Source organism: Saccopteryx bilineata, chromosome 11 (assembly GCF_036850765.1).
Source record: "Saccopteryx bilineata isolate mSacBil1 chromosome 11, mSacBil1_pri_phased_curated, whole genome shotgun sequence".
NCBI lineage: Eukaryota > Metazoa > Chordata > Mammalia > Chiroptera > Emballonuridae > Saccopteryx > Saccopteryx bilineata.
Window position 1 is genome coordinate 61,790,073 of NC_089500.1, and position 102,844 is coordinate 61,892,916.

The following is a 102,844-nucleotide window of genomic DNA, read 5'->3' on the forward strand; positions in this document are numbered from 1 at the left end:
TATAGTAGACTTTCGATAAATACCCAAAGTATTTAAAAAGCACATAGAAGTTTCTATGCTGATCTTTTACTTTAAAATACAAAACAAGTTGCACCAGGCGCAGAAGATATAATAGAAGACGAGCAGATGTAAATTATAAGAGCAAGTTCATGCTATATCGCTTCTCGGCTTTTTGGCTAAGATCAAGTCCAAGTCCATGCATTAATTCATTCAATAAGAGTTTACTGAGCACACCGCACGGCAGTGCATAAAAGCAATAAAATAAAAAGTATTAGGTGGTGATTCGAGTTAGGCGGAAAAATCAGGCAAAGGAAGGGGGTTGAAAGTGAGGAGTGGCTAGAGAGACCTCCCACACACGGAGACAATTATAAAAACAGGTAACATTAATTGAGGGTTCCAGTGCGCCAGGCGCTTCACTTCCAGAAGCCTGTTTAAACTCCCGCCACAACGCAATGAGTAAGGCACTATTAGACTCCTATTGTACAGAGAGCGTGGGTGTAAGGTGCAGAGCCGGGATGCCCGTCAGTTCCGAGTCCAAGGCCTCCGCGGTCCCCTAAAAATTCCCTAAGACGGTTCCCAGGCCTCAAGACCCTCCTGGACAGGACCGGGTTTAAAAAAAAAGCCCAACAAGGCGGTGCGGCCGGAATATACGCAGGCGCAAAGCGCAGAGTGAGCCTGCGCAGAGCGCAGGGTTACGTGGCTGCCGGAAGTGGCTTAGCGGACCGCCATCGGAGCACCGCTGGTAGCCCCGGCGGTCTATCACCAGGCGCTGCATTGCGTCCTCGCCGGCACCACCATGTTGAAGAAATTCGACAAGAAAGACGAGGAATCGGGTGAGGGGGCCCAGGCCTGAAGCTGGGCCTGGGAAGGGCTGGTCCATCTCGCAGGCTTTCACCATCTTTCTTGGGAGCCCTCCTTCGGGCCTTCTGTGCAGCAACCGAGGCCGAGGCCCAGTGAGGGGCAGAGGCTTCTGCGAAGGTCCACAGCTGGTCAGTGGCAAGCCTCGCAGAGCCTGAGCATGTTCCACTGCCTTCCATTCATAAGCTCGGGCCGCTTTTCACGGGGTGACCTTGGGCGGGTCACTCGCCTGTCTGGGCCTCAGTTTCTGCATCTGTCAGGAGAGTAGTAGATGCTCCTTTGTTCCTTTCTCTGTCGGATCTCTTGGGATTCGCCGGGGCTGCGTTGGTTCTGGCCAAACTGGGGCGTTATCCGTGGAGCCAGTGTCCTGTGGCTCAGAACTTAGACTCGAGTTCATTTATTCAGCAAACATAATGAGCGCTTACTGCACGCCAGGCACTTTACTGTGTCCTGATACTGCAGTAAAACAAGTGAGACACACTCTGCCTGAGCTGGGGATATTAGAATGGTCACAGGCATAGTGGAGGAGAGAGACATAAACCAAATAATAATAAAGCATGTAGTTATTTGCAAGTATCACATCTGCTGTGATAAAGTCCTAGTCACTGGAAGATGGTGGTCTCCACATGTAGTAGGGTCTCAGTTATGTAGCTTTTGCATAAATGAATGCAAGACAGGACACTATGAAAGGCACAGAAAGATTAACAAGGCTGCTAGGTGACTGTCAGTGGTTTGGGGCAGAGGATGACCCTTGTATGAGAGAGGTATGATTTATATGCAGGTTATAGAGCTTTGATTGCCATCCGAGTAGTTAAAACTTGACTAGGTAGACAATAGGGACATCTGTCCCCTCTCTATGGAAGAGTTTTGAAAGTCAGGGTCAAAACTTGTACTCAGTCTTCTCTGTTTTCTGACTGTAGGTGGAGGCTCCAACCCGTTCCAGCACCTTGAGAAGAGTGCAGTACTCCAGGAGGCAAGTGTCCTGCGCTCCCTCCACCTTTCATCATAATGTTCAGATTGGATGCAGTTGAGATACTAACACATTCAAAGTGCTGGTTTAGAGAACAATAGGGGAGAAACCTGTTCCTGGAAAGACAGGAAAATTATTCCTAGAGAGTTTATTATGCTTACATTTTTGTTCTTTATTTCTCTTTCTATTGTAGTTAACAAGCGTTTACTAAGTATGTGTTAGTCTGTAAACCAGTCCATTCCTAACATTTAAATTAAAGAAGATTTCAGGAGTTTTTAGATGAATAAAGAAAGAAAAACCCCTAACTCTTTCCTTATGAAAATAAGCTTATCTAAGCAAGTGCATTTATTTACTCTGGGATGTCTCAGCCCTTGAATGTGCTTGAGGATAGTCAATGGAAGGGAAACAATACACTTTTGTGTATTGGGATGATGCTCTCACCAACTGAGCTATGTGGGCAGGGCAACAGTGAGACTTGATTGACATATTGGCAGGCACCCCTTCATCTGCTAACTCCCTCATCCTTCATTTACTGCTCTCCACATTATGGCAGCCTCCACAGTTTCTGTTTCCCTTTTAATTCTCTGGCCTAATTCTAATATTTTTGGTCACTTTTTCTTAGGCTCGTGTATTTAACGAAACTCCCATCAACCCTCGGAAATGTGCCCATATTCTCACCAAAATCCTTTACCTCATAAACCAGGTAATAGGGTAAGGCTTAGAAGTGCAGAAAAATAGTGTTGTGGGATGTTGGGGTATACAAGTCAAACAGGCGTTAGGCTATTTAAAAAGCTTTTGTGTGGTTGTAGCCAGTTGCCCAGCTTTGGGTCCTCAGCAGCCAACTGTGATGTGTTGCCTTTGATGGAGCCTCTGAAGGGTCTGAGGATCTGGCCTGGACTGATCGGCAGGAAGAGGCTTCTGGCTTCTCCATCCCAAGCTGAGACTTCTTTCTTGATTAAAATAGGGGGAGCACCTGGGGACCACTGAAGCAACCGAGGCCTTTTTTGCCATGACTAAGCTCTTTCAGTCCAACGATGTAAGTGCCCCAACCCCAGCTTTCCTTGAGATGGGACAACTGTGACTGGGGGGTGGGAAGACCAAGGGAAAGTGACCCCACCAGTCAATGTGAACTGGAGTTTTCTTTTTCTGGCCCTCATGCTTGGCTCAGGGTCATAGGGCTTTTTCCATTTCTTTCCCAGCCCACCCTCCGTCGGATGTGCTACTTAACCATCAAAGAGATGTCTTCTATTGCAGAGGATGTCATCATCGTCACCAGTAGGCAAGTCTTGGGTCTGTGGATGGTTCCTCTGATGGGTTCTATTGATGCAGAGGCCATTTTTCCTTATATATACCAGACAACGGGACTTTTTTTTTTTAAGTTTATTTATTTATTTTATACAGAGAGGAAGGGAGAGAGAAACATTGATCTGTGTCTATATGTGTCCTTACTGGGGATTGACCGGCAACCTTTGTGTATTGGGATGATGTCTCACCAACTGAGCTATCTGGGCAGGGCAACAGTGAGACTTGATTGACATATTGGCAGGCACCCCTTCATCTGCTAACTCCCTCATCCTTCATTTACTGCTCTCCACATTATGGCAGCCTCCACAGTTTCTGTTTCCCTTTTAATTCTCTGGCCTTAGTTTGAGCACAAACCCTTCCTTCCCTTGATTTCTCTCAGTCAACTGAGCCAGCTAGATTCTCACAAAAACTAGTGAGTACCTAGCTCGAACCCAAGAAAGAGGGACAGAAAATATGGGAGGTATACAAATAGGCTTCTTTACTAAGTACTGGTTTCTACATTAGGTGAAGTGACTCAAGGTACAGATGTGACTAAGATATAATCCCTACCTGTAAGAACTGGGGCTGAGCTCTCTTATTTCTCTTTGTCAAGTTTTTCTGTGGTGGCTATAGAGGAGGAGGTCATATATTCATTTCTAGGTTCATTTAGAAAGTATGTATTAACTGTCTATCCCTGTGTTTAGCTCTGGGAATAGAGCAGCAAACAAGACAGACACGGCCTCTGCAGCCCCTGCATTCCCAGAGAAATAGCCATGCAGTCAGGGCATTCAGATAGAACATAATGCAGTTTACTATGGGATGTATGTAGAAGAACTGTCTGAATGGAGTCCTGAAGGAAGAGTGAGAAATAGCAGAGGTAGAGGTGAGGGAACAAGGAGTTCTCCAGGCTAAAGAACTAGCATACCCAAACCCCTGGAGAGGAGTGACTGCATGGCTATTTGGGCACCTCCTTGTTAAAGAGTTTATGCTTGGTGGTAATGGCAGTAGGAAGGCTCGGAAATGTTTTAGTAAAAGCAAGGGAGTGACCTAGTCAGTTTTGAGTTTTATAAAAAAAAAATTCTCCATCTGGTTGCTTTATGGAGTTTGGTTTGGATGGGGCAAAAATAGAGAAAACTAGTCAGGAGACGTGTAGTAATAATCCAGGCAGGTGTGACGCTGGGAGCTCCAGAGGACTGGGTAAGGACTTGGGCTTGGGGAGGGCAGCCCAGATGTGTAGACAGTGCCTTCTCCCTCTGCAGTCTGACAAAGGACATGACTGGGAAAGAAGACAACTACCGGGGTCCAGCTGTACGAGCACTCTGCCAGATCACTGATGTGAGTGAGTTTGCTGCCCCTACCCAGCCATCTGTCTTTTTCCTCTTTTCATCAACGTTCAGTCTCGTGCTTTGCATGCTTTAAGTTGTTCTCGTTCCTGGGCATAGCCCTGAGCCAGTTGATGATGGGTGGGGTGCGTAGGAAACATGTTTGCTTCTTCCTCCCCTCACTTCTCCACATCCCATCACCTGCATTCCTGAAGGTTACTGAGAATTGACTGGGTCCCCACTCCTTGTCCCCACAGAGCACCATGCTGCAGGCTATTGAGCGCTACATGAAACAGGCTATCGTAGACAAGGTGCCCAGTGTCTCCAGCTCTGCCCTGGTGTCTTCTCTGGTGTGTACCTGCAGTTGGGGCCCTGCAGGGCCAGGAGTTGGGGGAGGGGGCAGGATCGGGAAACTGAAAAAAATATCAGAGTTGTTTTTCAATAGGTAATAGTCACATAGATCTTAGAGTCCCACTTACCTTCTTAGTGAAGAGCTCCAGGGAACTCTGGATTGATTGGGGAGGGGCTGGTTGAATGGCCTTGATCGATCCTTTAGGGTGACAGATTGTTGGGAGTTTGGGCCTGGGAGAGGGAGGGTGAGAGCCATCCTGTGCTGTATACCATCTCAAGAGGACCAGGACAGTGGAGAGGACCTAGGCTTTTAGGGAAAAACCATGGCTGGTTGAACTGCTGTCCAGCTCAGGAATTGTGATGGGAGAGCCTCCTGCCTGCCTGCTCTTTAATGTGCCCTGTTGCCCACAGCACCTGTTGAAGTACAGCTTTGACGTAGTCAAGCGCTGGGTGAATGAGGCCCAGGAGGCAGCATCCAGTGATAACATCATGGTCCAGGTGAGTTGTGAGCGGAGCAGTGGTATTTAAAATACTTAGGCAGATGGTATGGCACTGGCCAGTCAAAATAGACTCTCACTGTAGAGATCCTGGTGGCCCCTCGCCAGAGCAGGCTTTATTCCTTTTGTCATTGGATTTGGGGGAGATTTTGCAAAGCAGGGGGAGCTGGAGGCTTGGGTTAGAGACTGCTTACCTCCTGATGCCAAAATATTAAAAGTTATTTTGATAAACAGCTGAGTATTGTTTTGGATTATGCGATGTAACAAACCCGGCCCAGTCAGGCGGAGGGCCTTTGCCAAGCTGACTTTGTTAGTGATGCATGGAAATGACAAAACTCTTCTTTTTTTTTTTTTTTTTTTTTATTTTTCTGAAGCTGGAAATGGGGAGGCAGTCAGACAGACTCCCGCATGCGCCCAACCGGGATCCACCCGGCACGCCCACCAGGGGGCGATGCTCTGCCCCTCTGGGGCGTCGCTCTGTTGCGACCAGAGCCACTCTAGCGCCTGGGGCAGAGGCCAAGGAGCCATCCCCAGCGCCCGGGCCACCTTTGCTCCAATGGAGCCTCGGCTGCGGGAGGGGAAGAGAGAGACAGAGAGGAAGGAGGGGGGAGGGGTGGAGAAGCAGATGGGCGCTTCTCCTGTGTGCCCTGGCCGGGAATCGAACCTGGGACTTCTACACGCCAGGCCGACGCTCTACCACTGAGCCAACCAGCCAGGGCCCAAAACTCTTCTTTAGTGATCTAGGCCAGGAATTCTTTCGTCTGTGTGGGTCTCAGTTTGCTTGTCTGTAAAGTGGGAGTAAAAGTTTCTGCCTCATAAAGCTGTGAGGATAAAATGAGACATCTGGAACATCTGATGCATATGGTACATACCTGTGGGCTGTCCCTATGTGTTTATCTCTTCACCTTCTCCTCACCTTTGCACTGATTCTCATCTCCAGGGTCACTGTGGCCCCTCAAAATAATTCCCAGGGTCAGAGATGCTTCTCACATAGAAGGCACCCACAGGCTTCTTAGTGCTTGAATACCATTCTGGTAAGGAAAAGAGAAGAGCAAAAGAGACAGGAAATAACTCTGTACACCTCACATCTCTAGAATGGAGTTTCTGAATTTCATTCAGGTCCTCTAGATCTTGCTTTGTCAGTACCAGCCCTGAGTCCTTGGTGAATCAGTGGGCTAATATCTGTCTACGTAAGGTTTACCATTATAAGGCCTCAAATGTGAGGTATCTCGCATGACACTTGACAACACATATTCATGCTTAGGGCCCAGCCCCCTCTTTCTCTTGTCTGAAGACACTGGGTTTCATCCCATTCTTTCATCTCTGCGGTGTATGTTGTCCCCTTTCACATCTGTGCTCATGATACCTGTCAGGGCCTTTGCCAGAATTGGGGGCAGGCGTGAGAATTACAGATATATTCATGTGGTTTGTTGACCACCTTGTCAGGAGCTGTTTATACAGACCTTCTGGGGCACTGTCGCAGCTGCTCTTTGAGGCAGCTACTATGGTACTCATTTTGGAAATGAGAAGGCTGAAGCCCAGAGAGATGCAGTCGCTTGCCCAGGGCCACACAGCTAGTAGACCTAGGCTTCTCATGTTTGTACTCTGCTATTATCTTATGTCCTCTAGTATCATGCACTGGGGCTCCTATACCATGTGCGTAGGAATGACCGCCTGGCTGTCAATAAGATGATTAGCAAGTTCACCCGGCATGGCCTGAAGTCCCCCTTTGCCTACTGCATGATGATCCGGGTGGCCAGCAAGCAGCTGGAGGAAGAGGACAGCAGGTAAAGACCTCGCTAGATGATGCCTCATTCACCCTACCATGTTGGGCCACTCCCAACTTCTTCCTGCCTGTGTTCTTTTGTAGCCGTGACAGCCCACTGTTTGATTTCATCGAGAGCTGCTTGCGCAACAAGCATGAGATGGTGGTCTATGAGGCTGCCTCAGCCATCGTCAATCTGCCAGGCTGCAGTGCTAAAGAGTTGGCCCCGGCTGTGTCAGGTTACCAGACATTCCTTCATCCCAGTATTAAACATTTGTGCCTGCTGGAAACTAGGCCCTGAACCAGGGTGTAGAAGAAGAAAGAAAATTCCCTCATACAGGCCACAATCCAATGTTAAGAAAAGGAAGTCTGACCAGGCAGTGGTGCAGTGGATAGAGCATTGGACTGGGATGCGGAGGACCCAGGTTCAAAACCCTGAGGTCACCAGCTTGAGCACAGGCTCATCCAGCTTGAGCGCGGGGTCACTGGCTTGAGTGTGAGATCATATACATGACCCCATGGTTGCTGGCTTGAGCTCAGGGTCACTGGCTTGAGCAAGGGGTCACTTGCTCTGCTGTAGTCCCCCAGTCAAGGCACATATGAGAAAGCAATTATTGAACAACTAAGGTGCTGCAACAAAGAGCTGATACTTCGCATCTCTCTCCCTTCCTGTCTGTCTGTCCCTAGCTGTCCCTCTCTCTGACTCTCTCTGTCAAAAAAATTTAAAAAGAAAGAAAAAAAAGGAATTAGTTCCTATAGGCACTTGCTCTGTGCCAGGCACTCTGCTGCGGCCTCTCACATGTGTTACATTTAGATGGTGGGGTAGTTTGAGTTCCATCTTACCACTAGGAGGCTGGGCTCTGGTAAGTGGTGTAGGTGAGCTTCAAATCTATCTACCCTATTGGGCTTGCTAGTCATGGCCAGAGGACCTGGTGGAACCCAGGATTAATGAAATCGGGGCGTGCTCCATAGGGGCCGAACTGTCTCAGGTAAAGGAGAAAGCGAATAAGAGAGATATTTCAGAGCCTGGACACTGGATCCTGATAGCCAGGGTGAGAGCCCTGGCTCTGCCACTTAGCAGCTCCGTGCTTCCCCTTCTCCAGCAGGTGGATAGTAATCATGCCTGCTACATAAGGTTACATTAGGCAGTAGGCTTGCATGATCTATGCCAGTGGTTTACAATAGTGCTTAGTACCATGGTGAAAGTTTTCTTTGCTGTTACTAAAGAGAATCCACCTGCCTTGAAGTTGTTTTATATCAAGTCTGAGCATTTATTCGTTGCCTGTTTGTGCAGGTCCTTGTGTTAGGTGTTGCAATCTCATTGTATATCAAAATAGCAAGCATGTAAGTATGCTAAGTGGTTGGAACTGAAAAGTGGGTACATTGGAGAGGTTAGAAAAGGAGAGGTTCTTAGGGATGCTAAACACAGATGCAGAGAGGGGGAGAGTTAGGTTCTCTAAGGACAAAGCTAATACAAGCCAAGATGTTATGGGAGGGGAGTTTGAGTTGTAGATTTTTTGGAATGAATGAATCTGTTTTTCTGATCTTTATAATAATGGTATAACCTGGCCAGGCAGAGAGTTGGGGTTCATGTTTGGAAAGAGTTTCCCCTTTCTTCTTGGAAACAAAAATACAAGAACTAAATGAATTCATTCACTGATTTGAGTATTCATTCATTGTAATTGTATTTCCCGTATTTCTAGAAAAACAAAAGACAAATAAGACAGAGCCTTCAAAATAAGAGTTATTTTAAGAAAAACAAAGATAAGTACTGAAAAAGTGTAAAAGAATAAAAGCCACATTATAGAAAGGAACATGGATACCTCAGAAAACAGTAGTCATGTTTACTACCACCAAGAATGCAGAACTGAGTCCTGAGCTTCCTGACAGCTAAGGCACAGGAAAGGATAGGCTGCCTGCCGTGTCCCTGCGTAGTAGAGGAACCGAGGCCATTGTGTAAGCCACAGCTGAGGAAGTTCTGTTGGTTTCTGTGTGTACCTCAGGAGAGAGGAGTGGAGTTCTTCAAAGGGGTCCGTGACTCGGGCTTCAGGTGCAGACAGTCCTAGATTTCAGTCCTGGCTCTGCCATTTACTGACTGCTAACCTAGGCTTACTTTAGTTGCTTTACTTTGTGCCTCAGTCTCCTTATCTGTTATATGGGGATAACAGTAGCTGCTTCATTAGGTTGTGAGGAATCAAAGAGACAAGGCATACCAGCTCCTCTGCACAGTGCCTGACACACAACAAGTGCTCCGTAAACAGCACCTCTTGTCCTTCACAAGACCCATTTGGCTGTCACATGTATATTAAGGCTCTGTGCCCATGGCTCAGGTAACCAGGGAGAGAACTTGCCCTCTTGGTTGAGGTGGGGGTGCCAGCAGGGAAATGAGCTGAGTGAGGAGTCTAGGTCTGAACAGTCTCAGAGCCCCTGCATGCTCCTGATTCCCTGTTCCTGCCCATCCCCTGGAGGCCTGCCTGGGTTTTGCCAGCTGCTGAGCAGCGAGGGCAGACTGGCACATGGCATCCGTCTTCCCACAGTGCTCCAGCTTTTCTGCAGCTCCCCCAAGGCCGCTCTTCGTTATGCCGCTGTCCGTACCCTCAATAAGGTAAGGATCAGGGGTGGGCAGAAGTGGGGGCTGGCCTTCTGAGAGGGTCAGGGGAGGTGGCCTGTTGCAACTGGAGGTATTTTCTAGTCCCTGAACTTGAATAAGGGTAGCCCTGGTCCCAGTTACTTTCTACTAGATGGTGAGATGAGTTCATCTAAAGAACCTCTGACCAAGCCAGACCCATCCAGTGGAATGACAGAGTCCTGTATTTTATCTCTTTCCTCCTAAAATAGGTTGCCATGAAGCATCCATCAGCAGTGACAGCCTGTAATCTGGACCTGGAGAACCTGGTCACAGACTCGAATCGCAGCATTGCCACGCTGGCCATCACCACCCTCCTCAAGACTGGTAGTGAGAGCAGCATCGACCGCCTCATGAAGCAGATCTCCTCTTTCATGTCGGAGATCTCGGATGAATTCAAGGTACCCAGGGCCCTTTGGGAACACCCACACTCTCCAGAGTCAGGATGATGCTCCGTGCCCTTTCTCCGTGTTCCCTAGCCACTAGGCCAGCATTGACCTGGGGGGCTGGCTGTTCAGGCTGGAGGACTTAGTGGAGAAGGCTGGTACATAACCATTCCCGGGGTTTGGCCTTGGGAGCTGTCCACAGTTCTGCCTCTAGTGTTTGTCTACATCGTTCCTTTGTGCAGCCAGTTGGCAGGGACTAAGGAGTAATCGTTGTCAGAGATGATGCTGTTTTCCAGTTTGGGTTGATGGTGGTGCTGTTAATTGTTTGGGGAAAGAGGGAGAAGGTTATGTCTTGCATGAAGGAAGAGAAAACATAATTTAATGATAGTGACGGTAGACATGTTGTGTTTGTGGGCACCAGGTGGTTATCTGGTAGAAATTTGGAAACACTGAGCTCAAACAAGAGACTAAGATCTGGGAGTCAGTGCATAGAAGAGGTGTTTAAAACCATGGGAGGTGCCTGACCTGTGGTGGCGCAGTGGGATAAAGTATCGACCTAGAACACTGAGGTCGCCGGTTCAAAACCTTGGGCTTGCCCGGTCAAGGCACATATGGGAGTCGAAGCTTCCTGCCCCTCCCCCTTCTCTCTCTCTCTGTCTCTCTCTCTCCTCTCTCTCTAAAAAATCAATAAATAAAATATAAAAAAAAAAATCATGGGAGGTGATAAGATGAAGAGACTGTGAGAGGAGAGGAGAGGAGAGGAGATAGGAGAAGAGGGGTTGGTGGGGAGGGGAGGGGAGGTGTGGGATAGGAGACAGAATACCCAAAGGAATCAGAAAAGCTGAAGGGAATATCAGAGGAGTGGAGGGTGGTAGGAAGAGAAGCATAGAAGCAGAACAAGTGAGATGGAGAGGCGGTCATAGACTTACCTGGATGTCTGAATAGCCAAGCGGAGTTTTGGGTCCCAGAGTATGGATCCAGGACTTTTGGAACTGCTCTGCCTGCCACCCTGCCCTGGATGGGCTCCGGGATCACGTGCTTCCCTGAGGGTGGAGTTGGAGTTCCTCTTGTTTTCCTTCCCTGTATCACATATGGGGTCTGACGTTGCCTAAGGAAGGACATCATTGGCACTTAGTGGAACTAAGTAACTCCACCTTGGTGGCAGGAGGCTGCTGCTTATGCATGTCTGTTTGACTCAGGTGGTGGTTGTCCAGGCCATTAGTGCTCTGTGTCAGAAGTATCCTCGCAAACACGCTGTCCTCATGAACTTCCTGTTTACCATGCTGCGAGAAGAGGTAAGAGTAGGGGGGCATGCAGAGCATGCTGGGAACGACTTGGCTGCTGGCTTCACTCCATGTCAGTTTGGGTTTACCCAGATCAACTTGTTAACTGGGTAGATTTCCTTGTTGCTGTGGCCCTTTAAAAGAACTCCTCATGAACCAGTGGATAAACATGTAGCAGTTACTTACTACTAATAATAACAGTAATAATTAAGACTTAGTACCTTGGCTTTAAAGATACAGTAGATACCCTGAGGTGATGCTTGTGTAGATGATGGGGAATCGTTTTTTATACTAGTAGCTAGTGTAAAAATATTCTAGACCATTTCTGGAGCTCCACGGGGGTGTTTTCCTGTGAAACCTATGCTAATATTGTGACATTTGTTCTATTTTTTCCTGACATGAATTAGTGATTCACTTATACCACCTTTCTTCGATGACTCAACAAAATCAGTTAATTCAGAGGGGCAGAAGGAGCATGCTTTTGGAGTAGATTTGATGTCCAGATATATGGTACCCCTTTGCCCCCAGAGTGGCCCTTGGACCAAAGCAGTAGAGGAGCCATTGTCTTGGGTGTTTGGGAACCCCAAGGGAAGGGAGGAGACCATTAATGCTTAGGGAGCCTTCAGCTAATGGGCCTGGCACTTTGAAAACACTACACAGCATACACAATCTTGTGGTCCTCATAACAGGCCTTGTCTGTAGACATTATTTTCTCCCTTTAAAAACCAGAGATTTGAGACTCTGAGAGATGAAGTAACTGCCGGTCGTTACCTGACCAATACATGTCTGAGCCAAGATCTGAACCCAGATCTTACTCCAGAGCCCACAATTTTCTCTTGAAATTTATGGTTTCATATAACAGTTGAATGTAATACCTTCACTTATTAGAGTGCAGCACTTAGACACTGAGACCTTGTCTTTTAGAAATGTGTCTGCTCCAACTTTATGCAGAGGCTTATCATTTTCTAGTTAGAGCAGCTGCCAGCAAAGCCTTGATGCTCTTACTCTGAAATTGGGACCTATCAGGCTGGCTGAGTGGCTATAGAACTGATAACAAAAACAGTGCTTGAAGGTTTACAGTGTACCTATTCATATAACAGCCTTATTGAAAGGTACAAATGCATCTTATTTATTCTTCAAAATAACCTGTGAGGTAAACACACTGATGATCCTCATTATGAAGGAGTATGAGGCTCAGGTAAGAAAAATGGCTCACAGCCATAAAACAAACTAGTCTGAGAACAGGGGCCAGATTTGATCCACAGATAAGTTTTACTCGACTTGTACAAAGTTTTAAACATTTCAAATTAGCCATTATTAAAAATTCAGGAAAACAATTACCACCACCACCATAACAGATTTCCACTTCCTCCTGAAAAACTTGTCAGATCTGGCAGCATTAGGCTGAGTGGTGGTTTCCCTCTTCAGATGGGACAGGACCTGTCCATTGCCAAGCTTCCCATTCAGACTGCTTCGTGTTGCCAGGTTAAATGCCTGGTACCTATCGGCATCTCACTTGCCACCTTTGCCATCAAAGGTAGCAGATCATAGATTTGATCTAGGACCTTCTGACTCTCCGCTGCCCTGTTCTGCCTTTTTTTAAATTGTAGTAAAACATGCATGACAAAATTTACCATCTTAATCATTTTTAAGTATGTAGATCAGTATTAAATATATATAATGACATTGTTGTGCCAACATTTCTTTTTCATCTTACAAAACTGAAATTCTATACCTATTAAACACCAACTTCCCACTTTCTGCCCCCCAGCCCTTGGCTACCACCATTCTACTTTCTATCGCTATGAATTTGACCTCATATAAGTAGAATCAAGCAATTCCACAATATATTTGTCATTTTGTGACTGGCTTATTTCATTGAGCATAATGTTGTCAAGGTTTTACCACATTGTAGCATGTGTCAGAATTTTCTTTTTAAGGATGGAAAGAAAAAGGCTGAATAATAATATTCCACTGTATATGTAGATTACATGTTGTTTATCCATTCATCTGTCAATGGACACCTGGCCTGCTTCCACCTCTTGGTAATTGTGAATAAATACTGCTATGAATGTGGGTGTACAAATATCTCTTCAAGAGCCTGCTTTCAATTCTTTTGGGTATATACCCAGAATTGGAACTGGGATCATATGGCAGTTCTCTTTTCTTAAAGTTTTTTTTTTTTTTTTCCGTGAAGTGAGAAGCAGGGAGGCAGAGACAGACTCCCACATGAACCCGACAAGGATCCACCTGGAATGCACACTAGGGGGTGATGCTTTGCCCATCTGGGGTGTTGCTCTATTCCAACTGGAGCCATTCTAGCACCTGAGGCGGAGGCCATGCAGCCATCCTCAGCGCCCGGGCCAACTTTGCCCCAGTGGGAGTAGAGAGATAGAGAGAAAGGAGAGGAGGAAGAGTGGAAAAGCAGATAGTTGCTTCTCCTGTGTGCCTTGGCTGGGAATTGAACCCAGGGCTTCCACACGCCGGGCCGACGCTCTACCACTGAGCCAACCAGCCAGGGCCTTTTCTTAAAGTTTTTGAAGAAACAACATACTATTTGCCGTAGCATCTGCGGCACCCACTTTTGTCTTTTATCTCAAAGTTAGGAAGATTAACTCAAAATGTTTCTATTAAACCAATTTTTGACCTGGAAAGACCCCAGCAAACATTCAATTCAGGTCTTTTGTTTTCCACAAAAAGGAGATTGAGTGCAGAGAGTCGGGTTTCTTGTCTCCAAGTTCTGTGTTTGGACCATTGTCTTTGGTCCTGGTTAGGCTCTGAGCCTCACACCGCAGTCTGGAGTGAGCAGCCTTCTTGTTTAGCTCAACCCTTCCCACTGCAGGGTGGCTTTGAGTATAAGCGGGCCATCGTGGACTGCATCATCAGCATCATTGAAGAGAACTCAGAGAGCAAGGAGACAGGACTGTCGCACCTGTGTGAATTCATTGAAGACTGTGAGTTCACTGTGTTAGCCACCCGCATCCTGCATCTCCTGGGCCAGGAGGGGCCCAAGACCAACAACCCCTCCAAGTACATACGCTTCATCTACAACCGAGTGGTCTTGGAGCATGAGGAAGTCCGGGCAGGTAGGTCTGAGAGAGAGCTGAACTTGGGCTTTTAGCTTGTTCTTGAGTAGATGTCCCTGGGAAACGGCCTGAGCCCCATTGGGAACAGGACACTTGATGTCCTTAACTCACAAGCTCAGTTTTTGATAATATTGTAGAAGGACCACGGATGCTTGGGAGTCATCTAGTTGAATGGTTAACCTATTTGTTTTATTGTTTTTTTTAAAGTTTCAATTTATATTAGTATTTAACTTTTTTTTAACAATAGCTTTGAGATATAATTCACATGTCATGAAATTTACTCTTTTAAATGAATGCAATTCATTGTGCAACCATCATATTATTAATTTTATTTTTAATTTGCTATTCTTTTTTTCTCATGCCCACTAGACAGGTTTTTATTTTCAGCAAGTGGTAGTCATGAAGTAATTAATTGTTCATCTTCTCCTTGATGTTAATTTAACACTTAACTATGTATTAAGGCCATTTGGATACAGAAGCTGAGAAGCCTGGCATTGTGGCCAGCTCCTGGGACATCATCATAATTAATGCTGCAAAGGGCTCCTAGGACCCTGATTGGGGATGCCAGGAAGTTGAGACCAGGTAGTGGCAGTATCTGCCAGAGCCATTTGTTGTTTTGGCTCTGGTGTATCAGGTATATTTTATGTGCTTCCTAAACACAGGGGCTGTGAGTGCTCTTGCCAAGTTTGGAGCCCAGAATGAAGAGATGTTACCCAGTATCTTGGTGTTGCTCAAGAGGTGAGTCTAGGCCTGAGGGCTCTAATGGATGATAGAGTTCTCTCAGGCTCAGGCAGTTTTCCTTGGTCTCTTATTAAGTAAAAGGGAGGAAGGATGAAGTATACAACTGTGGATTGTAGGGGGGAAATACAAGGCATAGAAGAGCATGAAAAAAAATATCATACAAATATGCCTTCACCCAGATGTGACTGTTGTTCATTTGAGTTTAAAAAAAGAAAAACTGGCCCTGGCCAGTTGGTTCAGTGGATAGAGCATCAGCCCAGCATGCGGACATCCCAGGTTTAATCCGGACATCCCGGGTTTAATCTCTGGTCAGGACACACTTGAGAAGTGACCATCTGCTTCTCTTCCACTCCTTCTTTCTCTCCTTTTTCCCTTCTCTCTTCTCCTTTTCTCTCTCTTCCCCTCCTTCAGTCAGTGGCTTGACTGGTTCGAGCGTCAGCCCAGGCACTGAAGATAGCTTGGTTATCCCAAGCATTTGCCTTAGGTGCTGGAGATAGCTCGGTTGATTTGAGCATCGGCCCCAGATGGTGGTTGCCAGGTGGGTCCTAATTGGGATGCATATGGGAGTCTATCTATCTCCCTTCCTCTCACTTAGGAGAAAAAAAAATTTTTACTGAGATATAATTAGTGAACCTTACAATTCACCCATTTAAAATGTATATGATGGCTTTTAGTGTATTTACAGAGTTGTACAGCCATTACCACAATTTAAGTTTAAAAGATTTTTCTCAACCCCCAAAATAAATGCTCTATCAATTAGTAATAATTTTACCCTCCCCTTAAAATACCACCACCACCATCTCTAGACAACCATTAATCTACTTCTGTCTCTGTGGATTTGCCTATACTGGATATTTCATATAAATTCCATCATATAATTTGTGGGGTCTTTTATTTTTGAGAGAGCAACAGGAAAGGAAAGAGCATGTGAGAAGCATCAACTTGTAGTTGCTTTCACTTTAGCTACGCATTGACTGCTTCCAGGGGAGGGAGGAGAGAGAACTTGTGGCCTTTTGTGTCTCTGGATACTTCAAAATATTGTCAAGGTCCATCCATGTTGCAACATGTACCAGTACTTCATTTCTTTTTATTTATTTATTTTTGATTCATTCATTCATTCATTTTTAGAGAGTGAGAAGCGGGGAGGAGCAGGAAGCATCAACTCCCATATGTGCCCTTGACCGGGCAAGCCCAGGGTTTCGAACCAGTGACCTCAGCGTTACAGGTCGATGCTTTATCCACTGTGCCACCACTGGTCAGGCCTTCATTCCTTTTTTTTTTTTTTTTACAGAGACGGAGAGTCATAGAGACGGGTACATAGGGACAGACAGACAGGAACAGAGAGAGATGAGAGCATCAATCATCAGTTTTTCTTTTCTTTTTTTTTTTTTTTTTTTGTATTTTTCTGAAGCTGGAAACAGGGAGGCAGTCAGACAGACTCCTGCATGCGCCCGACCGGGATCCACCCGTCATGCCCACCAGGGGGCGATGCTCTGCCCATCTGGGGCATTGCTCTGTTGCAACCAGACCCATTCTAGCGCCTGAGGCAGAGGCCACAGAGCCATCCTCAGCGCCCGGGCAAACTTTGCTCCAATGGAGCCTTGGCTGCGGGAGGGGAAGAGAGAGATAGAGAGGAAGGAGAGGGGGAGGGGTGGAGAAGAAGATGGGCGCTTCTGTGTGCCCTAGCCAGGAATTGAACCTGGTACTCTTTTTTTTTTTTTTTAATTTTTTTTTCTGATGCAAAGTGATTGCAACATTTTTTTTTTTTCTTTTTTCTGAAGCTGGAAACAGGGAGAGACAGTCAGACAGACTCCCGCATGCGCCCGACCGGGATCCACCCGGCACGCCCACCAGGGGGCGACGCTCTGCCCACCAGGGGGCGATGCTCTGCCCATCCTGGGCGTCGCCATGTTGCGACCCTCCTGGGTGTCGCCATGTTGCTACCAGAGCCACTCTAGCGCCTGGGGCAGAGGCCACAGAGCCATCCCCAGCGCCCGGGCCATCTTTTGCTCCAATGGAGCCTTGGCTGTGGGAGGGGAAGAGAGAGACAGAGAGGAAGGCGCGGCGGAGGGGTGGAGAAGCAAATGGGCGCTTCTCCTATGTGCCCTGGCCGGGAATCGAACCCGGGTCCTCCGCACGCTAGGCCGATGCTCTACCGCTGAGCCAACCGGCCAGGGCTGAACCTGGTACTCTTGCACACCAGGCTGACGCTCTGCCACTGAGCTAACCGGCCAGGGCCCAACCATCAGTTTTTCGTTGCAACACCTTAGTTGTTCATTGATTGCTGTCTCATTTGTGCCTTGACTGTGGGCCTTCAGCAGACCGAGTAACCCCTTGCTCAAGCCAGCGACCTTGTGTCCAAGCTGGTGAGCTTTGTTCAAACCAGATGAGCTCTTACTCAAGCTGGCAACCTCGGGGTCTTGAACCTGGGTCCTCCGCATCCCAGTCCAATGCTCTATCCACTGCGCCACTGCCTGGTCCGGCTCATTCCTTTTTATTAGCTAATAATATTTCATTATATGGCTATACTACAGTTTATTTAGCCATTCATCAGTTCATGGACATTTGGGTTGCTTCTACTTTTTGGCTCTTGTTAATAATGCTACTATGAACATTCCTATACAAATTTTTATGTGGACGTGAGTTTTTGGTTTCCTGGAGGATATAACTAGGAATGAAATTACGGGGTCATATTAAATTCTTTTTTTTTTTTTTAAACAGTGCTTTTGGATACAGGAGATTGATTGCCTCCCTCACTGGGTGGATCCAGGGAATATGAATATGGTCATCTCCTGTAAACTCTTTGTGGGTTTTTTTTTAATTTTTTTTGGCAGAGACAGAGTCAGAGAGAGGGACAGATAGGGACAGACAGAAAGGCAGAGAGATGAGAAACATCAATTCTTCGTTGCAACACCTTAGTTGTTCATTGATTGCTTTCTCATATGGGCCTTGACCATGGGCTACAGCAGACTGAGAAACCCCTTGCTCGATCCAGCAACCTTGGGCTCAAGCTGGTGAGCCCCTGCTCAAGTTTGCGACTTCAGGGTCTCGAACACGGGTCCTCCACATCCCAGTTCGATGCTCTATCCACTGCGCTACCGCCTGGTCAGGCCCTTTGTGGGTTTCATGGTTGGATACCACATCTAGGAACTGAGCTCCCAGAACTTTATTTATTTTTTTGTTTATTTTTAGTGAGAGGAGGGGAGGCAGAGAGAGAGAGAGACTCCCGCATGTGCCTCGGCCCGGATCCACCTGGCAAGCCCACTAGGGGGCAATGTTATGCCCATCTGGAGCTGTTGCTCCTTTGCTCAGCAACTGGGCCGTTGGGTTTTTTTTTAGCGCCTGAGGTGGAGGACATGGAGCCATCCTCAGTACCCGAGGCCTATTCCTTGTACCAATCGAGACATGGCTGCAGGAGGGGAAGAGAGAGAAGAGAAGGGGGAGGGATGGAGAAGTAGATGGTCGCTTCTCCTGTGTTCCCTGACCAGGAAACAAACTTAGGACATCCAAACGCCAGGCCGATGCTCTAGCACTGTGCCAACCTTCCAGGGCCCCCGGAGCTTTAAGAGGGCAGCTTTCTCTCACCACTGATGAATCCCTGCAGGGTCCCAGTCAAAAGTACCTTGTGTTCTGGCTGCAGGTGTGTGATGGACGATGACAATGAAGTGAGAGACCGCGCCACCTTCTACCTCAGTGTCCTGGAACAGAAGCAGAAGGTCCTAAATGCAGGCTATATCCTAAACGGTGAGCCTTTCCCTGTCTCTCTGTGACTCCTTACCAGAGCAGTGACCCTTCTCATCACTGCAGAGCTGGGTAGGGGTAATCTGAGGTAAGACACTCTTTCCTCGACTTTCATGGCAACTTCATGGCATCCCTGTGAGCCCAGGAGACCTTGGGTCATGTGGTTCAGACCAGTATGGGTGAAAACAGCCCAGTGAATTGAAAAGCTCGTCATTAATAAAAAAATTCTCTATTTGCACAGCCCCTTACCCTTTATCAGTCACTCCTGCATGTATGTTTATTCCCTACACCATTCCTTTCAAGGAGGTTGTGGATGAGGAAGTAGAAGCTCAGAGAAAGGTGACTTTCTCAGGGTCATGCAAGCTAGACCACAGGACCTCACTTTTCCATGGGGGATTCCCAGTGCTCATTCTGCCATGTGTTCCAAGCAGAGTGACCATTCTGCTCCTGGCCTCTAGGTTTGACTGTGTCCATCCCTGGTTTGGAGAGGGCTCTACAGCAGTACACTCTAGAACCATCGGAAAAACCTTTTGACCTCAAGTCTGTGCCCTTGGCCACCGCACCCATGGCAGAGCAGAGAACAGGTAAGTAACACCTCTACTTTTTTCAGAGGCCCTTAGGTTCAGGCCTCCATTGGAGGATCTGCATTGGCCATGAAGCTGCTCATCCTAACCCGGATGGGTGGGGTTGTGCTGAAGGAGGGAATAATCCTTTTTGTCTTTGGTTCCAGGAAATAGAGACACAGACAAATACTTACTCTCTTTTTTCTTTTCTTTTTTTTTTTTTTTTGAGAGAGAAGTCTCAACTCGTTCCACTTAGTTGTGCCATTGATTGCTTCTCATAAGTGCCCTGACTGGGGCTCAAACTGACAACCTCGGGGCTTAAGCTGCTGACCGGGGGTTGAGCCAGCACCCTCGGGATTGATGATCCTGGGGTCAGGCCAGCGACCCCAGGATCAAGCTAGCAATCTCAGTGCTCCAGGACATTGCTCTGTGCACTGCGCCACCAGCAGGGCTCTTTGCTCTCTTTCTCACATGTTGTATATTACACACTCAGGAAGTGATAACCCCCAAATAACAGCACCATGCTCAGCACCACACTGCCCCATTACTGCAGTTTCATAATGATGTGTATTTGCTCCTGCAGAAGGCACCCCCATCACAGCAGCCAAGCAGCCTGAGAAAGTGGCAGCTACCCGACAGGAGATCTTCCAGGGTGAGTAGTAGTACTGGGAACTCTCAGGAGCAGGGCTTAGTATCAGGGAAATTCAGAGTAAGAACTGTTGCTTAAAAAAAAAAGAACTGTTGTTTATTGGGTTTGTCCTGAATGCTGGGCCCCGAAAGTACTTCCGACAGTATGTTTGATCCTCATGTGGAAGATATTGGTTCCATTTGAAATTTGAGGAATTGGATGTTCAGAGAGAGTAATTTGCCCAGCATTGCACAGCAAGAAAGTGAAGGGGGGCCCTGGCCGGTTGGCTCAGCGGTAGAGCGTCGGCCTGGCGTGCGGGGGACCCGGGTTCGATTCCCGGCCAGGGCACATAGGAGAAGCACCCATTTGCTTCTCCACCCCCCCTCCTTCCTCTCTGTCTCTCTCTTCCTCTCCCACAGCCAAGGCTCCATTGGAGCAAAGATGGCCCGGGCGCTGGGGATGGCTCCTTGGCCTCTGCCCCAGGCACTAGAGTGGCTCTGGTCGTGGCGGAGCGACGCCCTGGAGGGGCAGAGCATCGCCCCTGGTGGGCGTGCCAGGTGGATCCCGGTCGGTCGGGCACATGCGGGAGTCTGACTGTCTCTCCCCGTTTCCAGTTTCAGAAAAATACAAAAAAAAAAAAAAAAAAAAAAGAAAGAAAGTGAAAGGGCTAGAATTAAGATCCAAATAAAACTGGCTCAGAGCTGCCTCTCAGCCTTGGTTCTGAAGGCACAAACCTCTGGAACCCAGGCCAGTTCAGGATGTCTGATTCGGCATAATTGGGGTCAGAGGACAGTGGTACTTTTTCTTGGGTTCCAGATGTGTTCAGTCGATATTGTATTGTAACATTTTAAGTATTTATTTATTCCTCTGCTCTTGCATTTTTTTTTAAATTTTTTTTTTGCATTTTTCTGAAGCTGGAAACAGGGAGAGACAGTCAGACTCCCGCATGCGCCCGACCGGGATCCACCCGGCACGCCCACCATGGGGCTACGCTCTGCCCACCAGGGGGCGATGCTCTGCCCATCCCGGGCATCACCATGTTGCGACCAGAGCCACTCTAGCGCCTGAGGCAGAGGCCACAGAGCCATCCCCAGCGTCCGGGCCATCTTTGCTCCAATGGAGTCTTGGCTGCGGGAGGGGAAGAGAGAGACAGAGAGGAAGGCGCAGCGGAGGGGTGGAGAAGCAAATGGGCGCTTCTCCTATGTGCCCTGGCCGGGAATCGAACCCGGGTCCTCCGCACGCTAGGCCGACGCTCTACCGCTGAGCCAACCGGCCAGGGCTGCTCTTGCATTTTTAAGGGGGAGGAAGTGTATCTAATTGTCAGACCATTTTATTTATTTATTTTTTCTTTTTTTTTTTTTTTCTTTTTCTGAGGCTGGAAACGGGGAGAGACAGTCAGACAGACTCCCGCATGCGCCGACCGGGATCCACCCGGCACGCCCACCAGGGGCGATGCTCTGCCCACCAGGGGCGATGCTCTGCCCCTCTGGGGCATCGCTCTGCTGCGACCAGAGCCACTCCAGCGCCTGGGGCAGAGGCCAAGGAGCCATCCCCAGCGCCCGAGCCATCTTTGCTCCAATGGAGCCTTGGCTGCGGGAGGGGAAGAGAGAGACAGAGAGGAAGCAGGGGGTGGAGGTGGAGAAGCAAATGGGTGCCTCTCCCATGTGCCCTGGCCGGCAATCGAACCCGGGTCCCCCGCACGCCAGGCCGACACTCTACCGCTGAGCCAACCGGCCAGGGCCTGTCAGACCATTTTAATCATTGAATTTTTACCTTCAAGGACTAGTATATACCCCTTTTCCTTTGTGAAGCCCTCCTTGATCTGCTAAGCTCTCTGTCACTTCTACTTCATATCTTCTGTCTTTTTATTTTTTTAAGTGAGAAGAGGGAAGATAGACAGACTCCCATATGCGCCCCAACCGGGATCCACCCAGCAACCCCCTATCTGGAGCCAATGCTTGAATCAGCTGAGCTATCCTCAGCACTGGGGCCAATGCTCCAACCATTTGAGCCACTGGCTGCAAGAGGGAAAGAGAGAGAAGGGGGTGAGGGAGGGGAAGAGAAGTAGATTGGGGAGAGAGAGAGAGGTTGAGAGAGAGAGGAGAGAGAAAGAAAGACAGGAACATCGATCCATTCTTGTATGTGCCCTGACTGGGCATCGAACCAGCAACCTCTGAGCTTCTGGCCAGTGTGCTAACCAACTGAGCTATCCAGCCAGGGCGAGGAGTTCAATTTAATTGGGAAGACAAGTTGAAAGTCTTAGAGCAGAGGTCTTCAAATATCTGTAGATATCATAGTCATCTGAGGAAATTGTTAGAAATTCATATTCCTGGGTCCAAAACCCAGAGAGTCTGATAAAGCAGATTTAGGATGGGTTCAGGAATTGCTGTTTTTAACAAGCTCCCACCCCTAGGTAATTCTGACAAAGGTGATACATGACCATAGTTTCAGGAATCCTGTCCCTTCCAAAGAATAGGGGAGGGAACAGCATCTTTTTCTTTTTTTGGGGGGGGGGGCTTAATTTATTGGGGTGACATTGGGTAATTAAAATTATACAGGTTTCCGATACACAAATCTACATCATTCATATATTGCATTGTGTGTCCACCACCCCAAGTCAAGTCTTCCTCTAGAGAGCAGCGGCTTTAGCTGTCAGAGGCAGACACCATGTGCAGACAACTGCCAGATGCTGCATTCCCCTGGACAGGCCAGGGTGGGGTCCTTAGGGCTAGGCTTGACCTAGCCCACAGATACCCACATACCACTCAAGTCGGCTTTTTTGCAACACTCTGAACCTGAAACATCTCTTTTTTAAATATATTTTTTGTTTTTTAAATTTTTTGTATTTTTAAATTATAGCTGACATCTCACTAATACAATACTTTATTAGTTTCAGGTGTAAAATGAAACATTTTTTATTGGCCATTTGTCTTAACTAACAAATGAAAATTGTTCTTTTACCTAATTCTGTAGCTATAAAAGCATTCATCTCATCCTCTTAGTATTTTCCTACTTTCCATCTTCTTTTAAGAATCTTTGTTGAGCTCCTAAAATTGAGAGGGTTTTCCAAATGGATTATGCCTAGAACATTAGGATCTCCCAGTTAGTTTGTTGTTTCTGAGGTCTTTTGTGAAACAGAGGGGAGGACAGTATGAGAAAATGTATCAGTATATTTAGGAAATAGTAAACAGTTGTATATACATATCCACCCATCTCTACAGTATGATAGACCTTAAGAACTGGGCATGAACATTTATTAGAAACCACCACAAGTTGATCTGGGAATTGAGAAGCTGAGTAAATGTGTGGCCTGTGATTTCAGAACAGTTGGCAGCGGTGCCAGAGTTCCAGGGTCTGGGCCCCCTCTTCAAGTCTTCGCCTGAACCTGTGGCCCTCACTGAGTCAGAGACAGAGTATGTCATCCGCTGCACCAAACACACCTTCACTGATCACATGGTGTTTCAGGTGAGCAGGGAGGGCTGAAGCCCTGCTGAACCCTGAGACCAGGGAATGGTCCCTGGTCTGATGGGTCCTGTAGGATAATGGCTTTCCCCATACTGAGCTGGTTGGGAGCACAACTTGATGACTGAATCTGTCACCAGCAGTTATGTCTCTGTTATGTCCCTTGACCCAGGACCTTTCTGGTTCTTGAGTGTCCTCATGGAGACAACAATCCTGAGCAGGGTAACTGGGTTGGGAGTCAGCTTGGCCCATGGAGGGGTAGAAGCTCCTGGCTCTTCCACTGCGACAGGACCCAGACCTAGAGCAGTGTCTGAGTAACCCCCTCCTCTCGGTCTAGTTTGACTGCACGAACACACTCAACGATCAAACCTTGGAGAACGTCACAGTGCAGATGGAGCCCACAGAGGCCTATGAGGTGCTCTGTTATGTGCCTGCCAGGAGCCTGCCCTACAACCAGCCTGGGACCTGCTACACACTGGTGGCACTGCCCAAGGAAGACCTCACAGCTGGTGAGCGCCTCTCGAGATACCAACCTGGCTTCGTGGTAGCCCTCAGGATGGAATGGGGGGGGCAGCTTGTGCACCAGCCACTTAGCTCTTATTGGTGCTTCAACTCCTTGATTTCAGTTCTGAGGAGAAGAAGGGCTGAGTGCCAGGTACTTTTCATTGCTTCCTCATAAGAGACCTCTGGGGATAAGGACTGCCATCCCTATTCAGAGAGGAGGAACCCGAGACTCAGGCTAAATAGCTTATCTAACTTCACGTGGCTGTAAGAGGCAGAAGCCAGGTCTCTCTGGTCTTCAAACCAATACGCTTTTAATATACCATTAAAGAGTACAAAGGCACAAACACTAAAACATCCTGAATCTACTCCTCCCAAGGAAACCATCTGCTTGTTTTTCCAGGCCTTGGCCATTGGGCCTATTGCTGTTATGTGGACCTAGCTATCCTGTGTCATTTCTGCTTTTCTTCCTTCCTTCCCCACAAGGGGATTTCTCACGCCCATGATTTGACTCTCCTGCCCTTAATAAGGTGGTGCCTTCTGTCCAGATTTGTGGGGTTGGATGGCATGTTGCCACTACTTATAATGTAGCAAAGGCCTAGAAGGCCAGCTGTGGCCACCTGCCCTGTGGAGCAGTTCATCCCCGTAGGGGCTAGGGACATCCTGATAACCTAGCCTTTCTTTCCCACAGTGGCCTGCACATTCAGCTGCATGATGAAGTTCACTGTCAAGGACTGTGACCCCACCACTGGGGAGACTGATGATGAAGGCTATGAGGATGAGTATGTGGTAAGAAGCTAGTGTCAGGGAGTTCAGTTTTGTTCTTGAGGCTGAGGACAATTCCCTCCAGGAGCTGACAGCCAAATCTTGAAGCATTTTCTTGCTGTTTTGGACTTTAATAGCTCTCTTTGAAGGAAACTTTTTAACTTGAAAAAGTGCATGCTCACTTATAAAAAGAAAAGTTGGGAAATACAAAAACAAAGTATAAACAAACATTATCCATAGTCCTTGAGAGTTATTTGGTGGTTAGGGGAGAGTTATATAATTGAGGTCATTCTGTACATTATAGATCTTGCTGTTTTCACTTAAACATGGTGTATTTCCCCATGTCATTACAAATACTTTGTAAACACAATTTTTTTTTTAACAGAGGCAGAGATAGACAGGGACAGACAGACAGGAACAGAGAGAGATGAGAAGCATCAGTCATCAGTTTCTCGTTGCGCGTTGCGACTTCTTAGTTGTTCATTGATTGCTTGTGCCTTGACCGCGGGCCTTCAGCAGACCGAGTAACCCCCTGCTGGAGCCAGCGACCTTGGGTCCAAGCTGGCGAGCTCTTTGCTCAAGCCAGATGAGCCTGCGTGTGACCTCGGGGTCTCGAACCTGGGTCCTTCTGCAACCTAGTCCAACACTCTATCCACTGCGCCACCGCCTGGTCGGGCTGTAAACACAATTTTTTTTTTTTTTTTTTTTTTTTTTTTTTTTTTTTTTTTTTTTTTTTTTTTTTTTTTTATTGATTTTTAGAGAGAGGGGAGAGAGAGAGAAGGGGGAGGAGCAGGAAGCATCAACTCCCATATGTGCCTTGACCAGGCAAGCCCAGGGTTTCGAACCGGCAACCTCAGTGTTCCAGGTCGACGCTTTATCCCACTGCGCCACCACAGGTCAGGCTGTAAACACAATTTTTAATGGCTTTAAAATACTCACACAGCTATATCATAACTCACTTGATTCCTTTAACATTGGGCATCTGGGATTCCACATTCTTCCTATTTATAAATGCTGCATTGAACATCCCTTTGGGTACAATTTTTTTTTTTAATTTATTTTTTTGGGGGGGTACAAATTTTTATCTGCATTTCAGATTATTTCCTTAGGATAGATTCCTAGAAGTAAAATAATTAGGTCAAAGGGTAAGCATAATTTTAAGACTTTGAATTCATATTGGCAAAATACTTTCTAGAGAAATGTGATGACTTTGCATCTGCTAGCCAGTCGTTTTTTTATATATATAAACTGAAACAACCCTTTTAGTTTCACTTTTCTGAGCTTGGAAGGAATCGTTTTGGGCTTTAACCATGGGGGAGTGGCTCAGTACCACCTGAGTGTAGATCACGATGCTCAATGTAAGGATGGAGATTGTTAAGAGTTCCTTATAACGAGAGGGCCATTCACTGTGGAATACAACTGACATTACTGTTGTGTTGTATTACCCTAGAAGTGTTGTTGAGGAAGGGCCTTCCCTGAGCCAGCAATGACCCAATGGGCAGGAACTGCTCTAGGACTAAGCTCCTTGGAAGAAGTGGGTCTGAAGCACTGCTTCTCCTATAGGAGCTGAGTCCTACTTAACACACACCTTAACCATCTGCAAGAATAGGGGCTCAGTGAAGATCTGTTGAGTGAATAAATGGGAAACCTTTACATGCACTTAGTCCAAGCTGAAGAGGGTAATTCTGTGTCATGTTCAGGGAGAACACAGCTAAGAGGGTAGTGTGGGTCAAATATCTGTCAGACTCAGAGGATACAGCTGAGGTAAAGGAGAGGATCTGATGAGTCATAAGAGTGACAGAGCCATAAGAATGAGACCTCTGTGACTGTTCCTGTAGTCCCTGGATCCTTGAGGCACTGAGTCTAGGCAGGCTTCAGAGGAGATGTGATCTTGTAGCTAACACCATCAGGTGAGTACTTGGGTCAGGATGTTTTCCAAGAGACTGCTTGGCTAACTTGAGTACCTTGAGAACAGGTACCCGCTTAAGTTACTGTGTATTCCCAGAGCCTAGTGCAGAGTTCAGCACCTAGGAAGTAACTGCTTAATATGTTGCAGGAAAGAGTGAGCAGTGAGTTCAGAGCAGAGGTCCAGAGGTGTGCAGAGCAAGGTCTTTCTCCATTGGAGGTATGTGCCTAACTTTTAACCTTCATCTACTCAGTTGGAAGATCTGGAAGTCACCATAACTGATCACATCCAAAAGGTCATGAAACTGACCTTCGAAGCAGCCTGGGATGAGGTAGGGGATGAGTTTGAGAAGGAGGAAACATTCACCTTGTCTACCACCAAGACGCTTGAAGGTAAAATCCTTGGCTAGTGTTGATATGGTCATCATAATCCCTCCCCGCTCCTCCCCCTGCCCCACTAGGATCCAGGGCCGTGTCTAGAACACATACTTCATATGCCATTTCATTAAAAGCCCTTCAGAACAGCATTGGGAAGGGTGGCACGAAGGGGAGACAAGTTATGTGCCTTAACTAATACAAAATAATATTGAATGTAAACTAATTGAAAAAAAATTAAAAATAATATGTGTCTTAATGATACTACGATTTCTTTCTACAGAGGCTGTGGGAAATATTGTGAAATTCCTAGGAATGCACCCTTGTGAAAGGTCAGACAAAGTGCCAGATAACAAGAATACCCATACATTACTCCTGGCTGGTAAGCAGCATTTCCATTTGGGAAAAGTGTGGGTAGCTTGTAGCCCAAATGTCACTGCATCCTGGGCTGTGGGCTTCCAGTGGTAACACCAGGACTCAAAATTCAGTGTTGAAAATTCACAAAATAATAAAAGATCAACAGTGAAATGTCTTCCTCCTGACCCTCGCTGCCACTCATCCAATTCCCTTCCAACAGGAAACCATTGTTACTATTACAGACATCAGTATTGTCCTTCTAGTGATTCTATGGTTATAAAAGCTAATGTGTACATATTTCCCCTTTTTTTTTGGACAGAGACAGAGAGAGAATCAGAGGGTCAGAGAGAGGGACAGATAGGGACAGACAGGAAAGGAGAGAGATGAGAAGCATCAGTTCTTCATTGTGGCACCTTAGTTGTTCATTGATTGCTTTCTCATTTGTGCCTTGACCTGGGGGCTACAGCAGAGTGAGTGACCCCTTGCTCAAGCCAGCAACCTTGGGCTTCAAGCCAGTAACCTTTGGGCTCAAGCCAGTGACCATGGGGTCATTTCTATGATCTCGTGCTCAAGCCAGCGACCCCGCGCTCAAGCCTGAGTCCTCCGCATCCCAGTCCAATGCTCTATCCATTGTTCCACCGCCAGGTCAGGCATATTTCCCTTTTTTTATTCAAATGTTTATATACAAATGGTTTTGCTTTTTACTTGACAATGCATGTTGGAAATCTTCCCTATCAACACATAAGAGTTTCCTCGTTTTTTAAAAAAAACTGAAAAAGTATATACATAACAAAATTTATCATTTTACCCATTTTTAGGTGTACAGTTCAATGGCATTAAGTACATTTGTATTATTGTGCAATATGCCATCATTCATCTTCAGAAGTTCTTTATTCCACTGTGTGGACATACCATATTTTACAGAACCAGCCTGACTGATGAACATTTAGATTGTTCCGATCTTTTAGTGTTAGAAAAAACGCTAACATGAATAATCACATATACACATGTGTACCTACACACAAACTTTATTTTGCTTGTGTGCACTGAGGTCAAAGTGCATTTCTCATTTTGATAAATATTTCCAATTGCCTTCTATTGGAATTGTATGCTGGACAAGGCAATGTGTTATAAAATTTTAATGACCTTTGCCAGTCTGAGTGGAAAATAGCATCTTGGTATAGTTTTGTTTTACATTTCCTATATATTGAATGACATTAAGCATCTTCTCAAATGTGAATTACCATTTGTATTTACTTCCTGTTTTGTGAATTGTTTTCATATTCCTTGTCTAATTTTCTAATAGGAATGGGATTTAATTTAAGCATTTGTCATGGAAATTTTTAAACACACAAAAGAACTGAATAGTTTAGTGAGCCCCCATCTGCTCATCCTCCAGCTTCATACTACAGCATTTATATGCCTGTTTGTTTTCTTCCCTTCCCCTCAAATTATTTTAAAGCAAATTACAAATATAGCATTATATATGTAAATCTTTCTGTATCTGTATGTTCCATTAAGAGATAAAACCTTTTGTTTAAAAAGGAGGGGGACAATATAATTATCACACCTAAAACAATGAACAAAAGGAAATGGGTGAACTTTTTTGCTGAGTGTTTATAAACACGGTTGGTAGGTACTCTGCTTCAGTGCCCTGCTCACAGCGGACAGCCCCTCAGCCCGTGTTTCCGGCCACAGTGAAGCAACTCTGTCCCCTGGGTCTTGCAGAGATCAGCTCTGTGGTTTTGTCATTGTGGGGCTGTCCCTACTCTTAGATTCAGTCAACATATGTGAGAGCATCTGTGATACCAGGTACACCCTTACATATCCATAAATTCATTTGATCTTGGCAGAAGCTTAGAATATGGTTAGTACGCTTAGTACCTCCTCCACTTTCTGGTTGAAGGTTTTGTAGCTTAGAGAGGTTAAGTGACTTGTGCAATGCCTCACTCAGGGATTTCAGCTCGGTTTTCCTGATCCCAGGCCCACTCCCACTTTACCACCCCCACAGCTGCCTTGATCAGTTGCTTTTAATGGCACCTCAGCATAGCCTCTGCAGTCCTCTCCTGCCTTACACACTTGTACTTCTCTCTTCCTTTTAGGTGTGTTTCGGGGTGGTCATGACATCCTGGTACGCGCCCGGCTGCTGCTTTTGGACACAGTTACCATGCAGGTGACAGCCAGAAGTTCAGAGGAGTTACCAGTAGACATCATCTTGGCATCTGTGGGCTGAGGCCAGCCTGCATAGGCCCGACTCCTACCCTTTCCCCCCAACACTCTGCAGAAGCTGCACCTTCCTCATGGACCCCCTGGAAAGTCCCTCCTAAGCCTCTGTATTCAAAAACAATTAGGAATCATTGAGAATTTTTTAAAATGTAACTTTTGCCCCAAGACTTTCAGGGGGTGACTTTTTATTATTTTTTTTTAAGGATGATTTTACATTTATCCTAGAACTTGCTGCCCTGCCTGCCAGGGAAGGATTAATAAAATACTTGCATCTCCACTTTAATTTATCCCCAAAGACACTAGCTTATCCCATAAATAAATCGCGTGTATTTATTGAATGACTGCTACTTCTGCAGACTCATGCTTAGGGGCTCCACCTTCCCCTTCTAGGCCTCCCCACCACCAAGAAAAACACCTACTCTATCCCCTTTGCAGCCGTAGCCCTTTGGCTGCTGTACTTACCTTGAGGTAAAACCCTCTCGTGGTCATCAGTGTCCAAGTCGTACAGCCAGGAATAGGAGCTGAGTGGGTTTGCTGAAGAAACAGAATTGAGTTCATGTACTTTTTTTTTTTTAAGTGAGAGGAGGGGAGATAGACTTCCATATGCGCCTTGACCAGGATCCACCCAGCAACCCCAGTCTGGGGCCAATGCTAGAATCAAGTGAGCTCTTTTTAACACCTGAGGCTGACTTGCTGGGACCAACTGCGCTGTATCCTCAGAGCCCAGGCAAACACTGGAGCCAGTCGACCCACTGGCTTCGAGAGGTGAAGAGAGAGAAGGGGGAGAGAAGGAGATGGTCTTGCCTCATGTGGGCTCTGACTGGGAATGAAACCTGAGATGCCCCCACTCCCAGCCAAGGCCCTCCACCAGGCCACAGTCCAGGGCCTCATGCACTTTTTCTTACATTTTCACAACCACTCCTCATTTCCTAGGTGATGGGTGGAGGCCCCAGAGGGTCTGGGATCCGGACCTGGGGTCTTTCTAACATCAAGTCTGAAGTGGAGTGTGCAGTGGGTTTGCATGCTCCCTCTTCAGTCCAGTTCAGGGAATGCACAGAGGGGAGAAACGCCTTTAGAGAGCACTGTCTGTTGGCTCCAGATGTAGAAACTGTGGATTATGTCCCAAGAGAGCAGGCTCTCAGGCCACCTCAGCTGCATTTGTAAACTAAAGCCAGGTGGTTTACGAACTTTGTGGGTAAAATACACCTGCAAAGCCCGTTTCAAAAAACCTAGGCCTTAGAGATTCACGTTGCTGGGAGGGCAGTGAAGGTGGTGAGGGCTTTGGGAAGGGCTCATTCTGGTGCCCACTGAAGTCCTGATGGTCCAATTTTTGCCCAAAATTATAAGGCAGTTAATAGGGCTGTAAAGAAAATATTTTCTTATTTCACCCCTACAAAGACCTGGTACCCTAGAACTATGGTTCCCTCTACACAAAGAAGGGCACTTCCGACTCCCTGGCATCTAAGATGCCTGCCAGCGCCGCTGGGAGGAGCCCAGTCGGCACAGATCCTTCCCTACCCCCATTCCTGCGGTTGCCCTGGAAGGGAGTTAACCTCGCAGGGGAACAGAGGACGATGGAGGAAAGTGGAGTTGCAAGAACCCTAGGGTTGAGGAGTCCCCAAAGGTAACGTCTCCCGGAGCACTTTCAGAAGATTCAGATTCTGGTGGCCACCTTCCCTCCACAAGATAGAAGCCAGGGCACTAGGGACGTCACGTGCGCCTCCTCTACGTGGGGGTGGGACTAGGCTCCCCCCACCCCACGCTTGGGAGGCGGGGCCGGGGGCGTGGCTCCCTGAGTGTTGGAGCTGGGGAAGTGGACGCCTGTGGCGGCGGGCAGGGCGAGGCGGGCGGCACGCGGTGAGGCGGCGGGAGGGTGAGGCGAACGAGGCGGGGCCGGGAGCGCGGTTCCCTGAGTGTTGGAGCTGGGGAAGTGGACGCCTGTGGCGGCGGGCAGGGCGAGGCGGGCGGCACGCGGTGAGGCGGCGGGAGGGTGAGGCGAACGAGGCGGGGCCGGGAGCGCGGTTCCCTGAGTGTTGGAGCTGGGGAAGTGGACGCCTGTGGCGGCGGGCAGGGCGAGGCGGGCGGCACGCGGTGAGGCGGCGGGAGGGTGAGGCGGACGAGGCGGGGCCGGGAGCGCGGTTCCCTGAGTGTTGGAGCTGGGGAAGTGGACGCCTGTGGCGGCGGGCAGGGCGAGGCGGGCGGCACGCGGTGAAGCGGCGGGAGGGTGAGGCGAATGAGGCGGGGCCGGGAGCGCGGTTCCCGGAGTGTTGGAGCTGGGGAAGTGGACGCCTGTGGCGGCGGGCAGGGCGAGGCGGGCGGCACGCGGTGAGGCGGCGGGAGGGCGCGGCGGGAGAGCGAGGCGGGCGGCCGGCGGGGCTGAGGCGGCGGGAGGGCGAGGCTGAAGCGGGCGGGCTGGCTGCCGGCGGGGCTGAGGCGGCGGGAGGGTGAGGCGGGCGGCCGGCGGGGCTGAGGCAGGGGCGGAGTGGCCGAGGGGGTGGCTGGTAGAGGGACCTTCACTTTGGCGCGGAGGGGCCAGGTGGCGCCAGCAGGAGGCCTCCTAGGGCCACCTTATGCCGAACCTTGGGCCGGGGGCGGGCGGGGACCTTGGGGTCCCTGGTATTGGGGAGCAGGGGCGCCACGACGGACAGGAAGAGGCTGAGTTTTGCCGTCATCGAGGTTAGCAGGTGCTCGCTGGTGTGAGGCCCTAGCTAATGCCAGGAGGGAAAGGAGCGGGCCCCGGGCTCCAAGCTGCTGCCCTGTGATCTAGGTGGAGAGGCGCGGAGGATGTGCGGGCGGACCTCCTGCCACTTGCCGCCGGACGTCCTCACGAGAGCGTGTGCCTATCGGGGCCCGCGGGGCGAGCGGCGCCTCCCGCAGTGGAGGGAGCCCGACAGGTACCGGCCGTCCTACAACAAGGGCCCGCGGTCCGACAGCCCGGTGCTCCTGTCCCGGCTGCACTTTGAGAAGGTAACCCACACCTGGGCGGAAGGCCGAAATCGACGTTAACTAACTGCTCCCTCTCCAGACCCTGGACTAATAGCCTGCGGCGCACGGAAGCCGCAGGGATAACAGTAACCGTAGATTAACTTGCAGTTTGTACGTTCTGTGTATTATAAACTGCATTCTTACAATGCAGTAAGCTAAAGTAAAGAAAACGTTATCAAGAAAATCATGAAGATAGTGTATTAACAGTATTTACTGAGAAGAAAAATCCGCGTGTAAGTGGACCCATGCAGTTCAAACCCGTGTTGTTCAGGGTCAACTGTGTTTGGTTTGGTGTATGGTCAGCTTCTGAAATAATATAAAAACCAGCCTTTATTTGACCTTCCCCCCTTTTGAGAACCACTCTGGGCATCATTGAAAGGCGTTTTATTGGTATCTTACAATCTTGCACTATAATTTATTACGTATTCCTCAGGCTCAATTCAATGCCTGCTTTATACAAGGCATACTGCCTACCCTTAATTAAGCATGTCAAATTTTATGAACCTTGAATTTGAATACATATTTTAAGACAGCATCTTTCCAGCCTCACTGATCAACGGTCATTTGAGTATATTTTTAAAAAGGGAGGTGGGGCTGGCTGCATAACTTGGTTGGTTAGAGTGCCAGCTGGAATTGCAGAGGTTTGTTAGTTCGATGCCGGGTCAGGGCACATGCAGGAACAGGTCAGTGTTCCTATCTCTTTCTCCCTCTTCCTCTCTTACTGAAATCAGTAAAAGGCAAAACCAAAAAAAAAAATTTTCATGCCTCTTTCCAGTGGTGCTGAATCAGAAAGGGTTAAGACTCAATAATCTAAAACGCCTCTGCTGTTTCTCAAACATTGAAGTTTCTATTCTTTCTCTTTATATTTTCAATATTTTTGTATTTTCTACTGAAGCTAGAAATAGATGTATTTGGTTTGGTTATCGGAAGATTAATTGCATTCATATTTATAGTATTTACCCATTATAGTGTTGGAATGACCAATAATTTATATTCAGGTTTTGGTTCTTTGCTTTATTTATTTATTTATTAAAGATTTTATTTATTCATTAGAAGGAGAGAGAGAGAGAGAAGGGGGGAAGGAGCAGGAAGCATCAACTCCCATATGTGCCCTGACCAGGCAAGCCCAGGGTTTCGAACTGGTGACCTCAGCATTCTAGGTCAACACTTTATCCACTGTGCCACCACAGGTCAGGCCTCTTTGCTTTATTTTTATTATTAGCATGTCTGTGATAAAAATGCTTCATCACAGAAGTTAATGGTTTCTCCGTGTCTTGTTTTAATTTAAATGTTAACCATCCTTCATATGTTTTTAAAAACATAATTGTTTTTATTATGTTTGATCCATAGTGTTTAAATCACTTTATAAAGCTGATTATATCACTGCTACATACTCTTCAGAACTCTTGTGATTATATGGTAGTCAAAAAAAAGATTCATTTCACCTGATCAGGAGGTGGCGCAGTGGATAGAGCGTTGGACTGGGATGCAGAGGACCCAGGTTCAAGACTCCGAGCTCACCAGCTTGAGCACGGGCTCATCTGATGATTTGAGCAAAGCTCACCAGCTTGTACCCAAGGTCCCTGGTTCTAGCAAGGGGTTACTCAGTCTGCTGTAGCCCCACGGTCAAGGCACATATGAGAAAGCAATCAATGAACAACTAAGGTATCGCAAGGAAAAACTGATGATTGTTGCTTCTCATCTCTCTCTTTCCTGTCTGTCCCTATCTATCCTCTCTCTGACTCTCTCTGTAAAAATAAAAAAAACTCATTTTTACAAAGGGCCACATTACTTGAAATAAACCAAAAAACATTATTCCTTTTGGTTAAATAAGCTATTTACATAAAATAGTTTATTCTTGAGCCGTTTAAGAAAGCTTTCTATAGTGAGAGGATAATCAAAATAAAATGAATATCAAGGGAAACCTTGATTGGAAAGGAAACAATAAAATGTTTCAAATGAAAGTGTAATTTGAAGTGAAAGAGAGAAGGGTTAAGTGTGTGAGACTTACTCATTTTTAGCTTTGGTTCTTTTTATTTCTGCTTTTCTTTAGAATTATAAAATGAATGTTAGCTTGGAGAAACATTTGTTTAACAGTTGTAAAGGCAGAAATATAGAAACATTGTCACTTGTCTTAGGTTACCCAATCAATAACAGACAGAGCTGGGACTGAGGTCCAGACCACTGTCCCCACTCAAGTGACTGCTTCCCAGAACTGGGAATGGGAAAGGTAGAGCCCCTAGTAAATAAAGATAGCCCTCCTTTCTTGTCAGTGGTATGAGTTAGCTGATTGATTAGTGTTTTGACACTATTTCTCTAATAAATTTTATTAAGATTGCTAGGGTTTTTCTAACATTTTTTTTGTGTGTGTGACAGAGACAGAGGAACAGATAGGGACAGACAGGCAGAAGGAAGAAAGATGAGAAGCATCAATTCTTCGTTGTGGTTCCATAGTCTCCTTAGTTGTTATTTTTCAGAAGTTTTTTTTTTTTTTTTAAAGGCCTTTTATTTTTTTTTATTTTATTTATTTATTCATTTTTAGAGAGGAGAGAGAGAGAGACAGAGAGGGAGAGAGAGAGAGAGAGAAGGGGGGAGGAGCTGGAGGCATCAACTCCCATATGTGCCTTGACCAGGCAAGCCCAGGGTTTTGAACTGGCGACCTCAGCATTTCCAGGTCGACGCTTTATCCACTGCGCCACCACAGGTCAGGCTCCTTAGTTGTTATTGATTGCTTTCACATATGTACCTTGACGGGGAAGGGGGTGACGAAGTGGGGGGGGTGCTACAGCGGACCGAGTGACCCCTTACTTAAGCCAGCAACCTTGGGTTCAAGCTGGTGAACTGTGCTCAGACCAGATGAGCCCGTGCTCAAGCCGGTGATCTTAAGGTTTCGAACCTGGGTTCTCTTGTGTCCCAGTTCAATGCTCTATCTACTGTGCCACCGCCTGGTCAGGCACCTTTTTTATTTATTATTTTACTTCTGGGCAATGAAAATCAGCACTAAGGGTGCTGATTTTTTATTCAGATCTATTATTGACTATTTCTTAACAAATTCTTCTTGCTAATTATTACCAAACAGTGTAAACTACAGAGGTTATAATGTTAAAAGTTTTAATTAGCCACCAAAGAACTAAAAAGTCCCAGAATTGTTCAGCCTTTGAAAGATGAGTACCTGTTTGCTTTACTAAATATCCAAACTATCAGTAATATCTAGACATGTATTTATTTTTTAATTTATTGTCTTGACAGGGTTTCAAGTGTTCTACTCAACATAATACCATCTCTATGGCATCCTGCCCTCCCATGCCCCATGCAAAGTCTCTTTCCACCCACATTTCCCCCGCTTTATTGTGTTCATTAGATTCCAAACATTGGGTTTCCTAATTTTGATAAATAGTTGGTTTCATTTTTCTCAAACCTGTAAATTGTAAAGCAGAATTGGAACCATTTCAGCAGTCAATTTAATCCACATCATCAACTACCAGCACATATGTATAGATTGCAGTATTTACATTTGAAACCACTGGTTTGCAGATTACTTCCTCTTTTATTCATCTACCCCAGGGCTACCAGCTGTTCTGGTCACAAATCTAAAATGGTAGAGGAAAAGATGACTAATACTGAGCAATATTTTCAGTATTTTGGCTTTGCAGCCACTTTTTCAATTGTTTCCAATATAAGGCAGCCTCACGTTTGGGTTTGATTTATAATTGTCCAGTGAACACACTGAAGTTAAAGGTGAACACTGGAATTTGTAAGAATAACATTTCTCAACCTTGGCACTATTGACGTTTTGTGTGGGATAGGTCTTTGTTGTGGGAAACTGATCTGTGCATGGTAACATGTTTAGCAGTATCACTGGCCTCTACCCACTAGATGCCAGTTGCATCACCCAGGTCATAACAACCAAAACATCTTTTGATATTGACAGTTATACCCACCAGATGTTGCACATCCCCCCTTCCCATCTGCATCTGGTTTTGGGGGAGGTGGTGATGGATTGCGTGAGTGTCAAAATTGTCCCATGTTGAGAACCTTAGATTTAAGAGTTTTGTCTTGCAAATTTCTGATGAGAAATTATTAGTTGGCTATTATGTAATGTTATCTCTTATTCTCATTTCTGCTTTGTGGAGGGGATCTTTTTGATTCTGAAAGAGAGGGTTAGGGTTAGGTTTATAAAGGCTCTGGTCTTCACACATTCTTTCTTCCTTCTAGCTCAGATAAGATGAATAGATTTACATCCCCCCTATCCTTTCTTCTAGTGTTTTCCTTTTTTTTTTCTTTTTTTTTTTTTTTTCATTTTTCTGAAGCTGGAAACAGGGAGAGACAGTCAGACGACAGATTCCCGCATGCGCCCCGACCGGGATCCACCCGGCACGCCCACCAGGGGCAATGCTCTGCCCACCAGGGGGCGATGCTCTGCCCATCCTGGGCGTCGCCATGTTGCGACCAGAGCCACTCTAGCGCCTGAGGCAGAGGCCACAGAGCCATCCCCAGCGCCCGGGCCATCTTTGCTCCAATGGAGCCTTGGCTGCGGGAGGGGAAGAGAGAGACAGAGAGGAAAGTGCGGCGGAGGGGTGGAGAAGCAAATGGGCGCTTCTCCTGTGTGCCCTGGCCGGGAATCGAACCCGGGTCCTCCGCACGCTAGGCCGACGCTCTACCGCTGAGCCAACCGGCCAGGGCGTGTTTTCCTTTTTTTAGTAATACTGTACACTGACTTTTTTCTTTTTTCTTTTTTCTTTTGGCATACAATTGTCAAACAAAGGCCGACACCAGCAGGAAACCCCAGTTTGGGGTGTGGTGAAGAAGGAAACTATTCAGTGCAAACATCTCAACTATGACACTGCAGTGTGGCCGTGAAAACACAGAGCTGTTCCGTGGCCCTGTAGCTGTGCCCCTCTCCAGCTAGACATCTCTGCTCTGCACTTCTCTGGTCTGCTTTGGCAAGACCCTTCAGTTTTTCATCTTTGGTGTTTTAGCTCCAGGCAGGGAAACACAGTCTCTAGTCTTTGGTGGAAAGGGAAAGTGCACTCTCAGAGCCAGAAGAGAGCTGACTAATACAAACAGAAGTCTGCATCCCTGGTCTTTGATTGATCTGTCCTCATGCAAATGAGGATGTGATGTCAAATCCCCTGTCTTACTGATTCAAAAGACACTGTCCTAACTGGTCAGAATGGAGATGCTGATTGGCCAGTGAAGAAGCTGATAAGGGAGGGTGGATATAGCTGTACAGCTCTGATTGGGCAGGGAGACGTCCTATTGGTTGAAATAGGATTCCAGGAACTCCTTTGTAAAAGCTAGCTCAGATGTCAGGAACACAGTGCAGGCTGGCAGTTCAATGCAGGAGGCAGGCAGCTTAATTTCTCTCTGAAATTAAGTTTGCCTGAGAGGCCTGTGTATAGAAATGGCTGCTAGGCTCTGTTTTGTTTTGTTTAAAGTTTTTAATTTTACAGAAGGGTGGGTAGAGCAAGAAGTAACAACTCATAGTTGTTTCACTTTACTTGTTCATTGATTGCTTTTTGAATATGCAAGCCCAGGGTTTTGAACCAATTACCTCATCATTCCAGGTGGTGCTTTATCTACTGCACCACCACAGGCCAGGCTAGGCTCTGTTTTTTAAAGTTGAGCCCAGTAAGCCACCAAGTGCCCTTCTTAGTATCTTATTTCTTAGGATCCACATAATATACCTAGCTGCTTCTATAGTTGTGGGGGGAACTACATACACACAGTTGATCCTCATTTATAGATTTTGTATTTGCAGATTTGCTTACTTGCTAAAATGTATTTGTAACCCTGTGGGGAAAACAGCTGTGGTAGGCTTGCTGGCTGGTTTCCTGGCTGCAAGCACGTTGCATAATTAGTGCATGAGCATGCTGCGGGAAGCCACATGTGTGTCTACGAAATGCTATGAGTGCTTTCCCTCGGGCCACTATTCTCCCAGACTGCTTTCCCACCACCCTGAAGGGTGGTTTTCCTTTGTTTATTCGTTCACCTGTCTCTGTGAGCTTCCAATAAATGGGTATGGCCCAACACTTGCCAGCTCCTCAGGTCCTCTACCATTTGCCCAAATTCAGTGCAAACCTGGCTGGCCTCAACCACCAGCATTACAAACCCCCAAAATAATACCCATGTTGCTTTTGTAGCCATTCATAGACAATACAGTGATGAAAATTTGAGTCACCTGATATACATTCCCAGCTGAGATTGAATAAGACAAAGCTATTAAACTAAACAGAAAAAGTGAAGCTCTACCTTCTTGTTTCAGCTCTAATGCTATATAAGTAAGTGTCCTTTTTCCCATTGATTTGAGAGAGGAAGGAAGAGAGAGGGAGGACAGGAAAGGGGAGAGAGGGAAAGAGGCATCAACTCGTGGTTCTACTTAGGCCCATTTTAGTTGTGCACCCATTGATTGCTTCTTGTATGTGTCCTGACCCAAATGGGATCGAACCCGCGACCTTGGCATACTGGGATGACACTTTATCCACTGAGCCACCCAACCAGGGCCTATCCTACTATTTTTATGTCTTTGTGGACTCATGTTATAGTGTAAGCCCTTTGAGGCTAAGCATTCTTCCACATGCCCCTGTAGCACCCTCTGTATCCTTTAATCACAGTGTGTACCTCATTGTATTATGCTTGTCTATAACTTGTGCTTTTTTTTTTTTAAGTGAGAGGAGGGGAGATAGACAGAATGAGCCCCAACCGGGAGCCACCAGGCAACCCTGGTGCCAGTGCTAGAATCAGCTGAGCTAATTTTAGAACATGTGGCTGATTCTCAAACCAACCAAGCTATCTGCAGCACCTGGGGCCAATACTCAAACCAGTCAAGCCACTGGCAGCAGGAGGGGAAGAGAGAAATGAGGAGATAAAGTGGAGCGAAGTAGATGGTTGTTTCTCACCTGTGCCCTGATCCGGGATCGAACCTCAGACGTCCACATGCTGGGCCGATGCTTTATTCACTGAGCAAACCAGCCAGGGCCTAACTTATACTTCTTGAGAACTGGGACCACATGACATTCAGGGCCTAGTACTATGTCTCTCCCTAGTAGGCACTAACTGTTTGCATAAATGAAACCTCTTTGTGTCCTTTACCCAAGCAGAATGTCTTACATTCTAATAAATATGATTGTTAGAGAACACAAATTACATCATGATAAATCACTAAAATTGTTCTTGAGTGGAATCTTTCTTTCCTTTTTTTTTTTTTTAATGTGAGAGAGAGAGACCAGACAGGAAAGGATAGTTATGAGAAGCATCAACTCATAGTTGTAGCACCTTAGTTGTTCATTCATTGCTTTCTCATATGTGCCTTGACCAGGGGGCTCCAGCCAAGCCAGTGACTACTTGTTCAAGCCAGCAACCCCGTGCTCAAGCTGGTGAGCCTGCGCTCAAGCTGAATGAGCCCGTGCGCAAGCCAGTGACCTCTGGGTTTTGAACCTGGGTCCTCAGCATCACAGACTGATGCTCTATCCACTGCACCAACGCTTGGTCAGGCAAATCTTTCCCTTTTAATAATCTTTTCTCTATTCTTTGTATCTTGATACTAGTAATAATGTAATGCATGTACTAAATTTGGTTTATGATTTCCTCACTGGATCTTAACCTTTCTCCATGGCAGGGTGCAGACTCATCTGAGCGTGTTATTGTTCCCATGCGATGGGGCTTGGTCCCATCTTGGTTCAAAGAAGGTGATCCTTCCAAACTGCAATTTAATACTAGCAACTGTCGTAGTGAGACCATAATGGAGAAAAGGTCCTTCAAGGTAGGTACCTTACATAGGAAAAAAGCTCATATTCGGTTCTTTTTTCAAACAGAGCTATTAGTGCCTTATATACCTGAAAAATTAAAAATAAGGTTCTCTTGGGAACCTCTGTTAAAGTTCCAAAGTGTGTTCCCAGTTAATGTTGAATGCTGTTTTACTTATTACTGTGTAAGAAACCATGCCTAACAAACAAACAAATACCTAATTATAATATTCCTTATATTCTGTGGATTGACTGGCCTCAAGTGGACAGTTCTCACTTGGGGATTCTTGTGTGATTATAATCACATGACAGCTGGGGCTAGATGTCTAAGATGGTTTCTTCACCCACATGTCTGACACCCCAGCTGGCATGGGTATAATAATTGGAAGCCTTTCATGTGCCTAGGGTTTCCACTAAGTCAGGGTAGTCAGCCTTCTTCCAGAGCATCTGGCTTACTAAAAGCTTACGATCCAAGACAGCAGAGCAGAAGCTGAAAGACTTTGTGACCTAGACGTGGAAGCCGTATGGGATCACTTCTGTGGCATTCTATTGGCCCAGCCCAAAGTCAGTGTGGGAGGGAACGACATGGGATGGCTCACTGGGGAGCCAACTTGGGAGACTAGTGACCATAAGTGCCTATTTGTTAGAGACCTATTGCTGTTGTGTACATTATTTAATCTTTTCAGCATCTGTGTCAATGGTCACTTTATACATATGAAAAATGAGGTACTGAGAAGCTAAATAACTGCTCTAAGGTGACATATTGGTAGACCTAAAATTTTAACTCATGTCTGTGAAACATGATTGTATCGCTAACACCATATCTTGCTCATATTTTCCCTCAGGTGCCTCTGGGAAAGGGAAGACGCTGTGTTGTTTTAGCAGATGGATTCTATGAGTGGCAACAATATCCGGGAACAAGCCAGAGGCAGCCATACTTCATCTACTTCCCCCAAGTCAAAACAGAAAAGGTATTATCAGCACTCACAATAAATATTTAGAAAAATACAGAGAAACTAATCCAAACAAGGACCTTTTTTTTTATTCCCTCATAGAGTTTTTTAAAAAAATAACAGCTTTATTGAGACATAATTTACCTTTTAAAGTATGCAAGTCAGCCCTGGCTAGATAGCTCAGTTGGTTAGAACATCATCCTGAAGCACAAAGGTTGCCAGTTCAGTCCCCAGTCTGGGCACATATAGGAATGGATTGATGTTCCTGTCTCTCTCTAGTCCTCTCCCTTCCTCTCTCTAAAATCAATAAAAAATGCCCTGGCCAGGTAGCTCAGTTGAGTAGAGCAGCATCCTGAACTGCAGAGTTTGCTGGTTCAATCCCCAGTCAGGGCACATATAGGAACAGATCAATGTTCTTGTCTCTTTTTCACTCTGTCCCTTCCTCTCTCTAAAAACAATAAAATAAACATTAAAAAATAAATAAATAAAAATAAACATTAAAGTAAAAAAGTATGCAAGTCAGTTATTTTTTTAAGTATAATTAAAGTTGTGCAACCATCATCACTATTTTTTTGAAGAGCTAAACAAATATTTTATCTATAAAGTATGCAAATTTGAACAGCTAGATTGTACAAGAAATTGCTTGAAAACTCCTTTTTTGGTTTTTTTTCTGTATTTTTCTGAAGCCGGAAACGGGGAGAGACAAGCAGACAGACTCCTGCATGCGCCTGACCGGGATCCACCTGGCACACCCCCTGGTGGGCAGAGCGTCACCCCTGGTGGGCGTGCGGGTGGATCCCGGTCGGGCGCATGCGGGAGTCTGTCTGACTGTCTCTCCCCATTTCCAGCTTCAGAAAAATACAAAAAAAAAAAAAAAAAGAAAGTTATGATTTCATAAATTATCTAGCTTTTTTCTTATTGTGTAAGGTGGAGGTGACACTCTTTCTAGCTTTCTGTATTCTAGGCCTTGAACTGAATCTTAAATGTCAAGTAGGAGTTGGCATGATAAGAAGGGTGGGAAGTCCTGTCCTGTGGTGGCACAGTGGATGGACTGTTAACCTGGAATGCTGTGGTTCCCAGCTTGAAACCCAGAGCTTGCCCAGTCGAGGTGCATACGAGAAGCAACTACTACGAATTGATGCTTTTTGCTTTTCTTCCCTCCCCCCTTTTTCTCCTCTCTTTAAAATCAGTAAGCCTTTTTTTAATCTTTATTAAAAAAAAGCGTGAAAAGGACATTTTAGGCAGGGGTGGGATGGGTTGTTTCACTAAGTCATTGGGAACAAAATTGCATGATGGCTTCATTACAGACAGCTTGGTTTGGTTCAGATTAACACTGTAAGTAAAAGCTGGAATGATGGGCCAGATCACAGAAGGCCTCAATGCCTAGTGAAGGTATTAAATTGTATTCTGAAAGCATTGCAAGAGGCATAAATCTGTAACGTCAGTGGTTATTTGCCACCAATCCTTTTTCCTTTGAAAGAGTTATAAGACATGGACTAAATTACTTCTAAAATGATTGCAATGCTCTTAATTCTGTGGTAGTGCCTAATATGCATGTAGAAAAAAGCTACTGAGTATCTATCTGCCCATGTATTTTGCTTTAGTCAGTCAGCACTGATGCTGCAAACAGTCCTAAGGACTGGGAGAAAGACTGGAACAATTGGAGGCTGTTAACAATGGCTGGGATCTTTGACTGCTGGGAGCCACCAGAGGGAGGAGACTGCCTGTATTCCTACACCATCATCACAGTGGACTCCTGCAAAAGCTTGAATAACATACACCACAGGCAAGTCACACTTCTTATTCCTGGGTCTAAAAGGATTCAGAGAGGATTTGTTCTCTTTGATTTTAGATAGGTAGCTTTTGGAATTTAAAGTTTCTATATGCACAAATTTAGACAGGAAACTAAGACACTTGCTTCACAAAATATAGTCAATTTGTGACATGCATCCCTAAAAATCACTACATTATGCAAAATTGTACAATAAAAACCACAGAATTTATTGGAAAAGTGGGGTTAAGAGGATGACAGCTTTGGCTGGATAGCTTGGTTGGTTAGAGAATCATTCCAATATGCAAAGGTTGCCGGTTCGATCCCTGGTCAGGGCACATACAGAAACAGATCAATATTTCTCTCTCAAATCAATAAATAAATTGTAAAAATAAATAAATAAAGATAACTAAAGTTAAAAACTGTGTCAGTGACAAACAAAATAGAAACAGAGGCATGGATACATGGAACAAATAGACAGTTGTCTGAGGGGAAGGGGTTTAGGGGCTGGATGAAAGAAGGTGAAAGGACTAGCCAAAAAAGTATATACATAACACATAGACACAGTCAGCAGTGTGGTGACAGCCAGAGGAAAAGGGGGCTGGAGGTTGGAAAGGGGTCGGGAGGATGGGGACCAAAAGAGATGTTGCCAGGAGCAGAGGGTGCATGATGGAGTGGGCACATGGTGGTTTGTCCAGTTGCCCATTTCGCAACCTAAACCTGTATGGTTTTGCGAACCAACGTCATCCAATAAATTTAACAAAAGAATAATTTGAAAAACATTTTGTGACATATTAAAAAATAATAGAAATCTATTAAAAACTACCACAGTTTTATGCATTTAGTGGTTAAGAAATAGCCTGACCAGGCCATGGTGCATTGGATAAGAGCGTCAGCCTGGGACACTGAGGACCTAGGTTCAAAACCCCCAAGATCGCCAGACCAGGCAGTGGCGCAGTGGATAGAGCATCAGACTGGGATGCGAAGGACCCAGGTTCGAGACCCCAAGGTTGCCAGCTTGAGTGCGGGCTCATCTGGTGTGAGCAAAGCTCACCAGCTTGGACTCAAGGTCGCTGGCTTGAGCAAGGGGTTACTTGGTCTGCTGTAGCCCCATGGTCAAGGCACATATGAGGAAGCAATCAATGAACAACTAAGGCGTCACAACGAAAAACTGGTGATTGATGCTTCTCATCTCTCTTTGTTCCTGCCTGTCTGTCCCTATCTGACTCTCTCTCTCTGTCTCTGTAAAAAAACAAAACAAAAAACTTATTTTTCGCTCCATAAGATGCATGTGCATTTTCCCCTCCACTTTTGAGGGGGGAGTGTGTCTTATGGAGCAAAAAATACCATATCTAATATATACACTGGAGTGCTCAGTTTTATGTGCTAGGCCAATGCAAAACATAGTACACACTTCACTGATGAGTAATACAGTTGATTTTAGGAGAAAAATGCATAAACATCGATTTTAATAATTATTCTCATTTCAACAAATCAAACATACTTTTTAGCCTGACCAGGTGGTGGCACAGTGGATAGAGCAACAGACTGGGACGTGAAGGACCCACGTTTGAAACCCTGAGGTTGCTGGTTTCAGCATAGGCTCATCTGGCTTGAGCACAGGCTCACCAGCTTGAGCGCGGGCTCACTAGCTTGACCATGGGATCATAGACATGACCCCATGGTCACTGGCGTGAGCCCAAAGTCTCTGGCTTGAGCAAGGGGTTATTTGCTCTGCTGTAGCTCTCCCCTCACCCCCAGTCAAGGCACATATAAGAAAGCAATCAATGAACAACTAAGACGGCACAATGAAGAATTAATGCTTCTCATCTCCCTTCCTGTCTGTCTGTTCCTATTTGTCCCTCTCTCTGTCTCTGTCAAAAAAACCCAACCAAACACATACTTTAAAAAATATTTTACAGGGAGTAGGTGAACATTGTGCTCACCTCATCTCGCGACGATATCAAAATTACAACTAAATTTAGATCCAGTTATAATTACTGTTCACTGTCTTTGCCATAAAACTTTATAAGTTGGGTCCTGGCCGGTTGGCTCAGTGGTAGGGCGTCGGCCTGGCGTGCGAGAGTCCCGGGTTCAATTTCCGGCCAGGACACAGAGGAGAAGCACCAATCTGCCTCTCCACCCCTCCCCCTCTCCCTCCTCTCTGTCTCTCCCTTCCCCTTCCGCAGCCAAGGCTCCATTGGAGCAAAGTGGGCCCGGGCGCTGGGGATGGCTCTGTGGCCTCTGCCTCAGGCGCTAGAATGGCTCTGGTTGCAACAGAGCAGCACCCCAGATGGGCAGAGCATCGCCCCCTGGTGGGCATGCCGGGTGGATCCTGGTCAGGCGCATGTGGAAGTCTGTCTGACTGCCTCCCCGTTTCCAACTTCAGAAAAATACAAAATAAACACACACACACAAAAAAAAACTTTATAAGCTGGCTCTCCCTAATGTTGAGTTTCGTGTCCTGTCAAGTAGTGGTCAGGGAGTACATGGCAGCAATCAGCAAGTTAAGCACAGAGGAAGGGCAAGCTTCCTTTGTGATGATTTGTGCTATCAACTGACTCACATCTATCTCCTTATTCTGTCTCTTCTAACCAATGTCTTGACCTCACTGGCTAGGATGCCTGCCATATTAGATGGAGAGGAGGCCGTCTCTAAATGGCTTGACTTTGGTGAGGTCTCAACTCAGGACGCTCTGAAGTTAATCCACCCCATAGAGAACATCATCTTCCATCCAGTCTCTCCCATTGTGAACAACGTCCGAAACAACACTCCTGAGTGTCTGGCTCCTGTTGACTTATTTGCCAAAAAGGTAAGGGCCTGTGACTGACCGTTCTTTGTGAGTTTTCTCTCTCCTGTCAGTTTAGCATTTTCTTTTAGGATATGGCCTTTTACAATCATAGCTTTAATTTTTAAAGAAGTATTTGATTTGATTGATTGATTTTGTAGAGAGATAAAAGGAGGGAGGAAGAGAGAGAAACATTCATTTGTTGTTCTGCCGTTGGGCAGATAAAATATATTATGCTCACTTTGTTAAAGATGGTGCTGCCCACATGGAAGCCCATCATCGCCCAGGTGATTAGTTGCCCTTCTTGCTTGGAATGGGCATGATTATATTAATGTGTGTTGGGGTGGGCTGTGTTCAGGCAGGATCCTTGTAGCCTGGGGCTTGGTTTTAGGACTAAACCTTTCCCACCCTTTTTGATGTAGGGTAGTACACTCTCATGAGGAATACCATTATGCCTCAGATAAGTGACTTTGTATTAGAGACTTTCTTATTTGTATATTGGATTAAAGGTTTTGATTTCTACTCTATAAAATAGGGGCAGACCGGGAGCTTGCTCTCTCCGTTCCTGAGATTAGCATTAGAGAGGAGAGCAGAGAAAGGCCACGTGGAGGAGGCCAGGAGAAGCAGCCAAGATGATGGGGTGCTAAGGGAGAACCCAGTTTGTGCAGAGTTTGTGCAGGGAGAAGGAAGGAGATGGGGAACAGAGGTGAATAAGTCTGGTGAGCTAGAAACCTTTGATTCTAGGAAACTCGGATAAGTCAGTAGCTTTGTGAGCAGTGAATAAATAGGTTTTGGAGCCCAGTGTGTGTTTTTACTTGCCCGCCGGGTACAAGCTAGGATTAAAGATGATGGCCCACCAGTTCTTGGCCCCAGTGTTTCATTACCGTCTGTCCAAATCTAATGCGAACCTGCATGGGCCAGGCGGCTGTGATGGTGGCCGTGGCTACTGGCCTTACATCTGCTTATTATGCATTCATTGTTTGATTCCTTTTTTATTTATTTTTTTGTTAAGTAAGAAATGGGAAGACATTAGACTCCCACATGTACCCCGACCGGGACCCACCCAGCAAGCCCACTAGGGAGCGATGCTCTGCTTCTCTGGGGCAGTTGCTTCATTGCTCAGCAGCCAAGCTATTTTAGCGCCTGAGGCAAGGCCATGGAGCCATCCTCAGTGCCCAGTGCTAACTTGCTGTAACCTAGATGCAAGAGGGGAAGAGAGAGAGAAAGAGAGAGGGAAGGGGGAAGGGTAAAGAAGCAGATGGTCGCTTCTCCTGTGTGCCCTGACTGAGAATCAAACCTGGGACATCCAGACACTGGGCCAGTGCTCTACCATTGAGCCAACCAGTCAGGACCCATTGGTTGATTCTTGTATGTGCCTTGACCAGGGATTGAAACCACAACCTTGGTGTATCAAGAGGATGCTCTGACCAACTGAGCTACCTGACCAGGGCCCAAAGCTTTAATTTAAACCACCCCAAAATTGATATTCCTTATTCATGGCAAGAGTGAACTGAGCAGTGAGCAGTGATTCAAAGCAGGCTTCAACTCAGAGTCCTCAGGAGAGCTCTTTCAAAATGTAAATGCCTCCTGACCTGTGGTGACGCAGTAGGTCGAACATCATTCTGGAATGCTGAGGTTGCCAGTTTGTAGCCCCAGGCTTGCCCAGTGTAAAGCCAGTAGCAACTGCCACCATCACAGCCACCTGGCCCATGCAGGTTTGCATTGGATTTGGACAGACAGTAATGAAACAACAGAGCCAAGAACTGGTGGGCCATTAGCTTTAATCCTAGCTTGAACTCCGCGGGCAAGAAATACACACAGTGGGAAAATATTTCCCTTTCCATTCAGAGCTCCCAAAGCCACTGATTTATCCGAGTTTTCTAGAATCAAAGGTTTCTACCCCACCAGCCTTATTCACCTCTGTTTCCCATCTCCTTCTCTCTGCACAAACTGGCTTTTTCTTCAGCACTCCACCATCTTGGCTGCTTCTCCTCTCCTCCACGTGGCCTTTCTCTGCTCTCCTCCAGCATGGGCTCCTCTGCTCCATTTTATAGTGTAGAAATCAAAACCTTTAATCCAATATACAAACAAGGAAGTCTCTGATACAAATTCACTTATCTGAGGCATAAATGTGATTCCTCATAAGAGTGCAGCACCTCACATTATGCAACAGTCAAGGGTGTGGGGAAAAGCTTAGTTTTTTTTTTTTTGTTTTTTTTTTTTACAGAGGCAGAGATAGACAGGGACAGACAGACAGGAACGGAGAGAGATGAGAAGCATCAATCATCAGTTTCTCGTTGCGCGTTGCGACTTCTTAGTTGTTCATTGATTGCTTTCTCACATGTGCCTTGACCGCGGGCCTTCAGCAGACCGAGTAACCCCCTGCTGGAGCCAGCAACCTTGTGTCTAAGCTGGTGAGCTCTTTGCTCAAGCCAGATGAGCCCGCGCTCAAGCTGGCGACCTCGGGGTCTTGAACCTGGGTCCTTCCGCATCCCAGTCCGACGCTCTATCCACTGCGCCACCACCTGGTCAGGCGGGAAAAGCTTAGTTTTTAAAAGATCTTAGTATTAGAAGGGTGGGAAAGGCTAAGTCTTAAAACTAAGCCTTAGGCTATAACGACCCTGCCTGCTTACAGCCTGTCCCCCACACCCAATGCAAACTATAAGCGAGCAAACATATACATTATATTTGCAAAGTTATTTGACCCACATTCCACCCCTTTTGCTTTCTTACAATCTAAAGCACAGGTATTCCTGCACAAGGAAATTAGGCACATTACACAAATTACAACAACATGACAAATCATACAATTTCAACAATTACAAAGGTACATTTCACCAGTCTCTGAGCACTTTGTCAAAAGTGCAAGTGTCCTCGGACTTCTCTCCAGCCATGGGAAAAGCTTCCCGGGGCAGGGGTGTGCTTCCAGCAAAGCCGACCCTTACCCCCATCAGGGTATTTCACATTGTCCAAAATTTGTAAGTCCATCCAACAAAGGAGCCAGTGCCCACTCCGGGTTGTAGTCCAGAAATCAGTCCACACACATGGGGCCTAAGCCACCCCCTTCATCCCTGCCGTCCTGGCAGGTCTTACACTGTCCCAAGGAGGAGCATGTGGCAATGGCAGTCAGCATTTCCATCTCTGCTCCGGAGAGCATGATGGTATTCGCCCCTATATCCCAAAATCGCAGACCTACCAGGGGTGTAGTAGGTACTCCTTGCTGCTGGGCTCTCACCTTCTGGAGACTGCAGATCGCAACTCCAGCCTGATTCTCCTCATCCTCCAAAGAGGAACTGGAAACACCAGCTCCTGCTGTCAGGCTTGAGCCCCCGGCGGCTGCCGCCTTCTGCTCCATGGGCTTTGCAGCCCCAGCCCCGGCCTCCCACCGCTGCTGGCTCTCCACAATATCCAGGGCAATCTGCAACTCATGAACTTGTGATCCTTCTTCAGCGGCTGCTCAGTTTCCAGGTGAATCTCGTGAACCTGGTCGGCCACCTCTGGTGCTTGCTCCAGCTCCTTCCACTGCTTGGTTTGCAGGTCCTGGGCAGCCTCTTCCACAGAGCTCTTGGTTTCCTTACGCATGGCTGTAAAAGTCAGCCAGCCTATGGCCCCCAAAAGTACAGCCATGGGGAACCATATCAGCAGCCATTCCTCTACTCCACTGCTCAAAGGTGGTGGTGGCTCCATACCAATCTGTATTCAATCCTGGTGACTACACCAAATGTAAAGCCAGTAGCCACAGTCACCATCACAACCGCCGGGCCCATGCAGGTTCTCATTTGATTCGGACAGATGGTAATGAAACAATGGAGCCAAGAACTGGTGGATCATTAACTTTAATCCTATCTTGCATCTGGTGGTCAAGAAATACACCCAGTGGGAAAACATTTCCCTTTCCATTCAGGGCTCCCAAAGCCACTGACTTATCCGAGTTTTCTAGAATCAAAGGTTTCTACCTCACCAGCCTTATTCACCTCTGCTCCCCATCTCCTTCTTTCTGCACAAACTGGCTTTTTCTCCTCTCCTCCACGTGGCCTTTCTCTGCTCTCCTCCAGCATGGGTTCCTCTGCTCCATTTTATAGTGTAGAAATTAAAACCTTTAATCCAATATATAAACAAGGAAGTCTGATACAAATTCACTTACCTGAGGCATAAATGGGATTCCTCATGAGAGTACACCATCCCCACATCATGCAACAGTCAAGGATGTGGGGAAAAGCTTAGTTTTGAAATGATCTTAGTATTAGAAGGGTGGGAAAGGCTTAGTCTTAAAACTAAGCCTTAGGCTATAATGACCCTTCCTGCTTAGAGCCTGTCCCCCACACCCAATGCAAACTATAAGCGAGCGAACGTATACATTATATTTGCAAATTTATTTGACCCACACCCAGTCAAAGGACATAGAGAGGTAACTACAAGTTAATGCTTCTTGCTGCCCTTCTCTCTCTTTCTTCCTTTCTTTCTAAAGTCAATAATTTTTTTAAATAAAAAACATAAATGCCAGACCCTACTGAGTCAATCAGTATTCAGGACTGAGTCTGGACTTCTGTATCTTTTTTTTTTTTTTTTTTTCTTTTCATTTTCTGAAGCTGGAAACAGGGAGAGACAGTCAGACAGACTCCCGCATGCGCCCGACCGGGATCCACCCGGCACGCCCACCAGGGGGCGATGCTCTGCCCATCCTGGGCGTCGCTATGTTGCAACCAGAGCCACTCCAGCGCCTGAGGCAGAGGCCACAGAGCCATCCCCAGCGCCCAGGCCATCTTTGCTCCAATGGAGTCTTGGCTGCGGGAGGGGAAGAGAGAGACAGAGAGGAAAGCGCGGAGCGCGGTGGAGGGGTGGAGAAGCAAATGGGCGCCTCTCCTGTGTGCCCTGGCCGGGAATCGAACCCGGGTCCTCCGCACGCTAGGCCGACGCTCTACCGCTGAGCCAACTGGCCAGGGGCTTTAAGAAGCTCTTCAGTGAGGTTGGTAGTAAGCCAAGCTTGAGGACTCCTAATCTACAGGGTGATTGTGAGAGAGACAAAAGAGCCCTTGCCCATAATTGTATTTCTACCTGTAACCAACTGTGACTTTTTTGGTAAAGACTTTATTTATTACCCTGCCTGGATAGCTCAGTTGGTTAGAGCATTGTCCCAAAGCATAGAGGTTGCCAGTTTAATTTCCGATCAGGGCCCACACGGCAACAGCTAGATGTTTCTCTCTCTCTCTCACTGAAATTAATAAATAAAAAATAAAAATACCTTAACATTCATTAAAAAAAATATTATTGACTTGAGAGAGAGAGAGAAAGAAAAAGGCAGTAGGGGTGTGGTGGGGAGGAGCCAGAAGTATCATCTCATAGTTGTTTTTTGTATGTGCCTTGAATGGGCAAACCCTGGAGTTTTGAACTGGCTGAGAATGACCTCAGCATTCCAGGTTTACGCTTTATCCACTGGGTCTCCAGAAGTCAGGCCCAAATGTGTGATTTTTTATGTCTCTTCTTTGTACCTCTGCTTTCTCAACCACAAATTGGAGAAGTTCTAATCCTTGTTCTCCTTCATGATGATTTGATAAAATTCCTGCCATAAACTTTAACATTTTAGAATTGGTAAGGATCCTGAAGAAGTTGAACAAGCAAATGGCCTGCAGTCGGGAGAGAAGCTCCAGAGCAAAAAACTGGCCCTACTGACATTTGGGGATAATGGTTTAGGAATCACAACTGTTTTTGCTTCTTCTTCAATTTTTTGAAAGACTTTCAGTAGAATAGGAACCAAGTCTTCTTTAAATGTTTGATAAAATTCACTGGTATAGCCGTCAGGGCCTGGACTTTTATTTTTGGGGAGGTTTTTAATGTTTTTTTCTATTTCTTCTCTACTAATAGGTCTGTTTAGGCTTTCTGCTTCTTCTTGACTCAGTCTAGGAAGGTTGTATTGTTCTAGGAATTTATCCATTTCTTCTAGGTTGTTGAATTTAGTGGCATAAAGTTTTTCATAGTATTCTACAATAATTCTTTGTATATCTACAGTGTCCGTGGTGATTTCTCCTCTTTCATTTTGGATTTTGTTTATATGAGTTCTTTGTCTTTTTTCCTTGGTAAGTCTTGCCAAGGGTTTGTCAATTTTGTTGATCTTTTCAAAGAACCAGCTCCTTGTTCTATTAATTTTTTCTATAGTTTTTCTGTTCTCTATTTCATGTCACAGTGTTTTTTAGGTGGCCTACCGAGTTCTGAAGTAGGACAGGGCTCTGAGTGTTCCAAGAATGTGTCTTGGAATGCCTGAGAAGTGTTAAGGCAATGATTGCAAGCACAGCTGTCCTCTTCTTTAAATCTTTAAAAGTTTTTCATACCTACAGTCAAGTTCATCTATTTTCTTTTGTCTCATTTCTTTGCAAACTCCTGCAATCCTGATACTTTTTTAATTAGATGCCTCTAAAAATGATTTTGCACTAGACAATGCTCTTTTTGTGTGTGACAGAGACAGAGAAACAGATAGGGACAAATAGGGACAGACAGGAAGGAAAAGAGATAAGCATCAATTCTTCATTGTGGCACCAATTCTTTGTTGTGGCACCTTAGTTGTTCATTGATTGCTTTCTCATATGTGCCTTGATGGGGGGGAGGGGGTGGCTACCACAGATTGAGTGACCCCTTGCTCAAGCCAGCGACCTTGGGCTCAAGCTGGTGAGCCGTGCTCAAACCAGATGAGCCCGCGCTTAAGCCAGCGACCTTGGGGTTTCAAACGTGGATCCTCCACGTTCCAGTCTGATGCTCTATCCGCTGCACTACCACCTAGTCAGGGCACAGTGCTTCATTTTTGCCATGGTCTTTACACCAAAAGAATTCACTTTCTGGCCTGACCAGGCGGTGGCGCAGTGGATAGAGCGTCAGACTGGGATGCAGAGGACCCAGGTTCGAGACCCCGAGGTCGCCAGCTTGAGCATGGGCTCATCTGGTTTGAGCAAAAGCTCACCAGCTTAGACCCAAGGTCGCTGGCTCGAGCAAGGGGTTACTGGGTCTGCTGAAGGCCCGCGGTCAAGGCACATATGAGAAAGCAATCAGTGAATAACTAAGGTGTTGCAACGCACAATGAAAAACTAATAATTGATGCTTCTCATCTCTCTGTACCTGTCTGTCTGTCCCTGTCTATCCTCTCTCTGACTCTCTCCCTGTCTCTGAAAAAAAAAAAAAAAAAAAAGGCACTTTCTGGAGAGGTGGCATTATGTGAATTCAGAATCTTCAGTTCGGGGATGGGGTGCAGGTCACGGAAGCAGAAGAGCAGTGCTGACAAGGAAAGGCTGTGCAGAGGCTGCACAGTAGGGAAACACCTGTTCAGCCTGAGGTTGAATCCCCACTTGTGGAGGCTATTTGAAACTGCCTCCCCACCTTCATTTCCCATCTCTCTGCCTAGTCCCACTGAGTTACATTATTTTCCCTGAGAATGTTGCATTCTCTGCATATTTGAATGCCTGTCAGTGCTCTTCTCTGAATGGCCCACATACCAACGTGAGGCCTTTTCTAAGAGTTATTCCCTACCCCTTTCACCCCTTGGAGCATACTCAGTTGTTTCTTTCTTCCCACTACTGACCCTTAGTAACATTTTCTAAATCTGGGTCAGTATCTTGTTTCTCCCCCTTCGTTTTTCCTTGGAGTTGTCCTTTTCCCAAAAGCTTGAGCTGACTGGTTTGAGCTTTTTTTGTCTTTTTTTCTAGGAGCCCAAGGCAAGTGGCAGCAGCCAGATGATGTTACAGTGGCTGGCCACAAAGTCACCCAAAAAGGAAGAGCCCCAAACATCCCAGAAAACAGAGTTAGATGTGCCCCACTGGTCCAGCCAGTTTCTGCAGAAGAGCCCATTCCCCACCAAGAGAGGTGGTGCTAGACTCCTGGAAAGATGGCTGAAGCAGGAGGAGGAGGAGGAGCCAGTGGCCAAGCGGCCTCACAGCCAGTAATACAGGATTTTCACAGACCAAGGTCATGGTTTGCTACACTAAACACTCTTGCTGATAACAGGTTCTTGCATTCTGTGTCTGTGGATTTGCTTTGGGAGGAGGTAGCACAGTGCTAGTTAACAGTTGTGGCCAGGGGTTCATGGGGGAGTGACTTTCCTGGGTATGACCAGAACCCACAGTGGGCAGCCAGGGAAGGAGAGAGTTCACCTCCCTGAATTTGAAGGGATTCATTATGCCTGCCGCCCTCTCTTCGTAGGACTAGTAGAGCCTTCCCTCAAAGCCTGATCCTGTTGGCAATTCTCAGCACCAACCAGACCTGGTGCTGCTATCAAAAGGCATTTTCTGATCAGCTTTGGGCTCTTTTCAGTCATTTGGAATTCTTTTTTTTTTTTTTGAGATTTCATTTATTTATTTTTAAAGAAAGGAGAGAGAAATGTGGGGTGAGGAAGAGTAGGAAGCATCAACTCATAGTTGCTTCTCATCTGTGCCTTGACCAGGCAAGCCCAGAGGCTCGAACCAGTGACCTCAGCATTCTAGGCCCATGCCTTATCCACTGGGCCACCACAGGTCAGGCTAAGAAAATTTTTTAAGAAAAAACAATTTTAGGTAGGCAATTGTAAGGAAGATAACAGTTATACAAGCCAGGGCTACATGATTCTTCCACAGGCCCCAAGATGAGAGGTTGACAACCCTGGCTTATCAAGAATTCTTCTCCAGTACATATTGCAAAGCTACAGGTGTTGTTTGCTGTTACATTGAGTCCCAGGCAGAAGTTTTGTCCCAAAAATTCATTATGCTCCAAAGCCACATTGCCATATAGAGCAATGCTGAAGTACTCAAGCCACGAGATCCAAGGCCCAATTGTTCTGAGATTGACCAACAGCCCTGCAAAAATCTAACAAGAAGTATGTTATACAAGTAAATATAATACTTTCTATCGTCCTTATGGGTAGTACATCAGCTAACAGTTTCCCAAAGAAATAAGATGACACTCTGTAGTATCCACTGATATGTTCATGTATAAAGAGCTTCTTCTCTGCCACAAAGAGTTCCAGGAAGGCCATACTAGTGAAACACTGTTTGTCAGTCAGGAAGAAGAGCACTCCAGCTCTATTCTGGATTCCTGTAGGGTCATTTTTTAGATCATAGGAAATGACACCAAGAGCCAGTGCTAGGAAAATTGTTACGATTATCTCAGCTATAGAGGCCTGGGGATTACCCAGCAAGTGCTTGAAGGAATGCCTGGAAATCCATCTGACTTGATGACAGAAGGAGGTGGCATAGGTGATCTCCTTGAAGCCCTCGCTCTTCTTCTGAACCCCTGAGAGTTGATCTAACTCAACTTTCACTTCTCTGAAGAAAGTAGAGTTGACATAGAGCTCAGCTAATTTTTCCACGAGTGGCTTATCTCTCTTGGAAGGCTCTTCAGTATCGTTTGCTTCTCCATCCTTGTCCTCTCTGGTTAATACCACAGCAGAGAATTCTCCATTAATGATATCCAAGAGGAAGTCTGCAGGGTTATTATAGGGCTCACGGTGGTAACCAGCTGATGCAAAGTATCCCAAGGCCTCATGAGCAGGCCCATGGAACACCAGTCTTCCTGAGGCCAGTAAGGTGAGGCTATCAAACAACTTGAAGATGGAATAACGAGGCTGATGAATGGAGAAGATGATGGTTCGTCCCTGTTGAGACATCCTCTTCAGGAGCAAAAGGACAGCATTTGCTGTGCTTGAGTCTAAGCCAGTTGTGGGCTCATCCAGGAACAAGATGGACGGATTGATGATGAGCTCCATTCCAATACTCGTCCTTTTCCTTTCTCCTCCTGACACTCCACGGGTGAAGTGAGTTCCAACCTTGAATCTGCCACTTCCGTCAGACCTAACTCTTGAATGACCATGTTTATCCGTTCATTTTTTTCATGATTCGTCATAGTGGTTGGAAGCCGAACTGCTGCTGAGAACTGTAAATTTTCTCTCATTGTCAGAGTTCCCATCACAACATCATCTTGTACCACGTAACCTGAGTTACATTTGAAATTGGCAGGTCGAGGTGCTCCGTTTATCAAAACATCTCCAGATAATCCCTGAGGATCTTTCCTTGCAGCTAAGATATCTAACAGCGAAGATTTGCCTCCACCTGTGGGTCCCAGAATGGCGTTGAGGCCAGGTCTCATGATCCCATTGACATTCATTAGTATTTCTTTCTCAACTGTTTTTTGACAAAGTAGAAAGCCACTCTTCATTTTCACACGATAGCAGATGTTATGAAAACTTAACACAGCTCCTTCAGTAAACGTCTCCAGGTCGTTGGGGGTCCTCCTTGGGCAGCTGCTAGTTTTCCTATACGCAAAGAACACCTGGGAAGACAGCGCCCTGGGGTCACGGTCACGGTCACGGTCACAAGCAATGAGCTTCCAGCAGGGACTTCAAGGAGGCAAATGCAGGAAGAGCCGATGCGGGCTTCGCCTCCCACGCTTCTGGCTACAAGCTGGCCACGGTCCCTTCCTCACACCCAGACTCTCCGGGTTCCACGACCGTGGAAGGTGTGGAAGACGTGGTACCGCCTGCCTGGCTGGGATAAGTGCTGGAGCCGAGCCCACATCCAGTGTAGTGCAGGTACCGAGTCTCAGACTGGACCCGCCGCCATCCGTTGGTGGGCTGGGGTCACAGACACGACTGTGCTGCAGCACGCAGGGAAAACCCGAAAGCTCAGTCTCCAGGGTTCGTATGAAATGAGCAGCTGGCAATTACAGGACGCCGCCCCAGCTCATCAGTACCGGTCTGGTAGATGAAGTTGGTTAGCACTGGTGTCCCCTGCACCTAAGCCTGGAATTAAGTTCTTAACACATTTTTTCTGAATAAATTATATTTGATAAACTGTCTATATTTCAGAAAATGCTGGTACTGGTGGGGGGAGTCTGGATCTTACTATTTGGGGCTTTCTGTAAAGACAAAATTGCTATTTTGGAAACAATAAAAAGCCTTGGTGGACGGTTCTTTTGTTGAATCTCCTTTCTATCAATATCTTGGAAGCCTCAGTCCTTCAGCTTACAACCAACCTGACTGAATACCTGCCAAACACAAGGGACTGGGGGAGGAACAGCGTACAGAGGCCAAGACCCTGTTCTCACAGACAACATAGAGTCTGGGTGAGGAGAAGGCCCAGCCATAGCCCTCCAAGTCCTCGCACATCCCCAGCTGTGCTGTGCTGTGCTGTGCTGTGCTGTGTAGTGTAGGAGGCACAATACAGAGATGGAATTAACTCACTGATGGATTTTAGGGGGAAATTTATTATGGTTAATAACAATAAAAAGGGTTTTGAAGTTATGTACTCTAAAATAGAATAAAGAAATGAAGGCCCTGGCCGGTTGGCTCAGTGGTAGAGCGTCGGCCTGGCGCGCGGAAGTCCCGGGTTCGATTCCCGGCCAGGGCACACAGGGCCCTTGTGCATAGCCTCTGGGAATAAAGAAAGGTCACCACATTCTGAAATAACCAGACCTGCAATCAAGAGATTAAGAACAGCTTGACCAGGCGGTTGCACAGTGGATAGAGCGTCAGACTGGGATGCAGAGGACCCAGGTTTGAGACCCCGAGGTCGCCAGCTTAAGCGTGGACTCATCTGGTTTGAGCAAGGCTCACCAGCTTGGACCCAAGGTCGCTGGTTCGAGCAAGGGGTCAGTCGGTCTGCTGTACCCCCCCCCCATCAAGGCACATATATATGAGAAATCGATCAATGAACAGCTAAGGAGCTGCAATGAAGAATTGATGTTTATTGTCTCTCTCCCTGTCTGTCTGTACCTCTCTCTGTCTCTGCCACCAAAAAACACACAACAGATTAAGAACATCCTTCCTTGGCCCTGGCCAGTTGGCTTAGTGGTAGAGTGTTAGCTCAGTATGTGGATGACCCAGATTTGTTGAGTCTCAGGGCACACAGGGGAAGTGCCCATCTGCTTCACCCCTCCCCCTCCCTTTCTCTCACTCTCACTCTTCCCCTCCCTCAGTCATGGCTCAATTGGTTCCAGCAAGTTGTCTCGGGCATTGAGGTTGGTTTCATAGCCTCTGCCTCAGGGACTAAAAACATGGCTCAGTCACTGAGCAACAGAGCACTGGCCCCAGATGGGCAGAGCATCACCCCCTAGTGGGCTTGCCAGGTGGATCCTGGTCAGGGCACATGTGGGAGTTTGTCTCTCTGCCTCCCATCCTCTCACTGAAAAATAAAAAAATAAAAATAAACAATATTCTTCCTGGTTGCTGGGGAAATTACAGTAGGATGTTTTATCCCACACTGAGTAAATGAAAGTCATTCCTGTAACCATTTTTGGGGGCGTGACTCTTATTGTTCATGTTCATTTGAGTTCATATATATTTTTACATACTGTTTCTCCACACCAGCCTCTGGGCAGAGCAGGACACAGGGTGATTTGGGCGCCTGGGGTCCAGGCTGGTCAGAGCCCCTATGATTTGCTCTGCAGGCTCCTTGGCACTGAATCGCTTTTAGTAGATAACTTATTTGGTGTAGTTATCTATTGTCCCTCTACCCGCCCAGATCAGTAGTTCCATGAAAGTAGGGACTTGTTTTTTCACCATTCTGTTCTCCCAGTGTTAATGGTAGGTATACAAATATCATATTTCTTAGATAAATGTGAGCCTTTACTACAAGGACCCACAGGCATTAACTAGATGCCAGGAGAAGGTCTTCCCAGGGATCCTGGGGAAGGAACCAATGAATCTCCAGAAGCTCCAGGGCTGGTACACTTTTAATTCTGGCCATCGGGGAGACAAGGCCGACAAAGTGCTGTCCCAGTCAGCAGGCCCCAGACTGACTGGAGGGTGAACCGCTGCACCACCACCACCGCCACAGAACCTCTGGTGGGGTGCTGGCCTAAGCCCTATGCAACTCAAGAATCAAGGTTTTTTGCCAATCAGGGCAGCTCTGGCACCTCTTGGCAAGGGTGAGGGGAGAGCAGGCTGTGACCTGGACTCTTGCTACAACCTCCACCCACCCTGCCTTGTCTCTAAAATTATCTTCAGTCACTAGTCCAATGGAGGTAAGAGTGACCAGTGAGTTAGTACTCAGGATTCCTTCACTGAAGGCCAGGGGTGCTTTCACTGTGACTTCCAGTTTTGTTTGTGTTGATTTGAATGGAGTTTTGGTAGTTATACTGAGAAACTTTAAAAATACATATAACTTACCAGAAGTTTGACTGTTGTGATTATTTTGCCATATTTGCTTCAGGTTTAGTGACAAAAACAAAATTTGTTTTATTTTTTATTATTGTCTTTCCATTGTCAGGGTTGTAGATCAGTTTGGTAGGGTCTTTCATTTTAATATGAACGAATAGATCATAACCAGGTGGTGGCACAGTGGATAAAGCGTAGGCCTGGGATGCTGAGGACCCAGGTTCAAAAACCCGAGGTCACTGGCTTGAGCACGAACTCATCTAGCTTGAGTATGAGCTCATCTGGCTTGAGCACTGGCTCATCAGCTTGAACACAGGGTCACTGGCTTAAGTATAGGATCATAGACATGACCTCATGGTCGATGGCTTGAGCCCAAAGGTCACTGGATAGAACCCCAAGGTCGCTGGCTTGAGCAAGGGGTCACTGGCTCAGCTGGAGCCCCTTGTCCAAGGCACATGAGAAAGCAATCAATGAACAACTAAGGTGCCACAGCTATGAGTTAATGCTGTTTATCTCTCCCTTCCTGTCTGTCTGTCCCTGTCTGTACCTCTATCTCTCTCTTTCTCTAAAAAAGTAAAAAGAATAGGATGTCCTCAGGAACATGCTCTTTTCATACTTTCACATAAATGTAATGTTAAAAGCACATTGTTGCCTGACCTGTGGTGGCACAGTGGATAAAGCGTCAACCTGGAAACACTGAGGTTGCCGGTTCAAAACCCTGGCTTGCCTGGTCAAGGCACATATGGGAGTTGATGCTTCCTGCTCCTCCCCCTTCTCTCTCTCTATCTCTCTATCTCTCCCCCTCCTCTCTAAAATGAATAAATAAATAAAAAAATTAAAAAAAAAATAAAACCCCAGGCTTGCTCGGTCAAAGCACATACTAGATGCAGCTATGAGTTGATGCTTCCTGCTCCTCCCCATTTTCCTCTCTTCATTTTCTCTCTCCTCTCTCTCTGAAAAGGTAAATAAAATATTTGTGTGTGTGTGTGTGACACAGACAGACAGATAGGAAGGGAGAGAGATGAAAAGCATCAATTCTTTGTTGCAGCACTTTAGTTTCTCATTTATTGCTTTCTCATATGTGCCTTGACCAGGGTTTTGGGGTGGAGGTGGGGGCTAGAGCAGACCAAGTGACCTCTTCCTCAAGCCAGCGGCCTTGGGCTTCAAGCTAGTGAGCTGTACTCAAACCAGATGAGCCCGCGCTCAAGTCGGTGACCTCGAGGTTTTGAACCTGGGTTCTCTGTGTCCCAGTCCAACACTCTATCTACTGCGTCACCACCTGGTCAGACTTATTTTTTATTGTTATTTTTTAATTTAAGTGAGAGAAGGGAAGATAGACTCCCACATGAGCTGCTACCAGGATCCACCCAACTACCCCTGTCTGGGGCTGATGCTCGCAACCAAGCTATTTTTAGCTCCTGAGGCTGAGGCTCCAAGAAGCCATCTTCAGTGCCTGGGGGTAAATGTACTTAAATCAGTGGTGCCATGGCTGTGGGAGGGGAAAGAGTGTGGGTGGGGAGAAGAGAGGTGAAGCAGATGGTCACTGCTTCTGGGTGCCCTGACTGGAAATCGAACCTGTGCCTTCCACACACCAGGTCAACACTCCACCACTGAGCCAACCGGCCAGGGCCTGTCCTTTGTTTTTAAATAATTAATCTCAGGGACAGACAAGTCAGCCTTTATCTGCCTGTCTGTGTGTGGCCCAGTAAGGCTGGGGTGATTAGGACAACCCTAGGATATGGCTGTGTTGCCCCTGGGCTGTGCTCCTGCAGGCAACCCCTCTTCACCCCCCACTCTATGGGGACGATTCCAGGCTATTATTTAGGGGATATTTTCCTGCTCTGTAGCCTCAGAAGTTACAGAAGCTCCCCAACTCTTTAGGTCTTAATAGGCAGGGTGTCCATCCTCCAGTTCTGTCTGCAGTACATCTGGATCCATGTCCTGGTACAAACCACCTGTGCCTGAAGCCCACCCCTGCTTTGTACAGAGGCAGAACACACCCAGGCAAGGGAAGGGTTTAGCCAAGGGCACACAGTTGGCATAAGTAAATTGAGGACAAATTCAAGGGATTGCTGGTTGGAGAGGGGTTTTTAAGCTTGGAGAGATCAGCCAAGGTCCTGTTTGCTGCTGGGAAAGCCCAGTGGGCAGTTTTGCAATGGGTACCAGAGCAATGGGTGGCCTCAGACTCCTACCCACCTGAGCTTTTACACCCTCCCTCCCCTCAACCAGAGCAAGGAGCAAGTGATAGGAAAGGTGGAACTTCATTCCTTAGGGAAAAGAGCTTTGGCTCAGGTTGTATGGGAGGGGTTCTCAGTACAAGCAAAACTGACCAAGTCCTTTGTTCTGAGACTTGGTCTCCCGATCTCTGAATGAGGAGAGTGGGTGCTCACAATTGAACTCCCCAACCCAGAGGAAGAACTGCTGGTTGTTGGAGACCCAAAATCTGCCTTTGGGCTGGTGTCCTTCATATGGAGATGGATGAAGGAACCACCACTCCCTTATGTCCCAGGAGAGGGGGACATGCTGCCAATTCTGCTGGCAAAGCTCCTAGTTGGAGGCAGAAGCTAGAGGCCTGTTTGGAGGAGCTGGGGCATCAGTGAAAGGGGCTAGACAGTTGAACTGAATAAAGGGTTGCCAGGCTGAGGCAGGGCCCCAAGGCCATATTCCTAGACCTACCAGGCAGCCACAAGAGAGACGAGCTGGGAGAGAAGCAAGAGAAGGTGAGTGAGAAAAGGAGCCTTGGAAGCGCATATGTACAGGGTGCATTGTGCAAGGCTCTGAAAGCCGAATGACAACCCTGTATGAAGAGATTGTCTTTGGTGCAGAACCTCAGGACCCGAACGCTGGATCTCCACTTTCACTCTATGGCTGTCTTTGTCTCAGTCTCCTTCACAGCACCACCATCCAAGGGCTCTTGTCTGGTGAAGCGGCCAGGGTTCTCATAGATCAAGTTGAGTGATGTCAAATGGAAGACTGCAGGCGACACTGAGCTCACACATGATTTTGTTTGGCCCATAGAGTAACATAAATTTGACCATCTTAACCATTTTTAAGTGTACAGTTCAAAAGTGTTAAGTAATTCATATCATTGTGCAAGCAGTCTCTAGAACTTATTCATCCTGCAAAACTGAAACGTGACCCATTAAGCACCAGCTCCCTATTCCTCGCCAGCCCTGGCAACCACCATTTGACTTGATACCTCTATGAATCTTACTGGATATTTCATATAGGTGGAATCATACACTATTTGTCTTTTTGTGTCTGGCTTCTTCCCCTTAGCATATTGTCCTCAGGATTTATCCATTTGTAGCATATATCAGAATTTCCTTCCTTTTTTTTTTTTTATTGATTTTAGAAAGAAAGAGAAACACTGATTTGTTTTTCCATTTATTTATGCATTAATTGGTAGATTCTTGTATGTGCCTTGACCAGGGATCGAAACCACAACTTTGGTGTATTGGGATGACATTCTAACCAACTGAGCAACCCGGCCAGGGCAGAATTTCCTTCCTTTTTACAGCTAAATAATATTCCATTGTATGGATAGACTACATTTCCTTTATCCATTCATCCATTGATGGACACTTGGGCTGCTCTCCCCTTTTGCCTATTTTAAATAAAGCTGCTATGAACATGAGTGTACAGATAACTCTATGAGACCCTACTTTCTTTCTTTTTTGATTTTTATTGATTTTAGTGAGAGATGAAGGGAGGGAGGGAGAGAGAGAAGAGAGAGACAGGAACACAGATCTCTTCCTATATGTGCCCTGCCCGAGCATCGAACCGGCAACCTCTGTGCTTTGGGGGATGCTCTAACCAACCAAGCTATCTGGCCAGGGCAAGACCCTACTTTTAATTCTTTTGGGTGTATACCTTGAAGTGTATACACCCAAAAGAATTCCTGGGTCATATGGTAATTTTATGTTTTTGTTGTGTGTGTTTTTTTTCAGAGACAGAGTCAGAGAGAGGGATAGATAGGGACAGACAGACAGGAACGGAAAGAGATGAGAAGCATCAATCATTAGTTTTTCGTTGCGACACCTTAGTTGTTCATTGATTGCTTTCTCATATGTGCCTTCACCGCAGGCCTTCAGCAGACCGAGTGAGTAACCCCTTGCTCGAGCCAGCGACCTTGGGTCCAAGCTGATGAACTTTGCTCAAACCAGATGAGCTCGCACTTAAGCTGGCGACCTCGAAGTCTCAAACCTGGGTCCTCCGCATCCCAGTCTGATGCTTTATCCACTGCACCACCACCAGGTCAGGCTAGTAATTTTTTTTTCAGGCTGGTAATTTTATGTTTAATTTTTTGAGAAACCACCATACTGTTTCCCACAGCAGCAGAACCATCTTACATTCCCACCAACAGTGGACAAGGGTTCCAATTTCTCTACCTCCTCATCAACACTTTTTTTTATAGTAGCCATCATAATGGGTGTGAACTAGAATGTTTCTTTTTTAAGCCCACATCTTTTTTTTTTTTTTGTGAGAGACAGAGAGAGGGACAGTTAGGGACAGACAGACAAGACAGGAAGGGAGAGAGACGAGAAGCATCAATTCTTCATTGCAGCTCCTTAGTTCATAGATTGCTTTCTCATATTTGCCTTGACTTGGGGGGGAAGCTCTAGCAGAGTGAGTGACCCCTTGCTCAAGCCAGCAACCTTGGGCTCAAGCCAGTGAGTAACCTTGGTCTTCAAGCCAGTGACCATGGGGTTATATCTATGATCCCATGCTCAAGCCAGCATCCCTGTGCTCAAGCTGGTCAGCCCATGCTCAAGCCAGATGAGCCAACTCTGGAGCCAGCACTCAAGCAAGTGACCTTGGGGTTTTGAACCTGGGTCCTCTGTATCCCAGTTCGACGCTCTATCCACTGCACCACTGCCTGGTCAGGCTAAGCCAGGAGTTGGGAACGTTTTTGGCTGAGAGAGCCATGAACGCCATGTATTTTAAAATGTAATTCAGTGAGAGCCATACTATGACCCGTGCACTTTACGCATTATCCAATAAAAATTTGGTGTTTTCCCGGAGGACAGCTGTGATTGGCTTCAGCCACCCGTAACCATGAACAAGAGTGGTAGGAAATGAATGGATAGTAATACATGAGAATGTTTTGTTTTATTTATTTATTTATTTTTTGGTATTTTTCTGAAGTTGGAAACGAGGAGGCAGTCAGACTCCCACATGTGCCCGACCGGGATCCACCCGGCATGCCCATCAGGGGGCGATACTCTGCCCATCTGGGGCGTCGCTCTGTTGCAACCAGAGCCATTCTAGCACCTGAGGCAAAGGCCACAGAGCCATCCTGAGCGCCCTGGCCAACTTTGCTCCAATGGAGCCTTGGCTGTGGGAGGGGAAGAGAGAGATAGAGAGGAAGGAGAGGGGGAGGGGTGGAGAAGCAGATGGGCACTTCTCCTATGTGCCCTGGCCGGGAATCAAACCCGGGTCCCCCGCACGCCAGGCCAACGCTCTACCACTGAGCCAACCGGCCAGGGCTGTTTTATATTTTTAACATTATTTTTTTTTATTTAAAGATTTATCTGCAAGCCAGATGCAACCATTGAAAAGCCACATCTGGCTCGCAAGCCATAGGTTCCCGGCCCCTGGGCTAAGTCCACATCTTAAAAGCGGAAGGTTTCACACACCAATTGTTTAGTTTCAACATAAAAAATTCTTGAGAGGTTCCTTAGATGACTGGGCCTCATGTTGGACCACTGCCATACTAAGGCAGTCTATCCATGCCTCCCTGAGTGGCCCAGGCCACTCCCTTTGCCTCTGAAAGGGGTTCTTTGAAATATTGATTGAGGTGCTGTTGACAGTCTGAACAAATGGGAAGCTCTTGCCATACTAAGCCACATGCTTCTTGGCAATAATCATCAGAACTAGATAGTTATTGCCCTAATTCGGGTGGGGTCTGTGTCCTCCAGATGGCCAGAATGCCATCTGGTCTGGTATCTTTGTACCTCTGTGTTTGAGACCCTGGTCTAGTCTCTTCTCAAGCTGATCACACACAGATCTATTTTATAATGGGAAACTGTAGTGTAATGGCTTTGTCCACTCATCTAGGCTGAACTACATTTCCCAGAACTCCCTTACATTATGGTTCTTGTTAGGTTGGGCCAAGAGGCAGATACTTGCCAGATATGGAAGAAAGCAACCATTTTGGTTGCTGATCTGCTGATAAATACCTTTTTGGTTTGAGGCAGCACCATGGCCTGCAATTACTCTATTTTCCCTGGATTCTCTTTCAGGGTTTTTTATTTTTGTTTTTTACTCCTCAACTGGGTATGTACATGGTTAGCTTTGTGACGAAGGGCCTCAGCTTCTACAGGATACCCTCATCATCAAGGTCAGAGGCAACAATACTGAACACAGGGCTCCTAGGGTTCCAGCTTGTACCAGTTGTTAGGTTCAAGCTGTGAGTGGCCAGTGCACTGGGGGAAGGGGAAAGCCTCCATTCAGCTTCTCTTGGCAACTGGCAGGTCGGTATAAACCCCCGACGAGGTCTGACGTGGAGAGAACCCAACGGACTGCCTATGCTCTGTGAGATAACAGACAGGCTAAACCCCTTCCCGGGTCTAGGGGTGGGCACCGGGGAGAGCCAAACTGAAAACACAAGGCTGGTGTATTCTAAAAGGATTGTTTATTTAAAACGCTTGGGTGCAAATGTGCTGAGAGGGACCCAAATGCCATGTTGGCCCTAGAGAGGGTTGGAGTTGGGTATTTATAGTTTAGTCAGGGGTCTTGGAAAAAGCGGCTGACGTCCCTGCCTCTATAGGTACACAGTATATTTTTTTCATATGTGGATTGGAGTGGCGCCACCGTTTTTCCAAATTGTTTATCTCCTGGCTCAACTGTCCAAAGGAGAACTGTGCTAGTTCAAAAGGTCCTGGGCTGGCCAGGCAGGCAGAGGCTTCAAGCAAGCCAGTCCCTCCCCCTCCCACTGGTTTATACTGCCCTTGGATGGGGGGAGGGGTGTCTCTTAGAAGACTTCTCTCAGAAGACAGGGCCACTGGGCCTGTAACTAGGCTTTTACGAACACTTATTGTGATTTAAAACTCCTATAAATGTCAGGTCTTCCCAATGTAAGCTTTCCCTGACATTTCTACATTTCAAAGTGGAGGCCAGGAGTCATTCAGTGAGAGAACAGCAAGCCCATTAACTATATCCTCATAGTAAGGGAGGAAAATGTGCTGCTTTGAGCCTGGGTAAGAAATTGAGTGAGGGGAATTGTAGTTTTAAAGGAATCTCAGGTTTTAAAAACCACTCTGAACCCAAACATTATGCTAGTGGGTTTCATCCTGCTCATTATCTTTACCTTCTGACTGGGCACCTCAAATTCCAGCATCAGTCACAGAGATTCAGACTTAAGAAATCGCTTGATTAGTCCAACAAATTTGCAGGCCAGTTCCCTGTGGCAAATCAAATACTATACAGTGGTACCTTGAGATTCCCTGTAGCAAATCACATACTATACAGTGGTACCTTGAGATACGAACAGACCAACATATATATATATATTTTTTTAAGATACGAGCTGCAACTTGGTCTGTATTTTTGTTCGAGATCTGAGTGAAATTCCGAGATACTAGTTGTCATTCGGGAAGCTGACGCTAGTTGGCGCGTTGCCGCACGGGTCCAGGATCGGCAGTTTGATATAGGAGTTGACTGAGTTACAAGCTGCGTTACAGAACGAATTAAATTTGTATCTCAATGTATAGGTGTCTATGTGCCTGTATCACTTGTGGTTCTGCTTCTCTGTTGAACTCTGGTACAGGAACCTGAAAACCTCCTAACTATTCCTGCCTCATGATTTATCATTCAGCTCACAGCTTTCACAGTTCCCCAAACTCAGGAGCTTTATTCATGCTATTGCTGCTCTAGCCTGGACTGTCCCTACCTGAAAGCTGCTGGTTTACCTGTCCTCCTGCATATGGCTGAGCTACTCCAGAACAGGGAGCAGGTCTGATAAGTCTCCATCCCTGCCTCTGCTCAGCCAGTATGTGTTGAATTGTCTATGGACTAGGCCCTTGATATAAGAGATTGCAGTCTCTTCTCCCAATACCTCTTCAAGTGTCACTGCCTTCATTTTGCAAGTGCAAGTGTCCCCAAAAGCAGTTGCTGCATCAGACTGGTGGAGCTGCCTCTAACCACATCGTAAAGCCAGTATCCACGGCCTCCATCACAGCAGCCCGGCCCATGCAGGTTTGCATTAGATTCGGACAGAAGGTAATGAAACAACAGAGCCACGAACTGGGGGCCATTAACTTTAATCCTAGCTTGCCCCCGGTGGGCAACTAAAAACACACACTGGGCTCCAAAACCCACTCATTCAGCACTCACAAAGCTACTGACTTATCCGAGTTTCCTAGAATCAAAGGTTTCCAGCTCACTAGCCTCATTCTCCTTTGTTCCCCATCACCTTCTCTCTATACAAACTCTGCACTAACTGGCTTCTTTTTCAGCACTCTGCCATCTTGGCTGCCTCTCCTGGCCTCCTCCACGTGGCCTTACTCTGCTCTCCAACCTGCTCTCGGAACCGAGAGAACAAGCTCCTGGTCTGCCCCACTTTATAGTGCAGAAATTAAAACCTTTAATCCAATATACAAAATAGGGAAGTCTCTGATACAAAGTCCACCCCACATTAAAAAGGGTGGGAAAGGCTTAGTCCTAAAACCAAGCCCCAGGCTACAAGGATCCTGCTTGCCCACCCCCAACACACAATGCAAACTATAAGCGAGCAAACATATATATCATATTTACAAACTTATTTAACCAACACACATCATCCAGGGTCTCATACCTGGGCACAGAGGTGTCAGTACCCTGTGCTGAGTGCCCAGACCTTCCAGTAGGTCTTGTGCTCAGCACTTCATCCTGCCTTGGCAGAGGGTCAGTTTCAGCTAGATTGGTCTATGGGAGGGAGTCAATTGGGTGGGTTACTAAGGCTGCACAGCCTGAAAAGGGGCCTTTCGAGGGCAGCATTGTTGTTCTGGAACCAAGAAATTGGATCTAAAGACTCAGAAGGTAGACCTTAGATCCTTAGGACATTCACAGGGAGGCAAGGTAGCATGAACAGAAAGCAATACACCCAGGAGGAGGCAAGGGTTGGAGACCAGAAAACCTGGAGACCCTGGCCAGAGGCAGTGTATTCAGACCCTTCCTGGTTAGTAGATGAGTAAAAGAAATCTTTGTTTAACTCATAGATGAAGAAACTGAAGCTGTTGTAAAGTACCGTACCCCAGATGCTGAAAAGTACTGTACCTCACTTCTGCGGGTTTATGTAGAGACACCAAGTCCAGATGAGTTTTGAAGGGTTTTATTAAAGGAGGAGATTTATTAAATATGTTGACCGCATATGGCTGACATGGGGCATTTGCAGACCCAAATCGTGTGTCCAATACATCTCAGAGGCTGGTTATATACCCTTGATCACATAGGCTGAATGGGAAGCATGACATCATGACACAAGCTTACAACATTTGTTTAGGGGATCCACAGAAGCATTAAGACTTTCAAGATAATACAATCAAAGATATTTACAATCTGTTAGGGTTCGTCTTCCCTTTGCTTAGAGGTATGTTACTCTCAGGATTCCAGGAAGGGAGGAGGAACCACAATCAATGTAGGGTGGTATGTAAATTCTGTCTCTTATTGAAAGAGAAGTTCCTCAATTAACCTTTATTCTGGATTTAAAACTAAATGACCCATTGTCCTTGTAAGTCAGGAAGCTTCTACATTCTTCTCCCTCCCCTCCCCAAAGAAAGAACGGGACAGGAAAGCCTGACCTTTTCCTCCTAGAATATCAATATTTATTTTGCAGCTTTTTGGTATCTTACTACAAAGCTTTGGGTACAACAGTCTTGCCCCAGACAAAAAGACCAAGTGGAGCCAGGCCCAGAATGTTTGACCTCAGACTCTTGGACTTGTCCCATTTGACCCTGTCTCCTGAACCATTGCTACATAACCTGTCCTTTGCCTCCTTATTGCAAAAATCAAAGGAGGACAGCCTGACTAGGCGGTGGCGCAGTGGATAGAGCGTTGGACTGGGATGCGGAGGACCCAGGTTCGAGACTCCGAGGTTGCCGGCTTGAGCTTGGGCTCATCTGGTTTGAGCAAAAAGCTCACCAGCTTGGACTCAAGGTCGCTGGCTCAAGCAATGGGTTACTCGGTCTGCTGAAGGCCCACAGTCAAGGCACATATAAGAAAGCAATCAATGAACAACTAAGATGTTGCAACGAATAACGAAAAACTAATGATTGATGCTTCTCATCTCTCTGTCCCTGTCTCTCTGTCCCTGTCTATCCCTCTCTCTGACTCTGTAAAAAAAAAAAAAAAAAAAAAAAAAAAAAAAGAATCAAAGGAGGACAAAAATGCCCAGACAACTTGATGAAGGAAGTAGGATTTATTTAGCTGGGGGAGCAGTGTGAACACAAAAGAGGCAACCAAGCACGTGCTTCCGGAAGTTAGATTTCTTATATGTATTCTTTTACAGAATACAGGTTTTCATGTAAGGGGCCTCATGATCCCTTTGTCTAGAGGTATACGTCACTCTCATGACTTCAAGGTGCAAGGGTGAGTTTAGGTGGGTTCAGAGGATAAGTGTTGAATTTTTTTTTATAATTTTTATTTATTAATTTTAGAGAGGAGAGAGAGAGAGACAGACAGACAGACAGAAAGGAAGAGCAGGAAGCATCAACTCCCATATGTGCCTAGACCAGGCAAGCCCAGGGTTTTGAACCAGCGACCTCAGTGTTTCCAGGTTGACACTTTATCCACTGTGCTACCACAGGTCAGGCAAGTGTTGAATTTTTAATTAAAGTATGTAAACATTGTCTCTTAAAGACTTTTTTTTTTTTTTTTTTTTACAGAGACAGAAAGAGAGTCCGAAAGAGGGATAGATAGGGACAGACAGAAAGGAACGGAGAGAGATGAGAAGCATCAATTATCAGTTTTTCCTTGCGAGACCTTAGTTGTTCATTGATTGCTTTCTCATATGTGCCTTGACTGGGGGTCTTCAGCAGACCGAGTAACCCCTTGCTCGAGCTCAAACCAGCGCTCAAGCTGGCGACCTCGGGGTCTCGAACCTGGGTCCTTCCACATCCCAGTCCAATGATCTATCCACTGCGCCACCGCCTGGTCAGGGTGTCATTTAAAGGCTTTTAAGAAAAGACAAGGGAAGAGGTTTTCAGATAAGTTCTATCTTCTTTGCTCTGTGTAGCAAGTGGCCATCACCCTTTCAGAGAACTATAGGCAGTAGTTAATCGATAACTGGCTCTCAGTTGCCCCTGCAGGCTCCCTTCCCTTGCATTCTTCTTCTTTCTTCCTCATTCACTGCACTGGAGTCACCTCCCCCAGAGCCTTCTTCCTGGGCCTTGCAGTGTTATGTGCCTTCAATGTTCATCTGGAATAGAGGCTTTATGAAGCCAAGTCCAAGGAACACAGGAGGCAAATGCTATATTCTGGGCTCCCCAGCTCCATACAGGAGCTGAGTGTGGTGTCAGGGCAGAAAATAAGCCCCCTGGTCTCAGCACACAGGCCAGTAAGATAAAGTATTTTTGTTTGTTTGTTTTAAGTATTTATTTATTAATTTTGGAGAGAGGAAAGTGGAGAGATAAACCTGTTCGTATATGTGCCTTGATCAGGTATCAAACCCGCAACCCTGGTACATCAAAATGACTCTAACCAACCAAGCTATCCAGCCAGGGCTTTTTTCCTTCTTGGTCTTAGAGGGAGGGAGGAAAAGGAAGAGAGAGGGAGATACATTGATTTGTTCTACTTATTCATGCATTCCTTGATTGATTCTTGTATGTGCCCTGACTGGGGATTGAACCCACAACCTTGATGTATTGGGATAATGCTCTAACAACTGAGCTAGTTGGCCACAGCTTAGGGTGACTTTTTGAACATTCACCTTAAGGGCTGTGGGGCTGATTATGACTATCTGTCCTTCAACTTGGGGTACATATCAAAGATATGGGACCCACCCACAGAGGTGTAGCTCAGCTGAAGTGCCTAATTGAGCAAGCTGCAAAGAGAAGGGTAGGGGCCTGTGGGTAGAAAGTGGGACACTGAAGAGTGGTTTCAGGGGAAGAGCAATTCAGGGGATGGCAAGGCCCAGGATATGTAAGTATGGGAGGGTAAAGTGAGTCAAAGGCATGAGAGACCAGATTGCAAGTGACAGAAACTCAGTTCAGATTAGCTTATTTAAAAAGCAATGTAGGCCCTGCCCAGTAGGCTCAGTGGTAGAGTGTCGGCCCGGCGTGTGGAAGTCCCAGGTTCGATTCCCAGCCAGGGAACACAAGAGAAGCACCTATCTGCTTCTCCACCCTTCCCCCTCTCCTTTCTCTCTCTCTCTCTTCCCCTCCTGCAGCCAAGGCTCCATTGGAGCAAAAGTGGGCCGGGTGCTGAGGATGGCTCCATGGCCTCTGCCTCAGGCGCTAGAATGGCTCTGGTTGCAATGGAGCAAAGCCCCAGATGGGCAGAGCATCGCCCCCTGGTGGGCTTGCCGAGTGGATCCCAGTAGGGCACCTATGGGAGTGTATCTCTCTGCCTCCCCACTTCCCACTTCAGAAAAAAAAAAGCAATGTAGCCTGACCTATGGTGACACAATTGGCTCAAGCGTCAACCTGGAACCCTGAGGTTGCAGGTTCAAAACCCTGGGCTTGCCCAGTCAAGGCACATGTGAGAGTTGATGCTTCCTGCTCCTCCCCTCTTCTCTCTCTCTTATCTCTAAAATGAATAAATAAAATCTAAAAAAGAAAAGTACTCTTTGTCCCTGTAAAATAAATAAATAAAATAAATTTAAAAAGCCTGACCTGTGGTGGCACAGTGGATTAAGTGTCGACCTGGAAATGCTGAGGTTGCTGGTTCGAAACCCTGGGCTTGCCTGGTCAAGGTACATATGGGAGTTGATGCTTCCAGCTCCTCCCCACCTTCTCTCTCTCCTCTCTCTCTCCCTCTCTGTCTTTCTCTCTCCCTTTCTCTCTCCTCTCTAAAATGAATTTTAAAAATTAAATAAATAAATAAAAGTAAAAAAAAAACCAACAACAATGTAGCTTGACCAGGTGGTGGCACACTGGATAGAGTATCAGCGTAGGACACTAAGGACCCAGGTTCGAAATCCCGAGGTCACCAGCTTGAACATGGGATCGTGGCTTGAACGTGGAATCACAGACCTGACTCCATGGTTGCTGGAGTCAGGTTGAAGCCCAAGGTTGCTAGCTTAAGCCAAGGTTGCTGGCTTGAGCAAGGGGTCACTTGCTCTGCTGTAGCCCCCAGGTAAAGGCACATATAAGAAAGCAATCAATGAACAATGGAAGTGCCACAACTACAAATTGATGATTTTCATCTCTCTCCCTTCCTGTCTGTCCCTGTCAGTTCTCAACCCCCAATTAAAAAAAAAAAGGCGCCTGACCTGTGGTAGCGCAGTGGATAAAGCGTCAACCTGGAAATGCTGAGGTCGCCGGTTCAAAACCCTGGGCTTGCCTGGTCAAGGCACATATGGGAGTTGATGCTTCCAGCTCCTCCCCCCTGTCTCTCTCTCTCTCTCTCTGTCTCTCTCTCCTCTCTAAAATGAATAAATAAAATTTAAAAAAAAAAAAAAAAAAGGCAATCTATCAGCCTGACTAGGTGGTGGTGCAGTGGATAGTTCATCAACCTGGGAGGTTTGAAACCCCAAAGTTGCTACACAGTTTCATTAGGCTTGAGCATGGGTTTACTGGCTTAATCATGGGATCATAGACTTGACCCTATGGTCACTAGCTTGAGCCTAAAGCAGTGGTGGGATTAAAATAATTTAACAATCAACTCTCTGTCCTAATGACCGTTTTAAGTATAAAAAAAAGATATGCCCCAAAACAAAAAGATACACTGAAAGGTAATTTGTTATGTATTTCATGCATTTAATACTTAAATAAGAACAGTAAAAGAGGTACACAAAACTAGATTATAAGAGTTTTAAAATATTAAGTAATACCTGACAAAAACCAATCAAACTTTTATTTCAGATATTCCAATATTGCTTCTTTTTTTTTAAATTTATTCATTTTTTTAGAGAGGAGAGAGAGGGGGAGAGAGAGAGAGACAGAAAGAAAGAGAGAGGAGAGAGACAGAGAGAGACAAGGGGGGAGGAGCTGGAAGCATCAACTCCCATATGTGCCTTGACTAGGCAAGCCCAGAGTTTTGAACCGGCAACCTCAGCATTTCCAGGTTGATGCTTTATCCACTACGCCACCACAGGTCAGGCTCAATCATTAGTTTTTCATTGCGCGTTACAACATCTTAGTTGTTCATTGATTGCTTTCTCATATGTGCCTTGACCGCGGGCTTTCAGCAGACTGAGTAACCCCTTGCTGGAGCCAGCGACCTTGGGTTCAAGCTGGTGGGCTTTTCCTCAAACCAGATGAGCCCTCACACAAGCTGGCGACCTCAGGGTCTTGAACCTGGGTCCTCTGCATCCCAGTCCGACGCTTTATCCACTGCGCCACCGCCTGGTCAGGCCCAATATTGCTTCTTCTTTTTTTTTTTTTTTTTTCATTTTTCTGAAGCTGGAAACAGGGAGAGACAGTCAGACAGACTCCCGCATGCGCCCAACCGGGGTCCACCCGGCACGCCCACCAGGGGCGACGCTCTGCCCACCAGGGGGCGATGCTCTGCCCATTCTGGGCGTTGCCATGTTGCGACCAGAGCCACTCTAGCGCCTGAGGCAGAGGCCACAGAGCCATCCCCAGCGCCCTGGCCATCTTTGCTCCAATGGAGCCTTGGCTGCGGGAGGGGAAGAGAGAGACAGAGAGGAAAGCGCGGTGGAGGGGTGGAGAAGCAAATGGGCGCTTCTCCTGTGTGCCCTGGCCGGGAATCGAACCCGGGTCCTCCGCACGCTAGGCCGACGCTCTACCGCTGAGCCAACCGGCCAGGGCCCAATATTGCTTCTTGACTGGTCTCCTCACTTGCAATTTTTTTCACTTATGGACAGAATGAACATTACTAAGATGCTTAGAAGATGCTGTTGTGCAGATGATTGTTAAAAAAGAGTAAGGTGTTAAGAAAAAAAAAGAGAAAGAAAGGTGTGACCTGACCTGTGGTGGCTCAGTGGATAAAGCATCCACCTGGAATGATGAGGTCGCCAGTTCAAATCCCTCAGCTTGCCTGGTCAAAGCACATATGGGAGTTGATGCTTCCTGCTCCTCCCCCCTTCTCTCTTTCTCTCTCTCTCTCTAAAATGAATAAAGTCTAAAAAAATATATTTAATAAAAAAAAGAGCCTGACCAGGTGGTGGCGCAGTGTATAGAGCGTCGGACTGGGATGCGGAAGGACCCAGGTTCGAGACCCCGAGGTCGCCAGCTTGAGCGCGGGCTCATCTGGCTTGAGCAAAGAGCTCACCAGCTTGGACCCAAGGTCGCTGGCTCCAGCAGGGGGTTGCTCGGTCTGCTGAAGGCCCACAGTCAAGGCACATGTGAGAAAGCAATCAATGAACAACTAAGAAGTCGCAATGCGCAACGAGAAACTGATGATTGATGCTTCTCATCTCTCTCCGTTCCTGTCTGTCTGTCCCTGTCTATCTCTGCCTCTGTAAAAAAAAAAAAAAAAAAAAAAAAGAGTAAAGAATGTAAATTTGTGCTTTCCACATTGGGCAGCTACCCAGGCACCCACTTTATTTATTGATTTTTTTTTTTTTTTTTAGAGAGAGAGGAGTGAGAGAGAGAGACAGAGAGAGAGAGAAGGGGGAGGAGCAGGAAGCATCAACTCCCATATGTGCCTTGACCAGGCAAGCCCAAGGTTTCGAACCGGCGACCTCAGTGTTCCAGGTCGACGCTTTATCCCACTGCGCCACCACAGGTCAGGCCAGGCACCCACCTTAATGAGAACCCTGATTACAAGTGCCATTTTAACAACCGATTCTCTGAACTCAACAAAAAAGTAGGTATGGGTTCTGCCAAACTGGTGCAAACCAGCTGAATCCCACCACTGGCTCAAAGGTCACTGGCTTGAGCAAGGGGTCACTGGCTCAGCTGCAGGGTCCCTACCCCCACCAGGCTATAAAGGCATATATGAGAAGCAATCAGTGAACAACTGAAGTGTCACAACTATGAGTTGATGCTTCTCATTTCTCTCCCTTTCTCTGTATCTCACAAAACGAACAAAAAACAATGTATCAGTGCTAGCCAATGGTTAGAGCTTTGTCCTAAAGCACAGACATTGCCTGTTCGATTCCTAGTCTGAACACCTATAGGAAGAGAGCAGATTGATGTCCTTGTCTCTCCCTTCCTCTTTCTAAATTTAATATATAAAAATTAAAAAAGTTTTATTTATTGATTTTTAGATGGGGGGGGGAGAATCGGAAAACATAAACTCATAGTAGTTGCTTCCCGTATGTGCTTTGACTGGGCAAGCCCAGGGTTTTGAACCAGTGACCTCAGCATTCCAGGTTGACACTTGATACACTGAACCACCACAGGTCAGGCCTGGGAAGTCCTAGGATTGACTTTCAATGAACCCACTGGGGTTAAGAACCTATTTTTTACCTAATCATTGTAACAAACGAACAACTAGCTAACTCAACCCTTATTTGCTTTATCTTTAGGTCATGCAACCATCCGCAGGACTGAAGTGGTCAGACTCCCAGAACCATGTGGTGTGAGAGTAGGATGGGGTGGCTTCCCATAGGAAAATTAAAATGTTATTTATTATTGACCCTGGCAGGTTGGCTCAATGGTAGAGCATCAGCCTGGCATGTGGATGTCCCAGGTTTGTTTCCCAGTCAGGGCACACAGGAGAAGCACCCATCTGCTTCTTCATCCCTCCCCCTCTGGCTTCTCTCTCTTCTCCCCTCCTGCAGCCATGGCTCAATTAGAATGAGTTGGCTGCGGGTGCTAAGGATGGCTCCATGGCCTCTGCCTCAGGTGCTAAAAAAATATGGCTCATTGCAACAGAGCAAGGGCCCCAGATGGGCAGAGCATCGCCCCTAGTGGGCTTGCTGGGTGGATCCCCACTGGGGCGCATGCAGGAGTCTGTCTCTGCCTCCCCTCCATTCACCAAAAAAATAATAAAAAAATAAAAAACTTTATCATCAAACGACTGGGAGGCCTGCTCCGAGGGCTGGTCTACTAGATCTAGTACTCCTGCAGGAGGTAGCCCTTAGGGTGGTGTATACAGCAAGCCGAAGGCCCAGGTCATCAAGGAGCAGAGAGGTGGAGACAGAAGAGGAATGCCACAGCATCAGAGGGAGAGCCAGTGGGAGAGCCAGGAAGTGTGGGCAGCAGCAGAATTTTGGTGGGAAATATGGAATGGCAGTGCTCAAGAGACGTCCTCAAAGGACAGATGGTCACAGGGTGAGTTGTTGGTTAAGGAGGGCTCCAAGGAGATGAAGCTCCATGTGACTAGCTGGGCAGGAAGAAGCAATATGTAATGCAAGTGTCAAGGCCCCTGCAGTAGCCTTTCCCAACCTTCTTTGAATGTCAAAGTGACCTGGGAGTTGGTCTGAAAGCCAAGTTCCAGGCCCCACCTAAGACTCAGACTTGAACAACTGGGGTAAGTCCAGGAGGCATCTAGGCTGGGGTTCTGTTTAGGGAAGGACGGAATCTGAGGGATCACATTAACTGACACTGATTAGTAGCAGCGTGCCCCAGAATCCTGGGTAGGCTGAGGCCTCTTCCCCTCTAGTGACTGTCCTCCTCACTCACCCTGCAGGCAGTACGGGACAGGAGCTAAGGTAGCACAGTAGCCCAGCAGGGAATGGGACACACAGCCCTCCTATCAAAACTGAGTAGATGAAGCTGTTACTGATCAGCAAGTGGCCAGGACATGGGCTGGCAGGATGGGTGGAACTGTCAGCCCTGGTCCACTAGTGTCTCAGTCCCCAACTGAGGCCTCAAACCTGTTTCCTAGATGCCCACAGCTACCCAGAACCAAAACAGCTCCAGCCAAGTCTAGCATCACATTTCCTCCTCTGCCCTAGTAACAGTGCTTCCAGAAGCTGTCACAAGTCTCCACACTCAAGTCAGGACCCAGTCTTGTACTTGGAATTTCTTCCTAGAGAGCAAGGGTGTGCTCAGCAGAGCATTTGTAATAGTAAAATCAAGCAGGGCAGGCACTTGTACTGGTTTTGCCCACTGCCGTGTCCTCCTGGCCTAACATAGGATAAGGTAGGTAAGACTCACTCTGGCACCTGGCCCTGCAGTTACTTGAGGCAGGAAGCAGTAGGGAGGAGGCCCCAGAGGAATACAAAGAGACTTAAGGAGTGGCCACTTGCCTTTGTGGGGCACCCAGGCTGGTATGTAGTTGAGAAGTCTACCCTGTGACCCCCACCTTGTGTGCCAGGAGAGGATAGTGACAGCCACACCAGGGCCAGAGGCCCTTCTCCAGTGTGTTCCCTCCCCTTCCCACCCCCCCCACCTCCAAACCACCTGTAGTGTGTATGTGGTACAAAAGATGCCCTACATCTTTGTTACCTAACCCCAGCCCAGGCCTGCCCAACTTGGTACATATGCTGTACCCACTATTCTAAAGCATACCCTGGGCTTTAGAATTGTCTAACACCTGTTTTGCAGGATTGTCTTCTCATAGAAACATGGCAGAATAGGCTTTGGCCTGCTGCCCAACTCTAAGAACTATTCTATATGCAGGACACTATAGTGTCCCAAGGGCTGAGGGTCATTCTTCTCAATTTGCCCAGCAATCCTCCCTTCCCATCTTGCACTCCAGGTTAGCCAAAACAGGATCAGTGCCCTGCTCTGGCTGCACCTCAGTTAGGAGTGGGAAACTAGAACCCAGAGCCCCAGTATTTCTACCATCTCTGTCGCATCAATACTAAGTCACCTAGAATTCAGAATAGCTAATCTTCATAAAAGCCCAGCCTGGTGTGCCCTTCTAAGAGCTGAGGTTCCAGTAAACCCTTAAAGAGGACCACTCCTCCTACCCAAGCCAAGGAGCCATTGTTGGGAATGAAACCAGCCTATTTCCATCATTTTTCCACCTGTGCTCACAACAGATCGGTCCCCTGAGGATCCTTCCAAGATCAACCGGCAACTTCCTACCTGCAGAATACCCCGAGCTCCAGGTCTACAAATCCAGGGTGCCAAGGACTCCTGGGGCCCTATCACCACACCCACGTCGCGCCCACCTTTATTCTCCTCATAAGAAAATAACGGTTCAAAGGTTTAAACAATTTATTGTGCACACCCACCCCCAAACGCCGAGGAAACGAAGGTAAGCTCTACGCAGTACCGCGCCTGCTTGCGCGCGCCCAGACGATGGGAGAGTGGGGAGCCGTAAAAGGCCGCGCGGCTGCTTCGGCCATTGGCGCCTAGGGGCGGGTAACCGTACCAACAGCCGTTGTCAAGGCCGAGGAGCCAATGGGGCGTCGCCAAGCCGTTTCAAAACAAAATAAACTATCACGGCGGGCGGGGGGATGGGAGGGAAGGCAGGGGCCCTGGCCCGTGCCGGGTAACCGTATAAACTACATACACTTGGGGTACAAAGACCGAACTCCCGCCTATCCGGCAGACCAGCGCGTTCACTTGCGGCCCTTTGGTACTTTGGGGACGCTGGGCTTGGCCGCCTTCTTCACCTTGCCCCCAGCCGCCGCCACCTTAGCCTTGCCGCCTTTGTGCTTCTTGGAGGCAGCGCCCTTCTTGTGCGAGTGATTCTCAGGCTTCTGGTTTGAACGCCGGGAATCCGCCGCGCCCGGGGCCACCTGCTTGGCCTTGCGCACGGCAGCGGCTGGGGTGGTTGCGGCCGCCGAGGCTCCGCGCCGCTCTCCACCGCCTTCCACCTTCTTACGGTTGAGTTTGAAGGATCCGTTGGCGCCGGTACCCTTCACCTGCAGGAGCGTGTCGTTCTGCACTAGGGCCTTGATGGAGTACTTCAGGTAGGTGCGCCCATTCTGTTGGTCGAACCACGCCACTTTCTTGGCCTCCGCGTAGATCTTGGCCAACGACGAGCCGTTGCGCTCGCCCAACCTGCGAATGGTCTCCACCACCAGCTGGCTGTACTTGCCCGGCTGATTTTTCTTCTTGTTCTTTCTCTTCTTGGATGGGGACAGCGCCGCCGAGCCGCTAGTTTTGGCTGCCTTCTTGCCCGTCCCGTCGGTGGTGGTTAGCGGCAGGGCCTCCTCCAGCTCGACAGACATAGTGGCAAGCGGATTGGTGGAGGGCCGGACGCGGAAGCCCGGTGGCCGCGCCGGGAAGAGGAAAGCGAGGGGCCGAGGGGCCTCCGGGGGGCTGGGGGCGCGCGGCGGCTCCAAGCGGGAGCGGCCGCGGCCGGGCCTGGAGCCAGGCGGCAGGGCTGAGGTGGGGGCCGGGCCGGCAGGCGTCCCGGGCCGAGCCTGGGCCAGAGCAGGAGGAGGAAACTGGAGCAGGGGCTGGACCGAGACCGAAAAAGTCACCCAAACAGGGTAGTTGCTACTGCCGCTACCGCCGCCGCCGCCGCTAACTGTCCGAGAGCCAGAACTCGTCCGCCTGCTCTTTGCGCTCTACGGAGGGGCGCGCCTCTCCTCCTTTTTATGGCTCCGCAGCGGACCACGTTGAGAACAACAACAGCCTGGTCCGGAGCCAGCTCCAGTTTGTGCTTTTTGCAGCCTCTTCTCCGCCTGCTGGCTTTGCGAACCGCGCCTCCCCAACCTCGCTGAGCTCATCTCCCTGCTCCTGGGACAGAGCCCGAGGCCAAGGGGCAGCGAAGAGGCAGACTGTGCCTAGGAAGAGCCCGGCATTGGGAAACGAAGGGGTGCACCCTAGGCTGCGGAGCGCGAGAGGAGGGGGACGCCCGGTTTGAGGAGGTATATCGCAGGCCCCGGGGGAGGCCCCACGACCCTGAGCTTTGCGGCGTGCAGCCAAGAGTGCACCACAGGCACCCAAAACCTGACCAAGTCCAGGAGATGCCGGGCCTGCTCGCTGGACCAACTTTAATTTGTTCGAACTAACACAGGGCACGCCCTCACGTGGTTGGCTAGCACTGTGACGTGAGCGAGGATTTCTTTGAGGGGGATCCGCTGCCCGCCTCCAACCGGGAACCTGTGGTCTTGTTATGCTCCACGGGGCCTGGGTACAATGTGGGAGGAAGCGAGGGAAGACAGCAGTGCCTCTCTGGGGACATTTTCTTGCCGATCCCCACCTCCTACTTCAGATGCTCCAAGTACCCCATTTTGTGGGTTGCCACGACCGCCTCCTCCAAGCCAATGGTGGTTCCTGGGTGAGGCTAAGTAGGGGTGTGTAAGGCCGCGGGGGAGTTGTTTTAGTTCGCGAACACACCCCTCTCCCCATTTCTGTGGAGGGAAGTAGAGAGGGTCCTGGAGAGAGATCTCCCAGAACCAGGCAAAGACCTCCACCTAAACTGGGGGCAGTGAGCTTTGCTAGACCCGTTATTGGGGGTGCGGAGGAGGCCTGCAGGACAATCTTGAAGCCAAATAAGCCTAACCTTACGGAAACCAAGACCAAGGAGAGGAGAGCTGATCCCTTGGAATAAGAGCTGTCACGCTCAGGTGCAGAGGGGTGCGAAGGAGAGATTTTTAGGCCTGGAACATGGAGGAGAGGTAGGCGGATGGGAGTCTATAGAATTAGGGTACCAGGATGCAGAGAGCTGGAGGCTTGCGAGGTCCCTCAAAGGTGGTGGTATACCGGTTTGGGGCCTTCGGTTCTATCAGGTCCCTCTCTTGTTGGCTCTCACCCCTTTCATAGCACTTGCACAGGCCCCATTTGCTCTAGAAAGAGCTAGTGAGTAAGCTCCAGGAGACCAATAATTGAGTCTGGGAAAGGTGAAACTGGGTGGGTTTTTTGGGGGTGGGGGTGGGGGGATGGTGGTTCAGGACCATGGAGCCACGAAAACCCTGCCCATCAGAGTAGTGAGTACAGCCATAGGAGAATGGTACTATTTGCCAGGGCTTCATTTTTTCTGTTTTATAGTTTAGAAAGAGAGAAAGAGACATTGATTTCTTGTTCCACTTATTCATCCTGTCATTGGTTGAATTTTGTATGTACCCTGACCAGGGATGGAACCTGCAACCTCTGGAATGTCAGGACCTACCTGGGTTTCTGAAAGTGCCCTAAAGCTGAACCCTGGAAGCAGCGCTGGGAAGTGAAAAGATTCTTGCAGAGACTGCATGTTTGAACCAAGACCTCAAGTTCTGAAATGCAAGGTGTGTGCTGTCTGTGCTTTGTGGGCCAAGACTCAGGGAGGATAAGAGAAGCAGCAAGATGCAGATGCCCCAACCCATGGACAGTTGTCTGCTCAGGAGAGGGAGCCTTTCAAGAATGAGCAGAGGGCACATAGGGGAGGAGAGCAAGTTGGCCCTCTGGCTGGACCAGAGTGCCTGGATGTGAAATGTGAATGGGGATGCCCTGAAGAGAGCTGGCCCAGGGAACCCAAGTGGAGAGGGCGTGGCCAGGTAGGGCTTGAGCTCAGGTCTCTGAAAAGTCAAAGGGAGAGCAGAGAGTAATACCCTTGATGGAGCCCCAGTGTGGACACCAAGGGCACCTCTCAGAATGCCATTCATGCCACCATCACTGGAGAGAAGGTCTGTGGAAATGTGAATCTAGACCTGGTGGCAGCAACAGTCTGGGCACGGGAAAGGAAGGACGTGGAAATGGTGGAAAAGGGAAGCTGCTCCATTGGAGTCACAGGAAGAAGGGAAGAGGAAGGAAGAAACTAGGTGTGGCTGGGGTCATGGACGCAGAGGAGGAGGAGGGAGTTTCAACAAGGAAGGGCTGGCCAGTCACAGTGCAGCCCACTCCGAAAGTGGGTTTATCACCAGAGTGGACAGGTCCAGCAGAGTTGAGATGTTACAAAGTACCGTACCCCAAATTCTGAAAGGCACCGTAACTCACTTCATCAAGTTCACGTAGAGACACCCAGTCCAGATGAATTTTGAAGAGTTTTATTAAAGGAAGAGATTTAATAAATATGCCGGCCACATATGACTGACACGGACCCAAATTGTGCAGGCCCAAAAATAGTTCAGGGGCTGCTCATATACCCTTAATCACACACGGGCGGGAGAGAGCATGACATTATGGCACAAGCTGACATTTGTTTAGGGGATACACACAAACATTAAGACTTTCAAGGTAACACAATCAAAGATGTTTACAAATCTTTTAGGGTTCATCTTCCCTCACTAGCCTAGAGGTATTTTATTCTCAAGATTCCAGAAAGGGGGAGGAACTACAATCAATGTACGGTGGTGTGTAAATTCTGTCTCCCATTGAAAAAGAAGTTTCTCCATTGACCTTTATTTTAGATATAAAACTAAATGACCCATTGTTCTTGCAGCCAGAAACGTCTACATTCTTCTCCCTCCCCTCCCCAAAGGAGGGACGGGACAGGAAAGCCTGATAGGAAAGCCTGACCTTTCCTCCCAGAATATCAGTATCAATTTTCAGCTTTCTGGTACCTTACAACAGAGAAGACAGGTGAACTTCCAGCTATAGAGGCCAGGCTATTCCCAAGACCCACTGGTTGGACTCTTCATTTCACCCAGTGCTTATAAAAAAAAATCTAAATTAGTTCCAGGATTAAAACAAAACAGGTGATTTCAGGCAAAAATGCAGTCCAGATTTCAGATTTCTCATGGAAGACTAATTCCAGGCTTTGGAAGCTGGCAGAGAATAATGTGGTTTCATTCCACTGACCTCATTATGCAGATGGAGTAACTAAGGCCTGTAGGAAGTAGTTAGTGGCTAGAGCTGGGGTCCTGCCAGCCTTCAGGGTGTGGACAAAAAGGGGCCACATGCTAATCCTGACAAACTCTAGAGGGGGCCTGCAGGGTGGCCTTACAAACTCAGAGACCTAACATAGCCACACAGGATGGTCTGAAATTAAAACGTTCTCACTAAAAGCAGTTCATCGTGGGTAGTTCTGTCCTAGGGAGGTATTTTTCTCTAACAAAGGTCAGTGCCTACTAAATTGGGCCTGTCCTCCTTTGCATCTACAATAACATGCCTCTGAAATGTAAGGGTGATCTTCTTTTCTTCTTTTCCCCTCGGGGTGCAGCCATCCCACCAGAGCAGAAAACACAGATCCAGTCGTTGTTATTATCATGTTGACTATCTCATACCTGCCTATGTAAAAAGTTTGAGTGTGTGTGTGTGTGTATATATATACACACACACACACATTTTTTTTTTGTAATTTTCTGAAGCTGGAAATGGGGAGAGACAGTCAGACAGACTCCCGCATGTGCCCAACCAGGATCCACCCAGCACACCCACCAGGGGCGATGCTCTGCCCACCAGGGGGCGATGCTCTGCCCCTCTGGGCGTCGCTCTGCCGCGACCAGAGCCACTCTAGCACCTGGGGCAGAGGCCAAGGAGCCATCCCCAGCGCCTGGGCCATCTTTGCTCCAATGGAGCCTTGGCTGCAGGAGGGGAAGAGACAGACAGAGAGGAAGGGGGGGGGCGTGGAGAAGCAAATGGGCGCTTTTCCTATGTGCCCTGGCCGGGAATCGAACCCGGGACCCCGGACGCCAGGCCAACGCTCTACCGCTGAGCCAACCGGCCAGGGCCTATATTTTTACTTTTTATCCAATCACAAAGATTTCTCCTGCTTTGCTTTCTCCTGATTCCCAAATCTATCATCAGTGGGTTTCCTGTAACCCCCTCATGTCTTCCCATTTAATTGTGATGTATAAAATGAGTGGTAAAACTGCCTTTTTCCGGAGTGTTTTCTCAATCTGTTGAGACTTTGCTTCCTGGCAATTCTTGACAATTGGGCTCAAATAAACTTTCTTAGAAAAATTCTTACCGATCTGGACATTTTCTTACATTACATTTACTTGGCATAGTGTGACAGGATTTCAAATGAGCCCACTGTTGGACAAATTTGTATTTTTTTTGAGTTTGTTCACTTTTATTGTTAAAAAATGGTGCTACACCAGGCCAATGACTCCGATGGGTCTACCATATCATGCTTTTTACTTAAAAAAAAACAAAACATTTCTTTTGAATGCTGATGAACAGGAGACACCAAATATTTTTCGCCTGCAAACTACTACCTTCTTTATTAGATCTAGCTAATAACACTGTTCTGTCTTTTTTCCAAATAGCTCCAGATATATGGAAAAGATTTATATAGGCGGAAGGGGATCCTCAAACCCCTCAGCGAGATCTTCTGAGAATGGCTTTTAAGATACCTAGAGGCAGAAAAAGCCCAATAGAGATCAGGGGAACTACCAGCTTTTAGGATACACCCTTAAAGGCTCCAACACCCCAAAGGGTCTCATAGGATGCCATCTGGGTCCTGCTTCAATAGTGGAAAGGAAGGTCATTGAACTAAAGCCTGCCAGGCTTACACGCCTCTGCTGTGAGGAAACAGGGACACTGGAAGGTGGGCTTCCCCCTCGCTCCCCTAAGGGAGGGTTCAGTCTCTTCCAACCCTGCTCCAGCCACCTATGACCTAACCTTGCCCAGAAAGCTGGGGTTTGCCACTGAAGGCTGAAGGTGCCCAGGGCCGTCAGCCCCATCTACGACACTGTGGACGAGCCTAGGGTATTTCTTCCAAGAAGCAGGTAAACTGATCTCATTCGTACAAGGGCCACTTAATTATGTTTTGCCTGAATAGTCAGGTTTTTTTATTCTTCCCTCAAAGATCTCTGTTGTGGGTGTTGATAGTCCTATTTTCTGCTGCTTTGCTTAATATATAGTGTTTCCTTTATCCCTCCTACCTCAATGCCCCACTCATATTTCAGGCTGAGACCTACTCTTAATTTAGAGCTCTCTTTCCTCCTTTTGCCAACTTGTATTATGAATTTACCTTTGCCACCCAGCTTAGTGTATCCCAAGGTTCTCTTTACCAGGCCACAGTCGCAGAGCTCCAGGGAAAAGCAACCTGGTCTCAACTCTCCAGGCAGAGGAGAACAGAAGCTCCATATCCACGCGTGCTGCAAATGCCTTTTTCCAGTCTACCTGAATCATTACCAGCTAGAAGCAGCGGTCATTGGGACTTGGACATGAGCTGCAAAGTATAGAATGGTGACAACAATTCCAGTGCCATGCGGACTTTTCCTGTGGGGAACTTTCCTGGACTCCTGCTCCCTGTGACAGCTCCTAACAGACTGAACTGTGGTTGGGTTGCATTTTTCAGGGATTTGGCATGGTGATGGGGCCAACTTGGACTTGGGGAACATGTTAAGGACACTACTCATTCATGGATTCTTGCTGTATTGGCCAAGAGTTTGCTTAAAGGCTGTTAATCACTGTAAAAAAAAATAGAGGACTGGATGAAGAAGATGGGGCACATATACACCATGGTATATTATTCAGCTAGGAGAAATGGTGACATCGGATCACTTATAGCGGAATGGTGGAGTCTTGGTAGCATTGTGCGGGGTGAAATAAGCGAATCAGAAAAAAACAGGAACTGCAGGATTCCATACATTGGTGGGACATAAAAGCGAGACTAAGAGGCATGAACAGGAGTGTGGTGGCTATGGGAGTGGGGGGAGGGAAGGAGGGAGAGGGGGAGGGGGAGGGGTACAGAGAGACCTGGATGGAGGGTGGCGGAGGACGATCTCTCTTCGGGTGATGGGTATGCAACAGAACTAAATGACAAGATAACCTGGAAATGTTTTCTTTGAATGTATGTACCCCGATTTATTGATGTCACCCCATTAAAATAAAAATTTATTTATAAAAAAATAATAAAAATAAATAAATAAATAAATAAATAAAGCTGGGGGTAAAGTAAAAAAAAAAAAAAAAATGGTGCTAGGCAGCCACATGTGTGCTTGCCCTCAGAGCAGGGCAGTTGATTGCAATTTGCAAATTGCATTCCTGCTTGGGAGCGGCCATTGCTTTGTTAATGTTTGCTGGAGGAGGGGTCTTTTGTGGACCCAGCCAATTTTGCAGGGAGAGCAGAGAGTGCAGAGTGCTGAAGAAGAAATCAGTTTGGCAGAGAGAGAGAGAGAGAGAAGGTGTACAGATGGGGAACCAGAGCTGAGGGGCTTTGTGAGCTTTAATGAGACTGATGGGGCCTTTAATTCTAGGAGGAACTGGAGAAGATTCTTCTGGTTGTGAAATTGGGAATAGCATGTGGCTTTGGGAGCCCTGAATGAAAGGGAAGTGTTTTCCCTGTGTGTTTGCTCGTTGGCCAGTGTGAAACTTTAATAAAGGAATGGCCCACCATTTTTTGGCTCCACTGTTTCTTTACTGTCTGCCCGAATTCAGGGAGAACCTGCATGGCCACGACGGTGGCAGCCACTGGCCACACACCCACCCAGGGCTTGGACCTGTGCTTTGGTACCAGCAGGACCCATTTGTGTTCCAACAGATCCTCGTCTTCCTTTTGGTGAACTTGGGTGAGTTGTTTCTTGGAATCCATGGCCTTCCCATGTGTAAAGCCAGTAGCCACGGCCACCATCACAGCTGCCTGGCCAGTGCAGGTTCGCATTGGATTCGGACAGTTGGTAATGAAATAACGGAGCCAAGAACTGGTGGGCCATTACCTTTAATCCTAGCTTGTACCCAGCAGGCAAGTAAAAACACACACTCATTCAGTGCTCACAAAGCTACTGACTTATCCGAGTTTCCTAGAATCAAAGGTTTCTAGCTCACCAGACTTATTCACCTCTGTTCCCTGTCTCCTTTTCTCTGCATAAACTCTGCACAAACTGGCTTCTCCTTCAGCACTCCACCATCTTGGCTGCTTCTCCTGGCCTCCTCCATGTGGCGTTTCTCTGCTCTCCTACAGCATGGGCTCCTCCTAGAACATAATCACTCTTCTCCCAGAACAATGTGATCTCTCTTCCTTCTAAAACCTTTTGGTGCGAGCCTGACCAGGCGGTGGTGCAGTGGATAGAGCTTCGGACTGGGATGCTGAGGACCCAGGTTCGAGACCCTGAGGTTGCCAGGTTGAGCGCAGACTCATCTGGTTTGAGCAAAAGCTCACCAGCTTGGATCCAAGGTCGCTGGCTCGAGCAAGGGGTTACTTGGTCTGCTGAAGGCTCACAGTCAAGGCACATATGAGAAAGCAATCAATGAACAACTAAGGTGTCGCAACAAAAAACTGATGATTGATGCTTCTCATCTCTCTCTGTTCCTGTCTGTCCCTATCTATCCCTCTTTCTGACTCTCTGTCTCTGTAAAAAACAAAAAACAAAAAAAAACCCCCTCAAAAACCTTTTGGCACGAAAGTCCTCCCCCAACACATATTAACATAATCATGCCCATCCTAAGCAATCACCTGGGTGACGGGCTTCCACGTGGGCAGTGCCATCTTTAACAAAGTGAGCATAATATATTTTATCTGCCCAACACCATGTTTGTGGTAGCAGGTGTCCCCAAACTACGGCCCGCGGGCCGCATGTGGCCCCCTGAGGCCATTTATCCGCCCCCCCCCGCACTCCCGGAAGGGGGACCTCTTTCATTGGTGGTCAGTGAGAGGAGCACTGTATGTGGCGGCCCTCCAACGGTCTGAGGGACGGTGAACTGGCCCCCTGTGTAAAAAGTTTGGGGACCTCTGTACCAGGTAGAGGGTTGGACATTATTGGAGCTGTTCTTAGAAAATCCTCAAGGTGAAACTGAAGGTGAAGTATTGACAGAACCCAGGCTAAGGCAGGACGGTGGGATAAAGAATAGATGGCTGGGCCCTGGCCGGTTGGCTCAGCGGTAGAGCGTCGGCCTGGCGTGCAGGAGTCCCAGGTTCGATTCCCGGCCAGGGCACACAGGAGAAGCGCCCATCTGCTTCTCCACCCCTCCCCCTCTCCTTCCTCTCTGTCTCTCTCTTCCCCTCCCGCAGCCAAGGCTCCATTGGAGCAAAGATCGCCCAGGTGCTGAGGATGGCTCTGTGGCCTCTGCCTCAGGCGCTAGAATGGCTCTGGATGCAGCAGAGTGACGCCCCAGAGGGGCAGAACATCGCCCCCTGGTGGGCATGCCGGGTGGATCCCAGTTGGGCGCATGCGGGAGTCTGTCTGACTGCCTCCTCGTTTCCAGCTTCGGAAAAATGAAAAAAAAAAAAAAAGAATAGATGGCTGTTTTTAATTTTTGCGTTTTTCAATTGGAACTACTTAATTGCGAGTCTGAACAAAGAACCCTTGAAATTTGTTCAGACTCTGCAGGTATACAAAGAAAACTAAAATTTACATTGGAAATTGTGCCTCTTAAGGTCAACAAACCGCAAGAACACCAGCCCCAGTTTAATAATCCTACAAGTTAACTTGCAAGTATCTACTGAAATAGAAAAGTTTCAGCTTGAAATGGCCAAAGTGGGGAACTTTTTTTTTTACACAGGGTCAGAGATAGAGTCAGCAAGAGGGATAGATACAGACAGACAGACAGGAACGAAAGAGATGGGAAGCATCAATCATCAGTTTTACGTTTTTGACACCTTAGTTGTTCATTGATTGCTTTCTCATATGTGCCTTGACTGTGGGCCTTCAGCAGACTGAGTAACCCCTTGCTCGAGCCAGTGACCTTGGGTCCACATTGGTGAGCTTTTGCTTAAACCAGATGAGCCCGCGCTCAAGCTGGTGACCCCAGGGTCTCGAACCTGGGTCCTCTGCATCCCAGTCCGATGCTTTATCCATTGTACCACTGCCTGGTCAGGCCAAAGTGGGGAAATTTTGATACCTCCAAATTTATTTTTCTCCATGCTCAATTAGAAAAGGCCAGCTCTAACCTGACCTTTGGTGGCGCAGTGGGATAAAGCGTCGACCTGGAACACTGAGGTTGCCGGTTCAAAACCTTGGGCTTGCCTGGTCAAGGCACATATGGGAGTTGATGGTTCCTGCTCCTCCCCCTTCTCTCTCTCTCTCTCTCTCTCTCTCTCCTCTCTCTCTCTAAAAATCAATAAAATATATTTAAAAAAAAGAAAAGAAAAGGCCAGCTCTAGAATTAATACTGAATGAATGTGAAGCATATATTGATTGGAAATAGAAACTTCTAAGACAGGGGTCAGGAAACTTTTGGGCTGAGAGAGCCATGAACGCCAAATATTTTAAAATGTAATTCTGTGAGAGCCATACAACAACTCGTGTACGTTATGCATTATCCAATAAAAATTTGGTGTTGTCCCGGAGGACAGCTGTGATTGGCTCCAGCCACCTGCAACCATGAACATGAGCGGTAGGAAATGAATGGATTGTAATACATGAGAATGTTTTATATTTTTAACATTATTTTTTTTTATTAAAAATTTGCGAGCCAGATGCAGCCATCAAAAGAGCCCCATCTGGCTCATGAGCCATAGGTTCCTGACCCCTGTTCTAAAGTAAACCTATTTCACACCCATCATCCCCACTAGAGCAGGGACCCTAACTGCTGCACAGGAACAGTAGGTCTTCAATATTTTTATATTTTATTTATTCCTTTTTAGAGAGGAGAGAGGGAGAGGGAGAGAGACAGAGAGAGAGAGAGGAGAGAGACAGAGAGAGAGAAGGGGGGAGAAGCTGGAAGCATCAACTCCCATATGTGCCTTGACCAGGCAAGCCCAGCGTTTCGAACCGGTGACCTCAGCATTTCCAGGTCAACGCTTTATTCACTGCGCCACCACAGGTCAGGCAGTAGGTCTTCAATAAATATTTGTTGAATGGGATTCAAACCCACCTTCAACTCAGTACTTGATGCTTTGTGTTATACCACTAACCCTACACAGGTGCTAACTCAAAGTGTGTGCGTGTTGGACCCTACTAGGCCACCTGGCAAAGCAGACAAAGGCCCCACAGGAGTTGACACCTTTGAAAAGCGTAGTAGTGGAAAGCCTCCTGTGATCTTTGCAAGGCTCATAATTTTATTTCATACAATTATTGCTTGTCCAATCTTGTATATCCTGAAATCCCCTACTAGTCAAGAATGGGTGAACAGCCTGACCAGGCAGTGGCGCAGTGGATGGAGTGTCAGACTGGGATGCAGAGGACCCAGGTTCGAGACCCTGAGGTCGCCAGCTTGAGCACAGGCTCATCTGGTTTGAGCAAAAGCCTACCAGCTTGAACCCAAGGTTGCTGGGTCCAACAAGGGGTTACTCGGTCTGCTGAAGGCCTGTGGTCAGGACACATATGAGAAAGCAATCAATGAACAACTAAGGTGTTGCAACGCGCAATGAAAAACTAATGATTGATGCTTCTCATCTCTCTCTGTTCCTGTCTGTCTGTTCTTGTCTATCCCTCTCTCTGACTCACTCTCTGTCTCTGTAAAAAATACATACATAAGTTAAAAAAAAAAAAAAAAGAATGGGTGAACAGCTGACTTGAGTTTCCTCCTAAGGTGAGGTCCTCAACCTCAAACCAGACTGCTCCCTAACTGCTTTATCTGAGGGCGGCTGAGAGAATGGAGACATTATGGTTACATTGTGTAGGGAGTAGCAAAGGAACTTGCCACTTCAGGCTGCTGCTGACCACTTACCATCTTCTCCTGTCTGGCCCCTACTTCCTCTGCCTGCCTCCCTCCCAGGTCAGTGCAGTCCCTTCTCCACTTACAGGCTGCCAGAGTAGCCTTTTAAAAAGTGAACCAGAGCTTGTTGCTCTCCTACTCCAAACCCTTCAGCCGCTCCCTCGCCAGGCCTTGCAGCCTCTGGGCCCTGCTGACACCTTTGACTTGATCTCCCAGCGTTCCTACCTTCCACGTGGCCTCCTTCCTCTGTCAGGCTCTCCCCGCTGTGTGCTGGGCTGTGGCACTGGCTGCCCTGTCTGCCTGAACCCTCTTCTCCACGCCTCCAGCTCTGATCTCTCAAAGCTCCTTCAATCCTGTCATCCCGATTCCTTTTCTCATAGGTTTTATCCAGCTAAATTACCCTTTATTTATATGCTGAATATCTTCTCCTGTACCTCCAAGACTTTGTCTGTTGTTTTTTTTTTTTTTTAAGATTTTATTCATTTTAAAGAGGAGAGAAAAAGAGAGAGAGAGAGAGAGAGAGAAAGAGAGAGAGAGAGAGAGAGAATGGGGGCAGGAGCAGGAAGCAACAACTCCCATATCTGCCTTGACCAGGCAAGCCCAGGGCTTTGAACTGGCGACCTAAGTGTTCCAGGTCAATGCTTTATCCCACTGCGCCACCACAGGTCAGGGGACCTTGTCTGTTTCATGTAGCAAATGAGAATCTAGAAATGACTCTAACTCCTGGTCCCAGTCAGGATTCAGAATTATATTTGTGGAAGGGGAAACAAAATTAAAAATCAACCAAACTAATACCCAATCTGGAGCCTGACATAAGTGGATCTCAAAAATGCGTTCCTTTGCCTGACCAGGTGGTGGCACAGTGGATAGAGCGTCGGACTGGGATGCTGAAGACCTAGGTTCGAGACCCCAAGGTCGCCAGCTTGAGCGAAGGTTCTGGTTTGAGCAAAAGTTCACCAACTTGGACCCAAGGTCACTGGCTCGAGCAAGGGGTTACTTGGTCTGCTGAAGGCCTGCAATCAAGGCACATGTTAGAGAGCAATCAATAAACAACTAAGGTGTCACAATGCGCAATGAAATACTAATGACTGATGCTTCTTATCTCTGTCCCTGTCTATCTGACTCTCTCTGTGTCTCTTGTAAAAAAAAAAAAAAAATGTGTTCCTTTAACCCAGAGGTTGGGAACCTTTTTGGCTGAGAGAGCCATGAATGCCACATATTTTAAAATGTAATTTCGTGCCTGACCAGGCGGTGGCGCAGTGGATAGAGTGTCGGACTGGGATATGGAGGACCCAGGATCAATACCCCGAGGTCGCCAGCTTGAGCGCAGGCTCATCTGGTTTGAGCAAGGCTCACCAGCTTGAGCCCAAGGTCACTGGCTTGAGCAAGGGGTCACTCAGTCTGCTGTAGCCCCCCGGTCAAGGCACATATAAGAAATCAATCAATGAATAACTAAGGAGCCGCAACGAAGAATTGATATTTCTCATCTCTTTCCCTTCCTGTCTGTCCCTACCTGTTCCTCTCTCTGACTCTCTCTGTCTCTGCCACAAAAAAAAAAAAAAAGTAATTCCATGAGAGCCATACAACGACCTGTGTACATTACGCATTATCCAATAAAAATTTGGTGTTGTCCCGGAGGACAGCTGTGATTGGCTCTAGCTACCTGCAACCATGAACATGACCAGTAGGAAATGAATGAATTGTAATACATGAGAATGTTTTATATTTTTAACATTATTATTATTATTATTTTATTTTTTTTAGAGAGGAGAGAGAGAGAAAGGGGGAGGAGCAAGAAGCATCAACTCCCATATGTGCCTTCACCAGGCAAGCCCAGGGTTTTGAACCGGTGATCTCAGTGTTCTAGGTCAACGCTTTATCCACTGCGCCACCACCGGTCAGGCACATTATTTTTTTTTTTAAAGATTTGTCTGCGAGCCAGATGCAGCCATCAAAAGAGCTACATCTGGCTCGCGAGCCATAGGTTCCCGACCCCTGTAGTAGATGAATGGATTAGATTTCAGAGTCCAGAAATAAACCCATATGTCTGCAGTCAGTTGATTTCAGTAAGGGAGCCAAGCTTTTAATGGGGATAGATGTATCTTTTCAAGAAATGGTACTGGGCAACTGCAAAGAAATGTAGTTAAATTTCTTTCTTATACCATACACAAAAATAATTCAAAATGGATCAAAAACCTAAAAGTAGGTGCTAAAACTATAAAACTCTTAGAAAAAGTATACATGTAAATCTTCATGATGTTGAGTTGTACAATGGTTTCTTAGATATAATTTGTAAACCATAGCAAACAATGAAAAAGTTAATAGGACTTCATGAAAGTTTAAAACTTTCTATGAAAAACTGAGGAGCCACAATGAAGACTTGATGCTTCTCATATCTCTCCCTTCCTGTCTGTCTGCCCCTATCTGTCCCTCTCTCTGTTTCTCTCTGTCTCTGTCACACACACACACACACACACACAAAAACCCAAAACTAACTAAATAAAATATATTTAACAAAAAAGAAATCAGCCTGAGCAGGTGGTGGCGCAGTGGATAGAGCGTCATATTGGGATGCGAAGGACCCAGGTTCGAGACCCTGAGGTCGCCAGCTTGAGCGTGGGTTCATCTGGTTTGAGCAAAAGCTCACCAGCTTGGACCCAAGGTCGCTGGCTTGTTACTTGGTCTCCTGAAGGCTCACGGTCAAGGCACATATGAGAAAGCAATCAATGAACAACTAAGGTGTTGCATGCAATGGGCAACGAAAAACTAATGATTGATGCTTCTCATCTCTGCATCTCTCCATTCCTGTCTGTCTGTCCCTGTCTATCCCTCTCTCTGACTCTCTGTAAAAAGAAAAAGAAAAAAAAAGAAATCTGAATTCTCATACAGCAATGTGGGAATATGAAGTGATGTAGTAGCTTTGGAAAAAGTTGACAAGTTCCTCAAAAAGTTAATATAGCCTTGGCCAAGTAGTTCAGTTAGTTGGAGCATTGTGCCAACCCACCAAGGCTGTGGCTTCCATCAGCAGTCAGGGAACAGACAAGAGTCAACCAGTGAATGCATGAACATGTGAAACAGCAAAGTGTTGTTTCTCTCTCTCTCTCCCCTTCTCTCTCTGTAAACTCAATATATATATAAATTTTAAGTTAAATATAGAGTTACCAAATGACCAGCCAGGATTATACCCAAAATAATTGAAAACACATGTTCACAAAAATCTTGTACATGAAGTTGATTAGCAGCATGATTCATAATAGCCAAAAGGGAAAAACTATTCGGGCCCTGGCCAGGTTGCCCATTGGTCTGATTATCATCCCAATATGCCAAGGTTGCAAGTTCTATCTCTGCTCAGGGCACATTGAAGAAATCAACCAATGAATGTATAAATAAATGGAACAACACATCAGTGTTTCTGTCTCCCTTCCTTTCTCTAAAATCAATAAATAAAAATTTTAAAAAACTAAGAAAAACAAAGGCCCTGGCCGGTTGGCTCAGTGGTAGAGCGTTGGCCTGGCGTGCAGGAGTCCCGGGTTCGATTCCCGGCCAGGGCACACAGGAGAAGCGCCCATCTGCTTCTCCACCCCTCCCCCCCTCCTTCCTCTCTGTCTCTCTCTTCCCCTCCCGCAGCCAAGGCTCCATTGGAGCAAAGTTGGCCCAGGTGCTGAGGATGGCTCTGGTTGCAACAGAGCAACGCCCCAGATGAGCAGAGCATCGCCTTCTGGTGGGCATGCTGGGTGGATCCCGGTCAGGCGCATGTGGGAGTCTGTCTGACTGCCTCCCCATTTCCAACTTCAGAAAAATACAAAAAAAACCCTAAGAAAAACAGGAAAATAACCCACATGTTCATTAACTGATACATAGATAAACAAAATGTGGTATAGCCACACCATGGAATTTTTTTTGCCGTAAAAAAAGAATGAGTAGGCCCTGGCCGGCTGGCTCAGCGGTAGAGCGTCGGCCTGGCGTGCGGGGGACCCGGGTTCGATTCCCGGCCAGGGCACATAGGAGAAGCGTCCATTTGCTTCTCCACCCCCGCCCCCACCTCCTTCCTCTCTGTCTCTCTCTTCCCCTCCCACAGCCAAGGCTCCATTGGAGCGGGGATGGCCCGGGCGCTGGGGATGGCTCCTTGGCCTCTGCCCCAGGCGCTAGAGTGGCTCTGGTCGCGGCAGAGCGACGCCCCGGAGGGGCAGAGCATCGCCTCCTGGTGGGCAGAGCGTTGCCACTGGTGGGCGTGCCGGGTGGATCCCGGTCGGGCGCATGCGGGAGTCTGTCTGACTGTCTCTCCCCGTTTCCAGCTTCAGAAAAAAAAAAAAAAAAGAATGAGTATTATTAATACATGCTACAACACAGATGCATCTTGAAAACGTTATTGCTAAGAAGCCAGAAACAAAAGGCTACATAATGTATTACAATTAATATGTGTATGTAGATGTAATATCTAGATATTGTATTTATGTGAATTATCCGGAATAGGCAAATCCATACAGACAGAAAGATTGATGGGTGCCAGGGGCTGGAGAGGTGGGAAATGGGGAGGAACTGCTAATGGGCACAGAGTTTCTTTATACGTTGATGAAATGATAAATGATTATGTTTTCACAGCCTGTGAATATACTAAAAACCACTGAATTAAACACTTTTTTTTTAATTAGACACTTTTAAACTGGTGGATGGTAAATTTTGTGGTGTATGAATTTTTAAATAATTTTATTAATTGATTTTAGAGAAAGAGGAAGGAAGAAAGAGAGAGGGAGAGAGAGAGATCAGTTTGTTGTTCCACTTATCCATCCTGTCATTGGTTGCTCCTTGTATGTGCCCTGACCGCGGATGTTGGAATAATGCTCCAACCAACTGGCCTACTTGGCCAGGGCTGTGGTATATAAATTATATCTCAAATAAACAAACAAACAAAAAACAAGTAGATTACAAAATAATGTATATGTGTTGGGTAGGCAGTCTTTACAATGACCTCAATGATTCTTACTTTCTGGTATTCACACCCTTTGGTATGAACCAGATTTACAGCAGAAGTTAAAAGATGTTTGTTTGTTTTAAAAATCTATTTATTGATTTTACAGAGAGAGGAAAGTGTGGGGAGCAAGAAGTAACTCATATTTGCTTTACTTTAGCTGTTCATTGATTGCTTGTCATATGTGTCTTGACCAGGCAAGTCCAGGGTTTTGAACCAGCAACCTCAGCATTTCAGGTTGATGCTTTATCCACTGTGCCACCACAGGCCAGGCAAGAAATGTCTTTTTTTGATATTAAGTTATAAAAAAAAGCATGGTTTCTATACTGGAGACTCCATCTCTATTTCTCTTATTTGCATTCCTTGCTCTGGGGAAGCTGTCATGAGCAGCTCTATGGAGATCAGCTAGTGAAGACCTAAGTGTTAGGTTAGGTAACGAGTTAGAAATAAGCTGGGACAGGCAAAAGGGGGAGAGGACAAATTGCCCCCATGCATTCCTGCATGTATGCAGGGTCTAGATGAGTCTTTAAGCCAGAAAAGGCCTCACCATACCTAGACTGTTGGTCGCCAGTTCCCTAATACAGTATCAGCCACATAGCAGTACAATGAAGACAGATAAATGAGAGGGAGAAGCTGGAAAAATAAGGGATGGGGAGAACAGAAGCAGGAAAGTCCAGAAAGTAAAAGCCCATAGATAGGCCTGACCTGTGGTGGCGCAGTGGATAAAGCGTCGACCTGGAAATGCTGAGGTCGTCGGTTCGAAGCCCTGGGCTTGCCTGGTCAAGGCACATGTGGGAGTTGATGCTTACCCCTTCTCTCTCTCTGTCTCTCTCCCTCTCTGTCTCTCTCTCTCCTCTCTAAAAATGAATAAATAAAATTAAAAAAAAAAAAAGCCCATAGATAGCTAAATCTCTTTTTTATTAAGTGAGAGGAGGGGAGGCAGAGAGACTCCCGCATGCGCCCAACCAGGATCCACTAGGCAAGCCCCCTATGGAGCGACGCTCTGCCCATGTGGGGCATTTCTCCGTTACTCAGCAACCAAGGTATTCTTAGTGCCTGAGGTGGAGGCCAGGGAGCTATCCTCAGCACTCAGGGCCAACTCACTCAAATCAATCTAGTGATGGCTACAACGAGGGGGGGGGGGAGAGAGAGAGGTGAGAGGGGGAAGGATGGAGAAGCAGATGGTTGCTTCTCCTGTGTGCCCTGACCAGGAATCAAACCTGGGACATCCACACACTCCACACACCAGGCTGATGCTCTATCACTGAGCCAACCAGCCAGGTCTAGGGCACTCATTCTTTTTTGTGTGGGTGGCAGAGACAGAGAGAGATAGAGGGACAGATAGGGACAGACAGAAGGGAGAGAGATGAGAAGCATCAATTCTTTGTTGCGGCACCTTAGTTGCTCATTGATTGCTTTCTCCTATGTGCCTTGACTGGGGCGCTATAGCAGACCATGTGACCCCTTGCTCAAGCCAGCGACCTTGGGCTCAAGCTGGTGAGCCTTTCAGAAACCATGAGGTAACATCAAGTGCTTGTTTTTAGCTGCCAAGTTTGGAGGTAATTTTGATACTTCCTGAAGTTTCATAAAACTGGAACTACCTCACCTTGGTGATGGTGTGGAAGGAAAAAAAATCTATACTTCCCAAAGAACCTACAACTACATGATTCCTTGTCTCACTTTCTGCACTGTGCTCATACGGAGGATGAGTCACAGTGGTAAGACCAGTCCTGCCACTTCTCTGTACATTCCTGAGGCAGGGCCTGTCAGTGCCTTCATCTTAACAGATGTCCTTAATCATCTTTAAACGTGATGTTCTCAAAGCTCTGTCCTCAAATTTGATCTCTATTGTCAATACTAGGAAATGGGAAAAGACCTTGTCAATATTTGGATCTAAGACATTCATAACCTATCATGACCTGGTCTCACTTTCTGCTTCCTCCCTTCTAAATGTTCTCTAAGAACTCTGAACCATTGCCTGACCAGGCGGTGGCGCAGTGGATAGAGCGTCGGACTGGGATGCGGAGGACCCAGGTTCGAGACCCCAAGGTTGCCAGCTTGAGCTCGGGCTCATGTGGTTTGAGCAAAAGCTCTCCAGCTTGGACCCAAGGTCGCTGGCTTGAGCAAGGGGTTACTCGGTCTGCTGAAGGCCCACGGTCAAGGCACATATGAGAAAGAAATCAATGAACAACTAAGGTGTTGCAAAACGCAACGAAAAACTAATGATTGATACTCCTCATCTCTCTCTGTTCCTGTCTGTCTGTCCCTCTCTCTGACTCTCTCTTTGTCTTTGTAAAAAAAAAAAAAAAAAAAAAGAACTCTGAACCATCAGCAAGTTCTGGAATGAGTTCTGACACGCTCTCTTTTCCCAAACCTTTGCACATACTAGTCCCTCCGCTGGCAGTAACCTTCCTTTTCCTTTGCCCAGCAGAGTCTTACTCATCCTTCATGAGTTACCTCAGCACTTCATCCCTTCCCTTGACAATTCTTGCCACCGTGGCTACATCAGGTGCTTCTCCTGGGACAGCCTACTCCTTTGCTTCCTTTAGCCTTTTTCAGATTGCAGAGGCAGAAAGCTGCTCACCTACATTTATTTTCTCTTTCATAGCATACAGCTGTTGCTGGAAGGCAGCTGCCTGACCCAGTCCCAGATTTCTACTTCCTCTTCCATCAAGGTGTGCAATATGACTAACTCTTGCCAAGGTAATGTGAGTAGGAGTATATGTGTCACTTCCACACCAAAGCACTTGTGAAGAGGATGTTCCAACTCCACAAAGTTCTTCCCCTGCCACTAGCTGTATTTAGACAATGACAAGCTCCTTGGGAATGGTTGTACCACAAGGTAGAAAGAGTCTGATACTCCAACTCAATGTATGGAGAACACCTGCTTCTATTTTGTTTGAGATCTGAATCATTTGGATGTCTGTTTGTTATAGCAGCTAGTGTTGCTTTACCTAATACAGTATTGTAAATTTTTTTATTGGCTCAAAAGCAACACTGATTTATTATCTTACAATTCTGTAAGTCAGAAATCCCACTGGGTATTACTGGGTTAAAATTAAGGTGTTGGCAGGGCTGCATTCCTTCTGAAGGCTCTAAAGGAGAATTTGTTTCTTTACCTATTCCAACTTTAGAAGCCACTGGCATTCTTTGGCTCATGAACTCTTCTTCCATCTTCAATGCGAGAGTTGTAGCACCTTCCAATCTGTCTTGTAATGGTGTTTTGTCTCATATATTCTTGCTAGACTAGTCTTGGACAAAATGTGGGAGTTTTTTTACGTGAGAGAAGAGGGGTGGGGGTGGGGGATAGGAGAGCAATGAATTTACCAGTCATTCAAGAAATATTCACTGAGTACCATCTCATGAAGCTAATATTCTAGGAGGGAGAAACAATGAATGAAGATGTGGTACGTGTATACAATGGAATACTACTCAGCCATAAGAAATGATGACAGTGCCATTTACAACAACATGGATGGAACTTGAGAACATTATACTGAGTGAAATAAGTAAATCAGAAAAAGCTAAGAACTATATGATTTCACACATAGGTGGGATATAAAAATGAGACTCGTGGACATAGATAAAAGTAAAGTGGTTACGGGGGAAGGGGTTGTGAGGAAAGGGTGGGGGGAGGGGAGTAAAGAAGAACAAATATAAGGTGACAGAAAATGATTTGACTTTGGGTGATGGGCACACAACACAAGCAACAATTCAAATGCTATAGAAATATTTACCTGAAACCTATGTACTCTTATTGATCAATGTCACTTCATTAAATTTCTAAATAAAAATTTTAAAATAATAAAAAACAAAAAAAAGGTGAACAAGTAAACAATTACAGAGGATCATTTTTTTTTTTTTTTTTTTTCCTGAAGCTGGAAACCGGGAGAGACAGTCAGACAGACTCCCGCATGCGCCCCACTGGGATCCACCTGGCACGCCCACCAGGGGCGATGCTCTGCCCACCAGGGGACGATGCTCTGTCCCTCCGGGGCGTTGCTCTGCCGCGACCAGAGCCAGTCTAGCGCCTGGGGCAGAGGCCAAGGAGCCATCCCCAGCGCCCGGGTCATCTTTGCTCCAATGGAGCCTTGGCTGCGGAAGGGGAAGAGAGAGACAGAGAGGAAGGAGGTGGGGAGTGGAGAAGCAAATGGGTGCTTCTCCTATGTGCCCTGGCCGTGAATCGAACCCGGGTCCCCCGCACGCCAGGCCGACGCTCTACCGCTGAGCCAACCGGCCAGGGCAGGATCATTTCTTAGAGAGATTATATGGAGAAAATGTTACAATGTAACAAAGTTATAGGATAAAAAAATAAGTGGGAAATAATATTTGATCTAGGATAGTCTCTCTGTAATGTCATTTAAATTATGACGCAAGTGGGGAACTTTCCAGAACATTCAGTGAGAGTCAGAGGAGTGGCGGCTTTCGGAGCTGCGCACAGAAACGCTCTCTTTCCTGCTCCTCCACACCAGCCTCGGCCAGCTCACCACCTCTCAAAAATGGTGAAATAAACCACTTACTACGATGTTTTGGGGGTCAAAACCAGAGGTGGATTTAACAGTGGGCACACAGGGCGCGCGCCCTTGGCCCGACTTCTGAAAGGCCCGGTAAAACCCCAACTATATATATACTTTTTTCTAATGACACCAAGTTTGGTTTCATCTGTGCAATTTTAACATTAATAGTACATAATATTTTTATTTACTTAAAAATATAGTTAACATGTATTTTTATTTTCCATGTCTCTCTTTATTTTTAATTTTTATTTTTTTTTCATTTTTCCGAAGCTGGAAACGGGAGGCAGTCAGAGACACACTCCCGCATGCGCCGGACCGGGATCCACCCAGCATGCCCACCAGGGGGCGATGCTCTGCCCCTCTGGGGCGTCGCTCTGTCGCATCCAGAGCCATTCTAGCGCCTGAGGCAGAGGCCACAGAGCCATCCTCAGCGCCCGGGCCATCTCTGCTCCAGTGGAGCCTCGGCTGCGGAAGGGGAAGAGAGAGACAGAGAGGAAGCAGAGGGGGAGGGGTGGAGAAGCAGATGGGCGCCCCTCCTGTGTGCCCTGGCCGGGAATCGAACCCAGGACTCCTGCACGCCAGGCTGACGCTCTACCGCTGAGCCAACTGGCCAGGGCCCTCTCTTTTATTTTTTTAAAAGATTTTATATATTCATTTTAGAGAGGCGAGAGAGAGAGGGAGAGAGAGAGAAGGGAGGAGGAGCAGGAAGCATCAACTCCCATATGTGCCTTGACCAGGCAAGCCCACAGTCTCGAATCAGCCACCTCAGCATTCCAGGTTGTCACTTTATTCACTGCACCACCACAGGTCAGGCTCTCTCTCTTCTTTTTAAGGGACCCAATATTTTCTTCTGTGTCTGGGCCTCAACTGACCTTAATCTGCCTCTGGTCAAACCCAGTGCCACCCAGGAAGAACTGAAAAAAGCTTACAGGAAGTTCTTGAAGTACCACTCTGATAAGAATCCAAATGAAGGAGAGAGGTTTAAACAGATTTCTCAAGCTTACAAAGTGCTCTTTGATGCAAAGAAAAGGGAATTATATGAAAAAGGAGGAAAACAAGCAATTAAAGAAGGTGGAACAGTCTGACCAGGCAGTGGTGCAGTGGATAGAATGTAGACCTGGGACCCTGAGGACCCAGGTTTGAAACCCCAAGGTCACTGGCTTGAGCGTGGGCTCACTAGTTTGAGCATGGTGTCACCAGCTTGAGTGTGGAATCATAGACATGACCTCATGGTTGTTGGCTTGAGCCCAAAGGTCACTGTCTTGAAGCCCATGGTCACTGGCTTGAACCCGAAGGTCACTGGCATGAGCCTAAGCTCGCTGGTTTGAGTAAGGGGTCACTGTCTCAGATGGAGCCCCCAGGTCAAGGTATATATGAGAAGCAATCAATGAACAACTAAGGTGCCACAGCTATAAATTGATGGCTCTCATTTCTCTCCCTTCCTGTCTGTCTGTCCTTCTCTCTCTCTTTTTTCACTAAAAAAAGAAAAAGAAGAAGATGGAGCAAGTGGCAGTTTTGGCTCCCCCATGGACATCTTTGATAATTTTTTTGGAGGAGGAGGAAGAACGCAGAGAGAAAGGAGAGGTAAAAATATTGTGTCTCAGCTCTCAGTAACCTTAGAAGACTTATATAATGGTGCAACAAGAAAGCCAGCTCTGCAAAATAATGTGATTTGTGACGAACATGAGGCTGAGGTGGTAAGAAAGGATCAGTAGAGTGCTGTCCCATTGCCGAGGCACTGGAATGTAAATAAGAATCCATCAGGCTCTGGCTGGTTGGCTGAGTGGTAGAGCGTCGGCCTGGCGTGCAAGGGGTTCCGGGTTCGATTCCCGGCCAGGGCACACAGGAGAAGCGCCCATCTGCTTCTCCACCCCTCCCCCTCTCCTTCCTCTCTGTCTCTCTCTTCCCCTCCCGCAGCCGAGGCTCCATTGGAGCAAAGATGGCCCGGGCGCTGGGGATGGCTCCTTGGCTTCTGCCCCAGGCGCTAGAGTGGCTCTGGTCGCAACAGAGCGACGCCCCGGAGGAGCAGAGTATCGCCCCCTAGTGGGCAGAGCATCGCCCCCTGGTGGGCGTGCCGGGTGGATCCCGGTCGGGCGCATGCGGGAGTCTGTCTGACTGTCTCTCCCCGTTTCCAGCTTTGGAAAAATACAAAAAAAAAAAAAAAAAAGAATCCATCAGATGGAACCTGGAGTGATTCAGCCAATTCGGTCTGTGTGCATAGAGTGCCAGGGCCCTGGGGAATAGATCAGTCCTAAAGATAGATGTAAAAGTTGCAATGATGGAATATTGTTCAAGAGAAAACGATTCTGGAAGTTCAGATGGACAAAGGCATGAAAGATGGCCAGAAGATAACATTCCGCGGGGAAGGAGACCAAGAACCAGGCCTGGAGCCAGGAGATATTATAATTGTTTTAGATCAGAAGGACCATGCTGTTTTCACTCCATGAGGGGAAGACCTTTTCAAGCGGCTGAAGCATTGCGTGGCTTCCAAAAGCCGATAGCTACTCTTGACAACCAAACCATAGTCGTCACCTTTCAGCCAGGTCACACTGTCAAGCATGGAGATACCAAGTGTGTGCTAAATGAAAGCATGCCAGTTTATCGTAGACCATGGGAAAAAGGTTGCTTAATCATCGAATTGAAGATAAACTTTTCTAAAAATGGCTTTCTGTCTCCTGATAAGTGTTCTTTGCTAGAAAATTCCTACCTGCAAGAATGAAAGTAGAAGAGACTGATGAGCTGGACCAGGTAGAACTGCTGGACTTTGATCCAAATCAAGAAAGACAACGCCATTACAATAGAGAAGCATATGAGGATGATGCACATCATATCAGGATTGTGTTCAGAGTCAGACCTCTTAATGGGGCCAGTGAGTAACGCTCACTGCTGGCCTTTTATATACTGTAGTAAATGAGCAAAGGACTATAATCATAATATGCTCTCTACTTGCTATTGTTTTTGTTTTAATATTCAACTATAGTAGTGTTTTAAAAGTAATACCTTATTATTATTGAT

At 47.0% G+C, this 102,844-nt stretch overlaps 3 protein-coding genes, 1 non-coding gene and 2 pseudogenes across 6 annotated transcripts; 3 read left to right on the forward strand and 3 right to left on the reverse strand.

Moving 5' to 3' along the window:
- The first annotated feature begins 691 nt into the window (after positions 1-691).
- On the forward strand, positions 692-30,030 carry COPG1 (COPI coat complex subunit gamma 1). The gene is made up of 24 exons (XM_066246460.1): positions 692-833; positions 1,779-1,831; positions 2,451-2,531; positions 2,793-2,864; positions 3,028-3,107; positions 4,372-4,447; positions 4,692-4,784; positions 5,197-5,283; positions 6,912-7,069; positions 7,153-7,286; positions 9,585-9,652; positions 9,886-10,074; positions 11,259-11,354; positions 14,185-14,428; positions 15,091-15,166; positions 18,810-18,913; positions 19,369-19,494; positions 20,057-20,125; positions 23,424-23,566; positions 23,901-24,072; positions 24,756-24,853; positions 26,989-27,127; positions 27,393-27,491; positions 29,569-30,030. The coding sequence occupies exons 1-24, from the start codon at positions 797-799 to the stop codon at positions 29,697-29,699; spliced, it is 2,625 nt and encodes an 874-aa protein (XP_066102557.1). The 5' UTR covers positions 692-796; the 3' UTR covers positions 29,700-30,030.
- Positions 30,031-31,770: 1,740 nt separating this feature from the next.
- Positions 31,771-54,426, forward strand: HMCES (5-hydroxymethylcytosine binding, ES cell specific). 3 transcript variants are annotated; one of them, XM_066246643.1, is made up of 7 exons: positions 31,771-31,900; positions 32,460-32,659; positions 40,296-40,439; positions 41,268-41,393; positions 42,980-43,161; positions 45,766-45,958; positions 53,623-54,426. In XM_066246643.1, the coding sequence occupies exons 2-7, from the start codon at positions 32,477-32,479 to the stop codon at positions 53,857-53,859; spliced, it is 1,065 nt and encodes a 354-aa protein (XP_066102740.1). In that variant the 5' UTR covers positions 31,771-31,900; positions 32,460-32,476; the 3' UTR covers positions 53,860-54,426. The 3 variants fall into 3 exon arrangements, with proteins under 3 accessions (XP_066102740.1, XP_066102737.1, XP_066102739.1); XM_066246640.1 differs by having other exon boundaries at positions 31,863-32,017; XM_066246642.1 differs by lacking the exon at positions 31,771-31,900 and adding an exon at positions 31,950-32,033.
- A 186-nt stretch (positions 54,427-54,612) lies between these two features.
- On the reverse strand, positions 54,613-55,851 carry LOC136315218 (broad substrate specificity ATP-binding cassette transporter ABCG2 pseudogene; annotated as a pseudogene).
- Positions 55,852-78,181: 22,330 nt separating this feature from the next.
- H1-10 (H1.10 linker histone) lies at positions 78,182-79,791 on the reverse strand. Its single transcript, XM_066246796.1, has one exon. It carries the CDS (start codon positions 79,159-79,161, stop codon positions 78,547-78,549), a length of 615 nt encoding a protein of 204 aa, XP_066102893.1. The 5' UTR covers positions 79,162-79,791; the 3' UTR covers positions 78,182-78,546.
- A 3,660-nt stretch (positions 79,792-83,451) lies between these two features.
- Positions 83,452-83,526, reverse strand: TRNAP-UGG (transfer RNA proline (anticodon UGG)). Its single transcript has one exon. It is a non-coding gene; the product is annotated as a tRNA-Pro (tRNA).
- A 17,986-nt stretch (positions 83,527-101,512) lies between these two features.
- On the forward strand, positions 101,513-102,706 carry LOC136315064 (dnaJ homolog subfamily A member 1-like; annotated as a pseudogene).
- The last annotated feature ends 138 nt before the right edge of the window (positions 102,707-102,844 follow it).

Coding starts and splice junctions, on each gene's coding strand:
- HMCES (XM_066246643.1), top strand. CDS start 32,477: ATGTGCGGGCGGACCTCCTGCCACTTGCCGCCGGACGTCCTCACGAGA. Junction 41,394..42,979: donor CCCAAGTCAAAACAGAAAAG/GTATTATCAGCA, acceptor ATTTTGCTTTAG/TCAGTCAGCACTGATGCTGC. Junction 43,162..45,765: donor TTGAATAACATACACCACAG/GCAAGTCACACT, acceptor CTCACTGGCTAG/GATGCCTGCCATATTAGATG.
- COPG1 (XM_066246460.1), top strand. CDS start 797: ATGTTGAAGAAATTCGACAAGAAAGACGAGGAATCGG. Junction 2,865..3,027: donor AGCTCTTTCAGTCCAACGAT/GTAAGTGCCCCA, acceptor TTTCTTTCCCAG/CCCACCCTCCGTCGGATGTG. Junction 14,429..15,090: donor GCATGAGGAAGTCCGGGCAG/GTAGGTCTGAGA, acceptor TCCTAAACACAG/GGGCTGTGAGTGCTCTTGCC.
- H1-10 (XM_066246796.1), bottom strand. CDS start 79,161: ATGTCTGTCGAGCTGGAGGAGGCCCTGCCGCTAACCACCACCGACGGG.